The sequence below is a fragment of the Cuculus canorus genome, chromosome 5 (assembly GCF_017976375.1).
Source record: "Cuculus canorus isolate bCucCan1 chromosome 5, bCucCan1.pri, whole genome shotgun sequence".
NCBI lineage: Eukaryota > Metazoa > Chordata > Aves > Cuculiformes > Cuculidae > Cuculus > Cuculus canorus.
The window spans coordinates 45,580,208-45,704,579 of record NC_071405.1 but is presented as its reverse complement, the minus strand read 5'-3'; the positions used below and the strand labels follow the sequence as shown (position 1 = coordinate 45,704,579).

The window sequence follows — 124,372 nt, the reverse complement described above, 5'->3', positions numbered from 1 at the left end:
ATTTCCTACTTCTCTAATGTTTGACTTTGGAACTGTCATACTATTTTCTTCAGAATATATGACTATATAATTATCAGTACATTTCTTTTCCTAATCTCAAATGATTTGATCTAGTTGTTTCTTATGATGCCCAGTGGGGCACCTAGGGATAACCATTGCCAGGATAAAGACAGTGGCTCTGTGGGGAAGCCACAAAATAAGCAATAGAGAGAGCACTGAGTGTTAAGTTAATGAGAGAGTGTATTAGCAGATGACCTAGGGTAAGGAGAGAGAGAAAAAGAAAACCACCCAAACACTCCACTCACCCACCCCTAACCCCCCATTTCTCTGGTATTTTCTTATTGTTTATCAAGCTCACATTTAAGCAAAACAACCCATACCAGCCAAACTGACTACATCTTCTATAACCTCAGTGCTGGCAAGATAGAATTAAATGGACACCACCTTAACCCTTCAGAGCACCTCTCACCAACAAACCTCTCATCTGCCCCCTTGAAGTATCGTGTGGCCTCTTGTTAAAGGGCTAAAACCGCTCTGCCTGCTCTCAACCATTTCCAAGCAAGCACAGAAAATTTTGCTGTGATTCTCTCCTCTGAAGACGAATTTCACTCTGAGGCACCACTTCTGGGCAACTCTTTTAAATTAAGATGCAACTTCAATTCCTCCACCACAGTTTTGTGGGTTTTCTTAGAAAATTTCTGGGGTCTTTAAGATGTAAATGTAGTAAAAGTTTCATAAAAACACAGTAAAAATTTTAAAATATATACTATAAAAACCTATAAATATAAAGTAAAAATATTCCTCCTATACTGCTCAGTATTAGGAAACTCTTGCCAAAGAAAATCCTTGTCAAAGTAAAAATACTGTGCTTCAAAACTCCTGCAGCTTGCTATGGGAGATTTGCACCCCTGTCCCACAGAGGACGTTTTCTAGTTCCAACTTCCCATATCAACTAAGGAATTGCCCGGTACAATTTGCGGGAATCTTAAGGAGGCACACATAGACTGAAATAGCAGATGACACAAGGCAAGAGAGAAATGGAAAGAAACTAAGAAAGGTTCTGTATACTGTTAATAGCAGAATAATTTAATCTGAGCGGAGCTCCAGCTGACAGTTACTTTATCACATCAGACTGTAATCAGCATTCTCTTATGCTGAAAACGGGAAGTTATGCCAAACTGGGAAAATCTTAATTTGTGCAGGTGTTTTAAATGTTTTTTCCCCTGATCAGCATCCACTAAAGGCAAAGCAATCATGCTATGTAATTAGCAATAACCCATCCAAAATATGAACTACAAAAGATTCTATGATTTAGATATGCTTTCAAATAAAATCCTAAATGGGGTACAAAAATCGGAAGCTCAAAGGAATTAAGGACTAGGGAACCATCCAGTGTAATATCCTGTTCTTGAGTGATCAAGATGTGACACTCTTATAAGGAAGCGAGGAAAACCTGACAACATGGTACTCTTCCAAATGCCAGGAATCAAGCTATTTATCTGTTCTACTTAAAGAACTCAAGACAACTCATCTAATGCTGTTTCTAAAGTACATTTCACGTTAGTGTGATTTTTTTTATTAATTAAAAAAGGCCTTCATATTTCAATCTGCTAATCCAGCGTTATTCAACAGAAACATAATATGTTAATATATGTCAGTGGTGTCTGACAGTGTTCACTTTTCTATTAGGTTTACTTTCCATTCTAGCAATATATTATTTATTTCCTAATCACTATGTTCCAATCAGCACCAGTTTTGCATCTTTAAGAGACAGGAACTTTATTATAGTATCCTTCATATCTGATAATGAATGATTCATGTGATTTTGCTATTATCTTTTGACTGCCATGAAACAAATGATCTTATGATGCTGTTTGGCTTCTGTATCATATATACTGTATAACTAACATCTCAGCTTTAAAACTACCAAGTAAAATACTAAACACATGCATTTCATTTTCTCCATCCACCAATTTCACACAGCAATATCTAGTCAATATATTTATTTGGGTACTTATAATGGGCAACAATTATTCTTTATTTAGCAGTCCATCATCATCAATTCTCTCTAACTGTAGGATATGTCTGCCACTCCAACAAAGCAGCTAATTGAAAGCATATTGTTTTGACAGTTTTTCATTTCAGGGTAATACATATGAGAATTTAAGGAGGAATAACTCGGTAACTTGGAATCTGACCAGAATTCTGGGTTAATTGCGAAGTAACATTCACATGCATAGTTATGGCAAGGTAGTCATCAGCACTCTGTATGCAGTTAATTTAGTCTTGACTAGAGCCAAACACAGATGCAGATGGGCAAAATATGGGGAGCCCTTCTTAGACTCATGAACAGGATGCAGAGAATGAAACTGTTAGTCATCTGCACCCAAAACTTTACCGCCCATAAGTCAACAGCTCCTTATTCATGTGAGCAATTGCTACATTTCCATGGCATAAACCTCCTTTTCCCAGTCACACCCTGAGCTCTTTCTCTCACCAAGGAGATAAGCCACAAGCATGTTGCTTTTATGCTTTTCTGGTTCCAACAACACCTTATTTTGTCATGTTTTACTGTAATTATTGCTTATTTCTGGCTGTTTCCATAACAATATTCAAGCTGAAAAAAGATTGTGATGCACTGAGGGGAAAAAAATAAGGAAGTGTGTAGGAAACAAGTGATTATTTCCTCAAGTGCTAAAGATCCTAACTGGTCTTTTTCTGCTGCAGAATATTTTGAAATAAAGTTTATTTTGCAGAAATACAAACCCAGGTACATGCATAGACATTTTGGTAACAGCAGTTCCTATGCTATTTTTTCCAGGCTGTTTGTGTGTTCTCTTGTAGCTTATACATAGGGTTTTTTTAAGCAGGTTTAAAGCATGTGGTATCCTCATCAGAATAAACCCCAGGGTGATGCAACTCCTGCTTTGCTCTTTCAATTACTCTATGTCCAAACATGAGACAAAAGTAATCAATCAGTGGCTAGGAAAAAGAATCTTAGATGAAGATTTGCATGCAAACTTCTCCAGAGAGAACAGGCACAATCCATTTTAAAATAAAGTGAATAAATGCAGAAAATAAATTGCTGATATGTCTTTCATGTACAGTTGGAGTACAGAGGGAACAAGATCTGAGAAAGTTTGATCTGGTGAATCCATATTTCAAAAGCTGCCTGTTGACAAAACAGTGTACATATGTTAATTAGGACCTCTATGTCAGTATTTTTAATCTTGAAATACCTGCAGTGTAATACCAGGTATATACCATGTAACTGTGTGCTGTTGCAATTTGTATTCTCATTTGCACAGGTGTTTGGTTTGTCTCATTTTGCCTTAAAGAAAACAGAGAGCAGTGTTAATGAAAATGTGGAAGTGTCTTAGAATAGGCAAAGAACTTTAAAGACTGAAAGTCTCTATGTCAGTGTCTCCTGAATAATTTAATTTCAATATCTATGAATACTTTATGATTAATCCAAGGCCCAGAATGCTTCCATTGGCTGCAGCAAGAGCCGACTTTGCAAGAAGGAAAGTAAAACTATAGGTAACCCAGTGAGCTGAGGCTTGCTATTTCATACAAATTGGTTATAGTGATCCCATAAAAGTAGAATTAATAACTCAGAAGCTATTAATTTGGCTGCTTCTGCCTGCTGTAATGCTGAGCCTACCTTCTACTTTTTAACTCTTGACTCATGTTACAGGAATGTTTACAGGACTGGCAGCAAAGCAGACTACGTGTAAAGACAGCAGTGGTCTGCTAGCCTTCAAGCTTTTGTAATCTGGTTTTCCAGAACAGAGAGGAGGAGATGTTTTTAAGCAATTTAATGAAGGAATTCTGTATTCCTAAATTAACAAGCACCAAGCCTGGGAAATCCATGCTATTTGGCTTCTACCCAGTAACTCTCACTCTCAAGACAGTCAAGAGCTATTTCACAAGTACTTAAGCTGAGATTTACCAGAAATTGATCTAAAACAATCACTGCCTGTATTATTCTTGAGCATACCATGACTGTAGTAAACAGATATTTTTTTTTCTGGCAGAATAATTGTGTCAAGGAAACAACAAAGCCACAACAGTATTTAAAATCTAATGCCTATGTTATCCTTGCAGCCATTTTAAGAAAAACTTTAATTGTTTTAAACCTAGCTCTGCCTCTTTCTAATTTTCATATTTTCAAGTAACAAGGATATATCACTGTCCATTTACACACAAATCATATGGACTGTATGCAGGCAGGATTTTTTTCAGTTTACTCAGTGGTTTTTTTCCTTCTGGTTCATAACAGATGATTACTGCAGACTTAATGTTTCATAAACAAGAAATTCTGGCTTCTCTATTAAGTAGCACACACATCAATATGCTGTCACACAGACACACCATTCTATTATAAACTTTTCCAATAAAATTATCCATGAATATAAGTCCTGATTTCTCCTCATCACCTTAAGTAAAAATCTCTAGTTTAGAAGTTTCCAAAAAATCAGTGAAAGTAGCTTGTCTAAACAAAAATAATTTTGAAATAGATATGACAGTAGACAACCCCATATTTTTTAAAGATATTGACATTTAAAGTCCTCTAAAATCTTAATACTTATGATTCATTAATTGTGATACAAAGCTGCTTTTTCATAAGGTATAATTTGTATAACACAAAGGAGTACTCGGGCTTTGTTTACGGAGCTATTTTGTACCAACTTAAGAAGTATTTTTGTAAGCCCAAACAATTGGAAGACATATGAGAAAAAGGAGTTATCTCTTCAATAGTCTACATTCTTCAGTTTACTATCAGAAAAAATATTTACCAGTTTGCTGGCATGACATACTAGCCATGTATTTTTTCAGGGTATTTTCTACCTATAAACAGACAGACCCCACCAATACTCCTTCAGACTCACATTCTCCAAGCTTACTCAGAAGATAACTAGGCACGTTTGGAAAAGAAAACATAATTAACTGACCCAGTGTAAGTGATCAGATTTCCAAAAATGATGCCCCTAATGTAATCAAATTGTCTTTAAAAGAACAAATGAGTCATGTTGCTATAGCAGGACAATGTTTAAATGCACTGTAGCTATCCAGTATAACCATTGAAAACTTTGTGACGTGGGTAACTCCTGTATACAGACTTTAATATTATCTCTGTCTAACTCTATACAATTCAAGACTTTCCTTGGTTTCACTTGCTGTGAACTATCACACACAGTATATTGCAAATTTCTTCGTGGGCATATATCATACCTCTGGCCAAGACTGTTCCACCCTGAAAGATAGATAATGAAGCCAGTGTACTACAGTTCCCTTGGCACTTTCAAGTGTTAACTTCTCTAATACTACACTTAAAAATAGAACACTTGCAGAAAGTGGCATCAATAGTTTAGAAGATAGCACTTTTACCTTCTCCCACCAAGTACTATGCCTGAAAGGAAGAAAACAACATATTTACACCTTTCTTTTGCAGGAGACCTCACTTCCGTCTGCAAAACTTACTGCAGGAGGGTCACATCTACTTTCAGTGATAAGTTTTTTGCCCTTCCTTTCTTGAAAAGACAGAGCACTAGTTCATGTGAGACAGCAAAACAGATGCCTATTAAAAAAACAGATCAAAGCATAGACTAAGACATACCTTAAGGACAAACCATGAGGGTTTCAGGGCATCTCAGCTCAAGGCTGTGATAATCAACTCATCTCAAGATAAGAGTTCTGTTTGTTTAAATGCAGCTGGTCCAGCATGGCACTAAGCCAGTGGAAGTATTAACTCACGTCTGCTTCTGTGTCCACGTTAATACTGAGCTGCAGTCAGCATTTCAAGTAGTTACCTTCAAAGGAGACGTGACATGCATAAAGAGGAATGATAGTTCCTCAGTGTTCTACTTTCAATGTTCAACTTTCATTGCTTATAGCAAAACTTATTGGTTTCACTTAGATTCCCTTCCTACCTAGCTTTCATGCCACGCCAAGGTGAGGCCTTTGCTTTAAAAAAAATTAAAATCTTCAATGAAGTCATTAGAAATGTGACCAGATGATCAAAACAAACATCAGAAAAGAAGGTTCCAAAAATTGCTTTATGAAAGAGATTCCACATTAACTGACCAGTAGAGCTTTGTGTTGTCAAGTGATTACCTATTTTGTGTTACCTATTTTTTGTCATTCAGCTGCATTTAGAGAAATATGATGTTATTCACCTTTGGAAGAGAATTAGACAAGAAAATCCCTCAAGTGGGAAGAAAGCCACATGCCTCCCCAGAACTAACCAGGGGAGTTAGTTATGCAAACATATTTCATTAGTTATCATACTGTTTTGGATAATTAAGTCTCATGGGCCAGGGTGTAGCCACTGGAAAATTTCACCCCCTCCCTATGTCTGTGTATAACTTTGAATAGATTTCTCATGTGTCTTATTCACAGAATTATAGAATCTTTAAGGTTGGAAAAATCTCTAAGATCATTCAGTACAACCATCCGCCCAATACCAACATGCTTACGAAACCCTGTCCCGAACTGCCACATCTACACATTTTTCTAACACCTCCAGTGGTGGTGACTCCACCAGTTCCCTGGACAGCCTGTTCCAATGTTTCACTACTCTTTCAGTAAAGAGTTTTTTCCTAATATCTGGTCCAAACCTCTCCTGATTTAACTTAAGGCCATTTCCTCTCATCCTATAGCTAGTTACTTGGGAGAAGAGACCAACACCCACCTTACTACAACCTCTAGTTTTACTTTAACTTATCTATAGTACAACACTGTTGAAAACAGGATGAAGAGGTGAATTGTTATCTCCCACCCTAATCGTTGGACTGTAAAGAAGAGACAGGATCTCCTGTGCCAGTGGACTTAAGCTTTCTGTGCCTGAATATTTTCTTACCCTGAAAAAGACTCTACAAAAATAACTTAATTTAACTCTCTGTTCAGAGATTGGAAGACACAGAAAAAAAAATAGAATAATGGCCTAGTGTGAAATAGGCGAAAATCACCCACAGCTTTTGATCAGTCTAAAGACCTGCCAGCAGATCAGTCTAAAGACCTGCCAGCAGACCATTAGGCTTTTAACTGAGACCATGAGTGAGTTGCAACACAGTGTAAGTCTGCTAAACATCTCCTGTGGATTAGACGTGGGAAAACAGACAAACTTTGAGTGAGAACAGCTTTGTAGTTCTAGAAACGAATCCAGTTGTCAGGAACCAAATAAAGGTGTCAGAAAAGAAGGTAAGGAGAGACCATAAAACAATAACCACAAACTTCCATGATCGACTCTGACAGGGAAACATCTCAATTTGCTGTAGGATTACTGTGGCTAATTTCAAAGCAGCTGCACCCACAACAAGCCAAAAGAACTTGTTCGACTTGCACCTGCTACTGGGCTTGAGTGAAGGAGAACATAAGTCCAGATTTTAGGACCTTGCCATTATCATGTTTTTATTTGAAAATCCATAATTAAGAAAAACCTTTGAAACATCTAGTTTTATAAACATACGCCTTAACAACAGAAAAACAATGAAGGAAAACCCTGCTCTGACTTGTAGCGTTGGATAATAGTACATTAAATAAAAGACCTCCTGCTCTAGACTACGTACATCCTGACAAGTAACTATGGGAAAAAATCAATAAGGTCTGTAAAGTAGATGCACTTCTACAAGTATTTTTTTCAAAGCATACTTGTGATATTAGATCATTACCAGCACATATCTGAAAAACAGTCAATTGTCGCATCAGTTGCATATGAGCAATTCTCACCCATTCTTTAACAAAAAAAAATCTTCTCTCAGCATTAATAGAACAAATAGATGAGAAACTCACATCCAAAGATACACTCCTCTTATTTTTATCTGGTTTGGTTACTAACCTAATTTCCTTTCTAAGAAAACATACCTGGGAAAAGTAAGCATCTTTAATATCATGGAATTGTTTCTATTATTTAAATCAATATTATAGTTTATTTCTGTTAAGTCATACATCTATCATTTATTTATATTGCAATAAGTATGTTGCTTATGCATCTCTATACCAGCGTCTGTAACATGTTCCCAGAAACAACAGATGTTGCAAGTTGCAGGAAAGTAGATTCAGACACTGATGGTTCCTCGTGAAGCAGCTCAGATTATCAAGCAGTGCAGAGGAACCCAATAAAGGGACATCCTGGCTAAGGAAACACAGTATTTTTTCTAATAGCAGCTGCCATTAGGTCATCAGGCAAAACTGGTTAGGGAGAACCTCTTTCCCAATGCCTTGAATTTCAATGATTCAAAGACATGAAGTACTTAACACGCTGCTTCCTTTCAAAAATTAACCACAAAGCCCAAAGAATGCTATGAAAAAAATAATGTAGCTGCAAACTGTATCTGGGTGTGATAAACCAGATAGGCTTGTGATGGACCAGTTAATGCATAAAACTGCACGAACCTCTAGTTTATAAGAATGGTGCTTAAACTGATTGTTCAACAGAATCTTTTTCTACATATTGATGAATATGTAATTAGAACAAAAGTCTAGGCTGAAAGCTCCCAGATGAAGTCAATGGAGCTGTGCAGGCTCAGGCTAGTGGAGATCCGAACCTTCGTCAGACTGTAAAAAGGGAGTTATATACAACAGCTCCAACAGTAGCTCTTAACTTGGTATAGACAAACTGTATTTACCTGAACAAATCTAAAAGAAAAGTAAAAATAACGAGTGTAACAAAAGCATAATATGTTCCTATATATTGAGATCACAGCAGTGACTGGATACTACTATGTGATTGTGGTAGTATTGGGTGTTTTCAAATTGTATGGTTTCTCTGTTGCAATCCACACCCACTGCTTTACCAAGAAATCTCCAAAACGATATTTTCATGCTAATAAATAGCATGCAAGAAAATATCTGTTTGGGGGAAAGGAGAGAGAGTTGCTTTGGTATGTTTTTTTCTAACTGCAGAAGCCTCCAAGATGGATCTCAGTGGCACACAGTAACATAGCACAATAACTTTGAAACAACACAAAGCTGTACAGCAAGCTTTCTAGGGAGGTTGGCAGCAATTAGTCAACCTGGAACATTTCCCCTGGGCACAATTCACTATACAGCTCTTTCCCAGTTCTCTGCTTATTCCTCTGTTCTGCTGTCACTATCTTTGCTGACTTGCCCGCACAGTCTTAAAAGTCAGTCCCTGTAGTATATTATACTGGCTTGGAAACTATTCAATGCTACTATTTGTACTGTGCAGAGGGAGGGAACTTTGCCTCTCTTTTCAGATGGGATGGCATAGTTAAAATCTTAGTCAGATGTTCAGTTGGGAAGAGATTTGAAATTAACATTCAAGTATGAAAAACCTAATAAACCTTGGAAACAATTGGACAAAGAAGATATCATTATTTAAATAGCTGAAGAGCCCTGGATACTTATTGTTGATACCACTGAAAGATCACTTCCATTCACATCCTCTAATATTTCATACCATATATAAATTTGTATAAGGCTGCACTTGACTACTGGTAAAGCTGAGGCCAAAAATAATAATGGGAAAGAGACTTATGAAGTGAAAATAGAAGAAAATGAGAATGTAAAATTGAGAAGCACACAAAGCAGAATAATGTTAGAACCTGTGGAAGTGTGTGTGTAGGAAGACAGAACAGAGAACAGAGAAAGAAAAAAAAAGACAAATGAGACACACTAAGGGGAAAATTAGGAGGAAGGAAAAAAAGAAGAAAGATTGAGAGATGAAAGTAAGGACATGGTGAAAGAAAAAACAAAGCATTGGGATGGAATAAAAGAAAGCAAATACTGCTCAGAAGACCCTGGTCTTCCTAATAGCTCACTAGCAAGTTTTGTGAACACTAATAAATTTGCATGTTCTACTAAAATTGCAAAAACTAAATCTACATTTCTTCCCCAGTTTAGTTAGCCAGATGACTACCAAGTGAATCTGCTGTTATAAAGTGGCTGTCACCAAAAAATACATTAATCTGTGTAACAGAGTAACTGTGCCTTCCACCAAATTAATTAATTTAAATACTTCATATAATGTATATTGTTGACCAGAGAATAAATACTGAATACAATGTATGAATATGCATGGCGACATAGTGTACCCTCTCTCAAGGGTTACCCTCACTTTAGCATGGACTGTCACTCTAAATCCATACCAATTTAGCAATGGCTGTGTGCAATAAAAAGGTTTTCAAAGTTAAATTTCCTGGGGCTGCCCCAATAATCTCAAAACATATAAACACAGTGAAGGTATGTAACATTTCATTTTGTTTCATAGGTATTCTTTTGACTCAATAAAACTTTCCAGGATATTTTGTTATTCCCTAGGCTACTGAGAGTGAGGGCTACAAATTGTTTAAACTACTGTTGTGTTCTTGTTTATTATGTAGCTTCTAAAAAAGTTTGTGTGAGTCAATTCACAGTTTCAGTACAGGATGGGGGACGACGTGCTTGAGAGCAGCCCTGTGGAGAAGGACTTGGGGGTACTGATTGATGAGAAGCTCAACATGAGCCGGCAGTGTGCTCTCAGCCCAGAAGGCAAACCATATCCTGGGTTGCATCAAAATTAGCGTGGCAGCAGGTCAAGGAAGGTGATTCTGACCCTCTATTCTCCTCTTATGAGACCTCATCTAGAGAATTGTGTCCAGTTCTGGAATCCTCACCCTAAGAAGGATATGGAACTCTTGGAATGGGTCCAGAGAAGGGCTACAAAGGTGAGGGCTACAAAGGCTACAAAGGTGCTGGAGCACCTCCCATGCGAGGACAGGCTGAGAGAGTTGGGCTTGTTCAGCCTGGAGAAGAGAAGGCTCCAAGACCTTATAGCAACCTTCCAGTACCTGAAGGGGGCCTACAAGAAAGCTGGAGAGGGACTCTTTACAAAGGCTTGTAGCGATAGGACTAAGGGCAACGGGTATAAACTGGAGAAGGGAAGATTTAGACTAGACATAAGGAGGAATGTCTTCACTGTGAGAGTGGTGAGACACTGTAACACGTTGCCCAGGGAAGCTGTGGATACCCCATCCCTGGCGGTGTTCAAGGCCAGGTTGGATGCGACCTTGGGCAGCCTGGTTTAGTGGGACGTGTCCATGCCCATACAGATGGGTTGGAACCAGATGATCTTTGAGGTCCCTTCCAACCCAAACTACTCTATGATTCTATCGTTCTGCTTTTGCATTCTTAGAAACAGGACATTGCTAGCATACTGCCAAACATATTGGCATATTGTAATAATTCTGCTGCTAAGAGAAATGGCAGCACTTTCCTTTCTTAAAAACAAACTGTAACTAATGATTCAGTGAGATGCAGTATCACTGTAGTAAATAGTAGAGATAAGGCCTATATGTTACGAAGTACAACAGAGCATTTATCAAGAAGAAATACCAGTGTTTACTCCATTTCTAATACACTGCTGTTTTTTCTTCAGCTTGTTCACTAACGGAGAATTGAATGTGCTGCTTTAAAGATAACGGTTACTTTTGTGATTTGGCAGTGGATCTAAATGTCAGAGATAGAAATCCTGACCCTCTTAAAGTTTAAGGGTAGTAAATGTTCTATTCTATTATGTGCTGGGGATAAAGAAGTACTATGGAAAATTCAGGTCACAAGAAGAAGCAAGTTTCTTCCAAATCCAGGAGGAAGTTGTACTACAGATTATGATTCCTGTTATGTGGAGAAGTACACTGAACTCAAAAACTTATGAGTGATGTGTCTAACACCTATGCCAGTATTCAGTTACAAATAGCTTTCATTTTCCAAACTTCTTTTTCTACATCACTTCCACTGTTAGATGTTGACAAAATAAGTTAATAAGTGGACCTCTCAAATCAGTCTCTGGCAGCAGCAATTCCCTTCCTCCTTCATCATTCTGCCTTCTGTTCCTAGTGCAGGCAATTTTAAACAGTTTTCCATACCCTTTGATGCATTTTAGAAAACAGAACTTACTTTACAATAAATTGAAATGATCTTGCTTTGTGAAGTAGGTGCTATAGAATATTTTAACATCACAATGTAAGAATATGCCTGTTTAAAATTCTGGCAGATTCATTATAAACAATACACTGTGGAAATGCAGCCTGGAAATTTACAACAATTTCTAAAGCTCCAAAAAGAGTGACTGATACCCCACTGGAGTTTAATCATGCTACCTCAAGGATGATGTACAATAACATGTATTTATGTTATTATAAAGAAAATATCTCCTTCTGAAGTACCCACCTAGCTGCTAATAATCCTGAAAAGATTGTCTTCTGTGTAAAATCCAGATTTGTATTTCCTCCATCTACAGAGCAATATCAATTTTATCAAAGAATCTGCCAGGAGATTGATGTCCGGATAATAGATTTAACCCCTTGAAATGTCAGAATTGAATAAAATTGCTGAAGAAGGTAATGGAAGAGAATCATTGAAATACAGGATTCTCATGGTGACTATACAAATGCACAGCAAAATACACTATAGAAAACAACTTCTGACCAAGACCATTGGGGCTGGTATCTTTTTTGTAGAGGAAAGTCAGGTTAGATGGGTTGCTAGTATTTATCATTGGCATCAACCTGTGATGCTGTTTGGTTCAGTAGCTGTTAGAAATGGAAAGGAAATGAAAATAAACCATGGGTTTGTTGTCTATAGCTTGTTGTCTATAACTTGTTAAAACAGATGCAAGAAGTGCTCACTTGGGAGAGTCTTTGCTTCTTAAACCATGCAAAATTGTGTGTAATATATCTACCTTTGAGGGTTTGTCCTCCACGTGTGGTGGAAAGATGTTCCATACTGCAGACATCTTGGAGTGGCGTGGAAAGTAAAATATACTCCTTTAGATTGAGAGAAGATGAAGAATTTTCTTCTGTCCTTGCTCATCACATCACACACGTACAAAGTCTCTATAGACCCTTATTGCTTATAACTTTCTAAAACATTTTATCCAAATGATATTGGCAAAGAAAAGTGCTTTTCTCTCTTGAATGTCTGAGGCGTAAAGATGTGGCCTTATTCTTCTGGGATTTTGAATAATGCTTTGGAAACGTTTCCCTGATCATTTCCCCACAGAAGCAGTCCCTGAATATCTGGAATTAATACTATAGGTTCATGGCACTATTCAGAGGATAAGGGATCTCAGGAATTTCTCCACTGACCCCTGGAGGAATTTAGCTTTTACCCAATACAATATTTATGGCTAATGTATTACACAAAAGCACTAAAAGTGTATCACCAGCCAAAAAAGAAAAACTGCAAAAAAAGTCAAGATTGGGTATCCGCACTTAGTAACTTGCCGTTTTCCTCTGAGCCTCATCGAAGGAGCCCCTTGTAATGCTCTACAATGTGACAACAGTGGGCTACACTGCTCACATGGAGGCACCACTCTATGGAGCAGAAGAGATGAACAGAATCAGAGCTATTTTCTATGGAACTGAAATGGTTTTAATTAATTAAGTACATTGTAGTCAAGGATGCACTTTTAATCAACACAAACTGAAAAAGCACCTGACTGGCATCCTAGGCACCAACTGTCCTTGCTGGATACTTGAACTAGACCAGACAAGTCACTGAATAACTCCATCTTTATTCCGATGATCACATGTACACTCAGTAGAGTCTACATAAGAAATGCCAAAGACTCATTGCATTATTTACTCACAATGGCCGGAAGGAAAGCAACTGTGCAAATGTTAACTTTTACTGTGGAAAAAACCCCCATGATGGAAGGTAAGTGCTCTGTTCAGGACCTCACTGAACAGTTCCCGAAACAGAGAGGCTAGATTTGCTGCAAGTCATGGGACAGCTCATATCTTCTTCCAGTCAAAAGGCTTGCTCTGCTTCCTACAGTGCCAGCCAGTTGAACCACACCTCCATTCTTGATGCTCATCTCTACTCTCTGGCATATGTTGCTGTTCTTGGAAACTCCATTACCCTCTTCAGCATGGTCTCCTTCTGCAACTTTCTATCTAATCTGCCAGCAAGTACTCCCTCTCTAGACAATTTAATTACATAACTATTTGTATGAATTGCAATCATGCTAATTATTTGTTAACTCTTATTCCAAATAATCACCTGGATCAGTGCTGGGAAAAATCCAGAGTACGCCCTTTTATAACAATTCATTTGCCTTGGTGTTTGAGATCAAAGGCATTGGTTTAGTATTGTCATGCTCTCAGTTCAAGACAAGAAACCTAATGTGTATGTTGTGACCAGCTGTCATCTGGATTCAACTCCATTCACCACAACTCTCTGGGTTTGGCCATCCAGCAAGTTTTTTACCTATCAAAGTGTACAGCTGTTCAAGCCATGAGCAGCCAGTTTCTCCAGAACAATGCTGTGGGAAATGGTGTCAAAAGGTTTGCAAAAGTCCAGATTATCCACATCCTTTCGCTCATCCACTAACTGGTCATCTTGTCATAGAGGGAGATCAGATTAGTAAAGCAGAACCTTAGTTTCATAAACCCATGCCAACTAGGCTTAAACACTTGGTTGTGCTGTACGTGTCATGTGATGGCACTGAAGATGATCTACTTCACAACCCTCCTCATCACTGAGTTTGGACTGACAGGCTTCTAGTTCCTCAAATCCTTCTTTCAGCCCTTCTTGTGGATGGGCACCATATTTGAAAACCTCCAGTCAACTGGGATCTCCCTAGATATCCAGGACTGCTGATTGAAAGGTGCTTCAATTTTCTGCTATATGGTCAGTTGTTTTCTTTGTCTTCTTACAGTTTGGTTGCTTGAAAGAGATGAAACTGAATGCCAAGAGACCTGAGACGTGAACAAAAAAGGCATATGCTTCCTCACTCATATTTCATCAAATCACTGAAAGCCGAAGGCAGCTTTTTAAGATGCAGTTGGAGCTGCCATCTTAATCTTTTCAGTAGCTTAGCACCTCTGTGGACGTCGCCAGTAATATTGTCATTTCACAACTTTGGATTCTATTTACACATAAGCAAGAAAACAGTTATTGAGGAAAGGTTAGTCAGAAACTCTTAAAAATTTTAACTCTTTCTGATAAAGTTTAGTCCTCACAGAATTAAAAAAAAGTTGAAGTGTCCTTTGAAGTCCAAATACGGTTTTGTTGGAATAAAACCCATTTTTTTTAAGTATTCTATTTAAACTTACAGCATCCTTAAAAAGGTCTTTTCATATAAGGAATTCAGAGACAATATAAGGTATCAGCAATTCATAGTGAAGTGAATCAAGGCTTTCAGGGACTGATGGAAAAAGGCATTAAGCATTGCCAGCTAAGAAATTCTTTAAATGATTTAAATGACTGACACATAAATGACTTCTTACTTTAAAAAGTGATAGTCAGTACTAAAATAATCTTTATGCATACATTTTATTCTTTATATAAATCTACATCTAAATAAAAACTTCTGCAAATGAACATCTTTGAAATGTTCATCGCAGTTCTAATGAAAACATTTAGAACTATAGATATATATCCACAGTTTTGTGAAAACCTTCGTGTATTCATAAATGCTTTTGGTAAACTAGGCCACAGATTCTTTCAATGCATAGAAATTAATTTTAAATTTTAAAAAAAAATTAGTAAAAGAAAATTAGATATTGTTATCATGATACTGAAAATGCTGACAAATAAATTCTCTAAGGTTTGTTTTGGAGTTTTAGAAAGCAAATGACCTGATAAAGAATGCTCGTTACAGAATGTATTTCCTGCATACATGCATATGTATACGTTTCTCAGAAATCTTATGCATATTCTATTACTTTCTAAGGTCTAATTTTAATGTTATTATGAACTTCATAACAGTCAAAACTCTTGCTGATTTGGAGCTGGCTCCAGGTCTCTACTTGAGCTTGTGTTTGAGACAGGGAAAGGCTACAAACAGAGGTGGCTTCAGAAGACATCTCTTCATAACATAGAATCATAGAATAATAGAATCATAGAGCAGTTTGGGTGGAAGGGACCTTAAAGATCACCTAATTCCAACCCCCCGGGACATCCCACTAAAGCAGGCTGCCCAAGGCCCCACCCAACCTGGCCTTGAACACCTCCAGGGATGCGGCATCCACAACCTCCCTGGGCAACCTGTTTCACTGTCTCACCACTCCCATGGTGAAGAAACTCTTCCTAATGTCTAGTCTAAATCTGCCCCTCTCCAGTTTACACCCATTGCCTCTAGTCCTATCCCCACAAGCCTTTATGAATAGCCCCTCTCCAGCTTTCTTGTATGCCACCTTCAGGTACTGGAAGGTTGTTATAAGATCTCCTCTTAGCCTTCTCTTCTCCAGGCTGAACAAGCTCAACTCTCTCAGCGTGTCCTTGTACGGAAGGTGCTCCAGCCCTCCGATCATCTTTGTAGCCCTCCTCTGGACCCATTCCAACAGCTCCATATCCTTCTTACATTGAGAATTCCAGAACTGGACACAGTATTTCAGATGAGGTCTCATAAGAGCAGAATAGAGGCACAGAATCACTTCCCTCGACCTGCTGGCCACGTGTCTTTTGATGCAGCCCAGAATATGGTTGACCTTCTGGGTTGCGAGCGCACATCTGCAAACTTGCTGTCATCTGCAAACTTGCTGAGGGTGCACTCAATTTCACTGTCAATATCATTGATGAAGATATTAAACAGCACCGGTCCCAGTATGGACCCCCGAGGGACACCACTTGTCACAGATCTCAATCTGGACTTCAAGCCATTGACCACTACTCTCTGAATACAACCATCCAACTAAGTTTCTTAGCCCTACTGCCCACCCATCAAATCCAATTTAGAGAGAAGGATGTTGTGGGGGACTGTGTCAAAGGCTTTACAAAAGTCTAGATAGATCACATCCATCGGTTTACCCATGCCCACTGCTGCAGTTACCCCATCAAAGAAAGCCTATAGGTTAGTCATACAGGATTTGACCCTGATGAAGCCATGCCGGCTGCCATTAATCACCTCCCTGTCCTCCAAGTGCTTTAGAATAGCTTCTAAGAGGATCTGTTCCATGATTTTCCCAGGCACATAGGTGAGGCTGACAGGTCAGTAGTTCCCACGGTCATCTTTTCTACCCTTTTTAAAAATCAGCACAACTGATTCCAGTCACCAGGGACTTCTCCTGACTGTCATGACTTTTCAAAATTCATGGAGAGTGGCTTGGCAATCATATCTGCCAATTGCCTCAGGACTCTGGGATGCATCTCATCAGGTCCCATAGACTTATATATATGTTCAGGTTGCTCAGGTGTTCGCGAACCTGATCCTCCTCTACTGTGGGAGGGGTTTTACCCCCCTGGTCACCATCTTGCTGTCCCATTACCCAGGAGGGGTGAGGAGAGCAGTTATCAATGAAAACTGAGGCAAAAATGTTGTTGAGTACCTCACCCTTTCCTCATCTGTTGATACATGATCCCCATTTCCAGTCATCAGTGAGGGTATGTTCTCTTTGATCTTCCTCTTTTGATTGACACACCTGTAAACGCCCTTCTTGTTGGTCTTTACTTCCCTCGCAAAGTTCAGCTCCAGCTGCGCCTTGGCCTTCCTGACTTCATCCCTACACAAGGGGGCAGCATCTCTATACATGTCCCAGGTTCTCCGTCCCTGCTTGCACTGCCTGTGCAGTTCCTTCTTTTTCAGTTTAACCAGCAGGTCTCAACTCATCTATGCCGATCTCTTCCCTCTCCTGCCTGATTTTCTACATACAGCGACTGAATATTCTTGCAGCCTGTAGAAAGCATCCTTAAATATTTTCCAGTTCTCTTCTGCTCCCTTGTCTCGGAGGACCAGGTCCCAGAGGGTCCTACTGAGTAATTCCTTGAAGAGCTGGAAGAGCTGTCAACTAGGCCAGGAGTGGGGCTAAACCATGACAATGTTAGAAATGGATTCTGAAAAGTGAAAAGCTTTCTACTGCAGCAATAAAATTTGGTGACACATTTATCTCAGTATTGACCAGAACGCAGCTGGGCACTTTGCTCAATTATGACTTTTGCTTTTGCCACTCTATGAGTTAGATATTTAACCCTTACATAAACCATTCCATCTCAGTACAGGAAAGAAATCACTTGAGTACTGCATCCAGCTCTGGAGTCCTCAGTACCACACATGCTCCAGTGCCACCTGCTCCAGCAGGTCCGCAGAAAGGCCACAAAAATGATCAGAGGGAATGGAACACACCAACTACAAAGAAAGGCTGAGAGAGTTGAGGTTGTTTAGCCTGGAAAACAGGAAGACCTTACTAACAGTCAGTACTTAGCAGGGCCTGTTGCAATAGGACAGGGGGTAATGGTTTTAAACCAATAAAAGCATCGATTTAGACTGGATGTAAGAAAGGAATTTTTTACAATGAGTGTGGTGAAACACTGGAACAGTTTGCTCAGAGGAAACTGCAAACTTTAAAGGCCAGGTGGGACAGGGCTCTGAGTAACCTCATCTAGTTTAAGATGGCTCTGCTCACTACAGAAGGGTTGGACTAAACGACATTTAAAGGTCCCTTCCAAACCAAAGCACTCTACTACTCCTTTTAAAATTTCATAGTTTTCTGTAATTTTTCTTTTCTGAGGAGACTGACTTTTCTGGGCAAATGTTATATGCCATTATTGCGAAGTGTTTGAAGAAATGTAGTATGTCTTTTAGCTTTACAGCATAAAACCTGGACATTACAAAATACTAAATGCATGAAAATGAATAGTTTTTCATTTCAATTCAAGAAATTAAATATTTTAATATTTACTGTGAGATGGACAATTTACTCCTCTATACAGAAAAACAAACCCAAGTACATAACAGTTATCTATGCTGTCGAAACAAGAAGCAATCCTCACCAAGTTTAACACAATGCTAGTCGTATGGGATTCTCTATGTTGGCTTTCAAGGTCTCCAGAAATTTTGAAGCCAGTTCACCATCTACCACTCGACCATCACTTGAAAGAGTCACTGTTATGAGCTGATGCTGCTTAAGTTGCTCATTCCCTTCTTCATCTTCCACAATCTTGAGCTCTGGTCTTGCTCGGCCCACAGCTAGGATGCAGGCCTGTGGAGGGTTTATGACTGCAGTGAAATCATTGATGCCAAACATGCCCAGATTGGAGATACTAAATGAAACAGAAAAGAGTTGTCAGTAATGTCAAAAATTATATAACCCCTAGAAGAAATGATCTCTATTCAATGACTAGTAGAACTTAATTCTCTCCCAAGGCCAAATCCATTCAGACTCTCAAGGGCTTGATTTTTTTTTGCGCAAAAATAAAAGTCAGGTCAGTCTCGGTATGAAAAATATAAACTTCACATCAGTCTCAGGTGAAATAAATCTGTACCAAGATAATTGTTTCCCCCCAATAAAGGACATAACCTACGTCTGGCAATCAGAATCATCACATTGAGTTTCATCCTAAATGGAGCAAGCTTTTAAAAAGCAGTGCATTAACACACAGTGGAATAGTTGAGGATAAAATAGTTTGAACCCACACTGCTGTTTAATACACAGATGTATTAAACACTGCTAGAAAGTTTTACCTAAAAGATCCTCCCTGGTACTCTTCTGGTAACAGTTTTCCATCTCTTGCTTTCTTTGCTAGAGCCTAAGGAAAATGCAAGAAGAAAAAGAAGAGGAGAAAGGAAAGAAATTAAAATGCTGTAATAGACAATTTTTTTACTTCAGTAAGACATTCTCAGTACCATACAGACATTAAGAAGTCATCCGCTTTTGGATTTAGGGAAGCACATCAGCAACTGTTGTAGCTGCAATGATTTGAAAAAGAGACTAAGACACAAAACTTGACCTTCACAGCAATACTGGCTGTTCAGCAAAAGCTCTTCTCTCATCTTACAAACTTTGCACTAGTTTTTCCAGTGGAGCCGCCATTCTCCCTGGTGGTTTTAGATAAAAAAAAAATCTAGCTGATGAGACAAATCTCCTGAAGGTCCCACTTATGATGTTTCTAGATCAGAGGTTCCTTAGATGGAATCCATGGGAATCAGGCTGGGTAATACAGGAATTGTCACATAAGGAAAAAAGGACTGTGTGGACCTCAAGAGAAAAGGCACTCATTGGTGGGTTAAGAGCCAGTTATTCAGCCACCAATCTGTTCCCAGCACTCTGTGAGAACCCAACAGAAAAAGGGGTGACTAGAATCGTGTCAGATGACTTCTCAATTATTAGCAACCTTTTCATAATTAGGAATTCTTTGACTAACAGCAGAGACTGAAGTAGGAATATACTAGGTCCAAATATGAGACTAATCCTATAGCTCAGGTACCAAGACTGAGAGGGGAGAGTTATAGAGGTGGTTATAGAACATGCTGTTCTATATATGAGAGAAAGGCTCAGCTTGATTACTTAACTCAGTATGAGTGGATGTGGGTTCAAATATGATGTTTTCTTACCCCTCATGGGAAAACGTTGGCGTGCGAGACTGAACAGTGAGTCTTGCGAAAAAGAAATCTGTGACAGAAACCTATCAATTATTGTCTGGTAAAGAAATCCCAAAGATAAGTCAGCACCCAAAGGAATCCATTTGTTGTCATTAAAAGATGTGAAAGCAAAACCAATGGAAATCCTCAACAGCCTTTCAGAAAATTACCTATGGAATTGCTTTGAATGTTGGCAGCAACATACAAAGCTGTGTGTCAACTCAGAAGGGAACCATTTTGAAGGTGATAGTAGTTGATTCATTAAATAAATGGTCACAGCCTCATTTGGTTGTTTGTTTGTTTTGTGTTGGACCTCATATGCAGGATACCTAATCTACCCTACTCATACAGAATATGTTTAGTGTTTCTGTCTTGTATCATACTTGTTCCACAAGTGGAAAAGTGCATGGAAAACGTCACATTGTGACAATTGCAGCACTATGACATTTTAAGAAAAAAATAACTGTTTCCAAAAAGCCGTCAATGAAACAGACTCAGATCTGCTTCTGGGAAGACTGATAAAAGCAACACAGTCTGTTTATGTTTTCCTTCTTCTGGTAAAAATAAGCCAACTGACAGTAGTTTCCAATCATTCAATTATGTTAGGGAAATTTCAGTGAAATTAAATAGTCCCCCCCCAATACATTATCAAAATATGAAATTAATGATATATCACATTTGTAGAACTTTCTTGGAGAAGAATTATTCCATGAATCCTCTCTGTTTTCAACTCCCTCTTTAGAAATTCTATCACTGTTTTCTAGGATTCCCTGCTCTTTCTCGGAATTTACATTTTCTACTTTTCTTCTAATTTCCTAGATTACTTTCCAGGAATTGTTCTGCTTCCCAGGGATAACCTGTCAAGCACTCAATTCAATCCACCAAGAGGTAATTTGTATTGAAACCTCCCCCTGCCTTTAAACACCAGAGTCAACAGTGGAACCTATGACTGAATTGACTTGGTTTTGCTTGCATGTGGGTGGCAGGTAGAGTCATTACAAAATAAATTTCTGCAGAGATAATGAGTTGGTTAGTAGTTATAGTTGTGACCTTTCATGTTGTAATGTAACTCTGTTGGTCATGATAAACAACTGCCCTCCCTGTAAACATTTCTAAGTATCTTTCAGGCAAGGCTTCTGAAAGGCCATGGTACTTTAACAACTGCAATAAATTCAGCTTAGAAACAAACACCAAAAAGCTATAGAGAATCTCATTCTAATTAATTGCCCACTAAATAATTCAAACTTACACTTTTTTAAAAAAACCCTCTAACTTAATTTCATAAGAGTGTCAAAAGGATACAATGAATTTTGGTTTAGGCTTTTATTCACCTCTGAATAATTAGTGAACCAGAAGCCATGTGAACAGGATTCACAAAATGGGTCAATATGAGCAAAATGTATACATGCAATGTCATTATTTGAATGACAAAAATATGGTCCTAGGATGTACGTGATCTGGAAAGAAGTTAGAATTAACATGTAGAAGAAAGGGACATATAAGCAATCTATAGAAAGAAAGCTTTTCTTGTCAATCTATCACTAGTCACAGAATAACATAATCTCAGCTGACTTTCCCCCTTGGCTAGCTATTATATTAGCCAAAGGATTTGTTCTCACAATACGTTCAACATGCACTAAGCAATATAGACTCAAAAAATCTTAAAAACATCCAATTATGAATGTTTTGTGGCATGACATCTTTTTTCTGCTACAAACATGTTGTTTTTTTCCCCTATGACAACACAGACTATTATGATTTCTGTATTTTTTTGAGAAAAGACAAAAATTTACATAGTGCAACTTGTGTCTAGTTCTGGGACAGTTTTATGCCCTAACAGCTACTTCCACTGCACTCCTCAGATACTGCAGGCTTTTGATTAGCATTCATTAAATGATAAAAAAAAGCCTGTGTTGGGGCATTTCACCACTCGTTATATTTTTACCTGCTACAAAATACTACTTCTGTGGCTGGTAACCGCCACAGATTGAAGTCACTCTATTGCGCATCTGGTCTATGCAAAACACTGCTCATGAGTCTGAGGAGTTTAATGTTACCGTGTGGGTGATATTCTCAACTGAACTGCATATCGAAAAAACCAGAGACAGAAATAAGTGCCACAATACAACAGCACAGAGAATAAGACAAGTAGCCACTACCTAATTTCTGGGAAAGCGGCCAAGAAACCCTCCCCCCAAGCCAAAAGCTCAATCCCAAAGACCAGAAATACTGAATAAATTAACATTATCTAGCTTTCTTATAAGGATTATAGAAATATAGTCCTATCAAATTGCAGAAGCCTGTACAGGTTTATTTTTCAAACAGTCTAGCCAGCATTCAACCAAATAACATGATGGCGAAGTTGTTGTTAATTAAAAATTAACAGAGTTGTAAAATTAATAGTAGTTCCGAAGTCTAAGGAATGCTGAAACTGCTTTAGCTCCATTTTGAAATTGCCTTTGTTATTACTGATGTATATTTCGGTCATGTTACATTGCTATAAAATGTTATATAACTACTGTATTCCTCACCTGCCATACGTTTAAAGACCTACCTTTGCAGAAGCAGCAATTTCCTTTATTCCCTTGACAGCAACATCTTTTATGATTGGTGTGATGAGACCTCGGTCTGTTGCTACAGCAACGGAAATGTCAATGGACTGTAGCTGCCTGCAGACTTCTCCATCCCAGGTTACATTCACATCTGGCATTTGCTAGAGACAGAGACATAGTAAAAAAAAGACAGCTGTTAAAAGAACAATGGTGCAATCAATTATCAAGAAAAAGGAAAATCCTTAAAGACACATATCTATCTACAGGCATTCAGCAAATTAACTAGTACATTACAGACTGCTGTCTGTAAATGAAGGCAAAGAACAGGTAACACCCTTCATGAGGACTGCTACAAGCAAGAAAACAACAACAGCAGCAACAAAAAAAAAAATCACGGGGGGGGTGTCTAGGACTAGATATACATGATTAGCTTGCATTTATTTTGTTCTTCAAAAAGCATGAACATATGCTCCAGGAAACAAAAATGCAAGGCAGCCAGAAGGTTTTTTGGTGGTGCTGGAAAAAATTAACAGAAGTCTACAAATTGCTTCAGGAGTCACTGATACCATTTTACAGATGCCCAGCATGCAAAGCTATAGAGCAGTGTCATTTCTCCGCCAAAACAAACCACAGGAAATTGACTTAAAAAGCATGGAAATTGAGATCCTACTATATCCATGCATTGTTTTCCACATCCCATTATCTCCCTTGACTTGTCTTTTTTAGTGTACAAGAGTGTGACACACTGTTTTGCTTAGAATGACCCAAACATTTTCATCTGGGTCAGCTAGAGTGTTCTAAACATTATCTTCCACAGTTTGGTTGCTGTGGCAATGGGAACTGCACCTGAGAATGAAGCATGACCAAAGCTGGGCTTCGTTCCCGGAACTGAGTTCCCCAAAATCAGCCAATCAGAGCAGAGGAAAAGCTGTACTTGCCCAATCCATGAATGCCGTTGCCTAGCATTTTGGGTCTAAATAATACAAAGGCCTCTCATGGGCCTCCAGAACCCCCTGCCTGACATCCACAGACAGAGACCACACCTCCTCTTGACTCCAATGTTAACAAGGAGATGCCTCCTCTCACCTCCAACACTAATGTGAAAGAAGGGGCATAGGACAGCGCAGCATAAAAGATTTCTCGATAGTCAACAGGACATGTGTGCCCACTACATTGAGGACTTTGACAACAGAATAAAATCGCAGAGGACCATTTCTGGAATGCATACTGGTGACCTATTTCTTTCTCTGCCCCTTTCTTTCTTTCTTTTCCTTCTTTCACCTTTTCTTTCTCTTTTATGTTTCTTTGCCCCTGCAAACGAAGTCTTATTTTCCAGTAGTCACAGTCATAGCCCAAAATAGTAGAAACAGCAAATAAAATCAATTACTGAAAAGGATTGAGGATTGCTGGTGTCATTATCATCTTAACTTGAATCAAATGGAATTTACAAACCTATTAGAACCTTGTAAAGGGATCTGACAAAGAGAAAACCACTAAACCTTATCTTTCATTCCTCTGCTTGTCCTCTCTGTTCCTTTTACCAGCTCTCTGGTGCAGAGATTTGCTATCCCCATGCTGCAGCTAGCAGTTCACAGCCATTTCTGGTGAACCTTGCATAAGGTCTCACTGGGCCACAAAAAGAAGCTACATTCACCTCTAGTAAATTCATAGCAAACATATCTTGCTCCTCGTTCTGCTTCTACTATAGAATAATTTGGGAAGATTTTTCCAGTCTATCCAATGCCCAGAATTTTTCTCAAGAACTTGCTTATCAAGATACCTACAATCCTATCTATTTTCCATCAAAATCTAAAGCTCTTGCAATAATAATATTTAATTTAATATTTACATAAAGTTTGGCTAGAATTTACTGAAGTCCATTTCAGTGCAGTATGCTCTCTTAGATCCACACTTTCATGTTACTCATATTAAATTCTTCCTTCATCTTTTGAATAGTTAAAAAAATTCTTACAAATAAGAAAAATGGCTCTCACTCCTTTTCTGATGTTTTATATTATTGTGAAGTAATGTAACTAGCCTGGTTCCTGTTCCGATTGTTTCATTTTGTCTGTAGCTTTTAGAACCCACTGCTCAAATGATGCATTATCAGAAAAGTTTAGCTTTTCTAGGCATTTATCATAGCTAGAAGGTGCGATCACTGTACAATGAAGAAGGAAAAGGTAACAAAGCAATAGTAATACCAAGCTACATGAACATCTGCATTAATTCATTGTCACATGTATGTATATTTCATTGATGATGACAGCAAGCTCTGTAGGATATTCTGAGGATCACACGTGTGTCCCCTTTTCTACATGTATCTTGCCAGTTGCTTTAGTCTGCTGACTAATCTACTGTTATGTGCAGGTCATAACTGTAGTAAGTAGATCTTTACTAAGAAGTTATCATTTTTTACAGTCCACAGCATAGCATGTAAAGAATTTTACCTGGTGAGCTTAAAAACAACTGATGATAAGTAATTGAAAGCTTTGCTATGATTGCATTCATTTCTCCACACAGGCTCACAAAATACTTCTTGTGTCTCCTTGGCAGTTTACTATAGAACATGATTTTTAAAGTCAATCATTCACTTACCTTCAGAGTAACTGCAGTTGCCTTGATAATAAAATCATTCACAGATACTTTAATGTCATCTGCAAAAAAAACCAAAACAGCAATCACTCCTCATGAGATTTGTTTATCAGCATCTGTGTGATGCAAGATTCCAGTGATACAGCAGATTTGCTTCTCTGAAACATTGCCAGAAAGCAACTCATCTTCAAACTACCATTATAATAGCAAGAAAACTTTTCTGCTTCTTGGGATAAAAGGAGTATCATCAAGAGAAAGTCTCCTGAGCAGAGACATTCTTGCTACCTGTTACTGGAATGTCAAAAACTGCAAACTTGAGTTTTACTAGTCATTCTTACAAGTAGCAGCCCATATGTTTTTTTATACTTTACATATTTACTGTCTATGTAGAACATCAGTCCAACTAAATCTTCTAATTTTAGGATGCTCAAATACATTTCAAGTTGCAGATATCCTGAAAAAGTCATGTGAAAGACTACTCGGGCTCATCATTTCCATGAAAACAACAGGTTCACTCTAATTCTTTTCAATTACCAGTAAAGCTTCAAAAGAAAAATAAGGTTTATATTTACAAGTCATATTGATTAAAATACTGTTTCAATTATGTATAAAAAATAACATAAAAAACCCACAACATTTTAAAAATGCATGATACATTTTTATCTAGGCTGTCATTTAAGGTTTCTCTAAGACCTTGCACAGCTACTGTAATTTGACAGAACTACACTTCAGGGGGACCACTCTCTGGAAGAGACCTCAAAAACTGACTGTGGAATCAAAAAATTCACTCTCTCAGCTCCACAACTACTTATATTGAAAGACCCCCAAGCTGACATATTTTCTTCCTTTAGTATTATTTCCTCCTCGTTCTTATTTTCAAGAAAAACAGCCCTTCGATTAACAACAATATATTGCAGCAACACATATTTCCTTCTCTGTCAATTTTTAAAATTTTCTTCCTTGGATCAGGTTCTTCATCCTTTCAGAAGATTTGTTAAACATAGCCCTACCCATTGCCTAGAAAACTTTAACTTAAAAAAGTCTTATTCTTTCATGACTGTGGCAGGAACACCTGTCCCCAAGAGGACTTCAGCCTCAGGCATGGTGCAGGTGATATGTGACTTGAGTTACATACTCCACCTCGATGCTGCCTCAGAGACTACTCCAGCCAATGAGTGTCATTGTGACCATGTATGACCATGAGCCCCAATCCAGCTTGGGCATAGATGGAGCTCCCTCACCACTAGAAACCATTCTGAGTCCTCCTGAAGCAGTGGGCCTGGGACATGACATCCTCCCCACTGTAGGGACCCCTAGCATGGTCATCTCCTCAAGACTGAGTGACTTCACTTTAACAAGTGAGTTAAGGTGCTATAAAATCCTCTCTCTGAAACCGTAAGTAAAAGCTTTTAGGCGACTGTTCTAGTAATGCTCTCACCACTTAGCAATTTTTAACCATTTTTTTAACTAAGTATGGGCCAAGTCCTGTGACAGACCAACCCCTGAACTGCACAGACACCCTGGTTTTGAAATAAATTGTTATTACTTATTGTTCCATCTCCACGAGTCAGTGATTCTTGGTTCCGTGACAGTGAATTTTCAAAGTCACTATCATTGTTTGCTTCGAAAGTAGTAAATGATCGATAATAACTAAAGTCTCAAAACTGACAGACACACTGAAGGTAATTTAGATTCTAAATGACAGAGCTTTCATTAACATTACTATCACATGCAACATCTTAAAAAGCTGTTCAGTAAAAAGTTATGACTCAAGTTGAATGGATGTGCAATACCTGATGATTAACAGTGTTTTGCTTTTTACAGCCTAATGATCCCTGTGATTTGGAGCAGTTTTCTTGACTAGTGTTCAGACCCCTCTAACTGGCTTGTACAAGTCTGACAATAGCTGCGGCCTGATTCTGTAAACAAGTCTCTAGGTTCAACAGACTTCAGTTAAATCTTAGAACATGCAGCATCTTTTAGAACTGGACCTAATTTGTGCAGATTGCATGAAGTCACAGCACTGTCAGCATGTCTCAGTTTAGACCTAGCCTGGCTTGACTGGCAGCTAAATGTGAGCAGTTGTGGTAGTCCCCATTCTCTTCCTGCAGGGGAGGGGAAAGGGAAATCAGAGAGACTTGTGGGGTTGGAAACTAAAACAGCTTTAATGAAACAATAATAGTAAAGAAAATACTATTAATAAGAAAATAATAAAATATATATGCAAATATACAAGATCGCACTTCCCTGCCCTGTGACTACATCACCAGTGATGTTGCAAAAGTAAGGCACAGGGAAAAGGTCCCTGCTGGACTTGGCAGGAGGAGGGAACAGGACTTAAGAACTGAATTCAGGAATGCACAGATCTGGGATCAGAGGCAAAAGGACAGACAAGGTAAGACAGACAAGGTCCTTATTGGATGCTGGTCATCAAAGAAGAGTGGTTGACACTCATGATCCCTCAATTTTATACAGAGTATGACATATATAGAATGGAATACTCTGTTAGTCAGTTTTGGGTCACCTGTCCTGTCTGCTTCTCGCTGCAGGTGTGACCTTTTTTGCTCCTTTCACTTAGAACATTCCACAAGCTCAAGGATGGCCATGGTTTCCACAGAAAGACGTATAAGCGATAGCCTTTCTGCATACCAATGCCTGCCCTATGTTATCACTTCTAGAGAGCAACACTGTCTGAAAAACATGCAGTTAACTTTCAGAAAACAAAGCTACTTAGATAAGGTTTGGCTGAAAAGTTTTAAAATTCATTCCACTTTAGCTCAAACTAGAACATCACAATAGGTGTCTGTCCCCAGCTTTCATGCTATTGTATAAATGCTTAATAAAGGAGGAGAAAACACTTGGTTTCTCGATCAGTAACAGTAAAACTATCTTGCTACGCTCCACTGAGTGCAGAGTTCACATGGCTTCAGAAAACTATCATTTGAATCTGAACCTATAAGCTTTGAAACCATGACAGCAATGATGAAATTTAGAACAAAATTTGAAGTGTCACAAATCACTGTCTTAGACCTAGAAATATTCTCTTTTCATTACTGTCCTAACATCTAAGACAGCATACAATATTAATTGTATTAATTGAACAACACCAAACAGAATCCATGTGAGAATATTTATGTACCTACAGCTGTCTACACAAGAGGAATTCCCAGAAATGTCTTTAGAAACAATCTTTTGTCTTTTTTTTTTTTAAAAAAATAAGTATAGTAGGAAAAAAAAAGTACCATTTCTCCTTATTATACAATAACGGGCCTTCAGAATTTTTTACCCAAGTAACAGACTTAGTGCCAGGCTATATATGCATGCATATCTCCTTCAGCAAACAGTACTTCATTATTTGCTCATGCAGCCTGAACAGTGTGGAAAATGGGATTTCATAAAATGCAGTGAATGATGAATGAAAATTAAATTTGTAAGTGGCAGATATTAATCTGTGTGCCTAGAATAGTGTACAGGCTTCATAGGTTTGAAAAGTCAGGTTTTGTAAGCAAAGAAATGATTCTTTCATCAGCATAATTAGCCAAGTCTATCAGAAGAAAAAGTAACCAGTATTTTCCCAATTTGATTTAAAAAAATCTCTCCTCTAAAAGAATGAAAATTAATTTTAAAAGCTATGTCCAATTCATTTGGCTGCATCTGGTTAAGCAGACATCAACCAATCTCAACCAATTTCCAGCAGATAAACCGTAACAGATGTCATGTCAGTTTAGGCAGAGATAAGATATTGTCAACTCAATAAACAACACTGCTAATCTCAGACACTAGAAATAAATATTATTCTTACTGAAGAATATTCCATGTTTTATAGAAATTTAAGACCAGAAGAATCATTTACAGATACTGTGGTCAATCATACTACATGATCTTGACTAAGTTATCAAGTTCTGTCTTAAACAAGATAGATTTCCTGAAGGCTACTCTTCCTGTACAGCCGCAATGCATTAGAATTAGATAGAGACCCATAAACAAGCTCCCTACCTTGTAACATCTCCTTAATTGTGCTTTTATAACTGTTTTACAGGTCTGATGTCAAAATGCTTCACTGGATTGGAACAGCATAAAGTAACTCATGTTTTGGTGTCAGAGGGAATGAAGACGCAGAAACATGCAGCGCAGATGTTCAAATGTTTAATCCAGCTTTTCTGTGAAGAAAATTATCTCGTAACATTTATAACCTCTACAAATAGCTTAGGAGATAAGTGAAGATGAAGGCTGTGACTGAAAAAGGACAGTGAATTCATTAAATTTTCCCACAGCGTACCAGACTGAGATATGACCTCATTGAGAAAAATAGTAGTATAGTGCAAGCGCTTTACAATTCTCTTTCTGATCTTATTTCATTACAGTCCTTAGATTGTTGTTCAAGATGTGTATTTAATGGAAAACAGCCTTATAAGTGTGATGGAAAAAACCCCAACATTACAAACCAAAGTTTTCCCTATGCTTAAATATCACCTCGTCAAAAGATAAAATTTTTAGGAAATCCTCTAACTTAAGGTGAGTTACAGAAGAGCAAGAAGGACTAGATTAATATGAGTCTGACCTATTCAGCTGTAAATCATGCTGGATCAAATTAACTTACAGGTGTCAAAGCTTTATGAAAATTTTTTTCCATATTTCTGACACTGATATTTATAAATAGATTGCACTGTGTTGGTGTCGTCTTTGCTGAAGGGCAAGCCAGCTAATGAAAAAAAAAAAGAAAGCAAGTTTGCAGATCACACAGAATCACACACAGAATCACAAGGTTGGAAAGGACCCATTGGATCATCGAGTCCAACCATTCCTAACACTCCCTAAACCATGTCCCTAAGCACTTCATCTACCCGTTCCTTAAACACCTCCAGGGAAGGCGACTCGACCACCTCCCTGGGCAGCCTGTTCCAGTGCCTAATGACTCTTACTGTGAAGAATTTTTTTCTGATATCCAACCTGAACCTCCCCTGACAGAGCTTCAGGCCATTCCCTCTTGTCCTGTCCCCTGTCACTTGGGAGAAGAGGCCAGCTCCCTCCGCTCCACAACCTCCTTTCAGGTAGTTGTAGAGAGTAATAAGGTCTCCCCTCAGCCTCCTCTTCTCCAGGCTAAACAACCACAGCTCTCTCAGCCACTCCTCGTAAGACTTGTTCTCCAGCCCCCTCACCAGCTTTGTTGCTCTTCTCTGTACACGCTCCAGAGCCTCAACATCCTTCTTGTGGTGAGGGGTCCAGAACTGAACACAGTATTCAAGGTGCGGTCTCACCAGTGCTGAGTACAGAGGGAGAATAACCTCCCTGGACCTGCTGGTGACCCCATTTCTGATACAAGCCAAGATGCCATTGGCCTTCTTGGCCACCTGGGCACACTGCTGGCTCATGTTCAGTCGGCTGTCAACCAGCACCCCCAGGTTCTTCTCTTCCGTGCAGCTCTCCAGCCATTCTTCCCCCAGTCTGTAGCACTGCATAGGGTTGTTGTGCCCCAAGTGCAGGACCCGGCATTTGGCCTTGTTAAACCTCATGCCATTGGTCTCGGCCCAGCAGTCCAGCCTGTTCAGATCCCTTTGCAGAGCCTCCCTACCCTCCAGCAGATCGACACTTCCTCCCAGCTTAGTGTCATCTGCAAACTTGCTGAGGATGCACTCAATGCCTTCATCCAGGTCATTGATAAAGACATTGAACAGGGCTGGACCCAGTACTGAGCCCTGAGGAACTCCACTTGTGACTGGCCTCCAGCTGGAGTTAACTCCATTGACCACCACTCTCTGAGCCCGGCCATCCAACCAGTTTTCAACCGAGGAGAGTGTGCACCTGTCCAGGCCAGAGGCTGACAGTTTCTGAAGCAGAATGCTGTGAGAAACTGTGTCAAAGGCTTTACTGAAGTCCAAGAAGACTACATCCACAGCCTTTCCCCCATCCAGTAGTCGAGATGACACTAAGCTGGGAGGAAATGTCAATCTGCTTGAGGGTAGGGAGGCTCTCCAAAGGGATCAGTCCAGCCTGCTGGGCAGAGACCAATGGCATGAGGTTTAACAAGGCCAAATGCCAGGTCCTGCACTTGGGGCACAACAACCCTATGCAGTGTTACAGACTAGTTAAGAGTGGCGAGAAAGCTGCCTGGAGGAGAAGGACGTGGGGGTGTTGATTGACAGTGACTGAACACGAGCCAGCAGTGTGCCCAGGTGGCCAAGAAGGCCAATGGTATGTTGGCTTGTATCAGAAATGGGGTCACCAGCAGGTCCAGGGAGGTTATTCTGCCCCTGTACTCAGCGCTGGCGAGACCGCACCTCGAATACTGTGTTCAGCCTGGGCCCCTCGCTACAAGAAGGATGTTGAGGCTCTGGAACGTGTCCAGAGAAGAGCAATGAAGCTGGTGAGGGGGCTGGAGAACAAGTCTTATGAGGAGCAGCTGAGGGAAGTGGGGTTGTTTAGCCTGGAGAAGAGGAGGCTGAGGGGAGACCTTATTGCTCTCTACAACTACCTGTTAGAAGGTTGTAGAGAGGAGGGTGCTGGCCTCTTCTCCCAAGTAACAGGGAACAGGACAAGGTGGAATGGCCTCAAGCTGCGCCAGCAGAGGTTCAGATTGGATATATAGAGAAAAAATTTTCACAGAAAGGTTTATCGAGCACTGGAACAGGCTGCCCAGGGAGGTGGTTGAGTCACCATCCCTGGAGGTATTTAAAAGACAGGTAGATGAGGTGCTCAGGGACATGGTCTAGTGGCAGATATGAATGATCCAAGAGGTCTCTTCCAACGTGGTGATTCTATGATTACATGAATACTTCCTAAACTGACTCCACAGGTTTCGGTTCATGAACTATGAAGTTAGAGCCAATTCCTGCAGGCAACAATAAAATTAGAACGTTGACCAAACATTTCTAAATACAATAAAATTCATTTAAATTACTATAATGTTAAAGTAATAAAAATTTCCATTTAATTTTTTATTTAATTAGGTAGAAATACTTAAACAAAAAGACACTAAGCAAACAATATTTTTGTGATATTTTGCAGGAAAATGAAGCACCTGCCCGAAGAGCATTCTAGTAAGAAATCCTCCTTTTCTTAAATGCATGCCATACAGACTCTGTTGAACTTAGATTTGGGAAAGAAAATTCTAGTCTGCAAAGCTAATTTTGAAACTATTAAACCATCCTTTTGCAAAAGACACTCAGCTGTTTTTAGCAAAAGCAAAGCCATCTTTGTTTATGACCTTAAACTTCAAGAACTTTTTCTAAATAAATCACTCCCGTGAATATAAGCTGAGACAAAAAGGGAAAATTTAATTTCTTCATCTTGTACATAAACATTTGCGTATAAATAAGACACAGTGGTCCCATTATGAAAATTGGGATGTACACATATATGAGGTCTAACACACAAAACCTCAATACTGTGCCTGTAATTCTCTTAACATATTATGAAAATCAATACAATCACCTTCAAAATAGTTCCCCTTCTCAGTTGACACACAGTTGCTTACAATGTGCTCAACATTCAAAGCAATTCTGCAGATCATTTTCTGCAAGGTTGTTAAGGATTCTTGTCATTTTGCTTTCACATCTTCTACTGACAAAACCGGGTTTGCTTAAGCAACAATTTGATTTTTGGGAAGAGGTAGTTATTTGCTAAAACCTTCATCACAGATAAAGCACTGTGGGCTGGCATCTTGTTTTGATGTTAACTCACTGTCCACTCTTCCACACTGACATTTTCTGATCAAGGGTAAGAAAACGTCTGTTTTCTTTCTTTCTTTCATGTTCGAACACATGTCCACCAGTCATACTGATTTACGTGATTGAGTTGAGCCTTGTCTCCCTGTGACATGTTAGAACATGTTCAATAACCATCTCCTTGCTCCTCTCTTCCCATTTTTGGTTTCCGAGCTATGGGGTCATTCTCAGGGTTTTCTTGTGTCGGATATCATATACTGAGTTTTACGCCTTTTAATCCAATTCTCAAAGTATATCTTGAAATAATCCAATTTTCTTTGGGACAGATTTCTATTCCAACAACTTAATATAGCTTTAAGCATACATGTAAGTTTCATTGAAAGAATCCAGCTTCCTGCACATTAACTTTGCACATTAACCATTACTTTGCCTTCAAGAAGCATCTACCATGCACTGGGTGGCATTTGCTAAAAAACTCTCTTTCTTTCCTCACCATGAATAAAGCCATTCTGATCCAGAATTTGAAAGGCTGCATTAGCTTTCCTTTTCCAGTAAATTAAAAAGTTACCGCTCTCTAAATTTTTACCACAAAACTAAATTTTAACATTATACCTAGAAGGAGAGCACTTGAATGCAATTTAAATTGAAACTTCCTCTAATATTTTCATATGAATAATCTGAGATTTGAACCATCAAAAACCTAAATATTGCTGCATCTGGATGGAAAGGAAAAAAACTACTTTGCAATGTACAGCACTGTATTAAACAGTTAAAAAGTTGTCTACAGAGTGTTGTGTTTGTTAGCAAAATATCAAGACACAGGAAACAGAGGTGCAAGTTGTCCAATTCAATAATTCACACGTCTACAGCTTGAGTCCAATATACAGAATATCAAAACAGATTAACTGAATGCACAGTGTTCTGTCTATATGAAAATCTAGTCCTCCTGGGCAAGATTTTATATAAACAACCACATGTAATAGTAAATCAGTTCATTTACTAACCTTTGGCCAATTCTTTTCTTAATTTCAAAATAGCATCAATGTCACAGTCAGCAGCAGCATATGCATGAGGTATAGTAGTTTTAGACTCTGTTAATCTCTTAGCAATAACTCTTCGGATGTTGCTGGCTGGGATTTCTGTGAATGTGCCCTGAAATAAATAATTTGCTGGATATTAAACATCAATAGTGCAAACATACCCCTTCTTTGCTGAAACAGGACTCCAGCATTGATGTGTTATCATCAGTGACTCCTGCTCACTTCAAACATCCCCTAGATAACAAAAAGTGATATATTCCAACTACTGAAATGAATACAATTGAGACCACTGAGCGTTCTAGTCTATTCCACTTAACCTGGATCAACATAACAGATTTTGTAGAAGGTAGTTTCACTTTACAGTATAGAATAAATCCTACTATTCTAGCAAACTGCTTATAAAAAAATTCCAAATAGCCAGGTATTAATTCTCAGCTCAGCATATAAGCACTGCTTCATCTGCCAGACGTGGCACATTGCTCAGAGTATACTTTGTTCCATTAAAATGATAATAGTCATTACAATAAGTCAGCTACTGCTTTTTCAGGCTTTATTGTGTATCTTTTTCCCCCCAACTTTTTCATAAAAGCAAGTTAGCTGTCAAGAAATTTTTTGAAATATCAGTGACTACAGAAGGCAAGAAAACAGTGATTCTGTAGAACATTTTGTATATCTAATCTCTAGCATGTGTATTACATACTGAGTCATACTCAACACAAAACAAATAGCAATATGTATGTTCTGTTGTAATCATAGAAACATTTTTTTCCTGTAATCGAAAAATATTTAAAGTCTGCACTTTCTGTGCTTTGTTTGGTGCTTTCTATAGTGCAAAAGCAGTAGCATTATATGAATTGTAGCTACGTTGTAGACATCCGCCTGTGAAGATACTTAAAATTTAATTCTAGAACAAGAAAGGTGTTTCCCCGTTTTTCACAAAAAAGATTTTCTGTTTCTCCTAATGTGCATTTTGACACAGGCATTTATTCTTTAAAAAACTGATTTCTGTTATTTAACATTTTAAAACCATATGCAAACTGAATTTAGGTGCTAGTTTGCAAAATTACTTTTCAAAGAAACCACTAAACCTATTCCTTTCTCACTTCTTGACAACTTATTAATGGACATTTCAATATAGTTATATTTCAGGAAAGCAAACAAATGAAGTACAGTAAAAATAAATCAGGATTGAAGTTTCTTCAGGTCTGGAAATACACCCTAACATACTGATCTTACAGGGATTGAAGGACTTGTATTTTTGATTTCCAAACTACTGGCATCATCTCCTTTGGGGACTGAAGTAAATCTCATGCCTCTCTGACTTTCTACTTCCCGAAGTCTGCAATGTAAATTTTTTCATGGCTTCAAATTGGCAAGCAATGTACACAGCATAATTTCGAGAGCTCTGCAGTTTGAATTACACTGCTTTAGAATCATTCAAACATTCTAAAAACTGCACATGACCGGGCTTGGCATCTGAGTGGCCTTAGTTCCTTCACCCTTCCAGTTCTGCAAATCTCATAAAGCTACTTAAGTAGCCATGGCAGTATTTAACTGTAGCAACATTGAGGACTTATCAGAGACACTACCTCTGCAGGAGGTTGTCCTGGTGTAGAAACTGGTGGAACTGCTGGCCTTGGATAAGCAGAAGTCACAGCTGTTGTTTGCAAAGCAGAAGGCACCACAGTAGGCTGAGGAGGAGCTGGAGAAGCCACAGGTTTCAATTCACTGGGTTTGCTCTTCTGCTTCTCTTGCAGAAGTTTGAGAGCATCCCTGGTGATTAAAAACAGTGAAATACGGACAACAAAAACTATGTAAAAAATTACTATTATTCCATCACTTATTTTAATTAGCCACTTCTGTCATTTAAATTTCTCTTGTCCAACTGAAAATTAAGAAGGCGGTTATTACTAACTGAATGACTTTTGTGTTTCTCTTGTTGTACCTTTTAGGTAAATTCTCATTAACTTCTGTGAATAAAAGGGTTTGAATATGCAGTAGCAGAAAACATTTATTTTAGAGAAGCATAACATTCATCACAGTGTAGAAAGTAATTTTGAGTTGCGCTAACAATGCTTCTAAATAAGACAGAGTGCACTTACTCGGGCTATAAAGCCTCAATTAAAACTGTTTCACCCGTTATATTTGTTATCATTTGAATTTAATGTAATTAATTAGTGCTCACAGAAAATTGAGAAGTACATTCATCATTAATTTCTCCCTACCTTTAATGTACATATGCAAAACCACGTCTAGATAGTATACAAACCCATACTTCATAAGCAATTTGAAGCACCACACTGAAGAACCAGAACCAAAAAACAAGTAACATGTAACAGTCCCAGGTGTAGCTGAACCTTGTCTACTCTATAAGCATTCTCCCAGGGTCTTTATAATGACATAACTACCAGCACAAAACTTCCCTTTTGTGGGCACACTATGACAGACACAACTCCCATATTTAAGCTATAATACTACATCTACTCAAGGTGCATTGTATGTATAAAGCAACATGCTAAAGGTTAGCACCTACAAGGCTAAACAGAACAGACTGCATTTATGCCACCACTGCTAGACGTGACAAGTAAGATACAGTAAAATTTCTGGTTTGCATTTGTAAACGCTCCTATACCAGCAATAGGTTAGAAGAGCTTTGTAAGTTTATGCAATAAAACTTCATGTGCAGAAGCTGGCAGACAAAATAAAAATAAGTGTAAAAATGAGACTAACAACCATACCATGGATTTGAAACATAGGCCATAAACACTAAACAAAGCTATCTAATTTCATTAGATTACTACTTGAACGAGTCTATTCTTGAGTGACAGTCAATAGTTTGTGTTATTAAGTTTGTGTAGAAAGGACAAAATATCAGAACATCACGCATTCTAATTTCTTCCTAGCTTCAGAACGAAAACTTGAAAACTGAAAAGTTCTGTATGTTCTAAATAATACCTTTTACTGATTGCTGACTTGCTTTAATTTATCTTTAGCTTCAATACATACTTCAGAAAATGATATCTTTTTTTTTTTTTTAAAAAAAAGACCGAGCTCAGGATGTAAAGTTGTCATTAGTAAAGTTTTTACTTATTTTCCTGAAGCAGCATGTTAGCTGAAATATCTTTTAAAAATAAGAGTTCGGTATTTAACATAACTATTACATTGGGGAAAACAATTAAGATTAACATATTAGAAGCTACCAAAAATAACTTAAGGGTTTTAACTTGGCAGTCCTAAGACAGGTCATCTGAGTGCAGCTGACAAATTACATGCAGCACTAAGTCTGCACTCAATAAATACATACACAAGAAATGACTCTCTAGAAAACACCTTGTGCCTTCTTTGCAAGCTGAAAATGCTAATACCTGAGCAGCTCTGAGATCCCAAATTACAGTAACTTAGTGACAGCTGGTAGGATAGTAGATGAGATGAACACGGCCTCAAAAAACATAATTATTATATTATTGGTAACTAGCTCCCTCCCACCCTCCTTCGCCTTTTAAAATAAATTCATAAATCCCTAGATCACTAGTAAATAGGTTGAAAAAGGGCAGAAGTAGTCTGATACAATCAACAATTTTAACATGGCTCCCCCAAACACAGTATGTGAGATAATGACTAGGAACACAGTGCAATCTGACAGTAGTTTTGAGTTACTTTGTACAGGCACATCAATTTTCTGATATTGCTTAAAACCAAAACCAAGCTGCCAGTCTATAAAAAAAAAAGCAAGCGGGTAGAAGAAAACAGTAATTCAGCCTTGCACAGATATATGAGAGAAATGAAGTATCATCCTACTAAGGGAGTAGATTATGATAGACAGCTATTAAGTGAAAGCTCCTATTGCTATTAGAAGTTTTAGAGTGAATTGAATTTAAAGACAGAAACAGGAGGGAAAGACTCTTGCTTGTGTATGTAACTCAGTATCTTTCTTTGTCTTGTAATCTGGTAAGCATGAGCCCTATTCAATTAGGAAATTCAGAGTGTAAAAGTGAAAGTGAATTTGCAACACTCCCTCAAAGGATAAAATCACTAGTCTACTTGGAAAAGAAAACAGGAGTCACTCTGCTATAAAGCATATTTTAACAGCAACTTCAGGTTAGCAAAAGAAATATATCATAAATATTTCTGTAGCAACTCTCTACAAAATTCTGCAAATATTTTATTTCAAACTGCACATAATAGCAAAGCCAGTAGGCATCCAAAAATTTAACAATTTTAAAAGAATGCTTAAAAAAACCCAGACAATCTGTATCTTAAAATGACATTTCAGAGTCAAATATTCTGTAGAGAAGAAAGCAGTTTTGAAAAAAAAGATTTTGTTAAATAATTCTCATAGCTACAGAAAAGTCAACTACATCTCCTTGACAACTAGGGAATGTTAATTAGGTAGCTCAAAGTCCTAGAGGGTTTCCACTTGCCATAGCCCAGCAACACAGCACAAACTATGATTACGCTTATAGATTTAAGAAAGAAAACATACTATCTCTGAGAATTTGCTGGTACAGAGGGTAGTATACCTTTATCCTTATTTTATCTCAACTCAGCCAAAGACTTCAGAAAAGTGTGTTCTGAAAACACAGCAGACTCAGAAAGTATAGTAATACTTTTAGAAGTTTGATCATAAAACCCCCATAAGCTTGTAAACAAAGATGGGGAAAAACAGAGAAAAACACAAATCTGAATTTCTTATCATTTCACTTCATTGATCTCCCAGCCAAATAAAAAAGGGAAAAAAATAAATTCTGACATTTCTGAGGAACAAAATTCTTGAGATCCACAATGCCAGCTAACAGTGGTGCCTATGAGTTGACAGCCACCATTATGCTGAGTTGCAGGAAACATGACAAGGAGTACCACACACCTCAAATGGGATATAAAATTAAAGTGTTTTTTTCCTAATTAAACACTTCTTACATTATTTCCTAACATATTCTCCATATCTTCTTAACAGGTTTTTCAAATTAAATCAAGCCATTCCTCCAGAGTAAAAACTGGAACAAAAAGCTATTTTATTTTAAATAAACAGACTGCTCAAGTTCATTGAAATTTCTCTAGGTTCAAAGGAAGCAATAAGGCAATATGTGGTTGCAGCCCTGCTGAAATATCTACATACTCTTTAGTGAAGATTCCTCGAGGCCCAGAAGGTGTAATATTGCTTGGATCTAGTCCATGCGTCTCTAGAATGTTGCGAGCTGCAGGACTTAAGCGAACCCTAAAGAAAAGGGGAGAAAAATAAACTCTTTAAACAATAAGATTAACTTGTTTAATTTACTGTATATCAAGAGAAACTACACGACATATGCTCAATTTCAGAAGAAACAGCTGGGGAAGAAAACAAAAGGCTGTGATCCTAACACCGAAGTCAGACTGTGCCCCTTGACCAAGCTTTAATACAAAATAGAATTTAAAAACACAATAACAACCTTAAAGAGATCAAAATAAATAGCGGAAAACTCATCTCCAAACTTTCCTTTTACATTAGGCATGCAATATACTTGTATATTCTTCTGGAAAACTGTCATCAATGAAAAATCAAATAAATTTTTTAAGATCAACCTATTACTGTACCATTACAAAGTGTTTTAGGAGCTCAGACAAGTGAGTTGATCATCTCTATTATTTGCTTGGCTAGCTGTAGTTGTATAATTAATGCAGCTTAATTCTAACTACAACATTACCTTTGTCATAACTTCAATTTTATTTTACAGGATTGATTTAATGAAATGGCTTGTTTTTCAGACAGCAAAAACCATATAGAAGTAGTTGCATAATTCAGTACCTGTCTTCGAAGACTAAACATTAAGCCCTTCCACACTCAAAGATTTTAATCAGCATATATCTAAGATATACTGTAATAGCAGTAAACCCGTACTTGCCATCTTGGCCTAGATGGTGTATGCTCAATAGTAACCTTTCTGCTGGAAACAGAAATAGTGATCAACTAGAAAGCATAGCATATAGCTACAGAGCACCGAGTGCACCCTAACATGATTTACTTTCCGAAATGAGGAAAACACACATGCAGAAAAGAGATGTTAAAGTTCTTGGATATAAAAGTAGCAACATTTTAATAAAAAAGTATATATTTGGTTTCAAGTCTTTCTACAAAATCTCCTATTCGTTATTTCCTAAAGAAGACAACATTTGCACTACACTGAGGTTTAACTGTCCATAAGACCCTGCCAAAAGAAATGTATCATAAATGATCACCAGACTTCAAAGATGCCGATACATCCTGCAGTGAAACGAATGCACTTCTGATGTTCTTTGGTACTAAAATGCAAGACTTAACCTTTTCAAGGATCCTTTCCTTGCATCATCCTCCTACTGCAGGTAATATTTAGGCATTGACATCAATTAGTTGTCTTCTACTAACATGACAAAAGATTAAACACTGACAGCAAAAGTAAACGTAGCAAACCAGAAAGAAAAGGTTATGAGGTTTGGGAAAAAAAAAGCCCAGAAAACCAAAAAAATCCCCAACAACCCAAAGCCAAACAGTTTATGTAGCACATGCTACCAAAATTAGTTTTCTATTCTTTTATTAAGCTGTAAATTCTACAGCTTTTGTGTTATTACAATTCCCATCATATAAGGAGTGATACCTCTAAATAAGACACACCTTGTGACACAAACCAGATCTATAGATTACAGTTACCTACGCCCCTGCCACCCCCCTTAAGATGTTTGCAATGTTTACAGTACCCTAACAGATCAAAAAAAAAACCTAACAAAGAACACATCAACCCACATTTCTGAGTTGTCCATATTCACTGTTATGAAAATAAGAAATTTTTTTTCTCATATCAAAAGCATAAGAGCTTGGAAGGTTTTTGGAGTGTGCCATTTGTTAGTTTATTTTTTTCTCCTAAAAAAGAAATAGAGAACAATTACAGGTGAACTGAGCACCTGACGCATGAGCATTAATGCCCACCATGCATAAACACAAATTCTTCCTAATCTAAGCTCATACTCCTTCATAAAGCAATTGTATGTCAGAATAAAAGCTCATCCACAGAAAGCGTTTTATTAAAACTATGTTGTTCAAAGAAAAGAAATACTCTGGGCAGGCAAGTTTTTCTACCTCACACATACCAAAACACTCTCCTAAACTAGCAGCTTAATACCAGGTAAAAAGGAACAAAGCATTCTTCTTGGTTCAACTCTATTGAGCTAAAATAAGAGTTCCATTTTCACAGCAAACACAGAAACTTACTGCAGTTTTCCAGGATGATGTTCCAGTTTACAAGGGGTTGAAACTGAAGGACCTGCAGGAGTTGAGGTAAGTGCAGGTGCTGGTGGAGCCAGAGAAGACAGATCACCACCATCAGCTGGCACTTCAACTTTCTTCCAGTCCTGCCCTTCCTCTACTAGCAGACAGATTAGTGAGCCCAAGCGTATATTTTTGCTTCCTTCTTCCACCTGAAATTAAGGCAATGAGAACATAGTTACATATTGAGCTGTCCAGACTAATATGACTAATGTGAAAATTTCAAGCATATTGATGACACTCCATCATGAAATTATATCTCATTTTATTCCTACTATTAATAAGATGACTCATGACTGAAATTCATTACAGTTGCTATTATAAGCTAAGAAATATTAATTTATGCACCAAAATCCCATACAGCTAAAGTTAGCATGCAGAAATCAAAGTAAGCAAGACACAGACCACTGATTACCACCAAGAATAAAGTCATATTAGCTACTGAAAACAAACGTGGATGCCAAATTTTTGCCCAAAAATTATGCTGGATCATTGCACAGATGTACTTCAATGTATGCTTTCTGCATCTTTATCAGGACTCTTTATCAGGGAGCGTAGTGATAGGTTGAGGGGTAATAATTTTAAGATGAAAGAGGATAGATTTAGATTAAATATTAGGAAGACATTTTTTACTGTGAAGGTGGTGAGACACATGAACAGGTTTCCCAGAGAAGTCGTGGATGCCCCAGCAAAAGCAGTGTTACTTTTCAAAAATACAAGCTTGTAAATTCAGAGGCTAAGAAAACAAAGAGACCAAAACCCCACAACAGTGACCCACTACTTCTTTTTGAAAAAGGTATCATTTGCTTCCTGCTAACTTCCACTGCTAAGTTTGCCTTCTTTTAACATAACAGATGCCAAACAAGTCTGTCCACTAAGAAAGTGATAACACTTATGCGGTATATAAATCACTGTTTCAAAGATCTGAACAGAAACCATACAGAAAGACAGATTTATCTGATTTAAATATAATCTAATTAGATTGGATAGGGCCAATCTATGCTAGCTGTTCCCTTTAAAACAAAGATCAAACTATATCAAAACATATCACAGGCAAAATATATCCTCAATGCATCAGCAGATAAAAACATGGCAGTCATGTTTAAGTTAGCAACCCAATGAAGGGCTTCTCCCACAGTCTCTGAAGTTGTTGCAGAAATACAACTCTTCAGGTTCTCAAAATCAGTAACTCAAAGATTTTTTGTCGATAGCTCAATGTCCAAGTGGAGACCAGTGACAACTGGCATTCCTCAGGGGTCAGTATTTGAACTGGTGTTGTTTAACATCTTTATTGCAGATGTAGACAGCAGGATTAAGTGCACCCTCAACAAGTTTGCAGATGACACCAAGCTGTGTGTGACGGTCATCATGCTGGAGAGAAGAAACGCCATCCAGAGGGACCTTGACAGATTTTAGAGGTGGGCTTCTGTGAACCTCATGAAGTTCAACATGGTCAAGTGCAAGGTCCTGCACCTGAGCTGGGGTAATCCCAAGCACAATTACAGGCTAGGTGGAGAATGGATTTGAGAGTAGCCCTGAAGAGAATGACTTGGGGGTGCTGGTGGATGCTTAACATAACCCAGCAATGTGTGCTTGCAGCCTACAAAGTCAACTGCATCTGGGGCTGCATTCAAAGAAATGTGACCAGCAGGTTGAGGGAGGTGATTCTGCCCCTTTGCTCTTGTGAGACCTCACCTGGAGTCCTGCATTCAGTTCTGGAGTCCTCAGCACAGGAATGACATGGATCTGTCAGAGCAAGCCCAGAGGAGGGCCACAAAGATGACCAGAGGGCCGAAGCACCTCCCATAAGAGGACAGGCTGAGAGAGTTTGGTGTCGTTCAGCCTCGAGAAAAGAAGGCTTAAGGGAGACCTTATAGCAGCGTTCTCATACTTAAAGGGGGCCCACAGGAAAGCTGGTGAGGGGCTCTTTATCGGGAAGTATAGCAATAGGATGACAGGTAATGGTTTTAAGCTGAAAGAGGATAAATTTAGATTAGATATTAGGAAAAGGTTTTTTACTGTGAGGGCAGTGAGGCCCTAATACAGGTTTCCCAGAGAATCATAGCATCAATAGGTTCAAAAAGACCTTTGAGATCATCTACTCCAACCATACGTGTCCACTACTAAATTATATCCCTAAGCACTTCATCTAACCACCTTTTAAACACCTCCAGGGATGGTGACTCAACCACCTCCCTGGGCACCTCCCTGGGATCCAGTGCTTGATAACCTTTTCAGTGAAGAAGATTTTCTTAATGTCTAATCTGAGCCTACCATGGTGCAGTTTGAGGCCATTCCCTGTCGTCCTATCACTTGGGAGAAGAGACGAACACTCGCCTCACTACAACCTCCTTTTAGTTAGTTGTAGACAGTAATAAGGTCTCCCTTCAGCATCTCTAGGCTCTATTCACCCTTTCTCTAGGCTAAACAACCACAGTTCCCTCAGCCACTCCTCATAAGGTCTGTTCTCCAGCCCATTCACCAGCACTGTTGCCCTTCTCTGGACACATTCCAGTACCTCAATGTCTTTTTGGTAGTGAGGGGCCCAAAACTGAACACAGTATTCAAGGTGCAGCCTCACCAGTGCTGAGTACAGGGGCACAATCGCTTCCCTGGTATTGCTGGCCACATGATTTCTGATACAAGCCAAGATGCTACTGGCTTTCTTGGCCACCTGGGCATGCTGCTGGTTCACGTTCAGTTGGCTGTCGACCAACACCCCCAGGTCTTCCTCTGCCAGGCAGCTTTCCAGCCACTTTTCCCCAAGCCTGTCCTGCTGTGGATGCTCCCTCTGTAGAGGTGTTCAAATCCAGGTTGGATGGGGCTTTGAGCAACCTGATCTAGTGGGGCGTGTCCTTGCCCATGGCAGGAGGTTGGAACTACATGATCTTTAAGGTCCCTTCCAATCTAAACCATTCTAGGATTCTATGAAATACAGCCCTTCAGGATGACAAGTAGTTAAATACAACTTAGAATGTACCAACCAAAATAATGTTCATTTCCTAACAAAGGAAATTGACATTGTATTTACACCATAAAGCCTTACTGCACATACATTTGTCTTAAATGGAGCTGGTATATATCTGCAGTGCTAACATTTGACGAAACAAAATGCAAATAACTATTCCCAAAGACACAGACACAAAAATATACAGAGAATGCAGTATAGCACTGTTCTAGCTACCTTCATTGGGTTTTCTAAGCACTTAAATACAAATAAAACAGAACGCTTTAAAGACTGTACATTAGGCAGATGCAAATACGAGAATGCAATATATCATTCATATAAGACTGGTGAGCGCACATTGTTAATTCCACTGACAGAATAGATCTGATTTCACAGGATTACCCAGCTCCTTTGCTAGAAGACCAAAACCAGACCTAAGAAGGAACAAGAAAGGCAATTTGTTCTTGGTATGGTCTCATAAAACCTCTCACATTTACAGTTCTGTCAGTCCATTTCATTCCTCGCTCACCCTCCCTCATGAACAACAGGTAAATCGTAGTGTGAGATCACTTACTACAGAAAAAAGTAATTTAAGAATTAGTTCAGTATTTCTTGTTCTGATCTCTTGATGCATTTTTCTCCATTACTATTCTTAAAAGGTTCATTTGAGAGTAGAAAGTCTAAAGAGGCCATCAAGAATCGATCATAATTTACTTTTATTGAGATGACTTTAAAGTACTTGGGGATGATAGACTGCCAACCTTGAATTGATTTCTCTAGGACTGAAAGATCCTATCACAGAAAGGCCCAGCAACAAACAGAATTGAAAAATTACGTATAATTGTCATGTTACTACCACTCAGTGAAATACAATAGCAGCTTGAAGCCAGTACAAACACAACTTACTTAACCTAGACACTGAAAACCAAGAACTTGGGGAAAAAAAAGGAAAAAAACCTATAAATATACAAAGTACTCTACAAAAGTGTTTAGAAAAACGATTATTATCAGCATAATAGCCAGATGTTTGATCCATACCAATGATGATGCAAAACAGGTATGTCCCTCAAGTTCAGAACATGCCCTCATAATGTATTAATATATAGCAGTTAACATTTTGTTTTCCAATATAAGAATACACCAAGCTTTTTTTTGCATGTATTCTCTTCCCCTTATAAAGGCTTGCACATACAACAGAGAACACTTGTTTTTATAAGTGGTCTACATATTGTAGCTGAACAGATCAAGAAGCACTGCAACATAGTACCATAGTATCATAGTATAGTAAGGGTTGGAAGGGATCTTAAAGATCATCTAGTTCCAACTCCCCTGCCATGGGCGGAGACATCCCACTAAAGCAGGCTGCCCAAGGCCCCATCCAATCTGGCCTTGAGCAACTCCAGGGATGGGGCATCCACAACCTCCCTGGGCAACCTGTTCCAGTGTCTCACCACTTTCATGGTCAAGTTATGCTTCCTAATGCTAAAGTCTAAATCTGCCCCTCCCCAGTTTATACCAATTCCCCTAGTCCTATCCCCACAAGCCTTTACGAAAAGCCCCTCTCCAGCTTTCCTGTAGCCCCCTTCAGGTACTGGAAGGTCACTATAAGATCTCCTCTGAGTCTTCTCTTATCCAGGCTGAACAGGCCCAACTCTCTCAGCTTGTCCTTGCAGGAAAGATGCTCCAGCCCTCCGATCATCTTTGTAGCCCTCCTCTGGACCCATTCCAACAGCTCCATATCCTTCTTACATTGAGGATTCCAGAACCAGACACAGTATTCCAGATGAGGTCTCACAAGAGGAATAAATGGACAGAATGCTTCCCCCAACCTGCTGGCCATGCATCTTTTGATGCAGCCCAGGATATGGTTGGCCTTCTGGGCTGCAAGCGCACACTGCTGGATCATGTCAAACTTCTCATTGACCAGCATCCCCAAGTCCTTCTCTGCAGGGCTGCTCTCAAGCATGTCACTGTGAACTTAAAAGGGAGATTGCCCGGACCCAGGTGCAGGACCTTACCCACGGCCTTGTTGAACCTCATGAGGTTCTCAGCGGCCAACTTATCCAGCCTGTACAGGTCCCTCTGGATGACATCCCATCCTTCCACTGTGGCAACTGCACCACTCAGCTTAGTTTCATCTGCAAACTTGCTGAGGGTGCACTCAATCTTGCTGTCAATATCATTGATGAATACATTAAACAGCACTGGTCCTGGTATGGACCCCTGAGGGAAACCACTTGTCATCGATCTCCATCTGGACTTTGAGCCACTGACCATTACTCTCCGAATACGACCATCCAACTAGTCTCTTATCCACCTTATTGTCCACCCATCAAATCCATCTCTCTCCAATTTAGAGAAGGATAGATCACATCCATTGGTTTACCCATGTCCACTGCTGCAGTTACCCCTTCATTGAAAGCCACCAAGATGGTCAGACAGGAGTTGCCCCTGGTGAAGCCGTGCTGGCTGCCATTAATCACCTCCCTGTCCTCCATGTGCTTTAGAATAGCTTCCATGATCTTCCCAAGCACAGAGGTGAGGCTGACAGGTCAGTAGTTCCCACTGTCATCTTTTCTACCCTTTTTAAAAATCGGCACAACGTTACCCTTCTTCCAGTCACCAGGGACTTCTCCTGACTGTCATGACTTTTCAAAATTCATGGAGAGTGGCTTGGCAATCATATCTGCCAATTGCCTCAGGACTCTGGGATGCATCTCATCAGGTCCCATAGACTTATATATATGTTCAGGTTGCTCAGGTGTTCGCGAACCTGATCCTCCTCTACTGTGGGAGGGGTTTTACCCCCCTGGTCACCATCTTGCTGTCCCATTACCCAGGAGGGGTGAGGAGAGCAGTTATCAGTGAAAACTGAGGCAAAAATGTTGTTGAGTACCTCACCCTTTCCTCATCTGTTGATACATGATCCCCATTTCCAGTCATCAGTGGGGCTATGTTCTCTTTGATCTTCCTCTTTTGATTGACGCACCTGTAAAAAGCCCTTCTTGTTGGTCTTTACTTCCCTCGCCAAGTTCAGCTCCAGTTGCACCTTGGCCTTCCTGACTTCATCCCTACACAAGGGGGCAGCATCTCTATACATTTCCCAGGTTCTCTGTCCCCGCTTGCACTGCCTGTGCAGTTCCTTCTTTTTCAGTTTAACCAGCAGGTCTCAACTCACCCATGCCGATCTCTTCCCTCTCCTGCCTGATTTTCTACATACAGCGACTGAATGTTCTTGCACCCAGTAGAAAGCATCCTTAAATATTTTCCAGTTCTCTTCTGCTCCCTTGCCTCGGAGGACCATGTTCCAGGGGGTCCTACTGAGTAATTCCTTGAAGAGCTGGAAGTCCGCTTTCCTGAAATTTAGTGTCCTGACTATACTCCTTACCTGTTCCATACCCCTCTGGACCTTGACCTCCACCAGTGCATGATCACTGCAGCCCAGGCTGCCACCGATCCTAACATCAGTGGTGAGTTCACTTGTATTGGTGACCATAAGGTCCAGTATTGCTTCTCCTCGGGTGGCGGTCTCTATCAGCTGGACTAAGAAATTATCCTCAATGCACTCCAGGAGTCTCCTGGATTGCCTACTGCTTGCTGTGCTACTTCTCTAGCATATGTCTGGGTGGTTGAAGTCGCCGAGTAGGATAAGAGCTTGCGAGCGTGAAGCCTCCTGTAGCTGGAGGAAGAAGGCTTCATCAGTTGTCTCTCCTTGATCAGGTGGCCTGTAGCATACATCAACCACAAGGTTCCTGTTGGTTCTTCCACCTTTAATTTTCACCCACAAGCTTTCAACCTGCCTGTGGCTACTATTCTACAACAGTTCTTCACATTCTATCCCTTTCCTGAGATACAGGGCAACACCTCCACCCCTCCTTCCCAGTCTGTCTCTCTTGAACAGCCTGTAGTCATCAATAGCCACATTCCAGTCATGGGACTCGTCTGTATGTGTTCCTGGATTCTGTTCCTGAGTACAGCTCCCATCTGCCACTGTGTCCTGTCCAAGACCTTTCCCCATGCCTGTTCTGTAGCATAAGTGGTACCACAGAGTCATGGGAGGAGTTAATTTTTTAATAATACTTGTATTAAGCTTATTATTTTCTAGCTAATATAATTTTCCTATTTACTATTATTTTTACTATTATCATTTCATTAAAGCTGCTTTACTTTCTTTTCCCTTTCCCTGGTTGGGGGGAGGGGGGCAGGGAGGGAGGATTGTGATCACAACTGCTCTTTTTAGCTGCTGACCAGGCTGGGAGCAGGGGCTAGATGTGAAGGATGAGGGGAACAGAACAAAACCAGGCTTGATAGAAGAAAGACAGGGAATGGTACTCCAGTGTCTGAGGAAAGGTGTGCTAGTGAGGATGTTTGGTCCACCACCTCAGAGGAAGTGGGGGATGGCACTTCAAGTAGCAGCAAAGAGGTAAAGATTATTGATGAGTTAGAAAATTCAGCGAGTAGTCACTCAGGAATTAAGACTATTCCCCTCAAAAGTGTAGCGGGATCAACTGCCCAGCTGAAGTGCATCTACACCAATGCATGCAGCATGGACAACAAACAAGAGGAACTAGAACTAATTGTAAGGCAGGAAGACTATGATATAATTGCCATCATGTAAACACGGTGTGAAGATGAATAAATGGAGTGCTGTCAAAGTTGGCTATAAGACCTTTAAGAAGGACAGGTGAGGAAGGAGATCTGGTGGGGTAGGCCTCTCTGTTAGAAAGTGTTTTGATAGTCTTGAGCTTAATGTTGGTGATGGTAGGGGTGAGTGCTTCTGCGTAAAAATCAGCAGAGCACCTAACAAGGCAGATATCATGACAGGAATCTGTTATGGACCACCCAGCCAGGAAGAAGAGGCTGATGAGTTATTCTAAAAGCAACTGGGAGAATTCTCACGATCGCCAGTCCTTGTGCGAGACTTCAACCTACCAGATGTCTGCTGGAAGTATAATACAGCAGAGAGGAAACAGTCTAGGAGGTTCCTGGAGTATGTGGAAGACAACTTCCTGACACATCTAGTGAGTGAAAATACTCACAGTATTCTGCTTGAGAAAGTGGCTACCACTGACCTAGACAGGCACACCCTCCGCTGGGTCAAAAACTGGCTGGATCGCCGGACTCAAAGAGTCGTGGTAAATTAGCTAAATCTAGTTTAAGGCCCATCACAAGTGGTGTCCTTAGGGTTCAGTGCTGGGGCCAGTTCTGTAAAATATCTTTTTCAATGACCTGGATGAAGGGATTGAATGTACCCTTAGTAAATTTGCAGATCACACTAAGCTGGAAGGAACTGTCAATCTGCTTGAGGGTAGGGAGGGTCTACAGAGCATTGTGAACAGGTTGGATGGATGGGCTAAGAACAACAGAGTGAGGTTTAACAAGGTCAAGTGCCAAATACTCAGCATTGATGAGGCCAAACCTCGAATACTATGTTCAGTTTTGGGTCCCTCAATATCAGAAAAACAATGAGGTGCTGGAGCAAGAAGAGAAGAGCAACGACGCTGGTGAATGGGCTGGAGAACAAGTCTTGTGAGGAGCAGCTGAGGGAGCCGTGGTTGTTTAGCCTAGAGAAAAGGATGCTGAAGGGAGACCTTATCACTGTCTACAACTACGTAAAAGGGGTTTGTAGTGAGGCGGGTGTTCATCTCTTCTTCCAAGTGATAGGATGACAGGGAATGGCCTCAATCTGCAACATGGTAGGATCAGATTAGACATTAAGAAAATCTTCTTCACTGAAAAGGTTATCAAGCACTGGAAGAAGCTGCCCAGAGAGGTGGTTGAGTCTCCGTCCCTGGAGGTATTTGAAAGAAAGGTAGATGAAGCACTAAGGGATATGATTTAGTAGTGGAGAGGTACATTTGGGCTCAATGATCTCAACAGTCTTTTCCAACCTATTGACTCCATGATTCTAAACATGCTTTCTTGACACAGCTTTCCTTTCATATGAGGCATGGACTAGCCCATTACCACCATGAAAATTTGGAAAATGTGGTTTGCACCAAAAAGTATACTACAGCTTTATTAGTTATTTCCACATACAACAAAAGCAAAGTACCATTACTGTATTTTTTGAAAGTCAAACATTCAAATCAACACAACTTCTGTATATGTACCATTTAGTCTTTAATAGTAAGCTAACTTGTATTTCTTCCATTTTCTTTCAATTTTTCTGTATCAAGATTGTACAAAGAGATGGAGTTTCGTCTCTAGGACATTCTTGCTTAGTCATTTCTTGCAGTCTTTCATTTATAGCAGTGGCTTTTTTTAAATGATATACAAGATACATAAGGGATGAGGCAAAGAATTAAAAGGGAAATATCAAAGACAACAGAATCTTTACCTGAAGACCCCAAATTTAGCCCTTTCTGCTAGTGAGTTCTCACACAACATAGGGGCAAGTCTTTTAAAACCAGACTTTTCATAGGAATGTTAATGATACTTTCTTTGTTTCTTGGACACAGGAGTTGAAAGTCTGAGGTATGAGGACTTGCAGCTGAAACTACAACAGTATTTAAATACAAAGCCCAATTTAGACAAAAGCCCTTTATGTTCACTGTAAGAGTATGGTGGTCATGTACCCCCTCTGCACCACATCACGCTGGGCTGTGCCTAAATAAAGGCACATGCCTGCTGCATGTTGTTCATTTCATACCAGGTTGAACAGCATTTTGGCAACTGGTTGGCCAAGCAACTGACTGGCATGCAAGATTAAGGAGCCATAGAAAAGCAAACACTACAATGCTGGAAACCCAAGTTACTAAGCAATGCATCAAGACACCCAGCATCCTTAGAAGAAATAATACAAGCTAGATTAACAGTCCTGGAAAAAACAAACCTGTGTACAAGACAGCTGAAGTGTCTGTCAAACAGTCAGTCTTAGAATTGAGGCAAAATAACAGTACTAATATATATTTTAATATGTCTACTGCCAAAAAAAAAAAAAAGCTAAGAAGCTGCACGGTGATTCAAGTAGATTTCCTCAGTATCCTGTGGTTTGAACATTATGAAGCATTTCACAACTTTTCTTGGAAATATTAGCTCATAGGATGTTTAAGTATAGTAAGAAGCTCTTTATATATCAGTTTACACATTAAACCTGAGAAGTATTATGTTTCCCCATATAGCTGCCTATTTGACTGTCCAGCTAGATTTTCTAGAACTGCAATTTAGCAAGTTTTGTCTTAATCAAACTGCAAATTCATTGCAAAATCATATTTATGATTATCCATGCTTAGCTACCCATATTCTGAAAGGGAATAAATAAATAAATAAATAAGATATCAGTGTTCACGTGCTAGAGGCTAGCTAACAGTTTGAGCCTTAACTCAGTTTAAGCCTTTGGATACTGACTGGGGAAAACTTTAGAAGTGGTGAATATTGTAGGGAGAGAAAATCCTTTCCCATCTTCATACACAATTAATAACAACTTTCATTCCCCTCCCTTAGATAAGAAACTCTAAAATATATTCTTATATATATAATGGACAAGAAAAATACAGTCTTCTTTAATTTTTAAGTATCAAATATGAGCTTTCAGAAAATGTAATATTTACCTTTTACACAGAAGCAGCAACTGAAGGCCTCAGAATTACAGCCCCACCCTTCTAAATTCTGACGAGAATTAATACCAGGCCATTTTGAAATAAGAAACATTTTTTAAAAAAATGTTAGAAAACAGGAGGAGTAATAAAGGAAAAGAAAGAATTTGACCTGCCTTTTTAGACTATAGCAAAGCACCTGCAAGCAGACCGTAAGCAATACAGGGTTAGAACCAAGTAATTGAAAGCCAAATGTATATAAGGAACCTGAAGAAATTAAACATTATCTCTGCTATATGTGCACACACATGTAAGAACTCTATAATTACGTTAAGAGAACTTCACAGTCATCTCAGTTTTCATTCTTTATATTAATCCTAATCAACGTAATTTTAAGAATACAGGGAATTAATAATTCTAAGAACTGTCCTCTGGGTCAGCCCTTCTTGTATAGTGTTCTGTCTTCAATGGCTAGCAAAAGATAATCTAGCACAGAGCTCATGCATTCTGGTAAAGTACCATCTAAAGTTAAACCTGACTGACTGCAACTTGTTTTTATATAACTCACGAGTAAGATATGTCAAACTGCAGTATTTCATGGACATAACTCATAAGGTACAAAATACAAAAAAACCACATAATTCAATAAGGTTAACTGAAAACCAATTAAATATATATAGCATCATGTACCATGTACCAGTACATGTACAAAATAAATAGTCTTTATTTCTCAGTAGGAAGGCAAATAAACACATTATTCTGGAAGTAGAGCAGAAGGAAATTTGGCTAAGCTAGTTTTTGAGGCAATATGCTAAATGACAGTCTGAAGGGAAGCTACATCATCCTATTCAGAAAGGCAGAATCCCTACCAGTATTTTAGCCAATATGCCATCATCACTGGATTCCATGGTAATCACTGCTTTGTCTGTTTCAATTTCACACAACGCATCTCCAGCATTCACTGTTTCACCTGCAAAACATAACAGAACTTAAAAATAGCCTAAGCTTCCTTTCTGATCTATTCAACGATGGAAAATAGATATTTATCCATATAACAATCATTTTACACTCTTTAATACAGTCTACAGCTAGTAGATGCCTCACCATTATTTGACATACTGTATCTTTCATTCCCAGATGAAACCACAAAGATTCAGAGACACAAACTGCTGCAGCTGAACATTAAGATATTCCAAACACTGTTGTTTACAGTAGGTTTTCCAAGAGCAAGCATACATACAATGACATGTATTTCTACAACACCATCACTCAGTCACACTGTCGCAAATAAAATCCTGAGCTTTCTATATTTTATGCTAGCTGCAAGTTAGGGCAAGGTATTTAAACTGCAATTTCTTAACACAATGGACACAAGCAAGAACAACTTCAAGTGTCACAGTTCTCTAGTTTGTATCTACACTATTAAAGATATTCAAACAAAAAACTCAGGAACTCTTTGGAAAGCACATACACAAGTTTGTTTTCTCAACCTCCCACACAGTTAAAACAGGTCTTTTAGAAACATTTACTTTGTGAAATAAAAATATGCACAAATGTTAGAAATTGCTTTTGCTACATTACACAAATATATGATTAAATATGAAGTATACTCTTCCTCTGCTTTTGAAGGATATCTGTATCTGCTAGTGCATGATAAAAATATTATGGGTCTGGATTCCTTTAACAGATCAATACTGACTAGAGGGCCAACATTAAAATCGAAGTTACACAGAAAACCATTTGAAGCAGTTGCATGCTTTGGCCTCCAGCAATATACGATAACCTTTTTCTTACAGAGCACTGAAAACAGGAACGATACATACAAGCATAACACATGACTACAATTTTTATATGAAGTAAATTTTAGTATTTCCCCACTACCAGAAATGCTGCAACAGTATTACTTGTCTAAGCATTTAATTTAATTCCTGATAGTACTCTGTTGTACTGAAACAAGAGAATAAACCTAGTGCAGGTCACCACCTGTATTTAGGCAAGAGATTTTTTTTTTTTAAAAAGCACCTATTTCTTATTTTGACACTACCTGAATTAGAAGGGGAAAATGTTTTACTATTATGGGACTTGGCCAGGTAGTACACAACACAGCACCTGATCTTTTTAATTTAATAATCTAATTGCCACACCGCACTTTGCAATAACTAGAGTATAAACAGATTCTAACAGGAAATCATAATTCCATGTGCTGTAAATACCAGTGTTTTAATTCCATTGGATCATTAAAGTAGCCCATAAATCAGATTATTAGTTAAGTCCTTCAGAGATGTTAATAAATCAAATTTTTAGGCAAATTCTGTATACTACAGAGCTAAGATAGGAAAGCAGAAATAAGCTTAACTCCATATCTCAATTATTCTCTTCTCCTGCCTTCACCCATGCATTTTTGTCACACAATATAGCTCTTAAACTGGGTACAAGCAGGCTGTTCACAGAAAGCTGGTGATTCCCTTGCACCAGGAATGCAAGAGTAAAAGTCTTCAGGGAACTAGGCAAACCACTTTTCCAGCATATTTTTGGTAGCCCTTCATTGCTGTGGCCAAGAAGTAGTCATAAGTCTGGAAGACAACCGATTAAATGCAATTCTAAGAACAGTATTTCATAGTGGCATTCAAAAATCTCATGTGTACCCAAGGGCAACAGAAACAATAATAGATATTCTCATTAGAGACTGCAAAATTTTTGATAGCTCTTCATCAATATCCTCTTTGACATCAATTACAAATAGGGTTCCCAAATATGCAGGACTGGTAAGAAGACTTTTGCAGAGCATATCTTTGCATTTATACTTTCTAATTAGAGCAGTATTTGCCTGAATGGAAGCTTTCTGAGATGATACATAATGTCCTAGAAAAATTTTGTATGTGGTTTGTTTGTTTTTTTTCAAATGATTCCATTCTTGTAGCTAGTCTGAATGATTAGGATCTCTACTGAAGCCAAGTTTCCATCTAGAATATCACATCCAGTCGGCATTCAATAGCCTACATGCTCTGTTCAGTTATTGACAGAACAGTATCCAAATCATAACATAAAACTACATTCTTTGATGTACTTTTCGCAAATCAAATCAAATCAAAGTTGACTGAGTGTAGACTGAGGTCCCTGGAGGCAATGTCTCAGAAGGCAACAGTTACACTGCATGAAGAAACTGCTAGCATTGTTGCCTATTCTGCTTCCTCTCCATAAAAACATGAGGATTTTGTTCTCCTGGGCTGTCAATTGTCTTTCATCAACATTAAATTCACACATAATAAATACAAGTTTTTAGAAACACAATCTCATCTTCATGAGAATGATTATTACCCATGGAAATAAATATGAAAGTGTGTTAACAATGAGAAGGAAATAGTAAGGCTACTGAATTCAGCATTTTTCCTTCTGCAGTACTGAAATCATCTGTCCATACTGCAAAACCATGAAATGAAAACATTTGATATTTACACAAAGAGCACAAAAATTATCAAAATAGTATTCTACTGACCTCTGCTGGTCATACAGCCAGAAATACATTTAATACACAATCATCAACTTTCTTCTGTCAATTGCTCTAAAATGTTTGTTTCCTTGGATATGTGATTATCAAATATGCATATTCAGTAATGCCCCTACATTTAGATAGCCAGGACAGGAAGGGTTTGTAGCTATAAGCATCTCTTGCAGACGGAAAGAGAATAAACATTAAATCACTCACTTCTTTTTCCGTCAAAATATATCTTCAATTTTTTTAATGCTGTCATTGTATTTATTTTCCAGATTGTCAGACTAAAAAAAAAAAACATCCATAGGAAATAATTATGGACACAGACGTGCCACATAAGGCAATATAATATATTCAGTTTTGGTCTTGTTTCTAAATAGAAAATGAAGCAATAAAAATCCTAAAATAGTTCTATCCCAAGTCCAACCATTAACTAAGAAATTAATTTAGTTAAAATAGACGTGGAACTTTTTTTTCCTTTTGCATTGGAGTGGAAGTGTAGTAGAAAGACTGAGAAAAATGTGTTGTGTCCCAAGACTTTTTAATAAGAAAACCTGATTCATTCATGTTGTGGAGCAAATTATAAATCTACTTCAATTCCGATCACGCTCTCCGCTTTACCTTACAATTTTGAATGCTATATTTATGGTAAAGCAGACTATGTTGATTTCTAACGTCCTACAATGTTGACAATTAATAAACAGAAAAATTACTTCAGATTGCTCCTTTTCTCTGCATAACGTTGGACTTGATATTTGACTAATTGAAGCTATTACTTTTTACAGGTACAGATTGCCATATTTTTCCTAGTAAGTTCTGCAGAAATTCTTACTAGAAATTTTGCAAGCAAAATGTCAAATGTATTCAAAATGTCAAATGTATAAAAGTGCTCCAGTAACATAATGATAAAGGCTGTATCAACACATTGAAGATAAGCCAAAGGAAACAGCTTATCTATGCAGAATAGTGAAAACACATATTTAGCTTACCACAGTGTGCCTGTCAAGGATAATATGCTTTATGAGGTTTTCTTTCACCCAAACAATGAACAACTGCTACCTGGAATCCAAAATTACAGTAAAAAAATCCAGCTTTCATGTTAAATTGGAGAGTGGAAAGGGTAGGAGAAGATGGGAGAAAGCTCTCCTCACAAGAACAGGGGCTGCCCATTTTTCTGCAGATCACTTTTCATTTACATACAAACTAAGTGAAGAGAATACATACATCAGACATTATCTAGCTGCTTGAACATATTTTAAGAGACCTTTTTTTTTTTGGATAAGTAGCTTGGGTTTCGGGTTGGGTATGTTTTTTTTTTTTTAAACAGATTCCCCTGGTGGAAATTTGGGTTACAAAAGTAATTTAAATTTTTCTATCAGCTTTAATTGTAGACTATAATTTAGTTATCAAAAAAGCAAACACCAAATAGAAACTATAAAAATTCCATCTCTAATGTTATTTTGTAAGGCAATGGAATAGTGAAACAGCGAGACTCTCCACAAAGTCAAAGGCTCTCAGACTTCTAAAGTTACTGATCAATACCACAACATTGGAAATAATAATAATAAAAAACCAAACAAACACCCCGCATACACCTTGCAACAGCCTAATGGTAATCTTCCAAATACATTATCAATGCAACCTTTTGGATGACACATAAAGGAAAAATGCTTTAATAACCAACAATTTCAAAGCTGGTCTTGTTCAAGAAGACAGCATCCATATACCAAGTACTTTGCTTAAAAATACTAAGGTTCAACCAGAAAGAATCACCTTATTCATACACAATAGATTAATATAGCTGAAGAATTACAACAAACATGCTATAGAAATTGCTATCTTACCTTCCTTTTTTAACCATTTTACAATGTTTCCTTCTTCCATTGTAGGAGAAAGTGCAGGCATGAAAACTTTAATACCAGGTGTACCTGTAAAACAAGCATATGATTATCGACACTAAATACCTTTCCAGTATAGATATTCTCAGTTAACTGCTAAACATGAATAAAACACACAAAAAAGCCTGCACTCCCAAGAGCACTGAGGGAAACAAGGCATTAAGCATAGAGCCTATTTGTTACACAGAACAAGGACCAACTCGAGTATGAAGTCATAAATAATACTTTGTACTAAGCATATCATTCTCTGTCTTAAGCAAAAATACGATACAGAAACTATGGATCTGGTGAAGATGACCTTAAAGCCAAAGCAGCATGATTATCTGATTCAATTAATTTTTAATGGAAACTTTCTCCACAACAAAATCTTAGTGCATTAATAAAAATACACAAACTAGTATTTCAAGCATCCATCAGTTCAGCCTGACCTACTAAACAATGCAAGTGAAACAGGGTTACATTCCCATTGGGAAATAAAAATCTATTATACAACTTGCTTAGAGCTCCAACTACACACAAGCTAATACCTGTAGAACGAAAAAGCGCTATAAAATAGAAAAAGTAGCATGAAACTGTGACTTTTTCTTTTCCTTCACACCCCAAACACCATAAATTCCAAAGCAGAGCCAACTAATACCCCCTGCCTCTTGTGTATCAAAGGCATATGTACTATGCCATCACTTCCATTTTTGGGGGCTTTCCACATATGGCCCAGGTTCTTAGTTCTGCCCGTGTCTGGGTCTCTGAGCAAAACCTTGGTTAAAATGCTGGATTTTAGCCTTTCCCTTACTCTTGGACTCAAGTGAACGAGACAAGTCTCATGCCTGTGTGCTTGGCAGGAAAGGAGGTCTGAACATAAGACTCATCAGATATAACTGTGGAATTAAAATTCAAGCGCTTATGCAAAGAAAAGAAAAAAAAATCATGTGCATTTAGGCTCTAGTTTCTCACTCCTTTGTCATCCTCCAAGATCACCAATCAAACCACTCCTTGTGCATTCATTTAATACTCATACATAGAGATGCCTATGTTCGGAGACGTTCAGGAGTTTTGCAATTAAGAGCTTTTTTCAGTAACACATACACAAAGAAAAAAAACTAAAACAATAGTCTCCTTTCAAAGCTATTTTAGTAACCAAAAAGTGACTACGCACATCCAAAAAACCCATGCTTAGCTGTGTCTTTAAAAAAAAACCAAGTCTTACAATGAAAAATTCCCTTCACTAAATATATTCCTTATTAAATAAAAAAGTATACTAAATAAAAGGAGTAATTGCACTCATGTCGGTTAGTTGCACTGTACAGGCAGTTCCTACAAGCACAGAGTTCACTGGTATATTAGAATTTAGAGCTATGAGCATATTAAACTTCTGAATTCCTCATCACCATCCTTTAACTTCTCCTGCCATCAACAGTAACTGTATTATTAGACAGCAAGTAAGTCTTCCTCCTTTTTTTTTCAGACAAAAATCTTCACATTAAAATAGCAGCTACTGCTTAAGAAAACCCTCTGTGTATCCAACAGAATTTGTCCTTGGTGACATATCTTAAGAATCAAGTTGAGTCTAGGCTTGACATTTCTCCTTCTGTCCTCCTGCAAGAAGAGACTAACTTTTTTTTTTTTTCTCACATTTTCTAGACCTTTAATAATTCTCCAAATTCTGTCCCATCAGTGCACACCCTGCTGAAGTACTTTCAGAAACTCCAGAGGCAAAACCAAACAGCATCCTGCCAAATCAACCCATCTCCATAGTCTCATCCACTGCTACAGCTCTGCTCGGCCTTGCTACCCTACATACCTGCCTGGTAACACACACTGCCCACCCACCCTGCATCACTTTTAGTTCTCACCTAACACCACCTACCCTCCTCCCTTAGCCCCGCAGCTCGACACCTGCAGCGGGCCAAAAAACCATAAACAACAAAGGGCGTCGAACCCAGCCCATCACTCACCCAGCAGCTCTTGGGTCCCGTGCACACGCCTGCAGCCTCCTCGAGCGGGGAAAGACGTGCCAGCGCCCAGAGCTGACCAGCCCCCCCGCAGCAGCCTCGCGACCCCGTTGCCGCCGCGGATCAGCCACAAGGAAGCCGCCATTTCGCATCTCCAGGCTTCCCTACCCTCCCCAGCGCTGGGGCTGTCTATCTCACTGCCTGAGCAGAAAGGAAGCGCCGCGGCCCCACCCCCGCGGCCAAGCAGCGCAGGGGAGCGAGTTCACCAGTGCCGCCTGCCCTGCTGCTGGCCTCCTGCCTGCATCTGGCTCAGTGGCAGCACCGCTGCTGCGCCCGGCTGCCTCTATCGCTCCAGGTATGGGCAAACGCCTACCACGGGCGCACCTCCACTTCTCACGCCCTGCCTGCCCGTCCGCCCTGGGGTGCGCCCGCATCTCCTCTAAAGGTATTCCCACTACTGGTGAGGGAGCCTGCTTTCTGCATCCCACCCCGGCCAGTCTGCCTCCGCCCGGGGGCGGGGCCCGCCACGACCTCGAGGGTGCGGCTCGGGCAAGTGCCCCGTCGCCAGGGACAGGTTGGTGTTCTGCAGCAGCCGCTCCTGAAACAAGTCCCCAAGCAAGGACCCCGCGTTCGCCGCGTAGTCGGTGCCATGGCTGCTGCTAACGACCGAGACGGCGCGCAGGTAAAGAGAGGCCATAAGCTGACCCGCACGCGGCGTCGGTCCCTGAGGCCACGCTGGCTTTAGAGCAGCTTAGGGCTCGGTGGCGTCCCTCCGTGTGGGGTTGGCCACCACTTGTCTTCGGGCGCAGCCGAGCGCCGCGGGGGCCCGGCGCCGGTTGACAGAGACTCCTGAAAGCCCGAGGCGGGACGGTGACCGGGCGCTGCTGTGGCCGCCTGTGCCACTCCTGATCCTGCCGAGGGCCTCGCCCTCTCCCCGCCGCGTGGACGGGGACACTTTGCATCAGGGCCTGCTCCAGAACAGCAGTTCGCAAGCGGAGTCGTTGAGGCTGTTCTTGTCACCTTAGTAATTAGGTTGTAACCTTCGTAGTTATTAAGTAGAAGAGATTGTAGGGCTGTTATGAAATTTACAACACTTCCTAAAAAGTTACTAGCTGACAGTCTGGCTGCTTTAACAGGACTTAGGGCCCTTTTTATTTATTTATGGTAACTGGTGTTTTAGGTTTGTTTTGATTTTTTTTTCCATGTTTGATTTGTGATAAGTGTCAAAGGTTTAAGTTTGTGTATTGATCAACAGTTGTCTAAGCTTGTGTATCTTATAGTGGTATGTGACTTGAGAACTGTTTTTCTAAAAGAGGACCCATTGTGCAAGGAACAGGCATCCTGTAGGATAAGATGAGGAGGCAGGGAAGCCACATTGCTGCACCAGCAGAAAAGGAACGGGTTTTTTTCAAAGTTTGGGCTGCACCTCCTCCAAGGTTGAAAGTTTACCAATGAGGAAGGCTTCGAGCCTTCATCTTTGGACCCCAGGAGGCATGTTCACGAGCACTCAAAGGATTGACTGCGCATGCAAATGAGGCATTCTTGATGTCTTGGAAATAATGAATATGTGAAGCATTTTTGGGAGATAAAATGAATATGCATAGATCTGTAACATAAAAGATGCACGGTTTTCTCACTTGGTGTGCATGTTTTTGGAGGAGCAGTCCCCCACACACCCAGCGCTGCAAATAAAGGAATACCTGCTTAATAATAACTACCTAGTTGTTACTGAGATATTATCTCGGAATCCTTACCCAGCTGCACCTAGCCTCCCACTTTGGTGAGGAGTGTTAGAAAGCAAGGGGAGGTTGGAAACTGTTCTTTAAATCAGTTGATTGGGTTTTTTTGTAGTTTGGTAAGTGTTCATTACTATACATCATGATAACCTAAACATGAGTCCACAGTGCTGTGCTTCATCAAATGAAGCAAATGCCATACTAGAGCATATAGGGGCATCACCTGGACCAGTCATATCTATGTCATCTGTATGTGGAACTTGTCAACATTGTGGAGTGACACCAGGGAGATGAGAATCAGCAGCAGCCTAGATAATGTAGCTTGCCAGGAAAGAGGGAAAGAACCTGCTTAGTCAAAAAAAGGAGCAAGTGGAGTTGCTGTCTTAATATGTGAAATGTTACAGAAAGCGAGGAAATGTCTTCCTTGTGTGCATAACTAGTAATAGGTAACAAGCTTAAGTTTCAGCAAGCAAGGTTTAGGTTAGGCATTAGGAAAATATTGCTGTCTTGGGACAGATTGCTTGAGAAGTTTGTGACTCATGGTCATTGCAGGTTTTAAAGAGGAGGTTAAACCAGAGCTTCAAAAACTTGTCAGATATTCCCCAGGCTGCTGTCTCCCTCACTTCATCTTCCCTTGTCTCCCGCCTCAGAACCACTGCTAGTCTTGCACTCATGCCTTTTTCTCTCATGCAACCTCCACTGCTTCCTCATGCCTGATTCTGTAAGTCCAATACCAGCTGGAAGCATTTTCCGCTGGCATGCAGCTCCCTGTAGCAAATGCAACAAGAAGCAAGGACTCTGTTCAGAGGTGCTGCATTAAACAAAGCCTTTGCTTGCTGTAATTCTGAGAACCCAAGAACACCATCTTGAGTGGCTCACAAAATCCCAGTTTCCCTTTCCTTAAGTCATACGGTCTTATGTCAGACCATCAAGGATCACTCAGTCTTCAACTTTGGAATCACTGTCATATCAGAGTGTGGGGAGAGAATGGTAACAACAGCACCTCTTTTCATGTTTCAGGTATAGGCAGTAAGTAACTACCTGATGACCAGTTTTGGTATGTGCTAAAAGCTTTTGTTCTCCTTGTTCTGTGGGTGTTAACAGAATACCCCTCCTAGTGTGGGTTTTGGCTGCTAAACAAATGTTTCTCTTAGAAATATCCTTTAATGGGCATAAATTACTGAGCTGAGCCAGTAGAGCAGCTAATTTTTATTTTTTTTTAATTCTTAAAATGTCATTTAAAAAACAACTGTTAAAGCTTCTAATTGTTGCAGTTAAAAATTGAAAACATAAAAAAGGCACACTGTAAATGATCAATTTCAGTTGGAGGTCTTGATATCAAAATTGACAGTCTGAGACTTTTAAGCAGAGTGGGAGTCCTCATCACGTTGCTTTCCTATCTCTTCCATATAGCTATTTGTTACCTATAAAAACTCCCTTTTGTGTTAAAGAATCCTTGTGTGGTGCTGAAGGTGGTGTAGGAAATAAACTTTTTTAAAGGATCATGGCTTTATTTTGCTACTTTGGTTTATTTGATCTATTTCCGTGCAAAAGACAGATTTTAAACAGTGAGCTACCAGCTTTTCAATGGTACTTTTGTCACTCTACGTATACAGTGTGGCACAGATCTTTTCAGCCACATCAGACGTGCACTATGTGGCTATTCAGAGAAACCTCATCATGATTTACTACCCATCAGTATTGAAATACCAATGGTATGATTTAATCTATGTAGTCTGCTTATTTCTGAGGAAAATATGTGATTTCTAATCAATTTATGAAAGGGAGTTACATAGTTCATGCACTGTTTATCTGCTATATCTTAAAATATCCACATTGTAGTTCAATTTTACACCTTTTGAAAGTTATCCCCAAAAACTTATTTGTAAAGTTTGTTTCACGAGTAGCCTGAGTCCACCTTGATTTTCATAATATTAGATGCACATTGTTTTCTGGGGTTTTGGGTTGGGAGGATGGGTGTGTTTTGTTTTGGTTTGTTTGTTTTTAAATTGTATTAGGTACAGTAATTTGAATAAAAAAGGAAAAAACCTAGTTTTTCTTGTGCAATGACAATATTGAAGAATACAATAATAATTTTTTGAAGAGGTTTGCTGGAAATATTCTAAATTTTCAGTGAATATTTTCAGTCAGTACTGTTTAGAAATTTACCTGCAAATTTGTTTTCAAAACAATAATTAAGGGATTGAAAAATTAGTCGCTTCTAGTTCATGGAAGTTTGTAGTGTTTTCCTTCATACCTAATAGCATGTAGAAACTTAGGCTAAGATTGAAACAGCATAGCAGCAAAGAATCTAAATAGTTCATATTAGTTGTGTCAGAAAACTGGTGAGCTCCTGAGTTGGAGTTACGAAGGAGGAGATAACAAATGGCATCTGTACTTCAACTTAAAAATCAAATATACAAGTACTGCTAATTGCCATTTGACAAAGAGTAATCCTGTTTAGTTGCCTACTGCTTTCACGTGTGTTCACTACCAGTCTTATTACAGCAAATACCCTTTTCTAGTTAAGGAAAGAACTGTTACTTTTATTATCAGTAATTTTAAACATGAAACGTGGTAATGTTTTTCTTTGAGTAGTTTATGTTTATAATCAGTATCCACTGATCCTGGAAAAATATTTTTAAACTCTGAGAATTAATTTATAATCCTGGAATTCTTCAGAAAAATAGTCAAAATTCCTTGATCGTATTTACTTTCAGATATTCTTGATGATAGTAGCTTCTGAATTCAGTCTTTTACAAATTATAATGTGGTAAAAAGCACTGATGTTCTCATATAAATAGTAATTTTGCAATAAATGTCTAGCCTTATCAAACAAGCAAAATATGAAACAACCATAGGAGTGTTTTTGTAGGAATTTTTTATAGCTGTGTATATTCAATGAATAATAGCAATATTAAACATGTTTATATAAGCTTGTTGCAGTGAAAGTAGAAGAGAGAATTTTTTCTTTGACACGGAATTTACTGGTGTAGTGCATAGGTTAGAAATACGAGGTGATGTCATTTTGAATAAGAGTCAAAACAAGATATTGTGGGACTGAGTTTTATGACAGGTGGGTAGATAAAAATTATGTACAGTCATTAATTCTGTATAATTAAATCAGAACAACAAAATAGGGACCCATGATTTACACATAATATGCACTTGCTTTGTATTCTAAATGTATGAGACACATGCATTAATATTTTTGGATTACTGTTTTTTGGATTCACGTTCATATTTTCAGTCTCATTGGCATTTCAGGAATGTTTAGTTGGAATATACTTGATGTGTACAACTGTTCTCGGTAACAAAGAGCTGGAAAGGAGTGGTTTCATTTTCAGCTGTGTGAATGGGGAAGATTTCATATTTTTTTTACTGTGAATGTAGGAGTTTGCTTATTTGGCCTGGGGTCTTTTTCCTTTATATACTCTTGTATATGTTGTTCAGTATATTTTAGGTAATGCGAACTGGTGAAGGTTCACGTGCTTTAAAAATCTTAACTTCTTACATAAGTTTCTAGGAGTGCTGATTATAGTCTTGCCTCTGTCACTTGAAATGAATAAAGAGATAATTTTTTAATATATTAAAAAAGACTGTAAATAATAGAAACAAAATCAGAGCATGCAGGAATAGCATTTGAACTGAATCCCAGTTCTTTGGAGATAATTGCTTCAGAAACAAGTGCCATTGACAACTGCGGAGGTACTCGATGACTTTTTTGCCTCAGTCTTCACCGGTAAGGGCTCAAGCCACACTGCCCAAGTCACAGAAGGCAAAGACAAGACTGGGAGATCAAAGAACCACCAATTGTAAGAAGAGATCACGTGCAAGACCATCTAAGGAACCTGAAGGTGCACAAGTCGATGGGACCTGATGAGATGCATCCATGGCTTCTGAGGGAACTGGCAGATGAACTGGCCCCTCTATTCCTCTCTTGTGAGACCTCATCTGGAGTATTGTGTCCAGTTCTGGAATCCTTAACATAAGAAGGATATGGAGCTGTTGGAACGGGTCCAGAGGAAGGCTACAAGGATGATCAGAGGGCTAGAGCACCTCCCATATGAGGACAGGCTGAGAGAGTTGGGACTTTTCACCCTTCAGAAGAGAAGGCTCCAAGGAGACCTTATAGTGACCTTCCAGTACCTGAAATTGGCCTACAGAAAAGCTGGAGAGGGACTGTTTACAAAGACTTGTAGTGATAGGACTAAGGTTAATGGGTATAAACTGGAGAGGGGCAGATTTTGACTAGACGTAAGGAGGAATTTCTTCATGATGAGAGTGGTGAGTCACTGGAACAGGTTGCCCAGGGAAGCTGTGGATGCTCCATTTCTGGAGGTGTTCAAGACCAGGTTCCTGGATGGGGCCTTGGCCAGTCTGATCTGGTGAGGGCTGACCGTGCGCATGGCAGGAGGGTTGGAACTAGATGATCTTTAAGGTCCCTTCCAAACCAAACGATACTATGATTCTATGACATTGCTAAGCCACTATCCATCTTATTTAAGAAGTCACAGCAGTTCAGTGAAGTTCCCGTTTTTAAAAAAGAAATAAAGGAAGACCTGGGGAACTACAGGCCAGTCACTCTTACCTCTGTGCCCAGCAAGATGATGGAGCAGATCCTCCTGGAAACTGCTGAGGCACATGGAAAATAAGAAGGTGATTGTTGACAACCAACATGGCTTCATTAAGGGCAAATCGTGCCTGGCAAATTTGGTGGGGCTACAGCTTTGGTGGGTAGGGAAGAGTAACTGATAGCATCTATATAGACTTGTGCAAAGCATTCAACGCTACCCTGTGCGACATTCTTGTCTCTAAATTGGAGAGACATGGATTTGTTGGATGGACCACTTGGTGGATAAGGAATTGACTGGATGCACTCAAAAGAGTTTTGGGTCAGTGGCTCAGTGTAAAAGTGGAGACCAGTGATGAGTTGCATTCCTCAGGGGTCAGTATTGGGACTGGTGGTGTTTTTGTCGGAGACATGGGCAGTGGGATCGAGTGTACCCATAACAAGTTTGCAGATGACACCAAGCTGTGTGGCACAGTCATCATGTTGGAGAGAAAGAATGCCATCCGGAGAGTCCTTGACAGACTTGAGAGGTGGGCCTGTGTGAGCCTCATGAAGTTCAACATGGTCAAGTGCAAGGTCCTGCACCTGGGCTGGGGTAATCCCCAGCATACTTACAGGCTGAGCAGAGAATGGATTTGAAAGTAGCCTTGAAGAGAACAACTTGCGGGTGCTGGTGGATGCTCAGCATAACCAAACAATATGCGTTTGAAGCCCAGAAAGTCATCTGCATCCTGGGCTGCGTCTGAAGAAGTGTGACCAGCAGTTTGAAGGAGGTGGTTCTGGCCCTTTACTCTGCTCTTACGAGACCTCACCTGGAGTCCTGCATTCAGTTCTGGAGTCCTCAGCACAGGAAGGACAGGTATCTGTTAGAGCAAGTCCAGAGGAGGGCTATGGAGATCATCAGAGGGCTGGAGCACCTCCCATAGGAGGACAGGCTGAGAGAGTTTGGGGTTGTTCAGTGTGGAGAATAGAAGGCTTAGGGGAGACCTTATAGCAGCCTTCTAGTACTTAAAGGGGACCCAGAGGAAAGCTGGGGAGGGATTCTTTATCCGGAAGTATAGTGATAGGATGAGGGGTAATGGTTTTAAGCTGAAAGAGGGTAGATTTACATTAGATATTAGGAAGATCAGGAGTGAGCAAATAGGCATGTGGTCCATCAAAAAAGCGAGGTTCAGCAGTTTGCACGGGCAGTTCTCACAGGCAGGGCAAGCAGGGACAGTGCTAGGAGGGTACTGGACCTTGTCCAGAAGTAGCAGGGAACCATGGTGTCCACTCAGCACGAAATTAAGGCTTCTCCAAGCTCTGCACTAGCCGTTACAGATGTAACCTCCCAGACAGAGCCCTGTGGGTGCACGCTGCCATGTAGATGCTGAGCTTCAGGGTGTCGCCCCTCTTGCACTGGTATTGGACACCAGTGTGGAATTCACTCGTGGGAGTTGTGCTTGAGTGAAGGAACTCCTCTGCATGGTGACAGAACTTGGGGAGGAGGTGAGCGGGCTGAGGACCATCAGGGAGTGTGAGAGGGAGATTGACCCATAAGATTAACAACTTATGCTCCCTGTCTCGGACCCAACAGGCGGGCATTGTTAATGTGACAGATTCCCCATCCTCTCTCCATTCATCTGAAGAGAGAAATTTAGGAGATGGGGGGAATGGCAGCAGGCAGGTTCCTGCCCAGCACAGCAGGCCTGTCTCCCCTGTGTCAGCCTCAGCCTCGCAGGTTCCCTTGCACAACACATCTGAAGCTCTGCATATGGAACCAAACCTCAATGAGGTTGATGGGTCTCACAGCCTAGAAACGTTCTCTAAGCCCTTCATCAAAAAGGGACTCCCTTCTGAAGGGAACAGAAGGCCCAAAATGCAGACTGAACTCATTACACAGGGGAGCGTGCTGCCTGCCTGGGGCTTCAGTTAGAGATGTAGGAAGAAAACTTCCAGTTCTGGTCAGGCGCATGTATTGTTATCCTCTATCGATTTTCTAAGTAGGCAGTAAGGAAACCCCAACAAGGAATCTGAGGGCAGTTAAGAGGGGCTTCAGGAGCTTGGGACAAATGGTGAAGGAGTTGGGTGCACAGCTAGCGTTCTCTTCTGCCATTCCTACTAGAGGAAATGGTGAGGGAAGGATTAGAGCCAAGAAATAAATACCTGGCTCCAAACCCGGTGGGAGGAGCAAAACTTTGTTTTCTTTGATCATGATTGGCCTACGTGGCACCAGGGTTGCTGTCCAAGGATGGCCGCTTATGCACTTCTACCCAAGGGGCAAAAGGATAATTACCAAGAAACTAGCAGGGCTCATTAAAAGAGCTTTAAACCAGTTGTGAAGGGAGAGGGGGACAAAACCAGGCTTGATAGTAAAAAGCCTGGGAATGGCGCTTCAGTGTTTGAGGAAGGGTGTGGTAGTGAGGACGTTTGGTCCACCACCTCAGAGGAAGTGGGGGATGGCACTTCAAGTAGCAGCAAAGAGGTAAAGATTATTGATGAGTTGGAAAATTCAGCGAGTAGTCACTCAGGAATTAAGACTATTCCCCTCAAAAGTGTAGTGGGATCAACTGCCCAGCTGAAGTGCATCTACACCAATGCATGCAGCATGGACAATAAACAAGAGGAACTAGAACTAATTGTAATGCAGGAAGACTATGATATAATTGCCATCATGGAATGTGGTGGGATGACTTGCATAAATGGAGAGCTGCCAAGGTTGGCTGTACACACTTCAGGCAGGAGAGGTGATGGGGCAGCCCTCTATGTTAGAAAGTTTTGATAGTCTTGAGCTTAATGATGGTGATGATAGGAGTGAGTGCTTCTGCGTAAAAATCAGTAGAGCACCTGAGAACAAAGCAGACATCATGACAGGAATCTGTTATGGACCACCCAGCCTGGAAGAAAAGGCTGATGAGTTATTCTAGAAGCAACTGGGAGAAGTCTCGTGATTGCTAGCCCTGGTCTTTGTGTGAGACTTCAGCCTACCAGATGTCTGCTGGAAGTATAATACAGCAGAGAGGAAACAGTCTAGGAGGTTCCTGGAGTGTGTGGAAGACAACTTCCTGACACATCTGGTGAGTGAGCCAACTAGGGAAGGTGCCTAAATAGACCTGTTGCTTCTGAACAGAAAGAACTTGTGGGGGATGTGACTGCTGGAGGACAACTGGGTCATAGTGGTCGCAAGATAATAGAATTCTCAGTTCTAGGAGAAGTAAGGAGGGGGGCCAGTAGAACGGCCACATTGGACTTCCAGAGGGCAGACTTCTTACTGTTCAGAAGGCTGGTTGATGAAGTTTGTTGGGAGGCAGTCCTAAAGGGCAAAGGAGCCCAAGAGTGATGGATGCCCTTTAAGAAGGAAATCCTGGCTGGGCAAGAGCAGTCCATCCCCATGTGCTGAAAAATGAGCTGTTGGGGAAGAAAACTAGCTTGTCTGAGCAGAGAGATCTGGGTGGACCGCAGGAAAAACAGGAAAGTCTATGAGCTTTGGAAGAAGGGGCAAGCATCTCAGGAGAACTATAAGGATGAAGTGAGATCATGCAGAGAGAAAATCAGAAGGGCTAAAGCCCAACTAGAACTTAAATTGGCCAATTCTGTGAAAGATAATAAAAAATGTTTCTACACATACATCAACAACAAAAGCAGGGCTAAGGAGAATCTCCATCCTTTGACACAGGGGGAAGAATAGTGAGAAAGGATGAGGCTGATGTACTTAATGCTTTCTTTGCCTCAGTCTAATACTAAGATCAGATGTTCTCTGGCTACTCAGCCTCCTGAGCTAGAAGACAGGGAAGGAGAATGGAACAAAGGTCCAGTGATCCGAAAGGAATGGTTAGAGACCTGCTAGACAAGTCTATGTGGCCAGATGGGAGCCACCCGAGGGTATTAAGGGAGCTGGCGGAGGTCCTTGCCAAACCCATTTCCATCATTTACCAGCAGTCCTGGCTGACTGGGGAAGTTCCACTTGACTGGAGGCTGGCAAATGTTATACCCATTTGAAAGAAGGGCAGGAGGGAGGATCCAGGAGCAACAGGCCTGTCAGTCTGAACTTGGTGTTGGGGAAGGTCATGGAGCATGTCATCTTGAGTGCTATCACACAGAAGATGCGAGACAACTAGTCAGCATCGGCGGGTCCTGCCAAAGTAACCCGATCTCCTTCTGTGACAAGGTTACCCGCTTAATGGATGAGCGAAAGGCTATGGATATAGTGTACCTGGACTTTAGTAAAGCCTTCAACACCATTTCTCATGGTATTGTTCTTGAGAAACTGGCTTCCAGTGGCCTGGACATGTATACTCTCTGCTGGGTAAAAAAAATGGCTGGATGGCTGGACCGAAAGTGTTGTGGTAAATGGAGTTAAATCCAATTGGAGGCTGATCACAAGTGGTGTTCCTCAGGGCTTAATGCTGTTCTGTTCAAAATGTTTATCAATAATCTGGATGAAGGGATTGACTGTATCCTTACGAAGTTTACAGATTACACTAAGCTGGGAGAAAGTGTTGATCTGCTTGAGGGTAGGGAGGCTTTAAAAAGGGATCTGAACAGGCTGGGCCTCTGGGCTGAGACCAGTGGTACGAGGGTTTAACAAGGCCAAGTGCCGAGTCCTGCACTTGGGACCCAACAGCCCCGTGCAGCACTAAAGGCTCGGGGGAGAGTGTCTGGAAAGCTGCCTGGCAGAGAAGGACCTGGGGCTGTTGGTTGACAGCCAGCTGAATATTAGTGTGCCCAGGGCCAAGAAGGCCAATAGCATCTTCGCCTATATCAGAAACAGCATGGCCAGCAAGACTAGGGAAGTGATTCTGCTCCTCTACTCAGCACTGGTGAGACCACATCTCAAATACTGTGTTCAGTTTGGGGCCCCTCACTACAAAAAAGACATTGAGGTGCTGGAGCATGTCCAAAGAAGGGCAACAAAGCTGGTGAAGGGGCTGAGTAACAATTCTTACAAGGAGCGGCTTAGGGATCTGGGCTTAACAGCCCCAGTTCCCCTCCCCAGAAGAGGAGGCTGAGGGGAGACCTCATCACTGTCTATAACTACCTGAAAGGAGGTTTTGGCGAGGTGTGTGTTGGTCTCTTCTCCCAAGTGATAGGTGATGGGACAAGAAGGAATGGCCTCAAGTTGCGCCAAGGGTGATTCAGATTGGACATTAGGAAATATTTTTTCACCAAAAGTGTAATCAAGCACTGGAAGAGGCTGCCCAGGGAGGTGGTTGAATCACCATCCCTGGACATATTTAAAAGATGGGTAGATGCAGTGCTTAGGGATACGATTTAGTAATGGACAAGTACAGTTGGGCTTGATGGTCTCAAAAGTCTTTTCCAACCGAGTGATTCTATGATTCTAAAAGATTTTTTTCTTGTGAGAATGGTGAGGCCTGGAACATGTTTCCCAGAGAAATCATGGAAGTGTTCAGGACCAGTTTGGATGGGGCTTTGAGCAGTGTGATACAGTGGAGGGTGTCTCTGCCCATGGCAGTAGGATTGGAACTGGATGATCTTTATGGTCCCTTTCAACCCAAGCCATTTATGATTGTGTAATTCTAAGAATATGATGCTACACTATTAAGTTGAAGTTTCAAGTACTGATCAGGCTTAATGCATGTATTAAAAGAATTATGTAAGAGTTGGCTACAGTAGCAGGGAACTGTGTTTGGTGACCTAAGGGTTTAGTCTTCCTAAAACTAATCCATTTTTTTCTGTTGAAAACAAGGTAAGGACCTCATCTCTTGTGCATAGTTACTGATTTCTGTCCCATATAAGAAACAAAATACATGTGTATAAGAAACAATATATGGGTATATAAACCCAGATACAAAACAGACCCAGCTGTATTACTGTGGTAGTGTTAAGTGGAAGTCTTACCACAACCCAGGAAGACGAATCGACACAAATAAAATTATTGCTCTGTTTCACTACTATTTAATCCCTTACTTGATTGGTTCAGTTGTATCAGGACCTTTTGAAAACACGATTTTTATTTTTACACTGGAAAAAAGGAGAGACTTTGGTTTCTTATTCTCTCAGGTAAGATAAAAGAAGTACTCAAGACAACATACAAATGCATAACTTCAAGCACACAGCATGAATTAAAGCAGTATCTCACAGTTTCCTCTGTGTATACTGTCTGTATTTCTCATGTAAATGATTCCAACAGTCAATATTTTTAATTTTGCAACGTACTACTCACTTATCAAAGACTATTACTTGCTAGTACAGCTTTCTTAGATTCGTATGTTCAGTGCAGAGTAATGTGTAGGATTTCAAATAAATAGCTTTGGCTTGTACTGTAAATTTGTTATGGTTTAGATTAACTGTGAATGAATTGCTGTCACTTTTTATTTATAGATATAGGTATAATAAACAACGGAATATTGAAAAATGTAAGAACTTTTTTCCATTCTGAAAGAAATATTAAAATAACGCAATTTGCTTTCTGACTACATTGCATGTGAGGTAACATCATATTGTAAAATTGTAGGAACCGGAAGTTCATCACATAATTTGCCTATGATTTCTGTGGTATTTTTGACTGCTATATAGAAGTATTATATAGCAGAACTAACAAAGTCTTTTCTACTGAAATTTGTATATCAAGCAGAGTGAACCTAGGGAAAACTGATTCAATGGGAAAAGTTATTTGTTGAAATTTTCAAAATGTGTACTGTTAGATGCATTGACTAATTTTATGGCAGTAGTCTATGACTTAATGTCACTGGTGGGCCAGTGCTCTGGAATAGATTTGAGGTTAGACCTTTCCTGTGAAATACAATCAGTGCTTTGTGTGGGGGTTTTGTTTGTTCATTTTGAGGCATGAATGGCCCCTACAAAGTGTAAAGGGAATTGTGCGAACATGCGGTCATTTTGTAGCTGAAGCATAAATCAGACTGTTGTACTGCAGTATCAAAGCGCTAACCCTTTAATCTCATTTTCAGAACTGAAATTCTTAGGGTTGTGATCTTTCTGATGGTTTTTAATTTATTTCTTTCCTTTCTTTTTAGGAGAAGTTACATCCAAGAAATCTTATCCCAGAGCTTTGTAGACTGTTTTATGGTTTAGGCTGGGTAACAGGAACGGGTGGAGGAATCAGCTTGAAACATGGGTAAGTAAAGCTGGAGGAGAAAAAATGTGATGGTTACAGAGGTGGCTGTGTTTAGTAGTTACTGAGGGCATTTCAGTTCCATGAAGAACATATGAAAGTTGAGTGAGCAAGAAAGTAGAGGGGAAATGAACAATATGCCAGATTTAACCATGTAGAAGGGAGGTGGCCATTCCAGATTAGTCATTGCAGTCCCTTCATCGGAGAGTGACTTTTTTTTTTTTATGTCCTTTTCCTATCTTTGTTTAAGGTAGACAAATTCTCTGTAAGAAACAATACATCCTCTCATTTTCATTCAATTGACTGGCATTTAGAGTGGGTTACACCAGGCAAATGGCTTTCAAATGCCTCTGGCTAGATGAGACGAATTCCACTACTCTTTTAATGAGGTAATTTTGAAGGAGATGTTCTTAGTGTGTAATTAAAGCAGGACAGTTAAGGGCAAAACAATTTTTGGTGTGTAAGCACTACTAAGGAGCACCACTTTGCTTTTCAGTTTGCTGGCCCCGCCTTATTCATACTTTCCAATCTTCTAATGGTGACAGAGCTCCACTCAGTGGTCACTGGAAAAAAAAGAAGTCCTCATTCTGCAAAACACTTTGCACAGAGCCTGCAATTCTGTCCCCAGTCACAGGGTGTTATGACAAACTAACTTGCAATTGTCTGACCTCTCAATTTTCAGACATACACTTGCATGCAGACACAAACAGCTAATGCTGTTTGAATATGTGAGATATATATGAAGTAAGGATGTAAATGCTAACATTTGTGCTATCCTAATGGCTAGCAGATCATTTCACTTTCATTTGATTTTGCAAGCAACACAAGAGCAATAATAATAGAAGAGTGATAAGAGGATTAATTCTTTTTAAAATTCTTTGTTTATGGAAAGATCTTTCTAGTAGCTAAATATAGCCTATTTTTTCATCATTTCAGAGCTATTCATGTTGGTTGTGGCAAGAAAAATGGTGTCAACAGACACTAAATAGTACAGGCTACTACATAGTAGTACAGTTTTCCTCAGAAATTCTATAACTTGATTTCTCAGATTATACCAAAATACATATTTGAGTTGGTACCAATATTGTACATGGTGTAGGAATAATAATCTGCATGGCTGTACTGTTTTGTACCTAAAGTAACAGTAGCTATGTATCAGAATTAATAACTATGAGGCAGAGATCATACAACCGTAGAAATGTTGCATAGAAAATAGTGAAAGAAAAATTGAAATTCTAACAACTGGTCTTACCAGCTGATCTTAGTCAGCATTACTCACTGTGCAATTCATATCAACTACTCAGAATAAAATTGCCAATTTGGATGTGGAATAGCATGTTAAAAATGGATCTAGAATTCTTTGTCAGGTGTCCTGTATTTCAAGACTGTATTTCATCATCAGATTTCCTGCTTGTGATTAATTTCTAAAAAAGAAAAAAAATAAGAAAAAAATCACGTCTTTCATTAGTAACCAAATTACCACTTGATTTCTTGATATGTCGCTTTCTCAGTCATCTTGCTCATGCAAAAGAATTGAGACCAAATTAATGCAATGTTGGCAGTGTTAATTCATGAATCTTAAAAGTTACAAATATGATAAAGCCATGTTTTGATGTACTTCACAGCCATTTTACCACTATGAAGAGTACCTCATCTGAAGAGTTCGATTTTTGGAAGAGTTAGAATCATAGCATCATAGAAACTTATAGGTTGGAAAAGATCTTTAAGATCAGTGAGTCCAACCATAAACCTAACACTGACAAATCCACCACTAAACTGTCCCTACACACCATGCCTAAGCATCTTTTAAATACCTCCAGGGATGGTGACTCAACAGCTTCCCTGAACAGCCTGATCCAGTGCCCAATAACCCTTCCCCAGCCCCAGTTCCCTCAGCTGATCCTCACATGACTTGTTTGTTACAATCTGCACCACCTTCCTTGCTCTTCTAAATGCTCTTGTACAGAAATATAAACATCTCATATTCCTTAAGAAATGTATCTGTAGCTTGACTAATGATTCACTAGGTGTCTCCGTGCTCCTAAATTTAGTATGTTACTGTTGAAACTTAATGGTGATTACAGTTGAGATAATCTTATTTTTTTTCAATTATTAAAAATCTTCAGATACCATCTTAAAATCATTAATTTAAATCAATTTTTATAGTATTTGATCATGCAAGCCTTGCAAGAAGTGATGCACTTCTACTTGAATTTCAGTCGTTTAATGTCATTTAATTAGTGTTACTTTTATCAATAGAAATAAATATATAAATGCATTAAAAACCTAAACTACACAGTTATAACAAACTCCAAAAGTATTTACATTGTAGAGTACTGCAGATTATTAATATTGTTTATAGATAGTCTGGATTTTAAGTAATAATTTTGTCACCTGTTTTGTCATAGTTCAGTATCTGCTTGTGATTTCTGTTGTTCCAGTTATATTCTGAATTCTGGGGATTTGAGTTTGGAATTGTTTCATAGGGAGGCTGTGTTTTTTCTCTGCAGGAAAAATAAGGCTGCTTTTCCTATGTGTTTCTTGTCAAGTTGAAGGCATGCTTTTGTACCTCTGCAAATTAGAGATTTCGTATGCCCTTGTATGGTTTGGCTCTGTTTTGAAAACCATCTACATGCCAGTCTGTGGAAGAAGCAAGAAAGTTATTAAATTACGAGGGTCTAGATATGCTATTTCAATTGTAGTGGATCAAGTAATGCCCATGCAGTTGACTACTCTGTGTTTATCTGTTTTTCCCTGTCTCTAACTTTTCTTAGAAATGAAATTTACATCGCTCCTTCAGGAGTCCAAAAGGAAAGAATGCAGGTATATTGAACTGTTTTTTTACCTCAGAACTTAACCTGAGATGGATGAAAGCACCTTTGCTTAGTGTCTCATTTTAACTTGGGTAAAATTAGCAACTTGTTATACTCTTGACTGCTTTATTGGAACAACTGAGGAGTTCACCCAGTACTCCAGTAGTATAGTGAGCCAATGTCTGTTTCAGTGGCCAGTGCAGATTAGTCTGCGTGATCTCTTTGCTTTAACTTAATACAGAAGAGTGTGAGATTTGAACGTTACTGAAGTCCACCTTACTTTGTCAGGCTTGAATAGTTTTATAGCTGTCCGGCTACAGTTCCAAATTACTGTGGCACATAGGTATTTAAGCATTAACGCTGCATCTCTATATATTTTCATTTGAGTGATTATAAATGTGTGTCTTGATGTTCTCGGTAAACAGATGGGCTCTGCCCATGAAAGGGTGACCTTGTCTGTCTCCTTTCAAAAAACACCCAGAATATAAGTGGAGGGGAGAATGGTAAATGATAACTATTTTATGACAGCAGGACAGAATAGAAGAATACGTGGAAAGAATCTGTTTCTTTATAGATCTGAGTGTAAACACAATAAGAAGTGAAAGAAAACTCTTCATCGATAGAAACTCAGGGTTTTGCAGCAGTGCTCATTGGAGATGTTAGCAAGTAAGGCAGGCAAAAATATTAAATGGCAAGACCATAATGGTCTTTTCTTTGCTAGCAGTAACAGTGGATTGAGTACAGCGAGTTAGGAAATCTGTTGTAACTCTTTCCTACTGATTTCTAAAATAACTCTAAAGAAGAAAGTTATATTGCTGCTGTGAACAGTTCCTTGTACTACTATGGGTAGCCAATTGATGCAAAGGTGACGTTCATTTAAAGCTACTAAAAGCAAGGTTTTAAAAAATAGTTCTATAAGTTGAATATATTATATGTATGTTTAATTCATGTCCTTTGTTCATTTTTTTTAAGAGAGGGGGTAAGAAAAAGTAGATCTGCATTTCTTTTCTTGGATCAGTTACCACTTTTCCCTTTGATGTGTTGTCTGCTATTTAAGTACAGGCAGTGTCCTTTCTGAGACAATGTTAGTTTTACAGATAACTGCTTGGCAGCTGTCTGAATAAAACCAGTACCAGATATTAATTCACATCAGGCAATGTCAGTAAATAGTATTAGAAGCTAGAATAAATGCAATGTGTTACAGCATTTTTACAAAGTTAAAATCACATTCTGTATTAAATATATGGTGTATGTATTTGTCTCCCTGGAAGAAAAACAAAACTATTTGGGTCATCACAGGTCAAAAGAATTTCTTATTTCTTGCAGCCAGAAGATATGTTTGTTTGTGACATGAATGAACAGGACATCAGCGGTCCTCCACCATACAAGAAACTAAAGAAAAGCCAGTGCACACCTCTTTTTATGAATGCCTACACTATGAGAGGTGTGTAGCAAATGTTTTTAGTTCAGAGATGACTGAAACGCTGTATATACACATCTACAAAATTTAAATTCAATACCACATTATTTATACATGGAAGTTACAGTAAAATAAACATAAAACTATAAAATAAATTGATTTGCAAGGAATGTGCAACAATGGAAGGTAATCCATGGTAATGTCCTGTGAGTGTCATTTACATTTTCATCTTCTCAGCCATGTTTTAGATCCTTTTACAACAACTGTGATCAAAGGTTCGAAATTACGAATAGGTGTAAAAAATATGAAACTTTTCTATATGGGCAGTAATAGAGAGCTTTTGCTGTTGTGCAAGATTTACATGTGTTACTTTAGAAAGGTTTTAGGGAGTCTCTTCTGATCTTCCTGCACAAGAAGGTTACATGTGTACCCAAGGAAAACTCATTTCATACTTCTGGCATCATTGGAACTTCATAAGTAAATTATAATTATTGTCTACCTATCTTTCCATTATGACACAATAAGGTAACAGTAAATATTTTTTCAGAGAATCAGTGGATAATCAAAGAAGATGAAAGTTTGAATACTTTTACTTTCAGCAAGAAAGAAAGTAGCGCAAGAAGAAAGTAAAAGTATTCAAACTTTCATCTCACTAATAACTTGGGGAATTCTTCAGAATCTTAGAACTCTGATAAAATTAATAGTAATTTCAATTGTTACAGCATGTAAATAAATGTACAAGTAGTGTTTTTCCTTGAATTTATGCAAGTAGTTTCTCTCCTGGAAATTGTCACTAACTAAAAGTTAACAGCAGTGTCCTAAGACAGCCTGTAATTATCCTTTATAGATGAGTAACTATCTCATGCTTTTATTTAGGCTGCTGTGTACTTTTTCCTCTAATACAGTAGATCACCATTTGCTAAGATGCCTAGCCAAAAGAAAGGAATTAAGTATATGAATAAAATTTTCTTAATAGGCACATTCTAAAATTAATTCTTAACATTTTTCTTTTCTTCTTTTTCTGTTCTTAGGGGCAGGCGCAGTGATCCATACTCATTCCAAGGCTGCTGTTATGGCTACCCTTCTTTACCCAGGGAGAGAGTTCAGCATTACACATCAGGAGATGATAAAAGGAATCCAGAAGTGTACTTCAGGAGGCTATTACCGGTACTTCTCTGTATTTAAGAGAAGAGGCATGCTATTTGATCATTTGTTTTCAGCAATATACATAGATGACAACTCACTTGAGCTATGGGCATTGAAATGTGTAATATAAAGTACTAGGAATAAGAAGTAAAAAGGCCTCTGGAATAAATCAGTCATTGGCCTTCCCTAGGAAGGTCTTGAGTTTATAGAAGAGATCTGAGATTAAATCTTGTAATGTCAAGTCTACTGTGGTCTATTAAGCTACAAAGACAAACCAAATAACGAGATGAGTCCTGACAAATATCTCAAGAACAGAGGTGTTAATGCAATCAATTTAACATAATGTTGAACTGAAACTGGAACCAACCAACATTAGATTGGATTGAAAATGTACAAACTACATTTGACTTCACATAGTACTGCTTGTGCTAGTTCAGGGCATGTTAAGTGAGTAGAGGATTTCAGATTTTACTTCACAGACTTCAAAAGAAAAACCAGTATAAACAGCTCATTAAAGATAATGTTATCACTTTTCAGGATGACCTCTGAAGGGAAGTGCCGAGTTATTCCAAATTATGCATAATAAGATAATGTTATTACTTTTCAAGGATGACCTCTGAAGGGAAGTGCTGAGTTATTCCGAATTATGGGTGATGGCTTATTTTGAGGGCTTCACCCACAGAGTTTTTCCCCATCTTTCTTTTAAGCCCTCTTTGAGTATTGAATGGCTGCAATAAGGTCTCCTTGGAGCCTTCTGTTCTCCAAGCTGAGCAACTCTCTCAGCCTCTCTTCATCAGAGAGGTGTTCCAGGCCTTTGATTATTTCTGTGGCCTCCTCTGGAGCCACTCCAACAGGTCCGTATCCCTCCTGTGCTGAGGGCTCCAGAGCAGTATTCCAGGTGTGGTCTCACCAGAACAGAGTAGAGGAGCAGAATCACCTACCTAGACCTGCTGCCCATCCGTCTTCTGATACAGCCCAGGACATGGTTGTCCTTCTGGGCTGCGAGGGTGCATTGCCAATTCATGTCCAACTTCTCACCCACCATGACCCCTAGGACCTTCTCCACAGGGCTGCTCTCAATCTCTTCATCCCTCAGCCTATGTCGATACTGAGGGGTGCCCCAGCCCAGGTGCAGGACCTTGCACTTGGCCTTGTTTAACCTGATGGGGTTTTCACAAGCCCACTTCTGCAGCTTGTCAAGGTTCTTCTAGATGGCATCCTGTCCCTGAGGGCTGTCAACCTCACTACTCAGCTTGGTGTTATCCACAAACTTGCTGAGAGTGTACTCGATCCCATCGTTTATGTCATTGATGAAGATATTAAACAACACCGATCTCTATCTGGACACTGAGCCATTGATCACTGCCCTCTGGGTGCAACCGTCAAACCAATTTCTTATCCACCAAACAGTCCATCTACCAAATCCATATCTATCCAATTTAGAGAGAAGGTTGTTGTTGACCACATCAGAGGTGTTAAGTCCAGATAGATGACATCCGTGGGTCTTCCTTTGTCCACTGATGCAGTCACTCCATCATAGAAGGCCACTAGGTTGGTGAGGCAGGACTTCCCCTTGGTGAAGATGTGCTGGCTGTCTGGAATCACCTCCCTGTCCTCTGTGCCTTAGTGTAGCTTCCAGGAGGATCTGTTTGATGATCTTCCTACGCACAGAGATGAGGCTCACAGGTCAGTAGTTCCCAGGGTCCTCCTTTCTGCTCTTTTTAAAAATGGGTACAATGTTACCCTTTTTCCAGTCACCAGGGACTTCACCTGACTGCTACCAGTTTTCAAATGTGATGGAGAGTGGCTTGGAGACTACATCAGCCAATTCCCTCAGAATTCTTGGGTGCATCTTATCTGATCCCATAGACTTATGTACGTCCAGGTTCCTCAAGTGGTCACAAACCCGATCTTCTCTTACAGCGGGAGGGACTTTGCTTTCCCAGTCTGTGTCTTGCAGCCCATCCCCTCAAGAGGTGTGGGAAGTAAGTTGCTAGTGAAGACTGAGGCAAAAAAGTTGTCGAGTATGTCAGCCTTCTCCTCATCTGTTGTTGCCAGCTTTACAGTCTCGCTCATCAGGGCAGATGCACTCTCTTTGATCTTCCTTTTTTGATTTTCATACCTCTAGAAGCCCTTCTTGTTATTCTTTGCATCCCTTGCCAAGCTCATCTCCTGCTGTGCCTTTGCCTTCCTGACCCCATCCCTACACAACTAGGCAGCATCCCTATACTCTTCCCAGGATACCTGTTCCTGCTTCCAATGCCTGTGCATTTATTTCTTGCCCTTTACTTTGCGCTTCTTGCCCTTTAGTTAGTTCTTGATTAGGCATAAGTTTTGGTATTCATACCTGCTTCCAAATTCATGTCCAAGTATAAAGCAGAAGCTAGGTAGCCAATCCCTTCACTCATTTGGCCTCACTAATACCAAATGCTCCAAATCTAATTTTAATGAGTAAGAGTCAAAGTGAACCTGCAAAACCTGCTTAATTTTCTTCGTTCACTATTCTAGTAGACTGCCCTGGGAAAACATCGATATTTAAAACTGTAAGGGATAAGACATTAATTTTCTGAATATCTGATTTGAAGTACAAGCTGTATTATTTTTAGCACTTCTTTCTCCCTGTGTTTTATAAAAGTAGGTACTACCAGCATCTACTCATGAAATATCTGTGTGATCTCAATGATGAATCTGAACCTAAACTGGGGATTTACTATTTGAACAAGTTTCTGCCAGTGATAATTAAGGTTCAAACAATGCCAGATATCCCAGTCCTCCTTCAAAATAAACTCTTAGGCAAGTTCCACTGAGTAACATGCATCATCTTGGTTTTGGAGCTGGGGTTCTCAGGCTCTCTTAAGATCACATGTAGCCCACCAATGATTTCATCGTGTAGAATTTATTTTTCATGTGTTGACTCTGCTTTCCATTTAAATGCCTTAGCAGGACAACTTTATTTCCAGGGGCTTTTTGGATTACTTAAAATATTTTCTTCTGCTCCTCAGCAAACAGCTTCTCTTCCTTCCTTATGATTATCTTCTAAATAATTTAAGCTGACATAAAGCTTATAGATAATGCCAATATAGCATGAAGAGAGTCTGAAAAAATTATAAAGGGACCCAACTACAAAGTGATATGTGAACAAACAGCTACACCTAATACATTAAAGTGTTATTTTTTTGTGTGCTTCAGATGTAGCTCAGGTATTGCCAACATAGCCCGTGTTTGGGAGTGAGAGATGTTCCGGGGAGTTCTTATGTTATAGGGTGACTCACTAGCGTAAAATCACTACTGTTGAGAATTTGTTAACATCTTTACACAGTCAAAGGAGAATATAGTTCTTAGGGAAAAGCTTCATACATCCAAACACAGCATTTTTTTTTAATACATGAATATTGCCTTTTCTTTTAGATATGATGATATACTAGTGGTTCCCATTATTGAGAATACACCAGAAGAGAAGGATCTCAAGGAAAGAATGGCACGTGCAATGGAAAAATACCCAGACTCTTGTGCTGTATTGGTCAGACGTCATGGAGTTTATGTATGGGGAGAAACATGGGAAAAAGCCAAAACGATGTAAATGCAATTCAGGAATATGGTATCTTTTGCCGTTATACCTGAAAATCTTATTGACCTTAATGTCGTGTGTATTTCCAACCTGTGGACAATGATTCAGAACATTAATTTTTGGCCTCACTGAATATATAGGGAGCTTTTTGGAAATGGGTTCATCCGTCATTCCAATGCTTCATTTTCCTTTCATATCAACACTAGCTGATTGGGTTGCCTACATTTTGCTTTTATATGGACAAGTTCCTCCTCTTATGAAACCTGCAGGCAATCTCTGCTTTATGTGACGTCTCCTAATACTGCTTGTGTAGTCTTCCCTTGTCCCATTTTTTTAATATACTTCTTCATTTCCTGATGGAAACACAGCAAATCAGGATCATGTAGCAAAAATGCTAGGTACTTTCCCTGCCACAATAATGGAAATAAATAGTAATAGAACTGTGCAGGCAGACCATCACATTGGTGATCTAAAACTCAAGGAAGAATACTATTCATTTTCGTAAAAGATGGTAAGACTTGAGCCTCCATTTACATTTCACTTTTTTTCTCTTTAATTTTAGGTGTGAATGTTATGATTACTTGTTTGATATCGCAGTGCAGATGAAGCAGCATGGGCTAGATCCTTCAAAACATCCAGCGGGAGAAAATGGGATCTTGTAAGTGACAACAACATTTATAGTCAGGTGTGTATTTATCTGTAGAGAGAATCTGTTTGGAAAGAGAGAGACTACAGATGACGCTATCTCTTCATTCTTCTTTCCCACTTAGGAAGCCAGTATAGCACATCTCTCCCAATCTACCACTGCAATTATAGCTAAGCCTGAAGTAATGCTTCTTTACCACATAATGCAGAAAAAAGAAACGTGCTAGTAGTTCAATATGTCCTTTGTTTATTTTAGCACTGAGGTACAGCATGGAGTGTAATTGCTTTTTAAAAACTAAATTGTGACAAGCATTACCAGAAAAAGCTGGTGGAGAAAAAAGACCCCAGGCTCATAAGCTAATCTAACAGAAATGCCTGAACACCTTCTTTTATTCTTCATCTTTTAAGATGAGGTTTGATTTCAGTCCATCTCAATGATATTACTAGCATGGTGGGTTGGTTTTTTTTTGCTTTCAGCAGAAATGGCTGGTTGCAATTTGATTAAGTTTCATTGATTGGTGTCACCTGTTTACCTCATACAGCAAATTACCCTGACTTTTGTTTTTCAAATGTAGAAATGATCAATGTTTTGAAAATGTTTGTAACATATATTTTAATATTTGATATTTAGTATTTTAATATGATCAGGCAGTACTTTACGTAAAGAATCCCTGAAAAAATTCTCACATAAGCAATGTGCAGCGCATTATGGCAAAACCAGTAGTAGCATAACTTTTCAGAGTCTGGGATGCTTCTTCCTGAAAATCTAAGGAAGTTTGAAGATACCACTACTGAGATTATAGAGGAGGTGCTGGGCCAAAGTGCTGGTCTAATTAAACAGGATAGGCAAACTTGTTGCACAGAGTTGGCTGATCAGATAATCCTCTCCACCCACCACATTTGCATCAGAAGAGATGACGAATGCCTGTGCAGCCAGCATGAGCCCAGAACAGACAGGTACTTGGATGTTAACCTTTATGCCCGCACCAGAGGAGGATGCAGTGGGACGGGAGGCTTGCTGTTAAGTGAGTCTCTGTGTGAACAGGTATTTGAAGTGCTGCCTCTGTATACAGTGATGAATACATGTTGACTACCTCACCTGCACAGAGCTACCTCATGTCCCTTGAAAACCATTCTAAAATTGCTCCTCAGTCCCTGCAGTTGGGTAGATTGGGCTAACTTAGTGGCTTTAATGTTCTTTGCCTATTTCTTATGACTAAATACCTAGGTTTAGAATATTTTAACTTTTATCTTGTTTCTCCTATACAGGTTTCTTACATGACCGAATTCCCGTTTTCCACCTCACTGTGTTAAAACCAGAAGGGGGTGCTGTTACACTCTTTGATTGGCAGATATTTGTCAGTTTTGACTATTTAAACACATCCAAGAAGAAAAGAAGGGTTAAAACAAAAACAACAGTGGTGAACAGTCATTGCTATTTATAAATCCTATCAAATGCTACAGTAAGAAGAATGAAAATTCAGATGCCAAAAAAAAAGATTTTAAAAAAAGCTGTGGGGAACTAATGTGACATTTTGTTTGTGCTTTTTAAGAGTTCATATTTCAACAATATGCATTTGTTGATCCTGCTCTACTGCTACATCATTTAACTTGTTCTAGGTCTCCATTTCTGAAACTCATAGTATATAGTGAAAGCAACTCCTTAATTAGAAGTTAGGTATGAAGTTTAAAGCATTGTTTGGACTGCTGATACTTTCATGCTTTGTCAATAAGGGTTTTTTTTTAAAAAGGGTTTTTTTTTTAAAAAAAAAAAAAGTCTGTAGCGTATGTATTTTTCAGTTCTCTTATCTGTTATTATAATGAGTAGGAAACACATAATCATATGGTGTGCATTTGGAAGTTGTTACTGAGAGACTGCGCTAGGTTTTGTCTACTTTTTACCTCTTTAAATTCACTCACTTTTGATAAGATTTTATTACAACTTTAAAACAGCTTTTTATAGCCTTTGATTAGCCACCGTAATTTAGATTTAATCAAACTGCTCATTAAAATATAGTCTCCAGTATTTTTGTATCTTAGTGTCTTCTTTCAAAGTCTCCTGGCATGGCCCCCAGTGGCATCAGTCTAAGCCTTGACTGACCAATTTTCTGATTGAGTATTGAGATTCTAGTCCCAAAGGTGAATTGAGACAGGGTAAGTACTGATTTGCCTTGTTTTGGGCTAGGGCCCATGCATTCCCACCACTTCCCCTTCCATCATTTCTGGTGCTTTTTTGAGCTGCTGTGAGGCGAATTAAGTCTTCAGTCTAAGAGAAAACTACTGCAGGAGGTGGGGGGAAGAAAATTATAATGTTTCCTAATAAGAACTGACTGGTAAAACATTGAATCAACTCAGAAATGTATCCAAAGAGAGCCAGAGCTGGGCCAGAAGTGGAGATGGCGGAAGGCAGAGATGGCAGACAACGCTTCCCCCATTTCATGAGGGAATTAATTTCTTTTCATTCAGACTTACTCAGCTACTTGTGGACAGGCTTTCACTGTGGATGTTCTGAATAGTTCAGAAAGAACTGAAATCTGTGAAAAACATTCTGCTACACCAAAAAGTCAGGAAGAAACTTCTTATATTTTTCAGCCATTAATGAGCATTGAGTTTTTTAGCTATGTATGTCAGACTACTGATTATAGTACAGCATATGCTGTTAGTCTCTGTAGTTACAGGTAATTGCATTGTGCTGAACTTGCACAAAAGCCTTCCAGCTTAGGCTTGGTGGTTATTCATGTCCCCATGTAACAATCTCTCACTGGGTTCTGACAAAATTCACTTGCAGGAAAGCGTCATGGAAAAGCCAAGCAGCTGCTGACCTGATCTAGCCTACTGGGTACCAGCTGTTTCTGTGTCGTAAGATGTGGTCACCTGTGCCAAGACACTAGAGTTGTTGGTGCTATGCTGCCAGTTTGTCAGCAACCAGATCCCTCTTTATCTCCATATCTGTATAGCAGCTACAGTCTGGCTTTCTATGCTGCAGAGGAGAGTACGTTCAGCATGTGCTGCTACTGTTCCAACAGCAACTGTCAAGGATGACATCTAGACCTCAACTGGTGAAGTTACCACTCCACAGGAATGATTCATTATAGAATGATCTTCCATCAGAAACTTACTGAGTACTCGTCTGTGAAGATGACGTACCCCCACCTGTCTGGAATGCTTTAACTTTCTCAACAGAAAACACTGAAACTTTGCTCTCAAATTTTCCTGTCACTGTCAGTCAGATATCAACTGAAGAGTTCTTAAAGGAATCGCCACCTGGTTGAGATAGGCCTCTCTTTTGCCCCCCTAGTGAATGGAATGCAAGACTCGACAGCATCGATTACAGTGGGTTTAATTGAATAAAATTTTTGCCATTCTATTCTTACACTAAAGGAATAACCATATTTAGTTATTTTCTAAATTTCCTCACACGTTTTAGGAACACGAGAATAACATTGGCTGTTGTGTGGTTTATGCCACTGACTTTATTTCTGAACTCCCTTCCCAAATACCTGTGCTGTCTGATTCTTAAAATTTGTAAAGTAGTGGTGCTGTGCAGACAGACTGGAATTAAGATCAGTGCTTTGTGACCGTTAGGTATGTTTGTCCTTCCTACTGGACATAGTGCTATACCTGCGGTGTGCAACCTTTAAACTTTAGGGAGTATGGAGTTAATTATTGTGAAACAGGGACTATCACTAAGTTAATGCACATAGCAGTAAGAACTTGGGTGAAAAACGTTAGATCAAAGAGCGATTTTGGACAGAATACCTACTCCACTTAAATGCTAAACATGTCTCTAAGTATTTTCAAGAGTTCAGTAATGCAACTGACACAAAGGGGAAGCAGACTTCATTTCCCTTAGATTGTCTTCCCTATGGACATGCTAACAAAAATACTTCTTGATGTGACAATCCCTTAGTCTTGAAATCCAGTGTCCATCTCTTGATTGTGATCTTTAATTCTGTATTTAATATGCTAGATTTCTTTAAAAATAAATTCCTGTGGTATTCTAATGATGCTGTCAGAATAGGACATAACTGTATCATTCCATAATGATGATGTTTTGTAAGGATAAAGGTGATTTTACCCTTGATGGTGTTTTATTCTGCATGTATAATGACGAACTACAAAAGAACACTCACAAAGAAAAGTACTGTTTGCCAAATGTATTCCTGCGGGGTCATGTTAATTACAAATATTCGCTTCCTCATCCAGCCACAATTTGCCACTCCGTAGCCTATTTAAAATCTGTGAGAAATACCAAATTTATAAAATAGTAGTTAAGTTCTTTCATATAGGATTCTGAAATGCTTGGAGACCCTTTCAGTTGTGAAAATTAGCTAAATATGCTCTTCTCACATCTGTTTGTATGTGAACTCTCAACAAAGAAATCAACTACTTTGATGGCTTTATAAACTTCTGAAATGGTTACTGTTTCACAAAGTGTTCAGAAAGCACTTAGAGTTCGGCTCCAATTATGTACAAGAAGAATATAAAAATTTCTCCTATGATTTAAAGCTTCTGAACTCCCGTCATTCTAGATCATTTTCTCTTGTGAATTGTGGGCTAATAAGTCAGCTAGATATTTTTGTACATTTGCAGCAAAGACTTGATCTCCATTGAAGCCGATTATCTAGGTTTAGTATTACCAGATAGGCTTACATAAAAAATGACACAATTCTCATTTCAAGTATCATCCAAGATACTAATTAAGTTCCAGTACTTCCTAATAAGAGTAATTTCTGAGCAAACGCCCTACTTGTTTTCCAGGAAGGAAACACAGCTGCAGAATACAGCATCTTGAAACATTACAGTAAGCGGTTAAGAGTAACTTACAGTAAACAGTTATGGTGCAAATATAGGTCCTATACTGAATGCTGTAATGCCTGAACAACTGGCATCACATTTCTTTTAATTCTGAAATTATCATTTAACACTGAACATCTGAAAAAGCTAACTGACTAGTCGAACAATGCGATTAATCCAGTTGCCTTCCTGTAATTTTTTTTTTCCAAACTTTGTGGCAAATTTATCTGTAACAATTTTTTTGCCATTTTAGAGAAGCTGTCAAACTGGCAAAAAAACCCCCAAACTTGGAGCATTTCAGATAGCTGCTATATTAAGGAACAGAAGGAAACACATAGTTTGATATTAATGCTTCTTGCTTTCAGAACTGTTAAAAAACCTCTGTGCTGATACAAGTTAAGGTGTCCTTTCTGAAGGCAGTTATCTGTCATGCTCTACAGATTCCTAAGCACTAAAGAAGTTCGGAGAATGCTTTCTTTTTGAAGCCACTTTGGATTTGTTCTTCCCTTTTTTTTCATAAAGGAAGGCGAACCCTTGCAGGCTTTTTTTTTTTTTTTTTTTTTGTTTTCTTTTCCTGGATGTAAAGTTAAATAAAAGTTGTGCCTTACAGACACAGGTTGTGTCCAAGGATAAGCCCTCTGAGCTGAGGTAGACTTTTGTAACAGAGAATAGAGGAGTGGCTGTGACTGTACTTTGCTATCAGCTAATCAAATCTTTCATAGAAGTCATTGAATCTGCATTTGGTTTAATTTTAAGTCAATTTAATTTAAAAAGTTTAGTGTTACTCTGGAAGAATGCTACCTGACATGATTTTTTAAAAAGTGGATTTTTTAAGTCGCTGAGTCTGACAAAGAGCTCTCAGATATTTGTCTTGGTACTGCCTCCGGGTTTACTACATAAATTAGGTGGTGAATAAAATCTCACTATTTTTTGGTTGATGCTATTTGCACAGGGACCTGTTTCTGGTAAATGTCAGTGCTAGTGGTTCAGCATATTGAGTGCCCCATTGCAAAATGATTTTGGAGGTGAAAGGTAGTGGAACCTTAACAGTTAGCTGTTTTTTATGGTTTTAACCTATTGAAAATAAAATAACAGTACATTTTTAAATTTTTTTTATGTATCTAGACTTAATCTGGCATCTGCTATATTTCAATTAAAACAGTCAGTAAAAACTAGTGACTGGCTAATGTACAGTACCTAAATGGACTAAGCGTGTTCAACTAGACAGGATTTGATGGGGAATTATGGAAATTCATTTTTCCCAAAGAGCATTTGCAAACACACTCTCTCTGTACTTTCATATGTGTATTGGGTTTTTGTACTCTAAGATACTGTGCTATTGTACTAGAATTTTTCTCCCATCTGTAAAGGATAAAATTACAGAGTTTAATCTCCAGAAACCAGATCAACAAGAATTTATTTGAATAGTGAAGAACAAATTCTTGCTCCTTAGTGAGCCTCAGATTAGCTCCAATTTCTCTAATCGTAATTTTTCGTAATTACAAACAGAATACTCTAGATATAGAAAAAATCATAGGTTTTACATATAAAGCGAAGATCTAGAAGTACAGCTTTTGTGGCTGATTGAAGTGTTACCTTAAGGTTATGCCTTGAACAGTTCACTTTGGTGGGAGTCTCAGAAGAGCATGAATGCATCAGATACTACCCCAAATCCCTTTGGAAATTTAGGTGCTTAATTTCATTAGGCTCCCTCGTTACTCAAAGGATTTATCTGTGTTTCAAATGGGGGTAAAGAAAGAAAAAGGGAGTGAGGGACACCTTGAGTATTAGCTGCCAACTTCTCGTATGTATGCCAGACTGACATAAAATGCTTATTTTTTTTCCTAAAAAGAAAGATAACCTCTTAGACTAGAAACTCTTAGTTTAAGAAAAAGGTTACCTAAGATAATTTCACCTAGGAGAGATTTACAAAGCTAAGAAATAAAAAACTGAGCTTTCCTGTGTACTCAGAGATGCACACTAGTACTAACACAGGTAGCACAACACATTTTTTGTGACTTCAGTTACACCTCTTCCAAAGAATACCAGCCATCTGTCTATCCGGATGAAACATCTGATTCCCGTTCTTAATTTCCTGTTCTCCAGACAATGCAGGTTACCCTCCCAGTCCCCAATTTGTTGCAGTTCTTGAAAACAACATCACTGCAATAAATTTCAGTACTTCTATATGCGTGAATGTTGATTGCAGACTACCTGGGCTCAGCAGATTGCTGTGCATTTAACACTAGCAATTACATTTCTTTTGTCTTTATGGTTTGTCTCATTTCCATGTTTTATTGGTTTTAATACTGCTTTTCTGTAAGATTTTTTCCCTCCCCTGTTTTTGTGTCTTTGAAACCAAATGTAAATTTAATACCATCTCCATTCTGGTTGAACTTTCAAACCTAGGAATATTTTTGTGTTAGGAAACTTAGCTCTTTCCTGATTCATCTGCTATATCCCTGACATATCCGAGCATGTCCTGTTATTTGCATGTTTGCAAAATTTTGGTACTTAAAGTGTTAATGTGCCTTTTGTACCTCAGACAGTAGGATTTTGCAAGCACGTATCTGTTCGTTGCAAGAGCGTATGAGCAAGTATGAGACTAATTTCCTGTTAAGGAGTCGCTACATTAAAAGGATATTTGCATAATCATAGACTGAGATAATGTAGGGAAAACCCCAGACATCATTCTGATGCCAGGATTAAGCCAAGCCCAGCATGTAATTTATTTGAATGCATGAAAGCTGCTTCTTATCTTTCACTTCTATCTCAAGTCCCCAAGCACTTCAGTTGGCAGGAGCAGACTGTAACTCCTTCTGGCTAATTCATTATCCTCAACAACTTTTAAAAGGGTTATTTTAAGTTTAACTTAACAGTCCCTGCAATTTAATTCATAGAATTAAAAACCTACTCTTTTTATGACTTGTGTCATACTAGAAACAGTACTAGAAAATAGCACCAAGTTTTACTGTACTTTAACTATGATTAAAACAGCACCATGCTAGTAGCCTGACTACTTAGTCCAATATTATTAATAAAAAAGTAATACACTAACCTAGATTAAGATGTATTGTCATGTTTGAATTTTCTAGTCTCCAAGAAAGAAGACCGCTATGTTCGAAAGAGAAGGTCTCGGCATTTTAAGTAGTTAATACAACACTGAATCCTCCTAAATTCTGGAAATGTTAAAACCAAGACTATCACACTGAACATGAGGAGCTCATTATAATTAGATCACAAGAGAACAGTGGCCAATCAAGTAGACAATACTTGATAAGTTAGTGTAATCTGAAATTCACATTACTCAAAATTAATTACCAAATAAAATGAAATGACAGTATATTGCAACCTATTTCTATAGGGAGATAAAGGATGGGAAACAGTCATCCCAGCTATATTTAAGTTTAATACCTCTCCATAATATGTAGTCTATGTTTAACATGATATCATGTTTAACATGATAAAAATTCCCAGGCTGAGACCAGGGTGGTGGCATTATGCCATATAAGAGCATTGTACAAGTCATGAGCTTTTTCTAATCATGTTTCTATGTACGTGGAAATCTATGCAGAGATGTATATGAAGACATTTATCAGAAGGCTTAACCTCTGGGAAAAAAATATATATTTCCTGAAACTACTTTGCTTACTTCCTTTGTTATTAATGATAAGCTATTCACAGCTTCACTTCCAGAAATCCTCTGAAGCTCTGTAAATCTCTGCAACATTCCCATCTACCTTACATGTCTTTACCGGTATCTGATTGTTTTTTAATTCATACCATATTAAAAATTGGTCCTGACTGCACCAGACAAAGATTTATCCATTGAAGAAGTGTCCACACATGAGAACTGTTTCAAGATGATGAAAGAAGTAATACAGAATCATAGAATCATAGAATCATAGAGTCATAGAATCATAGAATCGTTAGGGTTTGAAGGGACCTTAAAGATCATCTAGTTCCAACTGCCCTGCCATGTTCAGGGGCATCCCACTAGATCAGGCTGCCCAAGGCCCTGTCTAACCTGGCCTTGAACACCTCCAGGGATGGAGCATCCACAGCTTCCCTGGCAACCTGTTCCAGTGCCTCACCACTCTCATGGTGCAGAAATTCTTCCTTGTGTCCAGCCTAAATCTGCCCCTCTCCAGTTTATACCCATTGCCCCTCGTCCTATCACTACAAGCCTTTATGAACAGTCCCTCCATAGCTTCTTGTAGGCCTCTTTCAGGTACTGGAAGGTTGCTATAAGATCTCCTCGGAGCCTTCTCCAGGCTCTCTCAGCCTGTCATCGTATGGGAGGTGCTCCAGCCCTCTGATCATCCTTGTAGCCCTCCTCTGGACATGTTCTAGCAGTTCCATATCCTTCTCCTGTTGAGGATTCCAGAACTGGACAGAGTACTCCAGATGAGGTCTCACAAGAGAGGAATAGAAGGACAGAATCGCCTCCTTCGACCCACTGGCCATGCTTCTTTTGATGCAGCCAAGGATATGGTTGGCCGCCTGGGCTGCGAGCTCACATTGCCGGCTCATGTCGAGCTTCTCATCGACCTGCAACCCCAAGTCCTTCTCTGCAGGGCAGCTCTCAATCACATCATCCCCCATCCTGTACTGAAATCGAGGATTCCCCTGACCCAGGTGTAGGACCTTGCAGCTGGCCTTGTTGAAGCTCATAAGGTTCTCACAGGCCCACTTCTGCAGGTTGTCCAGGTCCCTCTGGATGACATCCCATCTTTCCAGTGTGGCAACTGCATGTCTCAGCTTGGTTTCAACTGCAAACTTGTTGAGGGTACACTTGATCTCACTGTCAATATTATTGATGAAGATATTAAACAGCACCAGTCCCAGTATGGACCCCCGAGGAACACCACTTGTCACGGATCTCCATCTGGACTTCAAGCCATTGACCACTAGTCTCTGAATATGACCATCCAACCAATTTCTTATGCACTGAACAGTCCACCCATCAAATCCATATCTCTCCAATTTAGAGAGAAGGATGTTGTGGGGGACTGTGTTAAAGGTTTTACAGAAGTCTGGATAGATTGCATTGGTTGGTTTTCCCATGCCCACTGCTGCAGTTACCCCATCAAAGAAAGCCTCTAGGTTGGTCAGACAGGATTTGCCCCTGGTGAAGCTGTGCTGGCTGCCATTAATCACCTCCCTGTCCTCCATGTGCTTTAGCATAGCTTCTAGGAGGATCTATTCTACGATCTTCCCAGGCACAGAGGTGAGCCTGACAGGTGAGTAGTTCCCACGGTCTTTTCTACCCTTTCTAAAAATGGGCAAATGTTACCCTTCTTCCAGTCACCAGGGACTTTTCCTGATGGCCATGACTTTTCAGATATTACGGAAAGTGGCCTAGCAACCACATCGGCCAATTCCCTCAGGACTCTAGGATGCATCTCATCCAATCCTATGGCATTATATATGTTCAGGTTGCTCAGGTGGTCACGAACCTGATCCTCCTCTACTGTGTGAGGGGGTTTACCCCCCTGGTCACCATCTTGCTGTCCCATGACCCAGGAGGGGTGAGGAGAGGGGTTATCCGTGAAGACTGAGGCAAAAAATTTGTCGAGTATCTCAGCCTTCTCCTCATCTGATGATATGAGGTCACCATTTGCAGCCATCAGTGGGGGTATGTTCTCTTTAACCTTCCTTTTCTGATTGATGTGTCTGTAGAAGCCCTTCTTGTTAGTCTTCACTTCTCTTGCCAAGTTCATCTCCAGCTGTGCCTTGGTCTTCCTGACCTCATCCCTATACAACTGGGCATCGTCCCTATACACTTCCCAGGTTACCTATCCCTGCTTGCACAGTCTGTGCAGTTCCCTCTTCTTTAGTTCGACTAGCCCACAGCTTGCCATGCTACTTTTCCAGCATATGTCAGGGTGGTTGTAGTCCCTGAATATTCATACGCAATGAAAAGTTTCCATTGTGAGCACCAAGAATGAGCACAGGATTCGTGAACAGGGAAATATGGTGCAGATGAACGGGAAGGAAAAAGCTGAAAACCATAGGGAGTGGGTGTTAAAATCCCAGAAATTCAAAGTAACGCAGTAAAAAAAGTAACATAAAAATAACACAACTTAGACAAAAGCAGCCATAGAGATCTCAGGAGAAGTGTCATGAAGTTGACAAAATTAAACAATTAAGTGGCCAGGCTTAGTGTTGTGCTACAGATGTCAGCTAGGTCAAAAGAAGATTTGCCCCTACAGGTTTACGTTTATCACACAATAAGCTGCAAGACGTAGATGCAAATATAATGTGCTCAGAAGCTAATAGAGAGACCAAGAACTTTATGGTTCATCCCACAAGCATCAAACTAGTTGCAGTTGTAATTATCTTATCACTTTTAAAAAGATACTAATAATTCATTCAGGATATTTCTCATTTACAGATTTTGTCAGAAATGTTAAACTTCTATTTTGAATTACTATTGATTGAGACAGATTAATTTTTTTTTCTGTATTTTTTAGAGAATGCTTTCATCCTAATTCCTCCTGAAATATCAGTCCAGTGGAAATGACAGAGCTCAAAATTCTGCAAATAAGAGAAGAAATTTGTTTTCAAAGAAATAAACAAAAGACGGACAGCTGAAGTGCAGCAGGGATCACTGAATTGCTGTTAGCCACAAGAGCTTAAACTCAGGATATTTTCATGAGTTGTATTTTCATACATTGTCACTCTGCACTGAAGTTGAACTTTTTTAGTATTACTAATATGTATAGAGGAAATTCTCACTGTCTTCTATGATGTTTATATGGGTAGAAAGACTAAAAATATCACGAAGTCTAAGATCAGGCCAGAGAAAATTTCACCAGGATGGAGAATAATGTAAACAACTGAAGCCTTCCTTGCAGAACTTTCACAAGCTCTCCATTATGGACTGAACATAAAAGTGATTTCAGGAACAGAGAGTACAGCATTTCCTAAGGATTTGTAGATGTCCCTGGGAATTAGCTTCTGTAAACCTAAACAGTCTCTTGGGCCTATCTACAATATCCCATTTGGTTATTTCATCTTCAAGTGAGCACAACAGCAATATAAAATCACAACACCCTCCCCTATACTATGACTTCCACGCTTGAATTCTCAGAGGATAAATGTGGGATTTCCCAGCTGAGTAAAATCAATTCTTATCATGGAATCATAGAATCATTCTCCAGAATCTCTTCTCCAGGCTAAACAACCCCAGCTCTCTCAGCCGCTCCTCTTAAGACTTGTTCTCCAGCCCCTTCACCAGCTTCGTTGCTCTTCTCTGGACACACTCCAGAGCCTCAACATCCTTCTTGTGGTGAGGGGCTCAGAACTGAACACAGTACTCAAGGTGCGGTCTCACCAATGCCGAGTACAGAGGGAGAATCACCTACTACAATCTACTTTTCTGAGTTACTTAGCTGTGAGAAATACTCTATACAGAGCCTGACATAGATGCGCGCACACTCTTAAAAAATATATCAAGACTGGTTCCTGAAAACTCTTAGGTTTGATGTAGGTGCTTGGTTGCTGTACAAAATTCTAGGAGAAATTTAGAAGACAAGGGAAAGAACTATGAATAAGACACCTCTAACAGAAGACCTTGAGAAGAGTCATTGATGCTCAAAATGGAGATTTGAATAGGCACTTTAGAACAAATTTAAAGAAATAATCAAGTACAGCTTCCAGGCCTTTTAACAAAAACCTGATTTGCTTTCCATGATCGTTATAATCTTCTTTTGGTCCTGAAATGTATGACAGATGTTTTTACTAACCATTTATCTCAGCAAATTTTTCATTTTTCAGATTAGTAACCTCTAATAAACACACCCTTGTAATTTGCATTGATAATCCTTTTCCCTAGAAAAGTGGGTGTTGCTGCAGGAACATGTCCAAAGGTTGTTCTCCAACCAGTTACTATCAAAAAAACCCACCATGTCAGTAGTGTTATGACTCAATAATAGATTGAAATCTCTTGTTGTGCTTTAATATGGGATAACAACTCTCTTAGAATTTCCATTAATAATGAAGCACCTTAAAAAAATACAGACAGAACAACAGCTGCTCTGAATGTCTAGTATTTCTGCAAGATCTCTATATTACAATAGCACTCAAGACACTGTATCCCAATCTTCCAGACACCCAGAAGGAATTATAACAGGCCTAATTCAAATGTTGACATATACAAATGAGTCAATGCCATTTCAGGACAATACAGTAACATAGGTATGTTGTGCCTTTGTGAGTATAGGAATGTTTGTGTGATAAATACTACATTGTTCTGATGAGAGAGGGATTGTTCTCAAATAAAAGCAGAAAAATTCCCTGTGAGCATGTCGTATCAGAGGAGAGAGTTTGTTGTACCCAGGTAGATATCACTGTAATTGGTGTAGCCTTCTGTTCTAAAGAAATGACTTAACACTGCTAAGTTTTTATCCTGAAATAGGACTATCCACTTTTAGACTTGAATAAACAACCTCCTATTAATGCTTTACTTTATTTTGATATTGATCCTTCTGTAGATTGATGTGGTTCTTTCTGTCCACATGCAAGCATAGATGCTAAAATCCATTGGGAAAACATATTAATTCAAAACTGCTTTCAAGAAAATTGACCGAAAAATGGTTCTTTCTTTAATTTTTAGGAAGTCTATAGGTCAGTTTTCTCTTTCATTGATGAAATATTCTTTTCCAGGTTCAAATCTTCAAATCTAATCATTAGATGCATTGATTACTTGATTTCCAATCCTATTGATGGAAGCTGATTCTATCTTGCTTCCAAAGTTAGAAGTTTATGTTTGGAGAGTTCGAAGTAGTAATAACTCAAAGTGACAGGAAATTAGTCCTTTTGCTTTGTAAATGAGATGGAGCTGAGAATATCTTTCATCGTGTAACTCAAATAACCTTTCTTCACTCTATCATTTACCACAGAGAAGGACAACAAAACCAAAAAGCATATTTGATCTTCATTAATACCTGTCAGCCAAGTACCTCTTTTCTTCTTCTTTCTCCCCCCCGTCATGGATCTTTCCCTATTGCTCTGCAGCAGAACATTGGTGGAATTCAGTGAAGGCACTTAGTCTATTTTTTGCCATTTATTTTTTAATAAGTGATGATAACTGTTGTTAGTGATGTTTATGGAAGTAGTAGGAGTAACGTTTTCTTGTTTTATTAGCTTGGAATTCTATGTGCTAACTTTTTTCCAAAGTGTCATTTTGTTTGCACACCAGTCACTACGTGATTACTGGAAAACAGCAAGCTCTGAAAGTGTTACCTTAAGTTAAACAGGCAAGTTTCTGCTGTTGCTGATAGAGTCACTGAACAGTTGTTAGCAAACAATTAATTTGGGGGGGGGGGGTCTCAGTAACTGTGCAATTAACTTGTGTGCCTAGTGTTATTTCAAGATGGGTGTACTGTTCAACTTACTTGAGTTATGCAATGCAGGTGTTCTGTGGCTGGTGAAACACCCTGTAACCTGAGGTCATTGCCACTGGTTTGGGTGGAAAGATATAAACTCTGCAAAGTAGCCAAGGGTTTGAAACTATAAAGAGTAAATTGTTCTCTCTGGAAACATGCAAAAGTAAAGAGAGAAGAGGAAAGATAGCCTTGTATCAGTCATGAAAACTCCAGTTTTCAGGATTTTAGATAGGCTATACTGTCCTTCATAGCATCCTTCTGGATAAACTGTCCAATTGTGAGGTGAGTACCTTCACAGTGCACTGGGTAAAGAACTGGCTGAATGGCAGGTCTCAAAGTATTGTAGTAAAAACGGCTACATCTGGCTGGCAGCTGGTCACTAGCAGTGTTCCTCAGGGTTGAATTCTAGGGCCGGTTCTGTCCAATATATTTATCAATGATCTTGATGCAATAGTTGAATGCACTGTTCCAAGGTTTCTTACGATACCAAACCGGGAGTTGCTGTTGACTCTCTCAAGGGACAGGAGGCCTTACAGAGGGTTCTAGATAGATTGAAGCATGGGAAAAGAATTAATGGCATTAAATTTAACAAGTCCAAATGATGCATTCTGCGTCTGGGAGGGAGTAACCCCAGGCGCAAGTATAAATTGGGAGAAGAATGGCTGGAGACTAGCCCTGCAGGAAGGGATCCAGGGGCACTAGTTGACAGCAGGTTCAGTATAGCTCAGCAGAGTGCCCTGGCAGCCAAGAGGGCAAACCACATCCTGGGGTTCTTCAAACAAAGTATAACCAGACAGTGAAGAGAGGTGATTATCCTGCTGTTTTTAGCATTGGTGTGGCCTCACCTTGAGTACTGTGTGCAGTTTGGAACCCCGCAATGAAAGACGTTAAAGTACTCAAATGCATCTAGAGGAAGGCAAAAAAAAAGCTGGTGAAAGGTGCTGGAAGGAATGTCCTATGAGGAGCAGCTAAGGACTTTGACTTTGTCTAGTCTGGAGAAAAGGAGGCTGAGGGGTGACCTCATATTGCTCTCTTCAGCTTCCCATTGGGCGGAAGTGGAGATGGAGGTATGGATCTCCCTACTATCCAATGATAGGATGAATGGGAATGGTTGAAAGCTACGTCAGGGGAGGTAAATCCTGCCTTGACATCAGGAAGCATTTCTTTACCAACAGGGTGGTCAAATAGTGGAGCAGATTTCCTAGGGAGGTGGTTGAAGCCCCACGTCTGTCAGTGTTTAAGAGGCATTTAGACAATGCCCTTAAATAATATGCTTTAACTTCTGGTCAGCTCTAAAGCGGTCAGGCAGTTGGACTTGATGATCATTGTAGGTCCCTTCCAGCTGAAGTATAGTACAGTATTTGATTCTATTCTATTCTGTTCTATTCTGTTCTGTTCTGTTCTGTTACCGTCTAAATGGTCTCAAGCCTGAAAGCACTTGTCTCCCTTAAATGGTCAAAACACTGACTGGCCAGAGCCATGTTTTTGTGATCTGTGAATGCAGAATAAAAAGCCTTTCTGCTATGATTTGTAGATAACAAGCAACATAATAAGACCTTATGCTCAATTGAGACTGCTTGAGTGCAGTCAATAAAAAAAATAGCTTATTTTCCAGTACTCGATTTCCAGTATTTAAAGGGGGGCCGAGAGAAAAGCTGGGAGGGGCTCTTTATCAGAGAGTGTAGTAATAGGACGAGGTGTAATGGTTTTAATCTGAAAGAGGGTAGAGTTAGATTAGATATTGGGAAGAAATGTTTCACTGTGAGTGTGATGAGGCCCTGGTACAGGTTGCCCAGAGAAATCATGGAAGCCTCATCCCTGGAGGTGTTCAAGGCCAGGTCAGACAAGTCTTTGAGCAACCTAATCTAGTAGAAGGCAGCTCTGCCTGTGGCAGACAGGTTGGAACTAGATGATCTTTAAGGTCCCTTCCAACTAAAATCATCCTGTAATTCTATTATTCTCTCATAACACTGGGGAAAAGAGGGAGGAATATGCAGGAGAGAATAAAGGAAATCAAAAAGAACAAAGAAAGCCTATTGAAAAAGTCAAGCATGATAAAGATTTAAAAATATCAAGGAGATATTAAGACATACACAAACAAAGAAAGCAGAAAATATGTGATGAAGGACTATGAGATACAAGAGTATCTAAAGGGCAGAAAAATAGCACAGCTTAGAAAATGATTTACTTTTTTAATAAGGCTGATAACAGAAAAAAACAGTGGCTATGAAACAACGAGTACTCTGTGGCAGACCATTCATTTTTCCCATGCTGGAAGAATAAGCTTCTTTCCTCTGTAATTGCTTGCATTTCTCTGTGGTATAACCAAATGTCCTGAATCCTTCTGAGGTAACAAGAACTCCACAGTGCAGAGATCCCCAAAATGCAGAGTAAGTGCCTGTGAACCCAAAATAGTTGCAGAGAAGTGCCACTGACAAAGGAAGTTGCCTCGAGGGCTAGTAAGTTCAGTACTGATTAAGGTGGCTGATTAGCAGTTTTGAAAAGTGTGGTTCCAGTCTTTCATGGCATAGTCAGAGATAAGTTTTACAGTTTTTGTGTAGGTGGTGCAGCTAGCACATTGTTCCTGATCCTGAAAGTTAATTACTTTTCTTCATTTTTTATCTCTATTAAAAGTCCTGAAGTTACTAGTTCAATGGAGTGCAGGCTTTTGTTGGTTTTCATTTATTCACCTGAACTGGCACAGATATTACAAACATCAACCAGCATTGATTGAAGTGATTGATTCTGACTTTATTCTTAACCCTAGTGTTGGTGCTGACTCAGCTTATTCATCCTTCCTCCTGCACTGTGAGCTTAATGCTATTCTAAAAAATCCAAAATAAGCACAGGGAAATGGTACCGGTTTGTCATCAGTTCTTGAGGAACTGACCAAGGGCGAAACAGATCAAAACCCCGTGAGAGCTGTAGGAAGAGAGAACATAGAGAAAAACCAGCTTTGGGATAAGGGGCAGCAGCTGTGACAAGCAATCTGCTGGAAGAAGTCTTTCATGCCTGGCTGGGAATTGGCTGTAATTTTGACACTGAGTTACCTCAGTTTCAACAGAATTTTGGTTTGGATAGAAACCTGACAGCAGTCCAAGGAAGTCAGGTTCAGAACCTTTTGAAAGGGTGTTGGGATTTTTCGGGGGGTAGGGGAGTTTTGGTGGGTTTGGTTTTGGGTTTTGTTTGTTTGGCATTTTGCTTATTTTTGAGGTGTGATTAAATAAAAAAAAAAAATCATATTTTGACAAAGAATAAGGAAAATCCTTGGGGATTAGCTAACATTCCTCCTTTCTCGGGATACTGCATTATTTGTAAAAATTACATTGAAGTTTTCCAAAGTAACTTCTAGGTTTATCTGCCTATGCCTCATTCCATGTCCCTTGCCTCTGTTTATTCACAGATACTCCTTGGTGCAACAACTATACATGTGAAGCACATAAAAAAAACCCCAACCCATACACATATGTTTAGGTTCAAAAAAGTGATCCAGTGAGTTACTATCTATAACAGATTTCTTCAAGGCAGAACTCCAGCTTCAGCCAGCTGACTAAGAAAAGTTTCAAGACAAATTACTTTGTTTCATCCCTGGGGATAACCTGGAAAACAAAGTCTGGGCCATGGCTTTTGAACAAGTCCTACAAGATTGCAAGATGGAGTGATCAGGCCAACTAGTTTGGAAATACTGATGCATGGAGTGGGGAAGGACAAAGATCTAGACTGAGTCTGGAAAGTTTTATGAAGTTACTGATGTACTGTGCCAACACATGTATATCTTGCTCTCAGGCTAGGAATAAAAGTGATCTCCAAGCATTAAGAAAGTGACTGTCCTCAATTTGTGCAAACAAATAATGGAAACAGTCCTGTGAACTGTTCACGTACAGCATGCATGGTTGTTTTTCTTTTTTCATGCAGGGCAAGCATATAAGCAAATTATTTCTTACTTGATCTAGGGAAACACCACACCCACTCCGCACACAATTACATCTTTTATGTTTTGCATGAAAGAATATACTGCAAATGAATCTTAGTACAAAGTTTAAGTACAGCATTACCAAGTAATAATTAACCCAGCCTGTCATTTATTATGATTAGGTAAGGTAAGTTTCCTTTAATGATTCTCAAAGAATGTATTCATTTTAGAACAGGTATGACCAGTTACACAGAGGTCTCTGAAGACATAGTGTTCCTTTCCTGGCTTAGTGATCTACTCTGTATTCATTTTTATTGCTGGTGTTGACCCAGTTGTCTATATCACAACCAAGTTAGCATGTTAAAAGCCAAGTCACACTCAGGTTATGACCCAAGACTTTCACCTGGAACCTCTCCAGTAAGATTTAACTATTTCATCACTTCTGTGATGAAATACTTTTCTCCACAGGACAAGATCTGCTACTGTGGTTCAAATATGAGGTCACTCAAGTTATATTTTATTCCTAAGGTCCGTTAATGTGAGAAACTTTTTGTGGTGGTCACCCCGATGTTAGTCAGAACTTAAGTAGGGAGAAATTAACTTGCTATGTACTAAAAAATATGTTACAACAGAAATTCTTTTCATTGTAACTTCCTCATCTGGATGGTGTTTTGAGAGTAAGCTGTGTAGACTTACGCATGTGCAGTTCCCTAGATCCACTAGTGATCCTCCATACTACTGGCAGGATTTGTCTGGTGATGGTATTCTGTTGTGGCACCCCAGTGCCCTCTCTGCTGCTCAGTTCCTCCCAGTGCACTGCAGATCACCTATTACTGAAGTCTTATTTTTCAGATTATGGTGTTAGAGACAATCTCAATCTTACAAAGTTATTATTTACTATTTATATTATAGTTGCACTTAGAAATCCCAAATGAAAATATTTCTTTTAATTAGGTGTTTTGCAAAAAATAATAAGAAAGATTTCCTGCATTGGAGATCTAACAGTGTTCTTATAGGCCAGAATAAAAGCGATGGAAGGAACAGATAAACCACAAGCTGGGAGTGGATTGGAAAGACTGAATAACTGTAAAGTGAACAGACTTCACTACAGCTTACTACTTGCCTAACCAGTGGGAATGATTCACAAACATCACAGCAGAAAAAGGCACTGAATAGAGATTTAGAGGAGGATAAGGGATCAGCTTTATGGATTTTGGCGAGGACCACATCCCACTGCAGAGGAAAAAAGATTTAAGACTTCTGCCTATCACTGAAAGAAGCACAACTGCTTAAAAAATTGTACTAGGTGTCCACCCCTCATTTTAATAAATTAAATGCTGTAACTTGTGACGAAAGATGATTTTTGTGATTGACTCAAGACCATTTAACATCTATAAACAGGAAAACAGTTTTAATTTTCATCTTGTGTGAGTACCTATAATTATAGGCTCTCCTTGTTATTTATCCTGAAGTAGATTGTGCTGCAGTAAGGCTGGAGTCCAGAAAGCATAACTGTATGTTGAAATGCAAATTCCACAACAGAGCGTTAAAGGGAAAATGATGAGATTTATTACAATCTCACACAGCTTTACGGGACATTTGAAACCAAGAAATACGAAAACTATTTTGTAAAGTAGAAAATATGACTGTATTTCATAAAAATCTCAAATCTTTTCCATTGCTGGTTGAACAAGATTGTTTCTTTCCCACTCACTTTTATGATTGCAGTGGAGGCAATTGCAGTCTGTGTTAAATACAGTTATTTGGGAGCCAACAATGCCATATAATTATTATCTAATTTATATTGCACTAAAATAAGCATCTACATTTAAATTAAGTTAAACTCTTAAGAATACGATAATTAATCTCTGCTAAAATTGATATGTGTGCCATTGTCTGTTGCAAATCCTTTTTCCCTCTCCATGCCTCACTCCCACTACTTCTCTTGCCGTTGCAGGTATGACTGTTCATCATCATCAGTAGCTCCAAATCTGTGTCAGAAGCCTTCATCTCCTGCCAGTCAAGAGACCCACATTTAACCACTTATTTAAATGAAGACCAGATTTGTTGCTCAGGTTTCCTTTACTGATGTAACACGGGAACTAATGAAGCATGATGATGGTCAAGCTTTCAGGCAGCTGAGTAAAAAATTTGTATGCAGGTCTCTTCATCCTCCTTCCTTTATTTACACCTAATCTGTTCCTTTTACATTTTACCATGTGTTTCCTACTGCTTAGCTTGTCATTAATCTGTAGCACATTTTTCCATTGATTGACTTATCCATACGACATGCAGTCATGGTAGCTCCAGTTGCTGTCTGCACCATGTGATCATACTGTAAATATTTGAAGACTGTATTCAGTCATTTCCTGGCTTACATGGCCTTAATATAAGACAAATACAGCCCCTTTGATGGACTATAAAAATTCTGCTAAATTACCTCCTCCCTAGCTACCCAGTCAACCTCTCAAACACCCCATTTCTTCAGTGGCACAATTCCAATAATTAAGACTCCTATTTTTTCTAAGCCTCAGTTACATTGTTTTCACTGACACTCATAAAGCAACAGGAAAATTAACCACAATCTATATTTATTTACATCCACATAAAATAAAACCTAGCTAGAGTTGTTAAAGCACCTGGTGCAGGTTTAGAAACGTAATCACAGTATCATTGAATCAGTCAAAATACCAGCTGCTCTTTCTTTTCTATATCTCTTTTATCAGCCACATATCATTAGCTATTTAGTGAGAAGATTCAGTAGACTTCAAAGCTCATCCTAAACCATATCTATTACACAATCATATCTTTACCTTGCTGCTATAGCTAAACATATCTTGTACAATCTTTGGAAAGAGGCTATGTGGAATAAAAAAACAAATAACTTCCAGAAAAAAAGCATATGTCTTCTTCTGTCATGAAGCCCAGATTACTGCACCCGTGACATAGTTCCGCCACTTCCATTGCTTGGGAACTACTTTCATGTAATTTTGAGAAATGTCTACCCTTCCCACCAAGTGGAAAAACAAAGTTATTGTCATCCAAATAAGATCTAAAATAATCCCTCTATATACAATTTTCTGAAAGGCAGTGACAAAAATTTTTAAAGGTCAGTAGAGATGTGGAATGCAGGATTAAATACTGACCAATCAGGATAGGACTGGTAGTTCATACAAGAGCAAGTTAACCAACTAGTACTGTAGATAATTACTACTCTCACAAACTTAACATCCATGACTACAGCAAGAAAGGCAATGGCTCAAAGTCCAGATGGAGATCCGTGATGAGTGGTATCCCTCAGGGGTCTGTCCTGGGACCCATGCTGTTTAATATCTTTATCAATGATATTGACAGCAAGATTGAGTGCACCCTCAGAAAGTTTGCAGATGACACCAAACTGAGTGGTGTAGCTGCCACACCAGAAGGATGGGATGTCATCCACAGGGACCTGAACAGACTGGAGAAGAGGGCCTGTGAGAACTTCATGAGGTTCAACAAGGCCAAGTGTAAGGTCCTGCACCTGGGTCAGGAGAATCCCATATTTCAGTACATGATGGGAGATGATGCGCTTGAGAGCAGCCCTGCAGAGAAGGACTTGGGGGTGCTGGTCTATGAGAAGCTTGACATGAGCCAGCAATGTGCGCTCACAGCCCAGAAGGCCAACTGTATCCTGGGCTGCATCAAAAGAAGCGTGGCCAACAGGGCAAGGGAAGTGATTCTGCCCCTCTATTCCTCTCTTGTGAGATCTCATCTGGAATACTGTGTCCAGTTCTGGAATCCTCAGCGTAAGAAGGATATGGAGCTGTTGGAATGGGTCCAAAAGAGGACTACAAAGATGATTGGAGGGCTGGAGCACCTTCCATAGACGGACAGGCTGAGGGAGTTGGGCTTGTTCAGCCTGGAGAAGAAAAGGCTCAGAGGAGATATTACAGTGACCTTCCAGTACCTGAAAGGGGCCTACAAGAACACTGCAGAGGGGCTATTCACAAAGGCTTGTGGTGATAGGATGAGGGGAAACAGGTATAAACAGGAGAGGGGCAGATTTAGACTGGACATAAGGAAGAATTTCTGCACCACGAGAGTGGTGAGACAAGGGAACAGGTTGCCAGGGAAGTTGTGGATGCCCCATCCCTGGAGGTGTTCAAGGCCAGGTTGGATGGAGCCTTGGGCAGCCTGATCTAGTAGGATGTCCCTGCCCATGGCTGGAGGGTTGGAAGTAGATGATCTTTAAGGTCCCTTCCAACCCTAACTGTTCTATGATACTGTGATTCTATGATTCTATGTGTTAAAAAAATGTGGACCATTTTCAGGCATTGGCTACAGCCTATGTAACAGTTGGGAGTGTAATTCAACAGGCGGCCTTACAGTTTCACCTAGAACACTTACAGGCCACTCAAAATATTCCTGCTGATCCAATCTAGATTTACATCAGATTTTGGTGTTTTGGCTCTTACGTGTTCAGATATGCAAGAAAGCCATGACAATATTTTGATTGTCTGTTAAATACACAAGTTTTCCAGAAACTCGTATTCTGTATATTCACTTCAGATGCTCTTCAGAAGGTGGAAGGCTTGAAAAGAACTCCCCAGTTAACATTAGCACTAGCAAAATTGAAAACAGGAATGATACATTGTGTCAAAATGTATACCTGAAAAACATGAATGCAATCCAGAAACCTTAGTAAATCAGTGCTGCATTAAACTGTCTCTGATATTTAAAAATCAGCCCTTTGTGAAATACTGGATTCATCCCAGTGTACATACTATTATTATTTCCTTTATTAGTAACAATTTATTCTGCAGGGGGATTAGTGATGGTACTTAACTCTAATGTACTTTCCTAACTGACTAAATATTCCACGCATAACAAGTTACTGGATTTTCTTCCGATTTGGGGGTGGAAACATATGTTATTAAAATATTAGTGAAACTATGCAGCTTTTATGTAACTAAAGATAGAAGTGTGAGAAACTCTCCAGGCCTACACCTGGACTGTGTGTTCAAGGTCCTTTCAAGGTACTGAGAAATTTGCTTAGCTGGCTGGTTGACTTTCCCTCTAAATGTAAATCTTACCTGCATCTATATGAAATCAAAGTTTCCCCTGAATTATCAGCTGAAACTTATAATTACCAGTCAACAAGCAGTCCATCAAATATCAATATAAATCTTTGGTATATTAAAGGATAAGAAATCACAGAACAGGCATTTGTCTAAAATGTAGCCATATTTTCGAAACAGTTAAAGGATAATTTTTTCAAGTGCTCAGCACCCACCACCACAGGCAAATTTTCAGAAGTGGTTGAAGCTATGCATGCTAACAGCCTCTGAAGATGCTGCTGGTTTTTTTGGTTCTTAAAAAGAAGCCAAGGGTTTTGAAAACCCTGTTCCCTTTGAAACATTTCTGCTAGGGGATTTTATAGCATCACTCAATTTTTATTTTGGGTTTTATACATATCTGTAGATCTTTTCCAACAATCTTATTGTAAACCTGATTTTTTTGTAAAATGAAAACCAAACACAGTCACTTTGGAACATAACTCTTGCATTTTGTTATTTTTGAAATGGGTTCCTAGGCAGCCGTTTTACGAAATACTTTATCCTTGTTTTTCCAAAATTTTATATCATAAGGACGTGCCACTTTTTTACTCCATCTATTTATAAAGCAAGCATTCTATTTTGTTCCATTTTCACAATATATCTCTTCCTAAACTAATGCCTATTTTCTCCACTACGAATAGAATCATAGAATGATTTGAGTTGCAAGGGACCTTAAAGAGGTAATGTAATTCCACCCACCTGCCATGGGCAGAGACACCTCCCACTAGACCATGCTGTTTGAGACACCATCTAACCTGGCCTTGAACATCTCCAGGGAGGGAGAATCCACAACTTCCCTGGGCAACCTGTTCCAGTGCCTCACCATGCTCATTGTGAAGCGTTTTCTCCTTATGTCTAGTCTAAATCTTTCCCTCTCCAATGTATAGCCATTCCCCCTAGTCTATCACTACAGGCCTTTGTAAAAAGTCCTTCCCCAGCTTTCTTGTACACCCCCTTCAGGTACTGGAAGTTGTTATAAGGTCTTCTCAGTGTCTTCTCTTCTCCAGCCTGAGCAAGCCCAACTGTCTCATTCTACCCTCTTATGGGAGTTCCTCCAGGCTTCTGATCATCCCTGTAGCGCTCCTCTGGACTCGTTCCAACAGTTCCATATCCTTCTTATGTTGAGTATTCCAGAACTGGACACAATACTCTGGATGAGGTCTCACAAGAGGGGGGATAGAGGGGCCAATAGAGGGGCCAGTTCTTCTACCAGTTCCTTCCGGAGCCATAGATGCATCTCATCAGGTCCCATGGACTCGTGCACCTTCAGGTTCCTTAGATTTCTAAAGATTGGGACAATGTTACCTTTCTTCCAGTCACTGAGGACTTCATCTGACTGCCATGACTTTTCAAATATCATGGAGAGTGGCCTGGCAACCACATCGGCCAATTCCCCCAGGACTCTGGGATGCATCTCATCAGGTCCCACAGATTTATATATGTTCAGGCTCCCCGGGTGGTCATGAACCTGATCCTCTGCTACTGTGTATCCATCAGTGGAGGTATGCTTTCTTTAGCCTTTCTTTTCTGACTGGCATACCTATAGAAGCCCTTCTTCTTAGTCTTCACTTCCCTTGCCAAGTTCAGCTCCAGCTGCATCTTGGCCTTCCTGAAGCCACCCCTACGTAATTGTGTAGTATCCCTATACTCTTCCCAGGTTCCCTGTCCCTGTGACTTTTACAAAACAGAATTACATCTGATGTGGTAATTTGTTCTGTTGGTATTTGGAGTTCTGCAACTACATTTTTTATGAAACCCTTACATAGAACATAATACAGAGAATGGCCTCATAAAACAGTGCTGACTGTTGTTTCAAAAAGAAACTTGGATAAACTGGACAAAAAAAATAGAATGCAATTTAATAACAGGGTCAAGCGGAAGTTACTACACTTACACAGGTGTGTTGAACAGTACAAAACCAGAATGTGGAATGATTTTCCAGAAAATAGTTTTGGGTAAATGGAGGCAGGGGATCTATCTGAGCAGAAGCTGCACTTGAGTAAACATTATACTGCCATAATAAAAAATGAGAGAGGCTAATATCACCTTTGGATGTGTAAAGCAGAGCACAGCCTGACAGACACATGAAATATCATTTTCAATGTTAGTAAGACTTTAGCTGGAATACTGAGCATAGGACTGGAAACTGGACTTCAACAAATATGGCATCTGGAAGAAAGGGCTGCGGTCTTCAAAGGACTGCAAGAACTAGAGTTCATTAAGTAAAAATAAAATAAAATATAATAAATGTTCACTACACATACTGTTGCAAAAAGAATCGGTATTATGTCTTTATCAGTGACACCTCTGGCCACTGGTACTGGTGATTCCCTTAGAAGATGTCACAGAGGTGACCTAGTGTAGGCATCATGACCGTACCCATCAGGAAAGGTATTTCCTGTGGAAGATTCCGCTTTTCATACAGATAAAGCAGAAAGACTGTACAGCGTCACTACCAATGGTCATGAAATGTTAGCTATTTCATCAAACAGCAGAAGCTTTTCAACATTTTATGAAATGCCTCTCATAACACAACTAAATTCTAAAATGTTTTAACACAAACCCATTTAAAGCATGCCTTCTCAAGAGGTTACTCCAGAGACTAGGGTTTTCAGCTTTATCATTTAAACAAATTAACAGTGGGCAGGAAAGCAAAACTCGGAGAGGAAAGGCAACTTGATGTTTATCTGCCCTAAAACTGGAGAAGTCTGTGCTGCCTTTCAGAGTTCATGAGAAACGTTCCATGCTGCCACCCTTCTCAGCTGCTGTTTCTGCTAAAAAGTGCACATCAATCATAAAATGAATTCCAGAAGATTATCAAGTACAAGATTATTTTTTGACCAGGTATAAAGAAAAAAATATTTCAATATGAAAATGAATAGATGACTGACAAAGCTAGATAACCTGTGTCACTCAGGGCTTTCGAGGCCCAATGGGGCAAGCTCCTGTATAACGTGTTCCGTGTTCATCATTCACTTTTCTCTGCAATGGGGGTTAGATCAGAGATCTGTTGTTCCTTACCACCTTTATGACTCTGTGTTGACACTATGCATTCACTTTGTCTCAATCATTTTGTGAGTACACATCTCTGCACATGAATGTGTCCATGTACTGACATATATGTGTACATAGGACAGTGATCAGAGGCTGCGTTTAGATGCCCAAACATCTATAATTTAGATAGACTTCAATGAAAGATTAAAAGAAATAACTTGTGTATTGCTTGGCTTAGAACACCCATGAAGGAGAGGGATTAGTCCTAATTGCCTGCAGCATCTTACGACCAGGAGCAATGGGGTAAAGTCAGGTAAAGAAAAACAGTTTGAACATCAGTAATATTTCTTCACAGTGAGTGTTATTACACTGAAATAATCTCCCCTAAAGGAAGCAATAAAAACTACAACATTTGCATTTTTGCAAACTAGACCAGACAAAGCACTGGGAAATACGTTGTGGGGAATAATCCTGTAAAATGATCTCGCTATTTTTTCCCATCTATTCTTTCTTCATAGGATTGCTTCATATATGAAATGTGCCATACTCTTTTTTCCTGTTTCTTTATTCTCTTTCCTGTGGTCTTAGTAAAAACAACCTGAAGAAAATGATACTATTCTAACTGAAAAGTAATATATTAAGACAATTTGCATTTTATTAGAAAGACATCTTTTCTCTTTGAAATATAACCAGTGGTAGACACAATAGCATATTCTCTGCTCTAATGACACACTTCAGTACACTAGGCAATTATGTTTTCCTTAAATTAATTATTGTTTGACCTACTACTCATACAAATACTCTGTAACAGGAGGAAGTCAATTTGACCTTAATTATTGACTGTAAATAATCCCTGAGTAGAAACTAAGTAGTGCCTTTTAAAATGTAGTTATTATAATATCAGAGTAACAGAGCTCATTGATTTATAATTACTTAATTGTTTACACCTATTAAATCACAGCTGTGATAGGTTCATCATGCCTGCATGAACTAGCCTGGAAACTGATGAGGTATAGCTGATGAACTTGGGTTAAAGTTATCTCCCACAGCTAAGTGGTTAAATAATCATTTCAGTCTAGTCAAGGTCAGTAGCGGTCATTAGATGGCATATAGACTGTGGAAAACAAGCTGGTTATTTCAGTACGCATAATTCAGAATAACAAAGAGGGGAGAGTGGGATACAAAACATAGGCACATCCAGAGTCCTGAGATCTCACCACCTAATTCTGACAAAAAGCTCCTTCTTTGTGAGTCTAATTTTACACTTTTAGGGTCATAATGTATAGTGTGCTATTGCAAGTCCTAGTAACTGTGCTACTGGGAAAGAGGATACCCATGTAATTATGAAACTTTCTCCTCCTCCTAAACACAGACTAAGTGGATGTTTGCATACTTGAATGCAAAGGGGAGACTGTTATTTTGCTTCTCATACCTTGCACGTTAACATGGTAAGAACATTTTGCAGAGAAAGTTCAAGCCAAACACGTGGTCCAACTCTCTTTAATACACTCAGTTCTTTCTCTGCTGTCTGGTAATCAACATCCAGGCCACTCTGTAGTGTTACATGTATTTCTCCAGCATGAGTTTAAAAAAAGTTAAATAAATAATAAAACATCTAAAGGTAGTTAGCATGGCACACTTTCACATAAACTGTAAATTCTGCTTGTTAGAGAAGTGGAAAAGCCAACATCTTTCACAAATCTTAATTCAGAAAAACTGAAATCCTGCATTTTGTTGTAGAAATCCTAGTATATTTTGCTTAAAAGTAAGTGGTACTTGGAAATAACCTGATAATCTGTTAAAAGATGGACTTGGTTCAAATAAGCCTTGGTTCTTTTTCTGTCTTACAGTTTTGTCAAAGCTAACAGCTAAGTACCACGTGAATTCTGTGTTGCAGAAGAAGACCCCAGAAGGGAAGGTAGAACTATAAACTGACCACACAAACAACCATGCTAGCCATAAGAATATTCGCAAATCAGGTCTCAGGAAATTTTCTGTGTTCTCAGTATTCATACATATTCCTACATATTTCTTAAAAATGCAATGTATTTTGAAATCCTGAGAAAAACTGTTCTCTTGAACACCAAGAAGTTTCTACTATGAATTTCTTCAGAGTGGACTAAAGACACTGAAGGTGAGAATGAAGATTTTTGTACAAGCCATACAAGTTTAGAGCTTAAAGCAGCTAACTCTCAGGATTTGAAGACCCTGTTCCAATCTCAGTCTTCCCCAGTCTGTACAGCATGGAGAAAAAAATGTACCAGACCACTTATCTCAATTTCTGCACACCTAGAAAGGGAATATTAGTCATGTAGGTTCACCAGTCAGGTTACATCTAAATTCCCCAGGGTAAATGAGACTAAAGAAATGCAAACTATTCTAGCACTGTACAAACCAGATGGAGTGATAATGCCTTGCTTGTTATTACCAACATTCCATGGCAATTAGGCAATTGCAGCAGAATCCGAAATCTATGGGAAGAAAATCAAATTGCCTCAAAGTATGTTCCTGTCCTATCATGTGACTGAACATGTAGGATTAAAGGAATTGTTATCTCAGTGTTTCTCGTGCACTTTTCAGTTTATAATTGGAAGTGTTATTTTTTCAACTGTCAGTTATGCAAATACAACACAGATCTTTGCCCTTCTGTGCACCCTCAGCAGTCATCAAGGCTCTGCAGCCAAACTCTGCTCCCAGTTCTACCTGCACAGACCTATTCCTTTCAATCTTTCTGTGATATATCAACAATAGGCAAAAACCAGCTTGCTTAAATGTTGGAGCCATTGAGTGTCGATTCCCTTGGGAAGGTGATAAATTCCTCTTATCTATTCTGCTTTTGCAGATACAGTATGAAGAAAAAACAAAAAAGAAAAATTCGTTCACAAAAGCTTCATTTATCTTCCTTAGCTGCAATACACACTGAAGAAAATAATGTTTACATTGCTGGAATCTTGTGATTCTCTTCTTTCTTGATCAGCTGACATTTCTTATCTCAGGTTTCGCATATATATTTTGTAGTTCAAGATCTGTCATATTATTCCATATTACTCCATCTTTACAGCCAGAGCAAGAATAGTAAGAAATAACATTTTTTTTGCTAGTTTTTTTTTTAAATCAGAAGGATTTGAAAGATTAGTTGGTATATGAAGTATATCCTGAAGAAGTAGAGTATTATAGAAATAGTATAGACAGCTGGACTTTTCTTAGCTTCCAAAATTTTGAGTTTATTTTGTATATACTTTTACCTTGGCAGTGTGTAGCACTTGGCTGGTATAACCAAGGGAACTTCAACCAACAAAAGCATGAAATGCTAAAGGTTAAATAACTATAACAAAGCTACCCTGTGTAGGAAGTAACAAGACTCAAAAGGTAAGCAAGTCAAAATGCTCACTATATAGACAATAAGGGGAAAGATGCAATTGTGAGGAACTGGTAAATAAATAATTGCTATAATGTAAAAAATATTTACTTTCTGGACATTCAAAAGAACAGAAGAAGGAAAAAAAATAAAAACAAAAGCTCCTTATTAAAAGAAACCAACCCAATTCTGTGCTGGTAACTCAGGGACTGAACTTCTTATAAGCCCAGTGACAAGAACAGCAGTGGCTATTCTATTCTGTAGTATCTGGTGTGTTTACAGTATTTTTTTTTTTTTGGATGTTTTAAAACAATAATTCCTAATTGAGGTCTGAGAGTGATTCTTAGCTGATCACTAGAACTGCAACAAATGGCATTTTTGGTTGAAACTTAACTGAGGCAGTGCAGGAGGGTCTTTAAGAAAACCTGAGGGTTGATTTTAATCTATCTAGCCACAACATTCAGGAACCAAAGAAGGCTAAGGAAAATCAGGTTACTTGGAAGTTCTGTGATTTGAGTGCAGGCACTGAGAAACTTTAAGGACCTGATTTTCAGATATAACTACTTGATACTACTTGATACTAAAAAACCCCCAAATAAACAAAGCCCCCACCACATCAAGACACAAGGACTGTGAGCATGCAGAAAATATTTTTCCAGGTCCACAGCAAACCCTTATACCTGGATAAATTAAACAAATAACACTTCTACCAACAATTCCTAATAGAAGTAAATTACTAATTCATTCAATCATTTCTTCCCTGCTGGACAAAAATAACATAGCAACGAGGCATTTCCCAATTCTGTTACCAATCCCTGATCAATATTTACCATATATCTAGGAAAGTCTAGGAAAGTACCGCATGAACTCAATCCATTTTTCAGAAACATTATATAAAAATAATCTGTGTGCAAAAAGCTACTACTGATAAAAAAGGATTATAGGAGTACCCACAGGGTAGTGCCTTAGTTTTTTAAAGGGTTTATGTACATAACAAAACAGCCCCTACACCAAAAAAAAAAAAGTACAATCAAAGTGTAAGACTAACTTTGATAATTGACAGTCTTACTTGAGGAAACCAAACACCAAATAAATAGAGACACCATCCTATGCTTCATTCCTCACTTCATCCTCACAGAGGAGGCAGCTCTGCAGGCATGATGACCTGTTCATACTAAACCTATTGATATGGAGTCTAGAACATTTTTAGCCTTTTTCCAATTGAGAACTTTAAGTAGTAAAATATAAATTGGTGTTGCTCTTAATTAAGTACATCTATTTCTGCCTATATGACTTTTCTGTCAGCTTGAATGAACATCTGTGACTGGCAAAACAGATGCCTTGAATTAGCATGGAAGTCGTATGTGCTGATATGCATAATATAAGGCAGATTGTCCTACTTTACCACCCACTGAATTCCTGTTGCTAATCTAATTAATACTTTCTGATTATTTCAGATGGTCACTTGGCAAGTGATAGCAAAGATAAAATGCTCGTGTATCTCGTGACATGTACCTGTTTTTTGTCCGCCCTGTTTCTAACAAACTTGTCTTAGTTCTGTTTCTCTCCTCCTTTCTCTCTTTCCTTAGGGAGATAACTTCTTTTGGGAGAAGTACTGAGATACAGAGAATCTTCTTCAATTGGAAGCCCAGTGTCTCTCTCTCTTTTCCTTACAGTTTTCAATATAATTTATTGCCTCTGTTCTCATCTGTATCCCTTCCCCCTTTGCATCCCTTCTCACCTGTCCCATGTCCAATACTACCTGCTCCTCAATACTACATGCAGCCCTCACAAACTTGTTCTCCTAGAGGTTTTGTGTTGGTCTAGAGGCTAAGGCCACACTGGGCTGGGTATAACCCACAGAGCAAGAGGACAGTCCTCACCCAGAGATCTTCTAGACTAAGTATTTCAAGACACAAGTAGTGAAGCAAACAAGAAGGATGGAGATTTGTACAAGTTTAAATATTTTAATTTATTATATGTTTGGCCATTTCCATGTGTTCTGGGAACAATTAAGAGGCACTGAAGAGGTAGGGTGGTGGCTCATTTGCCACAAGGGGCATGTATCTACCCCTCATGATTCTACCCCTTTGCCTCAGACTGAGGCTGAAGCAAAGTCATGAACAACCATGTTTTAAAAACCAGAGAAACTACTAGAGTGTGGCATATTTTCAGTAATAAAAACACACACCAAAACCAAAAGAAAAAAGGCCCTTCTGCTACAGAACTGTCTTCCTAAGAGGAGCCAAATAGCAAAACTCTGATTGTAATCCAAGAAAGATAGTTAACTAGCATGTGTATATGCGATAAGCCTTACAGAAGACACTCTTTTAGAGCTAGAAATAAACGGAAACAGTGCTTTAAAAATCATAGTGCTCATTTACAGGGGAGACAAGGAAAGCTGGACAGACATGGGACTGTGGGAGCAAACAGGATGGATGGGTTTATAAAAAGCTACGGGCATAGCAAAGGGAGGAGTTGAGTGGATCAGAGCTCATTTGAATGAAAATCTGGTGACTGTCAACCTTTTATATCCATCATTCCTGTAGTCCTCACAAAGTAACTCATCTCCATTCAGAAAACACTGCCTGTGTAACTAGCACTATTATTAGAAAATGTCTGATCCAAATTCCACCTAACTCAATTGGAAAAATCAGAGAAGTTGTGAAGGCAACCTGAGAAGTTAAGCAAGGTCCACTAACTGAGTGCAGGGAATAAATCTGGTTGTTATATTTTTTAACCTCAATTTCTAGTATTCTCATAGCAAGGAAATAGTTGTAGCATGACTCAGCAGGTTTGCCTGAAAACATAGTCCTTTAATTATAAAAAAGCTCTTGTCTTATTTAAAGAGGACTAGTATAGCTGTGTATTTTCTTTCTTGCAAGCCCTGCTCTAGTAGAGAAGAAATCTTAACAAAAAGGCTTTAGAGATAAAGCTCAAAACTGCACCAAGCCAAATACATCACAAAGATCTTGTTATGTTGGAATTATTTAACATGATGCTGGCAATAAATACAATAATAGTGTTCAGCTGGACAGAAAAGATGAAGACTGAAGACCTGAATTCCTTATCATCTCAGGTCTTATACCTACAAAAAAAAAAAAGCATTCCCTTGTAAGTTGCACCTATTTTGTCTATGCAAAGTCACTAGAGGGCATAATCACCTACTCAATTTTGTCTGCAGACCAGGTCAGAGTGTTTACATCCTACCCTTGAGAAGCTTACCAGGGAACAGGATGAGTAGACCTACACTGCTGACTGTAGGATTGTGCTCTGCAGAACTGTGAAAACTCAGTTTTCCAGTTGATCCCAGAATGCTACCAAAGGGGTACCTGCAGGGCACCTGAAAATGGCCTACTCTGGATCACAGCAGAGAGAATTCAGGAGAACTTGGCTTTCAGCACTGTTTAGCATTCAACACACCACCAGGGGAACATGAAGCATTCACCTTCTGGTTAGAGCTATCATCTGCTTTGCAGCCACAGCTCTGTGCCACAGCTACATCTTAATTATCTCTTTAAAATGGCAATACTAAACAGAGATGTCCATCAACTGCCTAATACTCTCACTTCTTTGTAGGGTTATCTGTAAAAGTGCTCACATAGTGACTTTTCCAAATTGCCAGGGCAATTTAGAAAGATGAAGTGCTGAATAGAGTGCGAGAAGATGATTAATTTTTTAGACTGAAGGAAGAATTCATCTCCCACAGATTCATCATAAATGTGTCTACTATGCAGCCCTCATACAACAACTCAGGTCCCACTAGCACTGTTACAGCAAGCATGCCAGTGGAAAGGGCTGGGTGTTGTGTGAACTACAAACATAGAGGAGAGGGTCCAACTGCTGACTTGAGTATTATATTAGCACGCAGCTGCTCCCCCCCCCATTTTTTATTTACCCTTTTCTCCTTCTTCTTCAAACTCTTCTCCCTGGCTTAGTATTCTTCACCATGATCACAACTCTCACCGTCCCACAATTCCTTAATAACATCGTTAATTGGACAGCTGTACTGGAGGTAAAGCATGCACGTATGGTTGAGAGTCGGGGAGGTTCTGAGACACTGCTCCACACATACAAATTCTCACTAGGGTGAAACCCAGGTACGTACTCTCTCCTGTATATCACCACCATGTCCGATACCCACAAGCAGGGACTCCCACTCCACCCAGGAGTTTTGTGGTTGTGATGGGGCCACAGGATTTGTGTTCCCTTGTCTGTGCCCAGGCATGGCACAGGGAGCACCTGCTCCTCAGGTCAGGGCAGGAGAATTTTCTTTCATGCCTCACAGCCTAAATTTTCCAAATTAATTTCTTCTGTGGGCAGAAAGCAGTAATATCTTGAGAAAAGTCTTCATCCATCTGGGGACTTGGAAGGAAGCACCTCTCTTTTCAGGAAATTATAGAGTTCAGAGAGACTGTGGACAAGCGACATGATGGCTCACTGCATGAAAAGTATCCACCTTTCTCACCAGGGTCTTCCAAGAGCAGCTTTGGGCCATCTCCAAAGCCTGCAGCAGTGCAAAAAGCACATGAAGTTCCAGTGACAGAAACAGCTGTTTTACAAGGAACAGGTCTACAGGTCACAAAGAGTTTGTGACACTTTGATTTTTACCTGGGGTTTTCCCTTCAAAAGGTGGGTACCTTGAGCTGTTCTATCCAGCCTGGCTCCCAAGAGTGTGCTTTAGTTTGGAGGAAATAAATAAGCAGTAGGTGTATAACATTCCTGTCCTGAACACTTAGCACTGGTGTACAGGTATAACGTGCATGAGAGCAGACAGCAGCTTCATCAACTTGTTAGGAAGTTGATCCAGTATTGGAAGCACAATGGGAACTGGAAGAGGGGAGCTAGAGAGGATGTAGTTATTTAAAAAAAAATGGGTGGTGAATGATCTTATTAGCTGCATTGTCTGAGGCCTGGAAAGGTTATATGTTTGCATTAGAAAATCAAAGAAGCAGAAGCAGACTCAAGTGGAGTCATAAGTCTTTAAAATTTTGAGTATCAGCAACTCCAAACTTGGTCAAAAACCTTTGTGAAAATTTCATGGAACTTTCTGTGATGAAATTTGTCGTTGTTTTCATGGAACAAAAAGAAGAAATGATTTCAGAAAAAAAGCTCTCTTTTTCCTATATATACTCAGTAGCAAAGGTTTCACTGGACTGGAAAGAGTGGCTCCCAGCTTTTGGTGTACACACAATGGGAGGACACGAGTGTTATTCACTGCAGCTCCTGTACAGTCTGAGTCACGCTAACAGAAACCCACCCATTCCCAGGCCTACAGCCCCTATTCACAAGCCAGCATTTAGATATGCAAATAACAGCATATTATCAGTAGCTTGTCCAATAGTATTTCCTTCATTTCATCAAAAAGGTGCTTCAGTGTTGTAAAGCTGGCAGTGAACACGCAAAGAGGAATTTCAAAAAGCAAGACCAGCCAGAACAGCAGCCTCTGCCAGTCTGATTGCAGACATTACTGATGTCAGATGATGTATCAGAAACTTAGGGTGCTAATGACTTGTTGATGTGTTTGAAATGATGCAGCTATGCCTTAGCAGGTATTTTCACAATAGGTATTGTTTTTATAGATGTTACCATATTACTCACAAACTGGAAGTTTCAAGGGAAAATTTGGAAAAGGGGATGAACACTTGAGGGGACAGGGAAGAAGTGAGAGAGAATACTTGTCTGAATCCTCTCATATACTTAGTTCAAAACACAGAAATATGAAACACTTTGTCCTTGGTCACAAGCCTGTTACAGAATCAGAAATATAGGAAACCTGACTTCATCTTCTTAGCTACAGTCTTTTGTTTATATTCATGTATAAAATCACCTATAGTCCTTGAACAGAGGTTAAAACTTACTCAAAAAAAAAAAAGGAGAAAAGTTGAAATAATAGATCTGAAAATCATCCTTAAATAATCTGGCTAGTTTATCTTCTTTGGGTTTTGTCTGTCTTTCCTTTGGAGGTTTACAAGACAATTTTTAGAGCTTAATTAACTTTTTGCATGAAGATGCCTTCCTTTTTATTTTGGAGAATTAATCACATTTAATCTGCAGACACTAGCCATTATAACAAATTGTCTGTCTGTTGTGATAAATTATGAGAAAATACATGGAAAGCGACATTCACATTAGCCCGAGAGTGGTTCTGGCAGCAATCAACTGGCTTTTCTAGTTACCATGACTTAAATCCGTCATCACTCTTTCATTACAACTATCCAATTGAGCAGGTTAGTTTGTCGAGCAGCTTTTCCAGGCATTTATTGTGACAGGCATTTATTGTGACAGGCATTTATTGTGGCATTTATCATAATGTTGTTTGTGTTTGAAGTTATCAAACTATTTTTGAGTGAAGTGCTTCCTTAAATACAGAGTATATTGCTGTCAGCTAGAAACTGGCTGTGTGAGACAGTTTTGGAGTCAAAGCTCTTCAGGCACAGAAGAGTGCAGATCCAACTGCAAACAGGAGAGAAGAATCCATTAATGCTTTTTGGGCTGCATATCCAAGGAAGTTTGTTCTGGTTTGTACCAGTAGTGAATGTGCTTGAAAAGATGACATATTCTCACCTATATGAGAAGGCAACTAAGCAAGAACATGAATGGAGTGAAATATTTCTAAGAAAAAGCAGGGGGGAAAAGAAGGAGTTCTTTCTCAGTGAAAAGAATAAGAAGTATGGCAAAGATTTTCATGCCAAAGAAAAAGAGATACAATTGCCGTGTTTTGCAATCCAGCCAGCAGTGCAATCAGTACTTTGCAGAATATATGCAGAAATAGGACTGCTTAGGTTGCAAGTGTTCTAGGGTAATTTATATCAGCTAAATAAAGATAATTAAAGATATAAAGGACTGAAGCAATAAAAACAGGACTGAGCTATTTAACTGAGTGTGACAGCTTTGCATGACTGATTATTCATGAACTACTAGGTAGTTAGAAACGTAAAATGTGATCATAACCTCTAGAAAGAAAACAAGCTATTTATTAAGAAACCTAACTTTATAATGCTCCTAAAACTAGCATAAGTGTTTGAATTCCTTTCTAAAACTTTCTTAAAAATGTGAGTAAATACACCCATTCACATAATGCTCATGTGTGTATATATATAATATATACACACAAACACATATACTGCTTAACTGCCAGTTAGAAAATGGGCACCAATGTATGCGACATAAATGAGTATTCCAAAAGTGCTATGCAATTTGTTATCATTTCTACCAAATTCTTACCATGTATTTTTATGGAGATCAACTCTATCAACTAAGGAATTCTAAATTAGCAAGCCTTTAAAAAAGAAATGATCCACAAAATTATCTTCTGGGCAGGCTGAAAGCTGCTCTTTGAAGGTACATAATTGAGTAGTACACTAAACCATGACTGTAAAGTGTATTGGCAAGTCTTCAATAACTCTTCACATACAGTAATTGTAGCTCATTTACTCCATCAGTTAGCTGCTAACACGGACTGTACTGCCAGCGTATGTGTGTGAGGGGGTTAATGTGAGAGTCACTATAACACTAGGAATTACCAGGTGATTGCATAACACCTAGGAAGTCCTTAATTGAAGGTCACATTTCAGTAATGAACCTAACATACATAATTTAGCAAAAGAATATGTTAACAAAAAAAATCTGAAAATAATTTTTGTTTATTCATGTGGGCATCACGGCAGGAAGAGTGATTTGAGGTTTTTGTTAAATCTTTTCTCTTTTTTTTTTAGAATTTTTCCCTACCCATTCTATTGTATTTCTCATGGTTCGTTGGTTTTTTTGTTTTTTTTTTGTACTGAGGAAGTGCAACCTGTAAATATATATAAATATAAAAAGGCATATGATTATAAGCATGCTTTATTAATTATTTATATTTTTACTGCATTAAAGTAAATGTAAAACAAACTTTGCTATCAAAGGCTATTGTCACAAAATGATGTTGCTTGATTATCAAATGCTCTGATTGGGTACTGCTACAGTTGCCAGTGATTTGTAGGTGAACTATTCAGATATTACAGGGAAGAAATTTTCCAGGAATTTCCATCTTAATCAGACGTTAAATTTCACAGAACTATCTTAGACACAGATATTCCAGCTCTCTTTCAGGGAAAGATCATGGCATAACTTTCTGCAGGATCTGTTTTGAAATTGCTACATAGTAGTTAGGTTTTCCTTTGTCCTATATTACTCACATTTTGTTGAAGAAGCAAAAGATATCTTTAGTGTATGTAAGTACATGCACTCTCTCTAAATCTCGTTCAAATTCATTTCTATTGTTATTTTCCATTTTGTTTTGCTTCACTATTTCATGAATAATTTGTAGTAATATTTCTGACATTCCTAGATTTGATCCATTTTGATCGCAACTACCAAGTTACCTGGAACAAGTCAAAGCTTATATTTAAAAAATCCTTTATTTCATATGAATATAGAAGTTACTTTAGATAATGTAGTGGCCCAAAATCTCTGATCCCACTGCAGCCCTGCTTGCTCTTCCTCACTTCTATTCAACAATTGCAGCTAAAAGAAGAAGATTTTGCAAGCAATCTGCTATGGGATATTCAGTTTTCTCTCCTTTCACTGTTTTTGTTTGTCTTACTGCAGCCTGGGGATAAATAGTAGTAGTAAAGGCACATATCCTCATTTTCCTACTGGTAATTCTGTAGTATTACATGGATAAACTTTTTGTAAAAACTTTAAATATCTATGAAGCCCTGCTACAGCAATATTATTCTTTAAAAATTCAGTAGGATGTATAAAAACATTCTACAAAACCAAAAGTATTTATGTATGACTTGAGAAGACTTCTGCTGGACTTCGTAGGATTCCTCCTTTCATTTTGCCAACACAGTGCTTGACACAGTTTTGATTCTATGTCCCTAAAGATACCAGTTTCAAAACAGTAGAATAAAAGCAGACTCCGTTTCCAATAAAACATGAATAGGGGGGTTGGAACTAGATGATCTTTAAGGTCCCTTCCAACCCTAACCATTCTATGATTCTATGACTAGCTATGCAAAACAGAAATTAATTATTTGCTCTTAGCATCAGATATGGAAGATCCTCATGAATTTTGCCTAAACAGCCCCTCTATTTATGAAGGCTTGAAATGTCTAGAGACTAAGATAACCAACACCAGAGCCAGTAACCTTGTGTGGTTTCTGTTATTCAGACAACTAAATTTCCTGTTCTGAATTATCCTCCAAACCTGCATCGTTTCAAGAGGCCTTTGTAATAGCAGAACAATTAGCCTCAGTGTCTTCATACTACAACATTGTCAGCTCAAGATAGGAAGATACTCAATGCAAATGATGACCTGAGGACTTGGGAATTTAATGAGTAAAAACATCACATGCAAACTCTGGTGGGTAGCAATTCCTGTAATATGATTGAATGTTGGTATTAGAGAGAGATGGAGTGATCTTGCTGGAATAAACTGTTACACAAGTGTAAAACATTCCTCTTTGACCTGCAGGCTTTGGATAGGCCAACTCTTGGTTGACACAGGACACTGACCCTGAAGTGTTCCTGAATACTCAGGAATCTCTGGATGAAAGCCAAGTCTGGTTTTCAGTTGGAGTCAAGGCATTTAGTCTGTATGACATAAGCATTTGCATTGCATGATAGAAAGGAATTGGGGCATCTAACAAATTCATTTTCTGGTTCATGTAAGTACTCACTGCTCTTATTGCTGTTGTGATTAACAGTAGTAGCGTTAATATTAGAGTAGCAACAGCCAGTCTCAGTAGGAACTGGGCTCCAAAAAAAAAAAAAAAAAAGCCAGAATCAGTCTCAAAGAATTTATTCTGCAAATAAAATTTCAAAATTTACTTAGCTGTAGCCAAGGGTTCATGGATCATCAACACACATTAATACATTTTAAACACAAATCAAAAGGAAAAGAGCAATTTTTGTGCATTTATCAGCCTATGACTTAGAACATGTCAGAAGCTGATACTCTGCCTTGTCATAGCCCCCTGTTATTGCTGGGCGATAACTCTGGCAGACAGGTGTGACAGCCCATCTGCTGCTAATCTGTTCAATCAGCCTAGCATGAATGCGTAAGGCTGATGAATAAGAGTCCAAAGGGTGAATGTAAGAGCTTTATTTTGCTGCTAATTGGAGAATGGAAGTGGCATTTCCCTTGTAAGGAGGATCATTTCATTTGTGTTGGTCTTTGCCCTTCAGAGTGAGGGCCTTCTTGGCTTGGACATACCTAGATCCGAATAAATTTGGCATTGCTAGGGCAGAAGGGAGCTTCACACTTTGCACGTGAAATGAACTGCGTGTTCTTGCCAAAACCCCTGTGCTGTACGTTTACCAAGGGCTTAGCTAAAGAGGCAGCCTTCAGCGTGAGGTGCTCAAGTGCCAGCCTGTTTTCTCATTCCTGCTTCCCTGGTGCTGCAAAGTCCACTCAATTAGCAGATCCTGCCACTATGTCACTGCAGGCAAACAAAACCTTGCTGTCGACAGGGTCATCGGACAGGTGAGAGAAACATTGCACTGCTCATGCTGGCTTAAATTGTCCCAGTTGTTGAGACTTTACTGAAAATACCGACTGGGAAAGGGACTCGTAACTGTAAAATTTCTCTTCATTTTTTCCTCTACCCATGCCTAGCTGTGCTTTCTGAAGGGCTTCCAGCCAATATTTCTTCTTTTTTTTTTTTATCATTAGTGTTTTGCTTCAGTTTGAAATCAAAACTGAATTTTTTTTTAAAACAAACAAACAAACAAACAAAAGGTTTGCTTCTAGAAACAGATGAATGCACAATGCTTGAACAGGTAAACAAAGAGGTCTTTTTCATTATAATCAACTTAACAAAATTCCTTTTGTAGCAAAATTATTCTTTCTCCAATCCTGCCTTCCCTTCTGTCACTAAACACACTGAAATAACATTTTTAATCCCCAAGAAGCATCAATATTTTTCCTGCAAAGTCTTGCACAATTTGTGGTATGGACTAATGCCATGCACTAGTCATGAAGCAAGGTTTGACGTAGCTAATGAACATCAAGTACAATACCACATTTTATCAAACCCAAACAGCAGAACAATGCACACAAGGCTCTTGCAAATATACTAGACCAGCCAGATTTCAATCTGATAAAGTCAATTCACAGAAGAAATACAGACTACAGTCTGTCTTCATTAACACGGAAGTAGGCTCAGCAGCTCCAGTCTCCCTCTGCACCATTCTTTTAACCCAACAGATTTAGAGACCAGCTTCTCAAGTTGAAATATTAGGAGTTTGAAATTTAAAGATCTGTTCTCTTCTTCACTAGAGGGCACATCCCTTAGAAATGCTACGAAGAAGGACTTGCCCAAATTCTGCCCCAGGCAGAAGGACCACAGTGCATCTTGGTTTCTTAGGAGCACCTCTCTAGAGACCTTGAGCAGGGGACTGTCCCCAGCTCTGCTTGCAGCTAAAAGGGATGCACCCACATGGATAATAAGTTATCTGGCAGAAGCTTAATGTCCACCACATGGCTTACCACAGTTTAAAGTGCCTCTTCTAACAAGGATTAGATATGTAAAAGAAGAATGCAGTGTGCACTGCAGGGAAAGGGTTGAGGGCAGTTGTAGCGGGTCAGAATGAGCTCTTGCCATTGATGTTGAAGCAAGGAGGCACACCAGCACCATCCATTGCTTTCCTACTGTGGATGTCAGCACAAGGGAATATAGAAAGCAGTGCAGTGGAGAAGGACCTCAACTACATTCATTCCAAGCTTGCAGGTCTAGCTGTGGTTGCTTGGAAGCTACTTGTGCTAATTGCCCAGGAGTATGCCTTGTAACCTTGTAACATGTGTAACCTGGGCAGCAAATATAAAACCACCTGGGATGTGTTTGCACTGCATTGGGCATTGTGTGCAGGCAGTTCAGCAGAGGGGCTGTACTTAGTCTAGCCTGATTCCAGCACCCAGCCCGCCTCTTCACAATGACTCACGGCATCCCAGCACTGCACCCTGCCATGACACACACTTGAGCTGAACCTGCTGTCTCTGCCACAAAGGAACTCTTGACATACCACAATGCTTTTCTTCATACAGCCCTTATTGGCATCACCAGGTTCCTCGCTCAATTTTTGTGCTCTCTTTGCAGGGGGATGTATGGTGTGCATGTTGCAGAGAGGCCTGACTGCACTGCATAACTGACACGGTCTGCACTGCGCTGGGCTACTCTTCGGTGGAAATCATGGGGTTTGGGTTACGTTCCCTAGAAACTGGCCTTTGTGGTTTGCATTCCAGTTCGTGCCTCTGGTGCAGGTCCTATGCCTCTGGTGCAGGGCCTAGAGGGTGGAGGAATGGAAGGAAGACCATTGACTCCCAAGGCTGAAGCCCAAATAACATAACTCACCACTGACATGTTTAACAAACATAGAACCTTGACTGGTATGTTAAGACACCCAGTGACTGGAAAAGCTGAGCAGAGTGTGAAGTACTAAAGTGAAGATAAATGAAGCAGCACACACTGCTAAAATTCATGCTACGACTTGTTTACAGTAGAGCCAAGGCTTTGCTTAGTTCGGTAGATATATTAATTTAGACACCAATCCAAGTCTTCTTTAATGGGACACATGGAAATAATGCAAAAGGAGCATTGCAGTGCTCCTG

General features: G+C 39.3%; 2 protein-coding genes across 4 annotated transcripts; one reads left to right on the top strand and one right to left on the bottom strand.

Annotated features, from left to right (window-relative positions):
- Window positions 1-3,178: 3,178 nt before the first annotated feature.
- Window positions 3,179-59,558, bottom strand: PDHX (pyruvate dehydrogenase complex component X). Of its 3 annotated transcripts, none has more exons than XM_054067680.1 (12): window positions 59,252-59,556; window positions 57,246-57,329; window positions 52,778-52,878; window positions 41,370-41,575; window positions 39,267-39,365; window positions 35,740-35,923; window positions 34,115-34,262; window positions 25,450-25,508; window positions 22,857-23,015; window positions 19,406-19,470; window positions 18,715-18,984; window positions 3,179-14,702 (listed from the first exon to the last, which is right to left on the bottom strand). In XM_054067680.1, the coding sequence occupies exons 1-11, from the start codon at window positions 59,391-59,393 to the stop codon at window positions 18,720-18,722; spliced, it is 1,512 nt and encodes a 503-aa protein (XP_053923655.1). In that variant the 5' UTR covers window positions 59,394-59,556; the 3' UTR covers window positions 3,179-14,702; window positions 18,715-18,719. The 3 variants fall into 3 exon arrangements, with proteins under 3 accessions (XP_053923655.1, XP_009570242.2, XP_053923656.1); XM_054067681.1 differs by lacking the exon at window positions 3,179-14,702 and adding an exon at window positions 20,276-20,333 and having other exon boundaries at window positions 18,849-18,984; window positions 59,252-59,558; XM_009571947.2 differs by lacking the exon at window positions 3,179-14,702 and having other exon boundaries at window positions 15,261-18,984; window positions 59,252-59,554.
- Window positions 59,559-59,609: 51 nt separating this feature from the next.
- APIP (APAF1 interacting protein) lies at window positions 59,610-84,256 on the top strand. Its single transcript, XM_054067682.1, has 8 exons — window positions 59,610-59,930; window positions 72,535-72,635; window positions 75,407-75,455; window positions 76,772-76,889; window positions 77,897-78,032; window positions 81,420-81,587; window positions 82,142-82,264; window positions 83,494-84,256. The coding sequence occupies exons 1-7, from the start codon at window positions 59,898-59,900 to the stop codon at window positions 82,239-82,241; spliced, it is 705 nt and encodes a 234-aa protein (XP_053923657.1). The 5' UTR covers window positions 59,610-59,897; the 3' UTR covers window positions 82,242-82,264; window positions 83,494-84,256.
- Window positions 84,257-124,372: the final 40,116 nt, after the last annotated feature.

Excerpts from the sequence above, each read along its gene's own strand:
- PDHX (XM_054067680.1), bottom strand. The coding sequence starts at position 59,393 with ATGGCGGCTTCCTTGTGGCTGATCCGCGGCGGCAACGGGGTCGCGAGG. Across the intron at positions 23,016-25,449 it reads CAACTGCAGTTACTCTGAAG|CAAATGCCAGATGTGAATGT; the intron begins GTAAGTGAATGA and ends CTCTGTCTCTAG. Across the intron at positions 18,985-19,405 it reads TACCAGGGAGGATCTTTTAG|TATCTCCAATCTGGGCATGT; the intron begins GTAAAACTTTCT and ends TGTTTCATTTAG.
- APIP (XM_054067682.1), top strand. The coding sequence starts at position 59,898 with ATGGCTGCTGCTAACGACCGAGACGGCGCGCAG. Across the intron at positions 78,033-81,419 it reads ACTTCAGGAGGCTATTACCG|ATATGATGATATACTAGTGG; the intron begins GTACTTCTCTGT and ends CTTTTCTTTTAG. Across the intron at positions 81,588-82,141 it reads TGGGAAAAAGCCAAAACGAT|GTGTGAATGTTATGATTACT; the intron begins GTAAATGCAATT and ends CTTTAATTTTAG.